This window comes from Periophthalmus magnuspinnatus, chromosome 12 (assembly GCF_009829125.3).
Source record: "Periophthalmus magnuspinnatus isolate fPerMag1 chromosome 12, fPerMag1.2.pri, whole genome shotgun sequence".
Taxonomy (NCBI): domain Eukaryota; kingdom Metazoa; phylum Chordata; class Actinopteri; order Gobiiformes; family Gobiidae; genus Periophthalmus; species Periophthalmus magnuspinnatus.
Window position 1 is genome coordinate 8,813,908 of NC_047137.1, and position 110,053 is coordinate 8,923,960.

Here is a 110,053-nt window from a genome sequence, read left to right on the forward strand (position 1 = left end):
ACAGCAATCAAACAAATAATATAGCGCATCTCCAAGTTTTCAAAGACATGTGCAATCGGGGTTAGTTTTCAAAAAACAAATGTAGTGCAACAGGATGCTTATTTTAATATCTGTGTGCATTGCCTATGTTTTATTTGGTTAGTGTTGTAAATGTATTGTAGTTTATAAAGTTGATTAATGTTACTGCAATCAATACTCAAATCAAACATTTTTGTTCAACAAGCATAAATGTGAGCCATTTGGCCACTTTGTGTTGATCCATTCCAAATTCAATAAAATTCGGTAAAACACAACACTTATTTTCAGTAAGCAACATTAAATAAAATACTCTGGGTTGTTGTAAGTTCACCAATTACTGAGCAGATTTAGTAGAACTCGCAACTGTACCTTGGGAGATTTTGCCTTTCAATGATATATTTACAAAGCAAATCCCTTATATTTATTAAAAACATACATATACATTGAGGACTCATTCTTTTTGTACAAATATAGTACAAGGAACTTTAGTACAAAATCTGTGTTTTGGCCAAATATGGCCACATCAAACAATATATTTAAATGTGAACATGTTACTAAACTATATTAAACCCTGTTCAAATATATTTGATTATTATATTTTCCATTTTTATTTCTATTTCTATCAGTGTGTTAGCTAGTTAATGCTACTTTCTCAATGTTACTGATGCCAAGTAGAAGTAGTAAATACTGAAAGTAGCCTTATAGCTAACGTTGTTATTTATACTAATAATCATCGCAAATGCTTTTTAAAAAGACAATTTTGCTTTACCATGCTGCAGTTGAATGTGAAGGCTGGTGGCGTTCAAGTGCTGCTGAACTTGAAGGCTGATGAAGTTTAAGTTCTGTGGGAACAAAAACAAAGTTGCGTGAGGCTGCGGTGGTGCTAGTTTAGCTGCTATTAGCCGTTAGCTTAGTCTGCGGAGAACGAGTGCGTGGCTTCTCTCTCAAGGACAAGAGCGAAATGGCGGACAATTCGAATGTTGTCCATAACAACAACATTATGTTGTTTTTATTTGAATGTTGTGTAGCCATTGGCAACCATGGAATGGGTGGTAAGATGTGCGTGTTACCTGTTGATGCTTTCATGGGAAGAGCCATAGACAATCTTTCCAAATCCAATGAGCTAGACCAGTATGGGCCAAAAACCTCTCTACTGTCCAAATCTTAGTTTTTGCTGCAGTCAGCAGTTAAAAGTATTGGAATTATCATAAACACATAATGGCTCCATCAGTGTGTATGCACATACACCACTACATTCTATAATCTTACTGTCTAAACAACCAACCCAAAAAGTAAGATTTTATTCACTTTATATACTGCTGTTTTTAAAACATATTTCACTCGCTAATAGTGAACCTGGTTGGAGACTAAAAAGCTAAAAAAAACTCTTGCTTAATGTACTTTCATTAAATCAGTTCTGTTGATATCTTGATAATTGAATTTGCACACAAAGGGACTGCACACGCCAGATTTGGGCAACCAATTTTGAAAATTTTGCATAGTGCCAGCTGCTTTAAAAGTACTATACATGGGTTTCAGAATGTTTGCATGTAATTTTTATTTTTTTAATCAAATACAATTCAATTTCACCTTTTAAAATCGGAAATTATAAAAATGTGTCAAAGCAATTTGATTAAAAAGTCATTAATGAGACTTTTTACTGTAGTTAGTTTTTTCTTCCGAGTTGGTTCTTGCCAGGAGCTGGGGGTTAAAAACCCAGCTGTGTCTCAATTCGCCAAATGCACCCTTCAAGGGTCCTTACGAAGTACTCTTCAAAAGTGTAGTTTCAAGGTTCCGGTCGAGAGTCTGCCCTCCTCAGTGTAGGCGCCATCTTGCTGAAGTGGGACAGGCCCACACCACGGACCGCACTTCCACCGCTGTCTTTGAGCGTACGATATGTACATTACATACGTTGTTTTTAATGATTTATTATTTAATAGAAGAAAAGTCAAGATGTCGATGTGTTTTTTTAGATTGAATATCAATAGGCAAATATAACGTTCGAGGTGTTTTTTTTACTCAATTGTAGCTACTTCATAACTTAAACAAAATATACCTTGTGAAAACGTAATAACAGAGACAGAGGTAACAATATCATTTCTACATTCATAGTCTATAAACCAGAGACACTGATTAGTTGTACATATAGTGGGATATTGCAGTTTAATGGTTCGGTATTTTGGCCAGTGGCTACACCACTTTAATAACAGTAGAGGGCGCTGTTTCCCTTCTATGCCGTGCCAGTTCTTTTCATCTGATTATTATAAGGTATTTTCTAGCAGTGCAGCGCTACATCAAACTAGTGTCTTGATTTACTAACACGAAAGTAAATGACACGTGCCCACGAGGGGCGCAGACGTATGGAATGTACCGGAACTCATGAAGATTTTGTGCACGTCTCAGGACTCTGTTCTGTCCTTTCCTCAGAGTCCGTTGCTTCATTGTTCACATTACCTGTGTGGATCATTAAACTCTTCTGACTTTATGTTTCAGTCTCTTGGTCTTTGACGCTTACAGTAGAAACGAACATTCTTACATTATTCTTATTGCAGTAATATTTTTTAATGATAATAATGTCTTCTTATTGTCTAGCAATAACTGCACATTCCTTTATTCCATGTAACTCCTTTTTAATCATCACACACACTGTACAGATCTTTATTCAGATTTAACAGTTTCATGTTGCTCTGTTGTAGATGACATAAACCAGTACGAACATTTGAACGTGTATTGCGCAACGGACTCCATTTTCTTCTCTTTTTTGCGTAGGCGCGGTGCATGACGGGATATAGAAGTGCGTGAAGTGTGCACGGATGCAGGCTTCGGATACGTCCGATCTCCATGGAAACAGTGCAAAGGGAAGGGCAGGTTTGTCGGCCGCATTCAGTAGGGTGGGTTGAAATGGGACAGCCCTTGTCGCGCCGGAAATTACGTCACTGCCCTTCGAACCGCCCTTCCAATGGTGATTCTAAGGCCAGGTGGGCGAATTGGGACACAGCCACTATGTCTCTGGGAACTGGGAACGCCTTGGGATCCCACCGGAGGAGCTGGAGGACGTGTCCGGGGTGTGGGAAGTCTGGGAGTCCCTGCTTAGACTGCTGCCCCCGCGACCCGGCTCCGGATAAGTGGAAGAAAATGGATGGATGGAAACAAAATGTATAAAAGTGGAAAATAAATAATCTTTATAAAGTTAAATCCTCACCATTAAACATTTATCATCTAACTGTTCATAGTACTGTGAATAGGGGTGTGAACTATCCAGTCAGAGCTCTCCTTCAGGAGCAGACTTTGGATAAACTCAAGGTTTGAGGAATTAAATCTGCTCTGGACCAGGTTAGGTTCACAGACTGAGTTACCATGGTGACTGACTCAAGGTTTAGGTGAACTCTTTCTGTGAAACTGAAAACTCTGAGTAGATCCTTTTTCATGGTTATTGAATAATGTCTATATATATATAAAAGACAGTAATGCAGAGTATATAAACAATAGTTTTATTTAAATCCAAACAGGAACAAAAAATGATAGATTCATTTGGGGGAAATCTTTATAAATCTCATAAATCTCGTCTCATAAGTGCTTCACACATCCTATAACTGTGTTAATAATCCATTCCTGAACTTAATTGAATATAGCACCAGGGACAGGTACGCCAAAATGAAAAACATAATTGGGAACGGTAGGTAAGGAGCAATACTTTGAGATATTCCATATAGCTGACTACTTTAACTCTCTAATCTGGTGTATGGGAATTTCAATTGTGTTTTACTTTTTGTAAACACAATTACTTTAAAACCTTGGCCAGAGATAGAATATGTTCTCTCAAAACTGGTAAAGCAAACTGATTCAAAGAGATCGACTTACTTGGGAATCCTTGCTGGAAGAATAAGCTAACTGCACAAATTCATGAGTGTAAAGACTAAACCAGATTAAAAAAAAAAAAAATCATACATTTTTAAGTAAAGGTTTTCTTAAATAACAGCACCCACAGGGCAGCTCTGTTTTAAATCAATTCAGTGAAAAGAATACATAAATTGACATACATTTTTCCAGCTATAGAGAATCCCATGTGTCAGTGAGGAGTTGTTTTGTCTTGTTTTCTACTGGTCTCTTAAGTTTCCTCTCCGTCTCTCAAAACTCAGAGGTGAATGTTGCCAAAAAGTTACTACATACAGTCATTGTTAATACAAAATCACGCTGAGGGGTTCCCAAATTCTTCGTCAGCGCTCTTCTCATCTTCTGATTTTGGTGCTAAACTTGGTATTGCTGTTTTTTGCTTTGCCAGTGTACTGTAGATGCTCATTGCCTATAACAAAAAATAAAATAGCTAGATATAGATCTTGTTTTAACAGTGTATGTCATTAAAAATATACCTGTGTGACCATTCCACTAATGTCCCCAGTGTTTGTGGGTAGAAGGATGGTGTTGCTCTCTTTGGCCAGATTTGAAAAAGCCAACACGTACTGCTCGGCCACACTGAGAGATGCAGCAGCGTTTCCGTTCTGTAAAAATAAATAAATAAATAAATAAATAAAACATTTAAAAAGGTTGTTAATCCTTGGTGCAAAATGCCACAGGAAAATTGGTATACAAAACTGATTATAAAAGATATAAAAACCTACATGAACACATGAATAAAGGTATTGAAAGTTGAAAACATGTTACTGCTTACCTGTTCAGTCAAAGCATCTGAAAGCAAACGGATGGCCTTTGCTTTTGCCTCAGCTTTGGCCAGAACTGCCTGAGCCTCACCTGGACAAAACAGTAAATCGTTTTTTTTTTCTGTTTATTTTTACTTTTGTCTTATTAAAACAAATTTTAAAAAAGGCTCTAAATGTAAAATATATACAGAATTTTTATTATTGACATTTACCACAAAAAAAACAAAAAAGAAAATCACAAGAAATCTGAAATCTTTTACTGACAGAAGATTGGCTGTAAACCTCTCATTTATAAAGACCCGAGCTAATCTTTGACACTTTGAATGACTTAATAAAATAATAATGCACTTGATTTATATAGCACTTTTTTGGACACTCAAATACGCTTTACAGCAAATTATTACATTATCATCATTCACTTCACACTAATCTGCTATTGTAAACCACTACCAACATCAACATCCAAGTACTAACCAGGTCCACCCTTGCTTAGCTGCCAAGATCTGATGAGAGCAGATATTTACAAGCAGGTTTACCTTAATCTGGATCTTGATTAATTGCACAATCCTATTAATTGTATATACACATGACTATGGAAAGCCCTCCATTGTACATACCAGCAGCTTTATTAATCTGCTCAGCCTTTTCACCCTCTGAAGCCAGGATCTGAGCTTGTTTACGGCCCTCAGCTACGTTAATGGCCGCTTCCCTGGTTCCTTCAGACTCCAGCACTGTGGCCCTTTTTTTACGCTCTGCTTCTACCTATGACCAATAAGAATGCAAATAAATAATGATGCCATAAAAATAGGTCTGTCACGATAACACATTTTTAAATGTGATATATTGCTGAAATAGAAATAATAAACAATTATAAATTGATTGCCCCCCTCAAAACATAAATATGAGAATGTAACAATAGAAGACTATAACAATTACCAAAAATGTCCCGCTAGTATGTATATGCTTATCCTCAAAAATGATTGTTCAATCTGTCATTCATTAAGTTAAGTCAATATAATAATTATCGTGACAGGCCCACATAAAACTATAACGTCATAATTTTTTACCTGCATTTGCATAGACTCTTTGACGCGAGGTGGAACATGGATGTCTTTAATTTCATATCGAAGGCAGCGGATTCCCCACTCGTCCGATGCTTGGTTGATTGAGTGGACAATGTTTGAATTTAGTGACTCTCTTTCCTAAGACAAAAACACAATTAATGTAATGTGATATATTTTGTTAAAATTTCTGTCGATCTACTCATATTTTTTCTGATCAATTAACCCTAACACTGTATGAAAAGGGCTTGCATACACATCACATCAAAATTGGGACTTATAATTAAACATGAACTACACCAGGACAAAACCAGGACTATAACAGGACTAAGTCCATCATGAATAAACCTCGATCAAACCTGGACTAAACAAGTATGTGTGAATGCACCCTAAATTACATAACAAACATTTATTTAAAAACATATTTTCTTGGTTATAATATTTAAACATAACTTCTCCTTGCCAAGCTTTCTGTTTTCAGGTTTTCTTGCCATGTTATTACTGTGCAATTAAGCAACCTGAATTCTTGTTGTAATGTTATGTTATGTTTCATTTTTGTAACATTGTATTTTTTTTAAGATTTCTGTTGGATCTTTGTAGAGTACTGTAACATAAACATGAAATGACTATAATCTAGAATGTGAGTTTTAAAAAATATGTTTTTAAGTTTAACATAAAGAAGTAGACCAATTACCCTGAAAACTTTATCCAATGTTAGTTTGCCCAGCTCTGAACGCATGGTGGTTTGTGCCAGCTGAGTGACAGCATACTCCGGATCTTCAACTCCATAACTGGCCTAAAAGAAAGGCACAAAATTTAATGAAACCAGTTAAATACATTATAATGGCATTCATTGATTTTTTTAATTATAATTTTTTTTTTTTTTGAGAAAATTACCTTACCTTAAATGGATCTAGAATCCTTAAATAGAGCACTCCGTCAATTTGAAGTGTTACATTATCTTTGAGAAAAAAAAGAGAAAATAAATTAATTACAATTTGCAGCATGATTTTGGAAAAAAAAAATCTAATTGTGATTTTTCTGAAAAGTATTGCGATTAGATTTCGCAAATATGTTTCAAAAATAGGGTTCTGATCAGAGTGCACAATAGCTACTTCCAGGAGCATTGGGTTAACATTTGAGAGGAGACTAAAATATTAACTGATAAACTGATACAAGATTCCCATGGATTTCATAGCATGTTTGTAAAGGTATAGTAAGTCTTTCTATAAAAATGCAGGATATTTTGTTCTTTGTAGATGATTTCCTATCATCTAAATAATTGAAGCTTTTGCAATTTGATAATTGTGGCAACTCAAACTGCAATACTTATTTGACTGTGATTTATTGTACAGCCCTAAAACTAAGTACAAAAAGAAAAAACAACAACATGCAACTCACCTAGAGATACTGCAGACTGTTCTGGGACATCAATTACAATTTCCTTCAGACTTTGCACATAGCGAATCCGGTCAAGAACAGGTATAAGAAAGTTCAAACCCTGCAGTATCAAACATAGAACTAAGTATTTTTAATTATGTAATATATGTCTGAATGTCATCAGTGTAATGATAGCATTACCGGCTCTAGGATGCGGTGGAAGCGACCCATCCTCTCCACGACCCAGGCCTCCTGTTGGGGTACAAACAGGACCACGGTGTTCATGGGTAAACTGGATGCCCATCTCTGCTGAGCTGGAGTAACCCACAGCTTGGGTACTGTCCGCTGGCTTTGCTGAAGACAGTCATATAGTAAGTTATAGCATGTTTATTGTCAAAATTGTATATACATAAGAGTGTGAAACAAGTGACATTAAAAGGTCCTATGTGACACAAAATTAACTCTATTGACATTTAAGCCATGTTAGAATGCTGTTCCATCCTTAAAAAAATCCTGGAGTTGTGTTTTGGTTCATTCAAACATGTTTGAGTAATTCTTTATTATTTGTATGTCTACATCTCCAAAGCTACAAATGCTCTGTTACACCTTGTGATGTCAATTTAATAGCTACCTTTTTACTTTTAGTTAAGTAGAGATCCAAATCCAAATGATTATAATGAAGGTGTATACAGTGGAACATTTCTGTATTACCAGATGACATCACAAAGTGGAACCCAGTGTTTTCCGTTTGTGTGTTAAACATGTGTGAATGAAACAAAATACAACTCCAGGTATGTTTTTGAAAAAGAAGAAAAACAACATTATAAGAACATCAGAAAATAGCGCAATATGGGGCCTTTATTATATATCATCATTTGCTCTTTCAACCAGATCAGAATTTGTTTTTAAAATTGATAGTGGTCCAAAAGTTCAAAGCAATGAATCAATAAAGTTTAAAATTAAGCAATTTAATGCATTTTAAAACTAAATGTTTTTTGGAATGATGTAATTATAAGAAAAATCTGGAAGCCCTTTACGAATCATGGCTATATATAAAAAATGCATTTGGACCTTAATGTGTTGTAAAGATAATAAGATAATATTCGAAAGATTTTAACATTTTAAAACTTGAAAGCTGAGCAGTCGCTTAACATAAAATAGGCTAATAATAGAATATAGAATAATACAGAATAATAACTACGATTAAACACAAATCATACAAGATAATTGCAATTAGGAGGCACTGAAGTCTGATGCAAGCTCATGACATGAGCCCTCAGATCACTGACTGTATTTACCTTTAACAGCAATCCACCGCTCCGACAAATCGTCCGCAACATCCTCCAAAGAGCAGGGCCCGGTGTGTCTGCTTTATTATGTATAAAACACAGTGCAGTGATATTTAGCTATAATCAGCGGCTACTCGCTTGTGGACATGACCCTTCTGATCAGGAAGTAGCTTACATCAGTGGTGCAACACCTAAAAGTCCGACAATGAAGAAGGCAGTGTCTGTAGTTCCGCGCGTAATATGTTATTAAACATTTTAAAATCATTATCATGCCATAAGTGTATTTGTCGAATTAAATCAGATACTTTTAGTTAAAGGGTATTTAAGATTGACTGAATTAAGTGCACGTCAATTTACCAAAGACGGCGTGTGCATAATAATGCATCCCATGTAGTTAAGATTTCCATGTAGTAAATATGTGTGTCCACTAGGTGGTAGTATTGTTTTCATGTGGGACTTTTAAGTAAGTTGAGTTAAGAAGTATTACAAGTTGAATATTTAATTTAAAGCATTCTAGCATTACAATTGTAACATACTTTTTGTGTTTCAACCCATTGTCACTTTGTTTGTTTGTGTTTTGTCAAATGTTTGAGTGGGGTTGATCTTTTCCCTGCCTGGGGACCACAGATCTAAATATGCCCAAGGCTAACTCTTGTACAATGTATCAAATGACAAGATGTTTATGTTCCAATTGCACATGGTCCCTTTTTAAATAAATAATAACCAAAGGCCTAATAATTACAACCTGGGACGTCACTAGACCTACAGCTAAAACAGATCACAAGACACTCTTATTACACCAAACATGTGCTTTATACATGCTACTGTTCATTTGTGTACATGCCCATTTTTACAGTTTATTTGTATACTATAATTCGAATTGGTGTTTTTTAGTGTTTGTATTGCCATAAGAAATATCTAAAAAGGTAAATTCACAAATGTTGAGCCTGATCAATGCTATTGCTTATTAGACCCCAGAATTGTGTTATATTACAATTAAAATCTCTTTTTATCAATGTTAATTTGACTTGTTCAACATCGGTGTTAAAAATGATGGGCCTATAGAATGTCATGTTGTCCTCTGAAACCAAGGGAGGGAAGTAGATCTAACTAATTACAAATACTCACTCATGTTACTGTAATGTACTTTAGTACATTTTCTGTGTAATTGCACTTTTTGAGTAGATTTTTAAACCTTTACTTGTAAGGTACTTGCATTGAGAATTTTTCTAAACTGTAATTATACTTGAGGACCACCCATAGACTGCCTATGACACCACCAGATGTAAACAATTCTAGGTCTAATCCAGGGGTGTCAAACACATTTTCACCAGGGGCCACATTAGCAAAATAGCTGCCTTCAAAGGGCCAGATGTAAAATAAATCTAACTACTTTTCTAACTTGTTAATTAACTGTTTCTGTATTTATTACTTGTTCAAGTTACAAATATTGCATATGCATTAGCGTAGATTTAAAAATGTGGCTGTATAACTGCATATCTCCTGATAAAATTACATTTTACGACCATCATACCTTTTAGTTTACCCTATCGAGGGCCACATGAAATGATGTGGAGGGCCACATTTGGCCCCCGGGCCTTGAGTTTGACATATGTGGTCTAATCTAAGGCTAACCCAAGCCGAAGTAGTAGTCCCAAAAGTAGGATAAAATTAACAAACCCACAAACTGAAGAGCTTTCCAAGCATCACCTGAAGGTATTTGCACGTACCACATTTTGAAAAAACACTGACATAGATTTTACATACTGTCCAAGTCCTCTACTACTCTTACTGGTCAGAGCTCAAAGAAAAAAGGAACTGCTGTTTAAAACAACTCTTATTTTTTTACACTTTTTGATTGATTAAGTTTGATAATTGAGTTCACTTCTAGCCATGTAACTGCACTTTTACTTGAGTAGAAATATCCAGTTCTCTATCCACCACTGTATGAAACAAGGCAAAAAGTAGTGCCAAAATCAGACTACAGTGGAGCAGACTGAAGAGCTGTCTGCTCCACCTGTTTCTTTCGCCAACCCTACTCTGTCCCTGATTGGTTCAAATCTTCACAACAACCCCGCCTCTTTTGTTGGTTCTGCGCTGTGATTGGCTGTTCGGGACGTCAGTAGCAGGTGCTCTGGCTCGCCCCGCCCTTCTGCTCTCCTCCGTTGGTCGATGCGTGCCCTCAGGTTGTTCGTCCACTTCAGTCCTAGATAATCCCGAGTCGAGATGAGAGTTTTGAACATGGCGTGGCCGTGGAGAGGGGCAGCTCCTGCTCTCTGCTTTCATCCAGCATCGCACGTTTACTTTTGAGGATCGATCTGCAACGTTTTAGTGTTTTAAATGAACTTTTCCTGGATTCGATGATGTTCCAAGGAAATCCCTGAGCGCCACAGAAACTACTTGACAGTCGCAGAAAGTGCTTTGCCATGTCGCTGCTGTGTGTAAGAGGTAAATTTAGACTTTTTATAATTGTACTAGCTATAAACTATAAAATTCACAACTGTAAAGTACCTAAACGTTGGCAAAAATTCAAATAATTTGCCTAGATTTGCTTAAAGTGTCTAATTTACCAATCTAACAACACTTCTTTAATAATGTAAGTAATTATTTAGTCTGTTTACTCCTGCTTGGTGGTTTCTGGTCATACTCCCAGATTGTTATAATGTCCAATAGGCAAATTCATAAACATTGAACCTGATCATTTCTATCAGTGACTAGACCCTAAAACTGAATATATCACAACAAAAATCTACATTTGAACTATATTAATTTTAGCTGTCCTCCATATGTATTAAATATTATTGGCCTATAATAGAATGTTGTGATGTTGTCAATCTGAAATCCATCCATGACATTGTCTGGTCAGAGAATTAGTCTACTCCAGGCTTTATGTTTTGCATCAATAAACTCACAAATCTTGTAATGTTCATTGTCAAGTAGACCTGATATGAAATTCTAAAATTATTATAATAATAGGTTAATAGATTGACAAGCGTTCATTTGGCTAGTGAACCGAAATAGTGGTCACATAATAAAGATAGACCAGTTAGCCGATTATATTGAGCCGATATTTGCACTTTTGGTGTATTGGCTATTGGCCTTTTATCTCCAGCAAAGGCCGATATTTTGTTTTGGCTGACCTGCTTCCTAAATGATATGTACTGCTCTCTATCAGCTTTGTGGTAAAAAAAAGGGTTGTGGGCGAGTTTGTTGTAAATTATAATTGCATAAATTATGGAAAATAATCAAAATCAGCCCAACATATCGGCCAAAATATATGAGCAGAGCTTTTTAGCCATCACTTTCTCTGGATTCTAAACAATTGGCATTGGCCATGAAAAAAAATATATATATATATCTGTTGCTCTCAAATAATTAACCTATAACCTTTTTCTATTTAATATGTGCAGGTAAATGTTGTGGAAGTTTCAAAATGTGTGGAAGCAGGGAATTTTTTTATTTGTCTGTCAAGGGTATCAAAACAAAACCAAACATACCTTGCTGTAATGCTGTTAGCAGATGAAAGACACAGAATAGGAATATACTTTGTGTCCCAATGTTGTATATCCTTGAATATATTTATCTGACAGCACCATATTTATCTAAATGTCAAATACTGCAGTTAGCCTAGTTATAGTTCATTATAGAATGCAATAACATATCCATCTAGAAAACCTTGTTGTACCTGTAGTTTCAATCTCTACAAACATGTTCTGAAATGTATGGGATTCTGTTATTAGTGTATCAGTTCAGTCTTTTCAGAAATGTAAAGCTCCTGGAGGTGTTTACACTCATGAACAAAATTCCACTTTTTAAAACATAAATTACAAATCTAATCTCAATTGCAATAACAGATTTTTTTCTCATAAAGCCCAATATAACTGCTGTCTGGAATAATGAAATAGGCTACTACAACAGCCCAGTGTTGTCAGACAGCTCCTCTGAATTATAGTTATATGGTTTACTGTGTAGTTTTGAGATAGAGGCTAAGACACTGTAAAACTGTCTGTTGTAATTCTTAATTTGTGGCATTAAATAATGGTGAAGTGATGCCACACACAAAACACTATTACTTAAAGAAGTTGTCATTTGTTATAGTTATAAATTAATCTTGTCATAAAATATTCAGTAACAGCACATTACATATCTGCCTTAAGCTTACTTTTGCAATGGAAGTGGAAACCATAAAAATCTTCCTAGCTATAGATACAGATATTGCACAAATGAATTGTAATTATGCCATGTCATACTACCTTCAGTTTATCAGCCTGTTTCCTTGTGAGTGTTCTTGTCCCTACCGAGCTCCCGGATACAGTAAAAACAAAATTTCAACAAAGGTTTCATCAGGCAAGTGCATTGTGTAACTAGTGTTTCATATTATCTGTTGCAAATCAAACAATGAGTAAGATGGCAAATTCCAAGATCAGCCATAAGAAATTTTGTGGAGCTGCCGTATTAATTGCTATATATTCATAATTTCCATTTAATGTTTGCAATTAGCAAATTGTAAAGGCTGAAATAAAAGTAGCATAATTTCAGCTGTAATCAACAAAATATTTCATTAAGTCAGTAAAAGCATGTAGCTGGAACAGAGTTCAAACTCTTTTGGTTTAAATGACATTGTTTAAGTCTGTATTGTTTATATTAATGAAATCAATACTGAGCCTTTTTAAGTTAGGTTTTAATAAGACTAAATAAAATTAAATTGGAACTCGTGATTGATTAATACGTGGAATATAATCATTCAAATTTTTTTCCCCCACATTGCCCAGCCCTAATGTGGTTTTATTATACACTATTGGGTGGGTTTAAAATCTGCGTTATGACACGAGTCGTCATTATAAAGGTACACTTTGTAACTTCTCTGGTCGAGTATCTGCTATCTCTACACGGAGACGTTTTTCCAATAATGTTTCACTGCATGGCATTAAACTTAAATTAATCTGTCTGCATGAAAACAAGGAGCCACCAGGCCAAATTACTTTAGTGGAGAGGTGACACTTTGCGCATTTTTTCATATATATATTTTTTTCTCAATCAAATCACCTGTAATGAAATAAATGTAAAATGGATACGCACCATACAGTCAAACCAATTACATCTCTTTGCAGACAAGCTGGTCGAACTGCCCACTAAGGATGGGACGATAAACAATAATATCGTTTATCAGGATAAAAAGGGTGGACAGTAACCGTTTGTGGTGCTTTTTATATAATTGTAAAAATCATAAACAAAGATAATCGCCATTGTGCCACCAGAATGTGCAGAAAAAAACTACTTCTCCCTCTCTAGATCACTGTTTTTTTTACCTATAACAAAGTACAATACTTTAACAGCTGTTTAAATATGGCACCTATTCAAAATATTAAAATTGTAATTATTCATATCCAGAATATTTCTAAACTGTCAGTAACAATAATTATTGTGATTTAATCGTTAATCGCAGTTATACTGGCCATGATAATGGTGACACCAAATTTCAGTATCCACCCAAGCGTACTTCCCACCAGAAAAGTGTGCGTTTGCTAAAAAATAATGTATTAAAATTTTTTATTTTTATTGAATAAAATGTTTTGCTTTTTCCACCATGGAACCATTCACCTTTTGAAGCTTTGACATTTCCATGACCATGACAGCCACACTTTTTACTATGCTAACACGGACTTCCTGGTTGGAATGACATCAGCCGCAGTAACATAATACCTAACAGGAAGGCCCCCTCTCATCTAAAAAAGCTGTTTTATTCCACACAAAAAACAGCTTAATCCATTCTGACGTAAAACGAGCGTGTCCAAAGCCAGCTGTAAAGGTTACAAAGAGGTGAGCAGGCTTGATACCATGTCCTTCACAAAGTGCAGCCTGATGTTTTATGTAGTGTAAATAAAAAGAAGAAGAAGAAAAAATTAGTAGAAATGTATTGAATTTCAAATATTATTCTTAATAAATTGATACATTGACTGATTTAGATGCACTTAATTATCAGATATTTCTAGCTAGTGTACATTGAAACCAGACTGAAATATTGTAAAATTTAGGTCATATAGATCGGCATCATATCAAAATATCAGTTGTTTTGATATAGTCCAGATAATCAGGATTTGTGTTATTCTGAATTTATTTTAAAGATACATTAGGTGACTTTTCTGATGGGGGATTCGACACCTGCTTGCCTCCATGATGGAAATGTTATCACTTTGCTTATAATGGTCGACACTGTGGCGTTAATTGTATCCATCTTGCATTCATTCAATTGCAAGAGTCTTTGTTGTTGAAATACATTCATTCTTACTTTAAGTGGGGTCGCCTATTCACAGATGTAACCTATAACTGGCCTGGTGGTGCCACCTGCTTGTCTCTGTGGATATAAGTTCAGTGCCATACTTTGGAACATTCCAGGCAAAGCTATGACGACATGCAGGTGGCGGACCCTCCACCAGAAAATTTCCGTAGCGCACCTTTCATTAGTTACCCATCTAGATAGACCACGCACATATTGATCTGCATTGTGACCCCAGAAGGCTGCCTGTCATTGGGCCTTCGATAAGAGCAGGGGCTGGGGGCTGGAGGACCTACCCGGGACAGTCATTAGCTGATGTTGTGAGTCATTCCCCATTGGTGTGGCTTGACACTGTTGCTTATTTATTGCCGGGGGAGATGTCAGATCACCATGGCAATGTTTTTACACAAGTGGTTCCCCGCACAAGTGGCTCGTGGGTAAGGGGCTGAGTGAGTGAGTATCCTGTAGCGCATCAGCCCAGGGTTGAGTGGACCACATGGGCTTGCCACTGGTCTGGAGTCGTGGACAAATGATGCACAGTGAGATTAATGATTTATTTTATTAGCACTGTTCAGACGTGTTGTTGGCAGACTTGTTTAATTCAAAGACAAATCGGTGCTAGTGTAAATTTTGTTGACTAATATATTTTGTCGTAGCTTTTATTTGGATTCATTGTATGGATATTTTCACTGACTATTAAAAACAAAGACTTCTTTTCAATCAATATACAAATTTGGCAGCCCAGGAACAAGGTGTCCTTGTCCCTTTTCCAGACTGGTTGACTACATTAGGGAACAGGTATTGGCTCTCAACCTGATGCAGACAGAATCAGAGCCAATACCTGATGACAAAACATTTTCATCAAGACGTTCCTGGAGCCAGATCACAATTTTATCACAATTTATGTACACTAAAAATAAATACATTTGTTTGGTTCTGAAGATTCCCACTTCACTGTGATTGGTTAAATCTATCTGTCATTCACTCAGAGCCTTCTCTTTTAACCAACTGGAGAACTGGGTGGAAAAAAAGTGTTTCTTTAGGTTTAACGAAAATAAATGCTATTATCTGTGTCTGCTCTGACTTCAGTTGATGGGCTTTTGAGTAGTTAAAACCAAAAAGTTTTGATATCAGAACTAGAATGTTTAATTGGTGCATTTCTAGACTAAATGTACTGTGTTGTCAACAAAATGTGAGAGACCTTGACATTTGTTATTTATTTAATAAACAAACTTTGGAACATATTTTCAGCAGGCTGGTACCTAAATTGCAGTAAATAGTTTTAGTATAGTAGTAAGTATATGAGCGACTGCCTTCTTCTGAAAACATGTTACTTTGACAACTTGTCCAGTCCAAAGTGAGCGGTCACATACCACAGGTTTTAATGGCAAGTGCTTGTGGACAATGCTAATCACTGTGGTAGCAAGTACGGACCACAATTTGTTTTACATTAGTTCAGGTTCCTCTTGATGACTTTCTGTATATTGACTGTGAATTGTTTCTTCATGCATTTATGTAATATTTTAACCATACTCTTGATGTTTTAAATTACATGACCATCCATTTTACTGCTTATCAGGACCATAGTATAGGGCAGCAGTCTAGCAGAGGTGGTCAGACTTCCTTTTCCCTGTACTTCTTCCTGTTCTTCCTGAGTGGCAATTTTTGTGGAAATAAGGAAACCTGCAATCTTGGGTGGATTGATTGTTTAGGCAGATGACAATAAGTCTAGGTTGTTGCTGGTTGCAAAAAGGAGGGCAAAAATATTCTTAAAAGTGGAACATCTGATTTTTACTGTCTAACAACAACTAGCCCCTTAACAACGCACCAGCATTACTTCCTAGTTAGTTAGTGTTGTCATGATACTAACATTTCAAACTCAATTTCAATACTAAGGAATACACTCGATCCTCAATAACAATTCCTATACCACAATGATAATAAAAAAACTAACTTTATTTAGACAATAGAATGGGTTTTTCAACATTAAATAATAGTACTTTCTTTTATATTACCATGTGGTGTTATATGTATGTAATCCAGTCATCCAAGTATGTTCCATAGTGGTCCATGAGCATATACTAGTCTATGTGTCTTATACTTGTTCTGATACAGCTCAAGATCATTCTAAATCTATTAAGAAAAAGTTCACTTCTGTCCTGTGAGTGTGACTTCTTTTTAGTATTGATACTTGCCCAAATTAGTATCTAGTTTCTATACTAGGTTGATTTTTCAATACTCTTGACAACCATATTTCCTGGTTCACAGCCGATAAGGGGTCCATTTTTACAATATACACTACCTGGCCAAAAAAACAAAGTTGCTACCTGGATTTAACTAAGCAAATAGGTTGGGGTGAGGTCAGCTGACACCTGAATATACTGAATGACCAGGTTATTCCATCAATGGATGTTTTCTTCCCTGATGGCACGGGCATATTCCAAGATGACAATGCCAGGATTCATCGGGCTCAGATTGTGAAAGAGTGTTTCAGGGAGCATGAGGCATCATTTTCACACATGGATTGTCCACCACAGAGCCCAGACCTTAACCCCATTGAGAATCTTTTGCATCATCAATGCAAGATTGCTGAAGAATTAATGCAACACTGGATAGAAATAAATCTTGTGACATTGCAGAAGCTTATTGAAACAATGCCACAGTGAATGTATGGGGCAATCAAAGCTAAAGGCGGTCCAACGAAATATTAGAGTGTGTGACCTTTTTTTTTTTTTTTGGTGGCGACTTTTTTTTTTTTGGGCAGGCAGCATATCTGTACTGGGACGAAACAAATTTTGGTTTAATACATGAAAAAATTGACTTGGATCAACAACTGTGTGCCTACTACTCCAGAAAAAAATAACCCACACATATAAAGCTGTGTTCATATTTTGCAGAGGTTGTGGAGCTGTGGACTGAGTTGTGGAATTATGGGAGAAAGAGGCAGGGAGAGCGCTTAGAGATTGAGGCAGTAATCCTCCTGCCATCTGTTGCTCCATCTCTCTCTCTCTCTCTCTTTTTTCTCTGTCTGTCTGTATCTATCTCTATCTATCTCTTTCTTTCTCTCTGTATCTCTATGACTCTCTTTATGTCTGTCTGTATCTCTCTCTCTGTCGCTGTCTACACAGAATGCATCCAAAATTACAAAGCAGTATTGCAACAAGTACTTCCTGGTTCTCAGTTTTCTGTTCCACTCATGGAATAAAAAATGGGTGGGAAAATTTGTAGTTTTGGATTTGGAATATAGTGTTTTTGTAGTAGGATTAATTGTTTATTGGACTAATATTTCTGAATGCAAGTTCAATCTAAGTCTGTAACAGAGAGATTACAAAGCGTAACATTCTTCCTAATTGATCCTGATAACCATAGACTGTATATATAAATGGACATAGCTAACCCGCTAGCCGACACATTCCAAATAGGAAGTGAGCATGGGCACAAAGTGATTCCTTCGAGCTGTGGTAGCAATTGACTTCTATTGAAAAACACTTTTGCTGTAACTGCTGCTGTCAGGTTTGTCATTCTGACCTTAAAATATTCAATTTAACTCGCTCTACATGATCCTGGGGTTTTTATTGCACTATTTTGTCCCTAAATTAAGATATGAACATTAATAACAGACCAATCCAGTGCCTGTTTTCCCCAAGGTCACACCCACAAGTATTAGCTACAGGTTGATTGGCAGCGTTGTTGCTAGGCGCCCGTCCACTGCTTAACCAGCGGTGTGGGTGGGAGAGGGCGTGCACCTTCAACAACCGCTCTTTCTTTCCTCATTCTTTGGTTTCGCGGCTGGATTTCCAATTATGGTCCCTGGTTGCAGATTAGTTAGGTTTAGTATTTATCTTATGAATTTTAAACTGTAGAATCTCATCATAAATTTAAATTATTCTTAAAATTTATCACAAAAGATTCAACCTTTCCACCATAGTCAAAATGAGTTACATTGGATAAAAAAGTAAAATTATATTAAAACATTTCTCCTGTCTTAATAAAGTGTTACTCACTCTTTGATATAATCACTGTTTTAGGTTTAGTATGCCCCAGTCCAGCCACTACTAAACAGTAAGACAAATAGCCTCTTAACCCATGTTGGACCAGAACACACAGAGATAAGCATCAGTTTCCACTTAAATGTCCCTGTGGTTTATTGTGGTCTGCTGTGAGCACCAGAGCCCTAAATAACATCATGTCAATTGGAACACAAGCCACCGTGCCTGTGCATTTGTCCCGCTGACGAACATCCAGCCTGGGTAAACACGGCCAGTGGAAAGTGATTTTCTCAGATACACTTGCTCCAGCTCTCGGTCATTTCTACTTGAGCCTGTTCATTTGTCATCCACTGGACACAGAGAACAGGAATTAGTTTAATATTTAACTATTAGGCTCATCAAAAGTAGGGCTACAAGATTAATCACAATCGAATCACAGTCGCAATTAAAATGGACGCAAGTAGCAAATCACAAAGGCTGCAGTTTTTGAAGTACCATCATTTTTCCCATAAACAACAAAATAACCTATGCTATATGCCTACCCTGTAGTTTCGATCTGTACAAACATGTTCTGAAATGTGTGTTTTGTACTCGTTTGTCAGTTTATATTACTTTTGTCTTTTGTCACTTCTTCTGGACACGTTTAAAATCCGAATTTTGAATTGATCCTATTATTAAAACATAAAACACTGCATTGCTTGTCAGAAAAATCACAATTGGACATCTTTCCCAAATCGTTCAGCCCTAGTCAAAAGTATCAAAAATCACTAGTTGATGCAAAAACTAGTATCTGAACTAGACTGATACCAAACAAACCACATAAACACAACAAAATTTGATCTTTCTAAAATTATGTTTATCAAAACTAGTATAACGCTAAATTTAGTCTTAGAAAAAGAGCGTTTTTAAAAATGATCTTGTGGTATAAAAAAATGTATTGTGTATTAAACCTATTCCTAGTATTGAAATTGAGTTTGAAGTTTTTGTATCGTGACAACACTATTATTTTTCTATGTCACTTTTGCTCCATACCACTGAATGCATGGCCCACAGATGTTCCTTAGCAGTGTTGACTACTACTTATTGCCATCATGTTACTACTTGCAGTGGTTCTCAAAGTGGGTAGTGGGTACCGATGGGTGATGTCATTTGGTTCCACTTCCTCCATTTATTGACTATGGTCCAATATTGAAAAGTTTGCTGATTTTTGGCTCTGATCATTTCTAAGCCGCTACAGTCTCTGGTGGCCCATGTGTCATGTAGTTTGTCGTCATTGCATTAGATTTAACTCTCACATTGGAGATCAATTCAGTTCTATTTTATTTATATAGCACACTAAAAAACAACTTCAGCTCACCCAAGTGCTTCACACAAGTAAAAAAAAAAATAATTATACAGATAACATGATACAGAGGATGCCAGGTAGAAAAGTTGGGTTTTCAGTCTAGTCTTAAACTGTGTTAAAGACTGCGAGGACCTGACGGGCAGAGGAACCTTTTAAAAAACAATTTGTCAGTGAAGTATTTCTAGGGCTGTACATACGATTAAATTTCAAGTAGGGCTGTAGTAGTAACCATACAAGGAGATTTTTTTTGACTTGGGGTCTGTAATTTTATTTTGCGTGTGGTTAAATCAGCTAATGTCATTATCAATATTGATCATAGAATATTAATCAGTCACTTACACCCGTATCTACAAGTTATGAATAATACAGTAGTCTGTCTATATTGGCATATTATTTTAGGTATAGTAAAAGAAATATTCAATCCTGTCAACTGGGCAAAAAGTTGTAGGAGTGAAGACATTTCGCTATTCATTCTTGTACGGTGAAAAAGACACTGGAAATTTGTGATGTGTGGTCTGTGGTGCCTCCTGATCCCTGGGACCCATCTGCCAGGCCTTGGAGCTTTAGTAGGTTATGTGTCAACACTGGCAATGCAATCACAATTAATCCCCTCTAAAGCACCGCACAATCCCATAACCATCATTGTATGGAGGCATCCCAGAGCTGATGACCACCGCCATGCTAAAAATAAACTTGTCCCGCAAAGCTTTTCAACAGTGAAGATTTGTGAATGAATAACTGAAAGATTTCTTTGCCATTTTTTTATAATTTAATAATAATTTAAAATGCCAGCACTTGCAAATATCATTAAACTGAGCGAATTACAGCACGGTACATATTTTTACTGCCTTAAAACTTTAATGCATTTCAAGTATTCTAATTATTCACCATGATGAGTTTATAAGTGTGTTCACAATTTTCAGTGTCAAAAATTTTGTTTTGGCATCACAGTAATTGTTTTGTAACCGTAGCTGCAGGAATCGTCCCAACTACTCCTAACACATTTTGCCAGAAGATGGATGAAAAATAGATTGGCAGACTATTTTGTTTTCCTGGGTGCTTTTGTCCATTATGTCCTAAGTGTTATTTGTCATCATGTTTTAAATAATTAAGCCTCAATAACATTTACCTGTCCATTTTGACCGCTCAGCCCAGTAGTCTATCTGTGTTGGATAAGAAAATGTTTAAACTGTGTTGGATAACAAATTGTTTTACCTTTTTTCTTTTATGTTGCAGTGAAAAAGGCCAAGCTCCAAGGTTCACCCGGTGAGTATTACTATAATTTATTTTTACATGTTTTTATAGCTCACATTAATACCTATCACATAATGGTTTGGGCATCGATCAGCACCACATGTTGCTTAGTTCTACTCACACTGACATTTCGAATAAAAACAAACAAAACAGAAGCACTGTGCCATGTACAAACCAAAGCTGGTACCCGATGCTGGATATAGGCCTATCACGATAACACATTTTGACGTTTGGACGTGCGACATGTTGCTGAAGTAAATATAGGCGATAAATGATGATGTTGAAGCTAAACCATAAAGCAGAATTATCCACAAAAGTATTCTTAATGAACAATACTGCAAAAAAACACAAATAAATAACAGAATACAACACTTACTTAGTTAGTTTATATCTACTGTATATGAGTCATAAAAGTTTATAATTCAACAGTCTACAGTACAAATCTCATCATAGTGCAAACAAATAACCAAAATTTTCCCACTACTGCAAGGAAAATGTACCCACGTTCAATATTGACCCTCAAAAAGAATTGTTCCATCTCTCATCTATTAAAACGATAAGTCGATATAGTAATTACTGTGACAGGCCTAGCTGGATTGGATATGTGTGTCCTAGTACTTCCACAAAGGTGAGTGATGTATAGAGCTACTTCCTCTTAAAGGCATGTATGTTATCAGCTGTTTGCTCTGTCAGTTCATGGAAAATACAATGGCTGAAGTGCATCTGCAAATCCACCATTATGACTTGGACTTTGCTTCCATCATTAGCCTATAGGAATTGTTGTAAGGTACATACCTAAGCCATCCAAGTTCCTCCTGGTAAAGTTCAGTATTATTTAGATTCCTCTATCATCTGGTTTCATAGAAGAAGACTGAAAATGTACATCTCCAGATTCTCCACAGATCTGACCTGTAACTTTGCCTGGTGACATCACCTGATTGTCTCTATTGAGATCGATAAGGATAATGCCATAGTGTGGAAGATCTTCATAGAGACAAGCAGCATACTCTCCTTCTTAAAGCTTACAGCATCTCTAATGCACCTTAAGTACTAACTGGTTGAATTTGAATGATTTATTATATTTGGGAATGCTTACTTATTTTTACTTACTTTTTTATGAGATTTTTTTTTCTTAATGACTTCTTTTAAATCTTCTTCTGCTTCCTGTATGTTAGCGCTTTGTGTCTTCACAGTCATCTTCTAGACTTAAGCTACAGGTTAAAATTGCGTTGTTAACTCGGATAAATCAAAGCCCATGATTTGTCACAATGCTTTCCTTCTACAATACAAAGGCAGTATGGCAACCATTTTTTACATGTACGCTCTACTGAGTAAGAGTGGCTGTCTTCACTTCTGTAGTGTTTAGTTTGTCAATACACAAGGAAAAATCTACTGTAAATCGTTAGTATTGTAAGTAGTTCGCACTCAACTGCTCATCTTGCAAGTCACTGGATGTTACAGTATTACATAACCGCATGTCCTTCGCGGTCTGGCCTTGCTCAGGTGAGCTCAGATCGCTGGCTGCTAAGTCCATATCCCCTCACTTGTCGCCTGACTAAATCCTCACCGTGTTGAGACTCTCACCCACTCTCCTAAGCCGGGTGACATGACGTTTACGGCTACAAGCAACTTGACTTTGGATGCCACACTAAACTGTCCTGTCCACTATCAACCTCAAGATGTGTAGCAGATTCCAAAATCATTCCAAAATTCCATCATATGACCTAATTAAAGCCAAAAATACATTGGAATAAAATATTATTTTTATTGCACAAAAATTAAATACGTGCACTGTTGCTGTGAGTGTGCGTGCCTCTCCACAGATCTGACTCTTAACTTGGCCTGGTGGGTGGCTTGTTGAAATCTTGGGAGCACATACAATTCTTGGTGGCAGGCATGCCACTTGCATCAGGTAGAAATTTAAACCCAAACTTCGGAACATTCTCCATAGATAAGTTGTATGTATTTTTTGTAATGACAAGCCCTGTCACAGCAAGGGTGCCGGTTTTTAGTGCTATAAAAAAAATTATAATAATAATAAATTGAATGCCTTTTATTTCAGTCTACTTTTTGGTTGAAATGTGGCAATGGCCACGTAAGGCAGCACTCCCTTAAATTTAGACATTTTTGACCAGAAAGCTGCAAAATTACCTAGTTTGCACAAGGAATCACTAGGAACAAGAGATATTGCTAAGACACCATATATACAGTTTAGTAGCAAAAAAGTGTACTTAGTGTTTAGATCCACTTTAATGACCATTCTCAAAATTCATTTTTTTTCAAACACTATTGTTTCTTACTAACCAAAAATTTCTGTACTTCCTGAATCACATGCAAAATATGCCATTTCCTCTTATTCCCAAACGTTCTTTGAGCTGCCACTATGCAAAGCGTTCCTATGCCGTGCCAATGGTTTTATTGTATTTAATAGTGTTGTGCCTGCCTGCCTCTGTGGCCGCACACTATGACACCTGTCCCAGAGCAAACATCAGGGATAATGTGGTTAAGCCTGTCTCTTTAGGACATAATGTAAACACAGGACTCTCTCTCTCTGCTTCAAGGCGAGCCAGGATTGAGGGGCAAGTCACAGGCCAGGTGCTGTTTCAGATTTAGGTTAAGTGCCTTTACGGTTATAATAAACTCGACTATAGCTGCCTATTTGTCATGTGTAGTATTTTGTAGCATGCTAGCTTAGATAATTTGGGTTCTCTCCAGTTCATGTCAAATAGGGCTGTGCGATCAGTAACCCTTTTTTACTGAAGCCTCATTTAACAGTTTCACATTGTCAATGTCTCATTAGCTTGGATCATTTGAATTGAGAGGTCTGCAGCCAGAGCTGTGTAGAGTAGTCAAAAATTGTACTCAAGTAAGAGTAACGTTACATCAAAATGCTATTACTCAAGTAGAAGTAATGGTCAAAGAAATTACCCAAGTAAGAGAAAAAAAGTATAAGGAAAAGTACTACTTAAGTAACAGTAACTTAAATAGTAACTGTCTGGACATAACCTAATTCATTCATAATTTGAAGTCAGTGTAACTGGAAGGACAAAATATAAACCGTGTGTAGTCTTACAGTGGGAAGAGTAACCAAAATATTTACTTAAGTAAGAGTACTGTTCATTAAAAAATATTACTCGAGTAGGAATAAAGGTATGCACCTAGAAGTACCAGAAAAGTACAATTTAAAAAAAAAAAAAAAAAAAAGTTACTCAAGTAAATGTAACTGAGTACTAGCTCCCTCCGTCAATCCTCTGCCAGTAAAAGCATGTGGTTTGGAGCAGCGTTAAGACTTTCGAAGACATAATATTAACTTTGAAAGCTATATTTATCTGTTTCAAGAAAAAAATGTGTCTACCCCATACAACAACAAAGTGATAAAAAACGTATTTATTATTTTGCCATATCACTAAAATGTATGTAATTCCTGACGTCATATGGTGTTGACTATACCAAATGTTCCTGGTCAATTTCTACAGATTCAATGGCTTTATTATAGGATGACGTTAATGTTGGTTATAGTTACGTTTATTTGGAATTTGTGGTGCAGCTCTAATTGATTTTTTGCAATCTATTTTCTGTTGGCTTTCAACAGTGATCCGTCATCTGAAGAAGCTAGAACGTTGACAAAAGGCTGGTCTGTGATGTTTGCATTTACAGTGACCACACCCCAGCTTAATATTGTAGGTCACGCTGTGCTAGCCTTAAGTCATGCTGTTTAAGGACAGATACGGCCCGCATCATGTGATCAAGTGCGGGATAGTGTCCAGCTGCTACAGTTCAGAGAATTCCACAGGAAACTGGTTCAAGATAAGGTTTATGGACTTAAACTCTGCTCTATCACAATTTGTTACTCCCAAGATGTTCAAGTCAAATTTTCCTACATTTGGTGCACTATAAGTAGGTGGATTCTCAGCATGTCTTCCAAGGAAATTGTATAAAAATATTCCCGAAGTAGCTGAGTTTCTTGTAGCATGCAACATTGATGGAATCGTAAATGTCAACCTTTTCGCGTGACTGCGTTTTCTTGCTAATTTATTGAAAAAGTCTAAAACTATCAATAATAGATGAAGATATTTGTTGGGGTGAGTTGATTCTAGCAGGTACTTTGAGTACTAGGTACCGGTCCATGCTTAGTTGATCTAATTATCTTTGTGAGAAGAATCATTGTTATTTCATGATAATTGACATCATAACCAAACCACAGTGTCATTTGGATTTGTCTTTCATTCCTGTAATATGTTACCATTGCTCAAGTATGTAATAATCTTTATAAAATAATGCTTAGATTAACTGAATGTGACAAAAACAGTCTTTACATTTACATTTAGGTTTCCTTCTTTTGGACTATCGACTGAAATCAAATGACTTAATTTTGCTTCTAAATAATCAGTGCCTATTATTATTATTATTATTATTATTATTATTATTATTATTATTATTATTATTATTATATGATTGACTATGAATAATAAATAATCAAAGTAACAAGTAACCAAGTAGTGTTGATATCTCTACTCAATACAGTTATATTGCACTGTACAGTTCACATCTGTCATTGAAATGTGTACATTTTATTCTCAACAATAAAACACTTCGTAATTGTTGTATTGTCATCATCTAAACTAAACAAAGGCTTGATACTCTCTTGACAATACAATGTGATATGGTCTGATACTAGTTTGACCATTGATCGCGTTCTTTCAGTGCTGATACTTCCATCAGTGGCTCTACTGGTCTCCAGAATCATTATTGACATTTCATTTGCTATATTATTACACCTGTTCTGACCCATAGATCATGTATTTGAATCATGTGCCGCCTTTTCCTTGCAAACTGTATTGAACATAATGCCATCAGCCACAGCCGACACTAAGTGGCTGTTAACTAATCCATACTGCTCCTGTCTATTCATGGGCAGTACAGAGGCCCTAACATGGTGCAAGGCAGAGATCTAATTAAGGCATGACTTGTGCATCCCCTGGGCTGCTTTGCAATGACCCTGCTTTTTGTTGACGCTAACTCTTGAGACGCTAATTAGCTCTGTGCCCCGTCACTTATTGCACTTATTAGAGGCTGCTGGTGTTCCTCAAGGTTCTTTGATAGGGCCGTTTTTTTTGGTTTTTGGTTTTTTTTAGGGACTAATTGGATTTCCGATATTGTTTACAGTGCACAATCCACCCGTGTCAACTGCCAACTGTGTGCTTGTAAAAAGAGTGTTGTGTTTACTTATCTGCACGCTGTGGAGTGTAAATGTTTTAATATCTTGCCATGGTAACCTGGGAAATCTTTGTTTAGTGCGGTCATGTGACTGTCCAAAAAGGGCAGCTGATGTCCTGTCTTTGTTTCCCATACACTGAAACCAGTGACCAGTGTGTGGTCCTTGAACCTTTGACCTTGTATTGATTTCAGTCTTTTTTGTTTTCATCATTCTATTTAGCAACACTGGTTCTAATATTTCTTACATAGACATAATATATTTTCAATGTGTTTTTTGTAGTACTTCACCTAATTCCACTTGGCTATGTTTACATGCACATCGAAAATCTGATCATTATCTGATTTCTGGAGTTATCAGATAATTTGGATGTTAACAATCATCTGATATGCAATTGTCTATACTAAAATGAGCATCAAACTAAATACTCATTTGAAGTATCAATGCTAAAAAAGTCACATTCACAGGAAAAAAAACCTCCCCTAGTATCACTAGTGAGTAAACAGATTTCGTTCTGATTTTGACTGGTTTTGACCAGGAAAATTATGCGACAAAGGGCAAGCTAATCTGGAAAAGACAAAACTGAAAGAGAAAATGATTGAAAGAGTTATTTTAAAATTCATTGTACTGCGTCTTCCAAGCACAATACATACTCTAATATTTATTGATTAACTGACATGGGTCTTTTGTGCATGTAAACACACACCAACAATGAAATCTAGAATAATCAGATAACCCAATAATTTGTTATCTGATTTTTACTGGCCATTTAAATATACCCAGTGTATAGAAATGATCTCAAGTACTACTTTTTTATTGCGAAACAACACTTTGTCACAACATACAGGAAAGGATGAACACTAGAGTCATTGTGTCTTTCCCTACAAAGATTGCCATCGCATTGATTATGTTTTCAGTTTCTCGTGTTGAAATAAACAGTTCTCTTTCTTTTGTCTATGTGGTCTAAAATGTAGGTCAGACAGTCACATACACAAACTGAAGTACTCTGTGTATACACAAACTATACACACAACTTTAATAATCCAGGCCACTTCTTTCTCCCATGAATAGGGGAGAAAGAAGTGGCCTGGCTCTTTATGAATAGGTAACAGTTCTTTAACACACACTGATAACTATCAACTCAAAAGACAGCTCATGGTAAAACACAGGGCTGCAAAATTAATCGCAATTGAATTGAAATCGGAATTTGAATGGACACAATTGGAAAATTGTAAAGGCTGCAATGCAAGTAACATAAAGCGGTGGTTGTGTGGCCTTTTCTTGCCCCCTCCCCACACTGCCAGCTGTTGGGGACCACAGGTGTCAAAGCACTAAATGGATTGTACAGGAGAAAGAAATGACTAATTAGAACAACAATTAAACGTGACAGCTATAGAGGCTTTGTGCATTGACTTGACACTAATCAATGCTGACATCAATGCAAGTCAATATAAATGCATCAGATGACATTAGTTGTACAATGCAAAAAAAGTATAAAGGGTTTCTCCCTTGTAAATGTACAGCTATTTTGAGTGGAAGGTATGTTATGCAATAATTTAAATTTAAGAATTAAGGATGGGTAATATATTGCTTCCAGTATTGGTATCAGCTGATTTTGATACAAATCAATAAATATCAGTATTGTCCAATAACGTTATTTGTTATAAAGATTTATTAATTTATTTATTGCACTACCCCATTCAAAGTGTGTCCATTTGTCATTCTCATTCTTCTTTAAGTGCCAAATATTGGTATCTGCAAATATCAGTTATCAGTTGCAGCAGCAGGAAAGAAATATAGAAATTAAATATTGGTATTGGCTCAAAAATAAATAAATAAATAATAATAATAATAATAATAATAATAATAATAATACATATCGTCAAATCCCTTTTAAGACTATTGTTAGAAAATTGCTTTCCCTAAACCCTGTTGCATATTATTCTCCAAAAGATGCAACTTTTTGTTCTGAAATTTCTACAGAATCCAACTAAGCCTGTCACGACTTTTAGACAATAGCAATGAAAACTGTACTTTTGTAAAAAGTGAGTCAGCATATGAACTGAGTCACAATTCCCATACGGAAATTGTTCAACCTTCTACAGCCCACATGTTCACCTACTACAAAGACAATAATAAAGACAATACACGTTTTCCCACCACTGCAAATCAAAGTTGAATAGAAAATCTGAGCCTCGAAAATGCAAATACATTTGTAATTTTTTAATGATACATGGGTTGTCATCTTTCTGATTCAAATTGATACCAGTACAGATTATTTGTTTTACACAAATACATCCAGAAGCTTGGGAATTATAGTAATTAATTAGTAATTCTAGAGATTTCTGCTATATCGGGCTGATATTTGGACTTTTTAGCATATTGACTATCGGCCTTAAATCTCCAACATATGCCACTATTTAGTTTTTATCAAACTGCTGCCTAAAAATACACACAAAGCTTTATTTTTAACACTTTAATGTTAAGTTATAACTGTACAAAACACGATTACACAGCTCTCTTATAGCTTTGTGGTTAAAAGGTTGTGGGTGAATTTGTTGTAAATTTTAACTTCATAATTTGGCATAAATCTGCCCTACACAGCCCAAAAATATCAGTAGATCTTATTGGCCATTGGTTGCTGTGGTTTGGTATTGGCATTGCCCATGAAAATATCCATATCGGATATATGATCTTTAAGTATTACTATGCAACAGCCCTGCAAAAAAAACAAAACACCAAACACTATGTGCAGCAGTGAATTGTCTTTTCATGCATAAATTAATTGGTTCAGTACATTCTTCTGCATAAACATCAATAGCCATTGTGTTCAATTCAGTTAAATTCATTATTTAATTCATTATTTATAAACCACATTTAAAATACAATTTAAGCTGTCTAAAGAGGTTCACACAAAAGTCAACAAAAGAGATATACAGAAAATATGACACATAAACAATAAAAAAAAAAACGATATCCTGTCTAGCTAGAATTAAATGCCAGGGAGAAGAGGTGGGTTCTATAGATGCATCACTAAAGCATGCGACTGTTGACAAAAAAACAAAACAAAAAATGAATGCACAGTTCTTTTCCTAAAAAGAACTAAAATTGATTTCAATCTTAACTTCATGAACTTAACAGAATCAGTGCCAGAATTAAGGATAAACATAGTCCAATTTGTTCCTCCAAATTCTGAACTCTGCTCTAAACCACATGCTTTTTCTGTGTATACCTGTTTAATAATGCCTATGCTGATCAATGGCAATTTCTAATGGTTGTATCTTGATTTGATTGAAATTAGATCAGTTGAACACTGTGCACAGGACTGTAGGACTGTATTTCACAAAAAATCTACCTTTCACATTTAAATACCCAAAAATACAAAATCTGAAGGTTACACTCATCCACTCACTAACTTCTCTTTTCTGCTGTTCTCCCATATAAATATCTCGACATAAACATCATTGGTAGAGCAGTCAGATCCACTGACCCACAGTTAGAGTTGCAATTCCAGCTCCCACAGATGAATGAGTTGAGTGGTTCCTTCATTATAAAGCGCTTTGAGTGCCTTGAATGTGGAAAAGCGCCATTTACCATTACCATAAATAAAATGACGAATTGACTAATACACCATGGACTGATTAATGTACGAAATGACTAAAGGCCTCTACAGTACTGGTACTAAATTCTAGACTGCAGATGCTATGTTACCATCCTACTTTCCAAGAAGAACTGCCATATTCATTATACACCTTTGAACTTTCATTGAAGTCCTGTAAAATAAAGATTCTTCTGACAGGATGAGACACGACGGCGACCTTTTCTGCTGTAGTGACCTGTCAAAAGTGAGCCAGACTCATTACATCACTGACCAGCGGCGATTTGGCTTTGAAGAAAATTTCCACCGGGGACAGATGAGGACTTGTAGGATTGTGTACATTTATCTGTAGCTTTGGTTTGGCTCACACTAGGGGATTAACAGGCTCCGTTTACCGGCTTGGCTTGGTCGGTCTTGGCTTGTGGAGGGGGAGGGCGGCTAAGCTCTTTTCACTTTCACTAGTCACTGCTGATGTGAAAGAGCAAGTTGTATTTATTTAAGTGCATATGGCATAAACATTGTTAACATCATTATATTTAAGTTTGTTTTTTTTTTTTTAATGTTTCCTAGTTTGTTTTTTTATTATTATTTTTGGTAAAGTTTATAATTTTACTTCCCGCTTGGACACAGGCAGCAGATATGTCACCTTTATGATGCTAAATAAATGTTAAAACTTATGAGTGAATTGAAAACTCCATCCAAAACGCAGAGACAGTGTACATGACATGGGTATTTTGTTTTAAAACTCACTGCTACTTCCTATAGTTTGGTATATTTTTTGTTAGCCTTTTTCTCCAAAAACTGCCACTTAACTGATGTCAACTTATGAGAAATATTTACCACAGGCACTATCCCACCAAACCAAGTAATAAATAGAAAAACATAAAGAAAACTGTCATATGCCCTTTAGCGAATTGAAATGTTGCATAGACTTTTCTAATGGTTTCTTTCTCTGTTTGTGTTTTTCAGATAAGTTCAACACCTATGTGACGCTCAAGGTGCAAAATGTCAAAAGCACAACCATCACGGTGCGGGGGGACCAGCCCTGTTGGGAACAGGATTTTATGTTGTGAGTACACTTATGTTAACACAAAATCATGCTTCATTACTATAAACTGAAATAAGAAATATCAATATTGATTTTCCAAAAAGTAAAAATGCATAACTTTAGTTAATACACTGTAATTAAAATACAGTCATCAAACCGTGGGTGTATGGAGAATGTATTGCTTTTATAACTTTTTTAAAAACAGAATGTATGTATAACTAGAATTCTCACAATAATATTTTTTATACTATGGAGTTCAATAGGCTATGTCACTTTTCTTGAGGAGGTCCAACACCTGCTTGTCTCCATGGAGATGTAATTTTTTTTACCTAGAATGTTCCAAAGTTATCAATCTTGCTTTTATTTAATTACACATGGTTTTATAGCTGAAACAATTCATAGGTTTCAAAATCTTATAGCTTTTAAATGGTGAAAAATCCTCACAATATCCTTCAAATATGGAAGGAATTGTTTGTCTGAAACCCATGAATGTCTTGAAAAAATGCATTCTTAGTGTCTGCTGGCTGAGATGAAACTTGTCACCTCCTTGACTCCATGAGACACAGAAGTTTAATGTCATATTAATGAATTTTGAGACCAAAGCAATTACATCTCCGTAGAGACAAGAAGGTGACGCTTTCCACTAGAAAAGTGTTGCACTGCACCTTTAATTTAATTCAATACAGCTATTTCTATCACTGATTTTCATAATCAGTCCATTTTTCTGTATTAATTGCTTCATCTGAATATTATAATAGAAGGCTTTATGTCCTTGCCTAAACAATTCCAGATACGTATTGATGCAGTATTTTATGAATTTTCCTATTCTGTATAATTTTAATATACTTTTTTAATAGTTACATCCAAAAGCGTGTGCAAGTGTGCTTGCAGCTTTTTTTTTTTTTTTTTTTTTGCACCAGTTCACCTTTTGAGAACTACCCCTTTGAATATTTAAACTGTATTTTTGATTTGTAAATGTGCTGTCCAGCTGTGGTTCAGCCCCAAACCATAATCCATTGTTTTAATTTCCTCGTTTCACTTTCCTAGTGAAAGGTAGCCATGGCAACGGGAGAGCCCTCCTGTTGTTGAACGCGTGTCATTGTTTGTCTTTTGTGAACTCTGGTTGCTACACTGTTTGTTTTTCCGCACATCCATCATTCAACTGTCCATTAATGATGAGTCCACAATGTCTATTCACTATCATTCATCAGCATTTCCAGCTACTGGCCCACACCACCTGTTAGTGAAAAGGCTGCCCAACTGTACACAAGGAATTCTGACTCTACTTTACTACTTTATATTGTAATGATCTGATATTTTGTGTTTAGTTTAGAGTCGACACCTTTTGTTGTTGTTGTAACTGTTTATGTGTTGTTGTTAATTTAACTGCTTTTGTATGTGACACTTGGTTGCTATGCCGACACGTTGATGTAAAGTCTTGGAGGCTCTACTGAGTTGAGACTGCTGTTGTTTTCTCTTGTTTTGGCATTGGTTATGACCTACAGTAGCCCTTGTGTTCACAAAATAAATATCTGGCATGTTTCCTTACACTGGAACAATACAGTATGCTCTTCAAGTTATGTGCATAAAAAAACAAAAAAACAAAAATTAGTATCACTCATAATTAATTTAGCTTATTTGAGCAACATACCAAACACAGGCAGGGTGAGTGAAGTGTCTCAACAACACTACATTGAATTGCACAACAACAGCAGCAACATCATTCACCCACTAACTCAAAGGTTTGGTCCCAGCTCCAATGACAAAGCCACTGCCACCCTATGGACTATTTGGGGTAGATAAATTATTATAAATTAAAGTATGGCAGTATGGCAACTGGACTCCCTTCTCCTGCCTGCACTTATCTTTCTTATCTTTCCTCTCATCCTTCTTTTGTTAGCACCAGTCGTGGTCGGCACAGACAAGAACTTGTAAATGTGCTCGTCAAGCAGCTTAAAAGATGTATACATTTAATGCCATACTGCAAAAAGAGTTGCCAAAGAGCAACCCAATGGCGTTTTCTAACATTTTCTGATCCTCATAACAAATTTTGTTTATTTATTAACACTCTCTTATGCATACAATTTTGAGAGCTTTTATGCTTGCACCTGGACCCCCCCCCCCTCCTCCTTGTGTCAATTAGCTATGCTCTTTGATTATCTTTCCTCTCATCCTCCTTTTGTTAGTGCCAGTCGTGGTCGGCACAGACGAGAACATGCAAATGCGCTTGTCAGGCAGCTCAATATGCCATTTCAATGCTATCGTCCCACTGTTTTTAAGCTTTCTGAATACCACGATGAATGACTAAACAGGGGGGAGTGAGCGATGATGGCTTATTTGCTTATTATTACAGATTTCTGGTCTATTCAAACATGAAAGTGCATGTGACAGGTTTCCATGTTATTTTGATTGTTACATACTTTGGTGGCATAGTACGTGTGGTAAATATTTATCACACTTTTACATCAGTCAAGTGGTAGTTTGTGGAAAAAAGTTGATGGAGGAAGTGTTGCGTTCTAAAACAGAATACCTCTACCTATGAAAATTCTCAAATCTCAAATCCCGGAACAATTTTCAGACCGATTAAACACTGATGGAACAAAATGAAGGTGTTGCCTTTTATTTTTATTAGTCTAATCATAACTAGTGTGCAATTTAGACAAGTTGTGGCCCTTGTTTCCATTACGGTTGCTAGGTAACAGTTATGGAATTATCTGGTGCTCTGGTCTAACGAGGAAGTAAAACTATAAACTATATATTTCTTTAATAACTAGACTAAACAAAGCAAGTTTTTTGTCAAATCTAAAATATGTCATGTGTTGTTAACTATATCTTAGTGAAATTAGTAGTCTAACTTGTCATATGCACTTTAAATGCCCTATCTGAAATTGTGTGTTTTATTATTCTGGTAACAGTGCATGTCATTGCTGATTTACCTTATTGTCTATTGACATTTCCACACAGTTTATCAGAAAGAGTCGTTGTATCAAATCTTTTGACATTTCATGGCCCTTGACTATGTGCTTTGCTCCTGTGTACAGTGAGATCAACCGCTTGGACCTGGGACTCATTGTGGAAGTATGGAACAAAGGCTTAATCTGGGACACCATGGTGGGCACTGCCTGGATTCCCCTCAAGAGTGTTCGGCAATCAGAGGAGGTGGGATCATGAACATACTCAATCAATAGTTTATGTAAAACTTGATTCCTTTTTATTTATGGTATTAACTAGGGATGGGGGGGGATACTGACAAAAAATTATTATTATTATTATTTTATCCTGTTATTTAGACGATATTATTACAAATGCGCTAAAATGTGCATGCAAATGTGTTGAAATTCAAGTATTGCCTTCAGTCAGCTCTTTTTATAGCATTTTAATAGATTTTAATTAAAGAGAATAAACATAGATTTTAATTAGAGAGGATAAATGCAATATTCTATTTTTGCTTATCTTCAGAATAACATTTTTCAATATATTTCCCGTCTTTACTATTAACATTACTTACCTGTGGTTGAAATAAAAAAGTGTCCTGTCCAGGCATCAAGTCAACCAAACAGAATTAAAGTCTTGAATATGTTTATAGTATTGTGTTTTTTTTAAATATAAATTTACACAATAATTGCAAGACTTACCATTTGATTTATTTAAACTAATTTATTTAACTAAATAAATCCTCTTCTTGACTTTTTGAAGGAGGGTTCAGGAGACTGGATTTACATGGACTCAGAGGTTCTCATGAAGGCAGATGAAATTTATGGAACTAAGAACCCAACGCCCCATAGAGTTCTTTTAGATACACGCTTTGAGCTGCCTTTTGGTAAGTAACCAATCATTCACTGTCAGTGTTTGCTTTTCTCCTCTTGGTTATGTTAATAATTAATTATAAAACAAAGTAACCAATAACAACCCCTTAATTTTAAATCATTACATATGGCAATTTGTCATATCCTATAGCAAATGTGTGCATCACTGATATTAGTAAGGTAAATAGTTGCCTTCCACTCTAATGCATATATTTTTTCTATATACATAAACTCCTTATACAATTTAAGTTCAAAATTACATTCCAAATGGACTCAAAACCTTTCTCTGTGTTGCCGATATGTAGCAGATATACATCCTCTAATGCACTTTTTTAGTTTTTACTGTGTGGGAGTTGCTCTGTAATTAACTTAAGGACCTTAAATATGATTATGAGCGAATATAGACCTTACCTAATACAGTTAAGAGGCATTGGGGATGTTTTTAAATGTATACAGCTGTACCTTTACTAAGTTCTGGGAAAACAGGTTTTTGTGTCATAGGAAAGAAAAATCATTAGTCAAGTGGAGCCCATAGAATAGTCTACCTTACTATTTTTGGCCAAAAGGGAAAGACATTTGCTGTTTTTGTAGTGAAGTATAATTTTTTCAAGAAATCCACAATTTAAAATAACGTACTTTGTCACAAACAGTAAGGGAAGTTTTATGGTTTGTACACCATAGATAAAATGTTTAGCCATTTTTTTTAAAACATAATAATTCACCAATCATTTTTAGAATTAGATTTTTGTAATGTCCACTTTAGATTTTAGTTTAACTTCTGACTACAATGTAAAACAAATATGGTTATAGTTTGCTAGACATCTTGTGTGTCTTTCTTGGTTTCTTGTGTGTCTTTCTTGGTTATTTTGTTGTAGATTTGATTGTAGTTTTAGCTGATTGTCATTCCATGGTGTTCTATGTGAAATAAAGATGGGACAAGATCTTGTGAAACTAAACTGCCACAAGATAGTCACAGATGAGGAAAATGTCCCTGTGAGATTTATCTTTTAATGTGTTTAATTTCAAATTTTACAAAAAAGGGTTAGGTACCGTGTGATATACTTCCTGGAGAAGCTGTATTTACAAAACACAATGCTATAATGAAAGTATTAAATAAGAATAAAAAGAAAATGTTAGTCGAAAAGAGTGAACTGGTTTGGACTCGTCATGTGGGAATTGTGTCTCATCCCACCCCTATTGTTAAAGCTTTGTTGATGGTCTGCACTGTCCATTGGTACAATATAAAAAAAAACAAAAAACTATTCCACTAATACTACCCAAATTACTAACAAGACTTAAAGCCATAACATTTATCATTTTCAATAATAAAAAAAAAATCTCCTCACACCTCTTTATAACTTTAGTGCAATCTAAAGAGATCAAAGTGAGCATTGCATGTGTGTCCTGTGTATGTGAGGGCCTGGCCTTTCATGGTACCAGGAGGTCCCCCTATCCACATGGTCTTTGCCACCAGAGCTCTTCATTAAAGCCATGGGGTGGTTGGTCTTTGAAGAACACCCTTTTGTCCACTCTATCCACCCTTTAATACACATCTGTGGCAAAGGCCTGGACTGGAGACAGCACCTGACCTCATACAACGGTAATTTAATGTTAAGTAGTAGGTGCTGGAAAAGGGAAAACATGTTGGGGAAATTGCCTTTTAGGTGCTTATTTTAAGGGTATAATAATGATCTCTAAGATTGAATCCATGAAGTACTGTCACCATCTTTGGATATAAGATTATGTACAAACAATATGGATCACATTCACTGACATCACTCCCATAGTTTAAAATGGAGCTCGAGGACAGGTCAGAATTATATGGTGGATATTGCTGTTTAACTGTCAAAAAGGCTCATTTGGTGATCTTTTTTTTGGTTAATATCTCTAAAATTACTGGACTTATCAACAAAAAATGGTGGATCTCTATAGAGTTATATAGGCCCCTTGTCCTCCTTCTGAAATTACAACATCGTCAAACTCTAGAACATGAAGGCACCCTATTAAAAAAGAAAATCCACAATCCGGTGTGCTAGATAGCAGATTGTAATGTCTAAAATATACATTTCACATAGTTTTATTAATGTTTACTTTTCTGTGATAGATATTCCAGATGATGAGGCTCAATACTGGACAGGAAAGCTTGAACAGATCAATACAATGACTATTCATGATGAGGTAAAGTATATTTATGACCAAAAGGTTTATGGCAAAATGTTGTCACAAATAAAACAACAATTTATTATCTTATTTTACAGTACCCTCTTCAGGATGATCGGCACTCCCTCCCTTTTGCTGCATCTCAGTGTTGTGAGTTTGACTGTAATAATAACATATGCCTGTAGATGGAGCCATTTTCCTATCTATGGGTTTTGGATCTTTAAGGTTTCCTTTCTTTTTGAATAAGGCTGCACAGTCCATCAGAGATTGAAAACATAATATACTGGCTTTTTAAAATGTTACTGTAAGTTCTGTGTAATAGTTTCAGCTCTGATATTATCTGATTGGCTCATTTTAAATTATATATTTTTTTAACAACACATCCAACACAGTAACATTAATTTTGTACTTTTCACTTTTATTATCTGCACTTCCACCAGGCAACTATTTCGGATGGACTGACCCACTCAGTATGTAAAAATATGACACCACATGAATTCAAATTTGTCCCTGGTCAATCCTTCAGCATGTCCTATTCCCTATTTTTCCAAAACTTCTTGCATTTTTCCCCTGATGTTTTTTTTTTTTTAAGTGCTTCCCTTGTCTTTAACCTTACATCCAATTCATAAAAGGCTGTTTTGAATACCAAATCATGAAGTGCATGTGAAAGTGTTCATGCCTACTAGTACTAATTTAAGAGAAAGCGCTTAGCTTTGGTATAAACCATTTTTGTTATTTGATATAAAAAAGACATTTACTATTTTAAAGTTGACATGCTGTTCTAACAAACATTAACATGTTTTTACTTGCCCAAAATGATCTTAATTAGAACTATGATGTACAATTTTATGTCCATTGCTTTGACGATATAAACATTTAGACTCAAGGGTTGTCTAAAGATGCATGGGCCCAAAGCATGGCTTCTTGAGTTTAACATTTGTTTGTTAAACTTTGTTAAGGTAATTTGCTGTGTCTTAATTGTTTACTTAGGTTTAAAAAAGCATCTGCATATCTCATACCAATAATATATCTTACAAATAACTATCCACATGTTGCTTTCTTTTAGCTTTGGATGACCACGACAGTGCAGTAGATGACCGTGACAGTGACTACCGCAGTGAGACCAGTAACAGCCTGCCGCCTCGTTACCACACGACCGCTCAGCCCAACTCCTCCATGCACCAGTATCCCATGGGGTTGCGCCCTCCGCATCACCATGACTCCTGCACCGACTCCATTCACAGCTTTGAGTTGGACTACAGGGAACACAGAGGAAGCAGGTACACAAAATCTATAACAGGTTATAAAGAACTTTTAATTTATGTATGTCACATTTGTTCATAAATGATCTCAAATATAACATAACTGGCATTATTGACAGTAAATATGTGACCAAATGCTTACTGTTTAGTAATTACATTTTACAGACATTTCTTTTATTTTATTATATTACTATCTTTGCATGATTCTTGCATTGCTATGCCATTACATACTTTGCATTCTGTTTGACTTAACTTTTTCTTTGCTTTTTCTTTATTTGTGCTTTTTTCCATTCCTATATTTTCCTTGCTCTCTTCCATGTCCTACACTATCACATGTCATATTAGTCCAATGAATCACAAAGGAAGAGTTAGAATTATACCTGTCGACTCTGGCATGGGTTTCGAAGAATGGGAAAACAAATACAAGAGACAAGGAAAGCCACAGCTCAGTGACTTCATTGACGACGAGGAAGACAGTGTCATCCTGCGAATGGGTGGTCCATACTCAGTGCCTTCACACAAGTCAATCCATCAAAGTACTCAACGAAATCACCAAGCCATCTACCCCGAAGGTTATGACACTATTGATCGACGAACAAGGAAAAAGATTAGAGATCCAGGAGGGTTTTCTCATACAGAGAGGGACAAATTCAAAGACGGACTATTTTCACCTAACCCTACATTGGCTCGAGAGAGGAGGGGCGAGCAGTTCATGCAGCAGTTAGCAGAAATGCATGAAGAGGAGGAACGTTTGTCAACTTCCCTCACACCCTATAGTGAGGGACTGCTTTACAAGACAAGGATGTGGGCTAAAAATAACCTAGATAATACCTTAGAGAATTATGTAACATACAAAAGACAAGAAGATGCTAGGAGAAGGGCACAGTTTGAGTTTGATTCGGAAAACCACGTTGATCTCAACCTAGATTCAGATGAAGATGTGGAATATTTTGATGACATATACACAGAGAACATGAGACAATACAATGATAGATATTCTTATGACATTGTTTTAGATAATTCTCAAGGTTTTCGAGAAAGGAAATGCAGAAAGTCTAAGCTTGGTGAGTGGGCTCCTGAAGCAATGCTATCTCCAGTGGAGGAACCTCTTGAAGAATTTGTAGACCCCATGGATGAACTTCAGTGTCTTGTTGAAACAGTTTCTGAATACCTTGCCGAAAAGGAGGAAGAAATTAGCCGCTATGGGTCACTTCCTAAATCCAACAAATCTAGGTTGTCGTCTTTGGGAAGCTACCGGACCGATTCATTCTGTGATGATGCTCATAATTCAAAAGAACCCAGAAGAGATGCAAGTTATCAACATTCCGAGCAAGGCATATCAGGAGTCAAAAATGCAGTTAGTTCTTTATTTAGTTCACTCACTGACAAAGTTGGTGGCAACAAGCAACCAGCAACATCACCACAAACGGCACAGTCTCAAGCAGCAGATTCGCAAACTTCAGGGCTTACAAAACTGTTCTCTTTCATTCCGAAATCTAAGAACACAGCTCCGGTAGCAGTAGTATCCCCAGTAGACTCAGAAAAAAATTTTGCTTACTTGTCTCTTCATCCACACGATGTAAAATTACAAGGGTATAGTCACAACCCAACATCACCTCTAAGGACAAGTGTCAATCAGCCATCACTTGAGCCTTCATCAAAACCTCAAAATGTACCAGGAAATTCAGTCTTGGGTAAATTGAATCCATTAAAGTTATTTTCAACTGATAATTCACAGCCTTCAGAAAGTAAACCACCAACAGAACAGGCATTTCAAAGAGATCTAAACAATATGTATCGAGAAGAACAACTGACACACATTGATGGCACAAATATGAAAAATATCTCTACCAACAAATATTTTGTGTCAGATGAAAATGTATGTGGAAAACAAAATCAGACTAGCTGCAAACTAAATGTGCCAGTTGAGTCAGTAAAATCAACAAAATCAACACAAGAAAAAACAGGTTTATTCAGTTCCTTCCCAAAATCATTAAGTTCTCTGATATCACCATCAGCTCCTCTACCACCGCAGGGACCACCACCAGTTGCGGTCTATCCAGTTCATGATTCCATGCAAAATCCTGCTCCACAACAAGATTCCTCATTAGGTAGTAAACTAAAATTGCCTTTCCTTTCCTCTGAAAATGTCTCAACTCAACAACCACCTAAAGCAGAGGGAGGGATTCTGTCGGGTTTTCTAAAGTTTGCCTCCAATGAAGATGTTAGTGCCACTAAAAATGTGCAAAAGCCCATGCAATCACTTCAAGGCTCTTCTCATGGCCATTTGAGTCAGGGTTCTGCACCACAGCAAAGCACTGAAAAAGGTTGGTTATCCGGGTTGTTCAACCCTGCTCCTGATTCCCTACATGCAAACCCAAATGTGCAAAGTAGACTGCCAGATCAGAACAGACTGCCACCAGGCTCCCATTTGCACCAGTCACATCCTAACTTAATGACTGTACCACCTCACAGTCAACAGAAATCAAATCAGCCAGAATCCCAAGGCTTTTTGACCGGTCTTCTAAAAGGTAGCTCAAATGACAATAAACAAAGTGCAGCTTGCAATCAGCCTAGCCAAGGGGGATTACTTTCTGGTCTGCTCAAATTTGGATCAACAGGCGATCTGTCCTATAGTTCACCTCATCAGCCTTCAGCAAGCAGTCACCAACCAGGAAGCAACCCTCAGCCACATCCACATCAAATACCTTTGCAACAAAATGTGAATGCTTCTCAAACAACAACTGGAGGCTTTCTTTCTGGACTATTCAAGATAAATTCAGCAGAAAATATACAGCAAAATGTGCGAACCACTGAAGGAGCAAATCAGGTTAACATCACTCCTGGCCCCTCACGGATTTCAGAGCCATCTCAGCCTCAAGGGTTCTTCTCCGGTTTTCTTAAACTTGCAGGTGCAGAAGGTGACTCAAGTAAACACATAGTTCAGGAAAAGTCCCCCGCTCATATTAATCAGCCTATTAACAGGCAGAATACAGTTAGTCCGAACCAAACCTCCTCTCTAAGTAACGTAACACCAAGGCCTCAATTTGGCCCACAAGAGATAAGTAAGCCAGGAATTAGCCGGCAGCAGACAGTTCCACCCCAACAAACACAATCCCAGCGAAGTGGTCCTTTTACAGGCCTTTTTAAGTTTGCTTCAGCAGACAGCATTGACACACAACGAAATCCACAAACTCATGACATTTCACAAAGTAAATCAAATTATGACCAAAGCCCGGCAATGGATATGAACAAATCATCAAAAGATCCGAGAGAAACCATTTTGCTGCAGCACAAAGGTGAAGGTAGTGGATTTCTGACTGGTCTTCTTAAAACATCATCAGAAAGAGAATGTCAGCCACAGTCTGAAATGTTCCACAAGTCAGAAGAAATCAAATATCATCAGACAACTAAACAAGAATCCACAAACCCATCAGGAGTGTTTTCTGGATTGTTTAGCAAGATCACAAAATCTGACAACACTGAGTCAACTTCCCAAATATCCACAGCCAACCAGAAAGACACACACCACAACATTCAAAGGAGCACAAAAGTTCAACCGAGCAATTCAACTTCCCATCAATTATACCAAGAAAGTAACATGGACAAGGACACTTCAAGACCTAGCCAAGGGTTTTTATCTGGACTTTTCCATAAAAAGCAAACTGAGGAAATTAGTAATCAAAGAAAAGCAGAAATATCAGGATCAGCCACAGAGCAAAGAACTCAAGCACAGGTTACCTCAAATTCTTCTGTTAGATTGAGAAATACTACCTCAGATGGCAGTGGAAATGCCAACCAGTCAGCAGCTTTTCCAGGTCCCCCACATCAGAGTAGACACGCTTTCATTAGAGTACCAGTGTCAATCGATGCAGAAAGTTTAGACCTTAGAACTTCAGCCACTTTTGCAAGGTCTCTTCAAAGTCAAGCAACCTATTCGTCAGTCAGCACAGGTAATTTGACCCAGTATTATCCTCAAACGATTCAACAAGGTCCTTCAATAGCCTATAGTACAGGTAATATTCAAAGCCTTCTGACAGAACTTGCAACTATCACTATGTGGCCACATAGCAACCTAAGCACACCATCAAGTTCTAGGGGTCACTTGTCACCATCCGTAGTAAGTCCATATGATGAATACCACTGGATAAATCAAAGTGCACTTTGGCAACAGCTCCAGAGAGAGGAAATGCATTCTCATTTAAACACTGGAAACCAACAGTGTGAACAGAGTTGGATGGGAACATCACCGCATAATTCTATGCGCTACAGTTCATCAGATCAACAAATTTACAACCCAATACAATGGCAAAACATATATTCTCAACCACACTTTGTAGAGAGTAACTTGAGCAACTGTAATGAAATGGATGCCTATCAAAAGAAAAGACTGTGGAACAGTTATCACGACTTTTCAAATATAGAATATGAAGAGTGTGCGCTAAATCTAACTAATAAGCAAAGCAATGCAACCTTTAGTAAATGTAATTATGGTAGCACCTATAGCCTCAATGGTGTATTGTATCATGAAGGTTACTATGAGGAGAATGCCCCGAGTTTATCCTATTCAGCTAACTGGCAACATGCAATGGATAATGCAGTCCCTGGCCCTCTTGGTATGAACCATGAAAGACACTTAAATAGGCAAGTCTATTCTGAACCGGATGACTCCGTGTATCTGGAAGACACTGAATGGTATCAGCAATGGCTTTCATTGTTGGAGCAAGGTATGTGGTGGCCAGCAGATGATGGTGACTGTGGCTACTTTGTGTACACAGACCATGAATACATTTATGCCTTACTTACAGATGCTGCAGGTGAAAATGTATATGTTTGTGGTCCTGAAGAAGAGATCTGGGGAGACCCAAATCAATTCAACCACCGGCCCAGGGCTTGGCTACACAATGAGATGGTGTTAGTCTGTGGCTTTAAAATCCCTCTTTTCAATGAGGATGAGCTTCTTTGGCTACCTGGTCAAGATCATAATGATGCTCAACTCGTAAATGCCCCCTTAGATTTATCTGCCGCATACCGAAAAGGAAATCAGATTATGAATTTAAATCTTGAACAATTTTCTGAAATGTTTGAAAATTCCTTTGCCTTTCAAGGACCTCAAAGTGTAGATATTTCATCTTACAGGTTAAACAAAGTAAGAATGGATCCGAGAGAGCCCAGTTACATGTATCAAGACCAAGATGTTATTGATCTTTCCTGTCATAATAGGGAACCACTTTGGAACAGCCAAGAAATTAAGTCATTTTTTGCTCAAAAGGTTGCTGTGTCTCTAAACTCCACACCATCTGCTATTTCCAGTCAACAGGCACTTTACAAATGTTATCAACCTAGCCAACGTCGTCGCTCCTCAACAGGAGTAACAGTTAAGCATGTGGATGAAATAACAGAGGAGGAATGGAGAAAGAGAGTTGCACCTGGAAAAGAACAGACACATCGGCAATCTCAACCATCACAACTGGAACTAAACAAAACAAGTTCATCCGCAAATGCAGAAAAAACAACACCAAACATTTTTTCAACAGGATTTCAAAGTCTCAAGTCAAAGATTATGAAAGATGACTCAAAACCTAGCATTACTCAAACAGATGTTCCTCAACCACAAATAATGAATCAGTCTAAACAAGGTAGAATTTTGCCTACTCCACCCACAACTCAAGTTAGCCAGTCCTCTACACCAAAACCACGCCTGGCACGTCAAACAACTATGGCTAATCAGGCTGCTCCACCAACTCTACCGCCTGTAGCTACAACTCTGCAATCAAAGGATCTAATAAATAAACCTGCAGCTTCCACGCAGCTTCAGAATGACAAAACACAAGAGAAACCACTAGAACAACCAACAGGATTCATGGGTTTTCTAAAAACAGCTGTAGGAATAGAGGAACCCAAGCCAGATTCACAAACACCTCTTAAAACAGGCATTAGTGCTGCTAGCACAGAAACTTCAACTACCAATAAAGAAGCTACTGGTGTTTCAAATCTTTTTGGATCCATTAGCAGCTTATTTAGTACTGAGCCCCCACCATCAGCACAAACTCAGATGAAACCTAGTGTTACTGAAGGGTCTCTTGCTGCATCATCTAGACCTAAAGGTATACAAAGACAACGGACAATGGATCAAAGTGGCGTAGCCCACACTCAACCTCCAAACAAAAGTGTATCACAAGTACTTCCTCCTACTTCCACTATTAGTAGCGTTCCAACACAGTCTCAAACCATGCCACAGATGAATCAGCAAAATAAAGACACTGCTCCTAAACAATCTGGAGGACTCTTTGGCATTTCTCTTGGTGAAATACTGTCAGGGCCAACAGCTGGTCAACCTCCACCCAGCCCAGAGGCGTCTACAACACGGACAGCTTCTCAAGAGGGCTCCATTGGGAAAAGTATATTGTCATTGTTTAGCGGACCTGACCCCCCCCAGGCTGAATCTAAAACTTCACTGAATCAACATTCACACCCGGGAGGACCTCCACAACCCCCTCAACAGGAGTCCCTTGGTAAAAGTTTGCTTTCTATGTTTGGTGCGCCATCTACACCTCAACCTCAACCTCCACCTCAACAACAACAGCAGCAGCAGAAGACTGTCCCTCCTAAAAACCCACCAAGTACAGGCTTCTTGTCAATGTTTGGTGGTCCCAGCACCCAACAGCAACAGCCTCAAGCTAATACTGGTTCTCTTCTAGGTGGAATTTTGTCTGGGTCATCCACTTCAGATGAAAGCCCAATGAAGTCATTGTTTTCTGTATTTAGTGATTCAACACCCCAGCAGCCACAAAAACCTTCACATCAACAACCAAAAATACCTCAACAGACACAAGCCAAGCCCCAAACACAAACTCAACAGACACAATCAAAGCCTCAACCACAACCACAGGAACAGACGGCTACTTCTGTGCTTGGAGGATTATTTGGTGGACTGGCTAGCTCAAATGAAAAAAAATCATTATTTTCAATGTTTAGTAGTCCTGATACTCCCCAAACCACTGCAGCTTCAGGGTATCCGCCAAATAATTCAACACAAGTTACATCCACTCCTGTCGTTATTACACAAGAGCCAGCTACATCACAACCACAAGATTCATCTTTACAACCACATGGTTCTGTGAATGAGGTTCCAGAAAAAGCACATGTCAACAAAGATAGTAACAAAGCTTTAGAGGTACAAAATATCCCATGTACAGCTGAAACCCACACAGTGACAAAAGATACAGATAACAAAATTGCCACTGAAGGGCCCCCTATGCAAACTGCATCAACTGGTCCTGTTGAATCAACTCAAAAGCCTCAGTCTACCACATCTAGCTTGCTCACTTTGATTACAGGACCGACAACCGATTCTAACACCAGTCAGTCCAGTCCTTTACCTACAGCAACTACAGCAAGATCTACCAGTGACACAACAGCAAAAACCTTGCCCTCTGCTCCAGGGTCTACTCCACAGCCTACTCCACAACTTGGTGGTTCCTTGTTTGGTAAAATGTTTGGAGGGCCAACACCCCAAACTGCAGCCCCTCAGTCAGGCTCGTTACTTGGTGGTTTATTTGGAGGACCTGCTGCCCAAACAGGAGGAACTCAGTCCAGTACTTCTGTACTTGGAGGTTTATTTGGTGGACCCACCACACAGACAGAGGGAACTCAGACTGCAGGGTCTATTTTAGGAGGCATCTTTGGAGGATCAGCTGCTCCGTCAAGTTCAGCACCTCAAAATACCAGCTCTATACTAGGAGGTTTATTTGGTGGGGCATCACCATCTCAAACAACAGCACCATCAGCCACATCTCTTCTGGGTGGTATTTTACCTGGATCCTCTGTGTCGAATGAAACATCTGGAAAAGGCATTCTTTCTGTGATTGGTGGAAATTCTTCAACTGCAGCACCAAGTGCATCAGTACCACCTGCAACACTATCTGCACAAGCACCACCTGTAGCACCACCTTCGACACCATCGGCATCAGCGCCACCAACACCCCATGACAGTAAAGTTAGTTCTACACCTGTGTCTGAAATGTCTTCTAAAGTTTTATCTGACATTCAAAGTTCAACTCAAACTGCTTTAGAATCCCTTTCAGTTCACAGCAAAGAACCAGCACTGACACAGGAACCTCAAGACATTTCTGATCATGGCATAACCCATACAAATACTACTAATTGCCCAGATGCTGATAAGGTTACCTCATCAGTAGATATTTTGTCAAAAGAGCCTGAAAACACAGAACACCTTACAACTTCAGAGGTTGTGTCTTCTGCTGAGAATAAAATGCTGCCCAAAGGTGAAGACAGTACAAAGACACCCACCACTGTTTTCCAAGAACAGCAGAAAACCGCTGAACCCGAGAAGTCTGTTCTGGACTCTTCAGCAGATAAAGTTGCAGGATTTGTGTCATCACTTTTTGGTGCACCATCTGCACCTAACAGTGGTCCTCAGCAACAGCAAACCAAAGCAGCCCCTAGTCAAACAGGATCTTCATTGTTAGGTGGCATTTTTGGAGGACCAGCAAACCAACCTTCTACTCCCCAGACAGGAGGGTCATTGCTAGGAGGTTTATTTGGCTCTGCCCCACAATCTAGTCCTCAGTCTAATGTCTCAAATCTCGGAGGATCTGTATTAGGTGGTATGTTTGGTGGGGGGTCGACAGCCAAGCCTGGAAGTACACCAGCCAGTGGATCAATACTTGGTGGAATGTTTGGAGGAACTGCATTAAATTCATCACCACAATCTGGGAGTTCTATCCTTGGAGGAATGTTTAGTGGTGTAACAGCCCAAACCTCTGGAACACAGCCCACAACATCTGTACTTGGAGGCATTGGTGGTTCCTTATTTGGTGGCACTGGGCAGCAAACTAAACCACCAGACAAAACAAATGCTAAAACCATGACAACACCCGAAACACTTGCTCAGATTAAACCTGAAGGTGTGCCATCAAAAGTAACCCAACCTGTTACAGAGACAGCCAAAAATAAAATGGACTCTGCAGTTCCAAATGATTCTCAAGTCCAGTCAGTCATTGAGTCAGCCAAAATAGCAGAAGTTGACTCCTCCGATGCCCCATCCACTTTGAAAACTCCTGAAGGTAATCTTACACACGAGACACATGGCTGTGAAACAGAAAAGCCTGCAGTCCATCAAGAAGATATACCCATTCCAAGTAATACTGACACTGAAAGTAAAGATTTACACAAACCCGTTAAACCAGAAGCACTACAAACTAAAGAGCAGAGTTCTGATAATACTGAGACAGCGCAAGCTAAGTCTCTGTTTGGTCTAATCACTGCACCGAGCGATGCTGGGAAATCGATTGGATCGTTATTTTCTCCAACAACAGTCCAGCCGCCAACTCAAACTGAACAAGGTGGTGGCTTCTTTTCTGGACTCAAGTCCCTTTCTGGAAGCATATTTCAAGAAGAAAAAAAGCAAGAACCCTCAAATGTTGCATTATTTGGTGCAAAAATAGGTTTCCCTTGGCAAACAGAACCCTCAAAGCCTCAAGTGAGCACAAGCGTAATAAAAACTGACCAGACAAAACACCCCGTAGAAAAGAATCTCACAGATGGTGGTCAAAAAACAGAGCCGGTAGGTTCATCAGATTGCATAGAAAAACCCAGCATTTGTATCTCCACTCCTGAAGTAGACCTTCCAGCTTCCCAATCCCCCAATGAAAAGGACAACCTTGTAGAACCATATCCCAATACAGGTCTTACTTCTGGAGCACAGCTGGACAACCGGTTCAAGAAGGATCTATTAAATACAAGGCTAGTAAAAGCTTAATAAATGGCAATCATTTTATCAATTTATAATGCATTAACCTTGTACTGATGAAACTCCCCTGTCCAGCTCTGCAATCCATTCTTAGATTTAGAATTACTAGCTTCAGATTCATGTTTGTGTGTTTTTGAGATTGTCCTGTGTGTAGTATCTTATGTTTAATCTCAAAATCCCTTGTAAATTTTGACATTTTGTTTGCACATGGGATTTTGAAGGAATTTTGAAGTTACTTAGTAGAGTTTTGTGTTGTCATGCATCCTTTTGTTTTCATAATCTGCATTTTGTCAAAGGTAATCTTTTGTCTAAAATATAGAAATTGTCAATATAGATTTTGTCTGAAGTGTATAGTTAGCAATGCATGGACACAGGCTGGTCAAGTAATACATTCTAACATTTATTTCCTTACCCTTTTTTCAATACTGTAGTCCAGTGGAAAGTAGTCGCTTTGGGTCATCTGGAAACTTGAGCCAGACCAGCTCCCAGCTTAGTGAGACTGGCCAAAGCACTGGAGGCTCTGAGCTAGAGGAGTCCTTCCACTCCTACCACAGCGTAGGCTTTCATCCCTCCACTAATGGTCAACATCGCTCCAACGGACATCTCTCTACCAGTGGACATTCTGTCATTAGTGAAAATGAACGGCAGTCCTCGACAGATGAAAAGCACACACTGACAAGTACCAATTCATCAGAGAGAGGCTCAACAAAGCTCTTGAGGTTGATATTTATTTGTCATTTATACATTCCATTTTTTTCCTTTGCAGTCAATTTATGGTTTCATCCTAGGTTCCAGGATGATGGTCCACCACTGCCTTTTTCCCCATCCAGACTTCGCTGGTTAAAGGCCATCAATAAAGTTAGAGTTCAAATTCGTGAGGTAAGAACGTCTATGCTATTTTGACACTCATGTGTTTTCAGAGTGGTAGAATTTTACCCCCTTAGTTTAAGAGTTCACATTATATATTTATTGCAGCAGTTTTATAATTTTATAACTTCGTTGGAAGTTATAATCCTGTGATTCCATCAAAGCAGTATGATAATCCCAGATGTTTGTTTTAACCAATGGTTAGGTTTATCTTAAAACTTAAGAATGGCTCTTTTCCATGCTCTCCTATCACTCGCAAGTTCCTCATTGATGCAGTTTTCCTTTCATTATTTATGTGTATACCAAATTTTATATATTTTGGATTTTATTTTTTTTATATTTTTTACTAGAAGAAGCACCTAACAAGTTGCTGTGTGCTCCAACAGTCACAGCGCTATAGTATCATTGTGCTATTATAAATTGTTAGATCAGAAGAAGAGAGAGAGAGAGGGGAGAAAGCGTGCAAGAGGGCAGGACAGAGGAGGGGCGAGCTCTTTAGTGAGAGTGAGCCACTTTGCAATCATGGTGTATTGCTGATAGAAAGTGCTATATGATTCAGTGTTTAAGGTTTGTGGGATTTACACGTAGCAGTGTTTAGTCTGCAATGTTGAAGTCTTGTTCTCCTTTTTGCTTTTTCATTAAGCTGCTTTTCATGTGGACGTTTTTAAAAATGCATAATTTGATGGTTCATTTTTGGTACTTATGAGGTAAGGATTTACAATTATAATGTTTATTTCACTGTATTGTATTGATTATCTTATCTAATTATTAACTGGATCAATGCAGTTCATCAAATTATCAAATCAAGATTGAAATTCTGTCTTTTCTAATCGTCAATGATTAGTGTCTTTTTAATTGTGAGGTCAATCTTCTGTCAGGGAACTTATTATCATGGAATTAATATTGATAGACAATTTTATTTCTTTTTAAGAAGACAGTTAAAGTGAAAGTTAAGTGGTAATAATAGTGATTGATTAATATGATGAAAAATTTTGATTAGTTTTTATTGTTATATCAACCATCCCTAACTAATATCAGGGCCACCACCAGGGTTCAGATATTATGTTAATGTTGGGGTAGAGATCTTGAGTGCAGCTGTTACAATGAGATGACCATAGTGGAGAAGTGGCATGTCTTGTAATTACTGAGTTCAGCAAGCCTTTTTCAAGAATACAATTACAGCGCTCCCTGCAGCTGCCTGTTGCCACTTAGGGACAGTTGCATGGTCTGTTGTTTTATGTATTTGTATTTAACAAAAACAAATGGTGCAAATGAATGTGCATTGTGTATATTACAACTGTTTAGGAGAAGAAGCTGAGCCAGTGGCTGATTGAGGATGTTTACTAAAGAACACCACAGTGGACAAGATGATTGCTACACCAAAGAGTCTGCTCCTCTATCCCCAAAAAGAAGAGAGCAAGGTAGAAACGTATCGCAAAATCCTAAAGTAGGAAAAACGCTGTGCAAAAAACTACAGAAATGCCTTCAAGAAGAACTTTCTCTTGGTGACCTATCATTACCGGCCACCCATGAACAGAAATCTGATTTTAACCAACGTGTAAACATAATCTCTGATTCTTTGGATGATAGTGGCGTCGGAGAGGATATCACAACTAACTCAAGTGAAACTATCAAAAACGAGGAAGATGGCCAAAGTTCAGCTAATATTGTTGAGCATATACTTAAAGAGCTTAAAGGTATCAATAAGATTCAGGAAGAAATTTCCGACCTGAGGGACTATCTGACATCTGTACGGGGCTCTGTCGATGAAGTCTCATGTTGCGTTGATGCTGTGCTTAGTGAAATCGGTGAGCTATACTGTGGAGCTTCGGCTGCAACACCGCATTCTAGTCCTGTTCTTCAAATACCAAGCCTTAGGCAAGGACAACTCGGCCGACAGAATGCGGTTACTTCTCTGCATTCGAGTCCACTTTTTGATCGCAAAAAGTGGGGAGAAGAACTCCGCCATCACCACATTCACTCACCGACACAATGGAACCTTGATGTTGTTCAATTGAACCAGCAAATGGGGAGTAAAAATATACACTTATTAAGACCATCAAAACTTAACCCCTGTTTTCCAGAATTTCAATATGGCCAAGATTGCCAAAGTGCCTCCTCTTTATCCACATACAATAGTTTGAATATTCCACAAATGTGCACCAAATATGATAGTTGGCATAGTGCTAGTGGTCAAGGACAGTGGATTGCGGAAGACCTGTGCTCTTACAACAGAGAAGAGTTGGAATTAGGTGTCTGGGACAGAGCTGCCATGGAGACACAAAGCAGTACTCCTGGTCAGTCTTCAAACACTAGCTCTGAACATTTATCTTTGCTGTTTGGACAACACTACAACTCGCCGTCAAGCTCCTCAAGTATGATGGACTGGGGACATCCCAGGGTTCAACAGGGCAAACAAAACCTAGAGTGCGACTGCGCTGCTAACTGTCCATATTCGCGTAGCTCAGGTTACCACACTGCAGAGGCCTGTCCACATGAAATGGGTAGTGGACCATCTAGAAGCATGAGCTGCTCCACAGTGCTTTTGACAGATTGTGAAGACGTTTATTTAGAGACACAATCCCACTGTGATGATTGTCCATCTTCTGGTGACACTCTTGATCTGGGGTCAGCGGACAGTTTAGATAGAGACTGGACTGATCCCAGCATGTCCAGGGATGATACTGGAGAGTCTTTTTCACAAACATCTTCAGAAATCCCTGTAGAAGGAGCTACAAAGTCTCCTGTTGGTTTTGATGTAGGAACTTTTACCAAGGCAGTTTTATCATTTCAGTCTGCTTTGAAGGGGGCTTTTAAGTTGGATGGATCAAGCTCAGATGTTGACAGACTTGGTTCTGCTTTGTCTGGTAATATACACTCTAATGAAGTAATAGAAAAAGAAGATAATGTTGATTTAAAAGAGGGAGGAGATAATCTGACAGATATTGACTCAAATTTTGAAACATCAAAGGATGAGAGTGAAACTTCAGCATACAAAAGCTGTACCTTGGAGACACAAGAAACCACATCTTTACAAGAATCCCAGACTGAAGGGTGCCAGTCATCCCGTGGTCTTACTGAATCAAATTATTTGCAGATTTCACAAGGTGATGATAAGTACAACAGCCCAACTGATGTAACAGAGTCCACAAATTATGTGACTCCAAATGTTGCTGATCAGACAGAAAGTCCAATGGTTCTAAGCCCACTGAGTTGTGAAGAAATTAGACTAAGTCCTATCAATGAAAACACCATTTTTGAGGAAACTGATTCTCCAAAGCCTACAGACCCCAGTCACAGAGAAAGAATCGCAAATTTCCAGAGAATACTGAGGGAGAAGAGGCTAACCCGGCACAGGCTGTCCAAGTCTGCCCACAGCTCCCAGGGATCTCAAGGATCCTATGGGTCTCAAGGATCGCAGGGATCACAATCACAAGATGAGTTTTTCATAGGTAAACATTGATATTATTATTACGTTTTATGGAAGGATAGTTTAGTATTTTTTTCAAGTACCCAACACGACTAGCAATACTCTACAATTTGGCACTTTTCAGTTGGGACCATACTTAAATAGAATTTATCTTACTTATCTCAAAATACTGACCTATCCTTTTTAATATATACTGGTTTTTGGGTTGTGTGTTCTCCGATAATGTTTTCAATCAAATTTGTATTGGTTATTTTCAGATATTTGGAGAGACGATTTTCAGGTTATTTATTTCTATTCCAGATTTGTATGTTGTTTTTCTTTATAACTTTGTTTATCACGTTGTAATTATTTTGTCTTTTTTTTTTTTTCTAACTTGTGTTTGCAAAGTTGGTTTATTCATTGAGGTCTATGAAGTGTGAAATACAACATTATCATTCATGTATGGTTATCATGACATTACATCAAAACCAAAGAGACTTTTCTAAAGGCATATATTGTGCACATCACTGCCATATATGTCTCTAGAACCTTTTGATTTTGCATGTGTTTTGATAGCAGAGGGGTAAAACTCTACCACTTAATGTTTTCTCTATTCATTTTGTTTACATTCATTTTGCCTCTTACTGAGAAATGATTGCATTTGTATTCATAGAGTCGTGAGGATGAACCTAACTCAAGGCAAGCATGGGTTAAGCCAGGGTAAGTCACATGAAATGCATAAACAACTGTTTCTCATTTTGAATATGATTTTGGTCTTATATTCTTCTATACATTTTTAATCATTAGTGGTGGATCTGGCCTCTATGGCATTGACAGCATGCCTGACCTACGCAAAAAGAAGCCAATCCCACTGGTCAGCGATGTGGTCAGTACTTTATTTTTTTTATTTACAAATGTAAATATGTCTGTTTTGTGTATTCTTGCACTAAATATATTCTGCATTTGATATACTGTACTGCGTATATAGTGAGTAAATACTGTTTTAATTGGTCAATGTGTAGTGTCATATAACCTTGTTGTAGATATGATGAATCTGGGAAAAGTACAGTTATTTCAAAAGACAAAAGTCAGACATCTAATTTGTCTCTCCCTCCTCTCTTAAACCTCAAACTATTCCCCACAACTCTTTTGAATGCATTCACTCTCGTTGGTCAGGCTATGGTAAGTTTTGTAAAAAATAAGTTCCCACTCCCTTGTAAATATTCATATACTTAAACTAACCCCCACTCCTACTAAGTAATTATTTGAATAGCATGCTAATTTATAAACTCAGAAAGTAGCATTTTAGAAACTTGGGATTCAGATTTGCATGTGCCCTTTTGGTTCTTGGTCCTTCTGTCATGGGTTCCCCCTTTTTAACCTGACCCACTGACAATAATAAAAGTGGGTTGCAGTAGTTACTAACAAGTTCACTGAAATTTATTTTAACACTGTTGATGTTGTATGAAAGCAGGTCACTCACTAATACCTCCTGGCTATTAACACAAATCTCTGCTTGGTTATGGGTTAAACCATTGAATTGAATATTTTTAAAGTTAATTTTACTGTTTCATCAATACAGTCCCTTGTCCAAGCCAGGAAGGCAGGGATTGCCTCTGCGATGGCTGCTCGGTCATCTATCAAGGATGAAGAACTTGTGAGTTAAAGCAGTGAAGTGGATTGACCTTTGCCTCAGTAAAAGCCACGTATTTGAATTATAATATTTTTTGCTTTTCTTGTATAGAAAAATAATGTGTACAAGAAGACTCTGCAAGCTCTTATTTACCCAATATCTTGTACAACTCCACACAACTTTGAAGTCTGGACGGCTACAACACCCACATATTGTTATGAATGTGAGGGGCTGCTGTGGGGTATAGCCCGCCAAGGCATGAGGTGCTCAGAGTGCGGGGTCAAGTGCCATGAGAAGTGCCAAGAATTGTTGAATGCTGACTGCCTGCAAAGTAAGTGTTTCTCCAAATCGTGCATGATGACAAGTTAAAAATTTAATACCTTGTGTCACTATTTTAGGGGCTGCTGAGAAGAGCTCAAAACATGGGGCTGAAGATAGGACTCAGAATATTATAATGGCCATGAAAGACAGAATGAAAATCAGAGAGAGGAACAAACCAGAAATTTTTGAACTGATACGTGAAGTGTTCGCCATTAGCAAAACTCTCCATGCCCAGCAAATGAAGACTATTAAACAAAGTGTACTAGATGGAACATCAAAGTGGTCTGCTAAAATCACAATTACTGGTGATTATAAACTCATTCCACATACACTATTAAGTAGGACAGATGATGGCAAATCCAATTCTTATTACACTTTATTTGATAAACCCTCTTGTTCATTCCTGTAGTTGTTTGCGCTCAAGGACTCCAAGCTAAGGATAAAACTGGATCCAGCGACCCCTATGTTACTGTGCAAGTTGGAAAAACCAAGAAGAGAACTAAGACCATTTACGGCAACCTCAATCCAGTATGGGAGGAGAATTTTCACTTGTAAGTTGCAATATTGTACTTTTGCTCTCAACACAAACATTACAGCTTTCTATTTATTTATATATTGTATTTTTTCTTATCTTAGTGAGTGCCACAATTCTTCAGACCGAATCAAAGTGCGAGTGTGGGACGAGGATGACGACATCAAGTCCAGAGTGAAGCAGCGCCTCAAAAGGGAATCTGATGACTTCCTTGGTCAGAGTATTATTGAAGTCCGCACACTGAGCGGAGAAATGGATGTGTGGTACAACCTCGGTCAGTAGTCTCTTGTTTTTTTGTTTTATATACTTCTGGTAATGCACTCCACTATAGTCTTATATTCAGTCTACAGCTCTGTTAATGTTTCTGTGGGTGCGCACACTCACATCAAATTAGGGACTACATCTGGATTAGTTCACATCAGCACTACAGTGGGCTCACATTAGCACCACATCAGTACAGGAGTGTGAACACGCCCTTAAAGGTGCTGCACCTTATTTTTACAGTCTTAAAAACGTGTGAAACAGAACTAGTATTTTAAATGGTTCATAGTGGTCCAGTGTTATTCCTCACTTATTTTATGCATATGAAAATCCTAATTATTCCCTGTGATGAGTTTTTACGCGCTTTTAACATCTTTTAGAGACGAGAGACAGTTTATTATGACAGAAAAGTTAGCATGTTAGCAGCGCACTTCGTGATTTTTGGACAACAAAACGTTATATAACTAGGTGCAGATAGAACATGGCAGTCTTATTTTTATGTCAAGAGCTGTTTATACATTATATTTGTACTGGGTACAGACTCTTTAAATATTTAATCCTCTGCACTACAGAAATTCTTTGTCCTTGTGCCCACTTTTTATAGTATTGTCCTTTCTGTTATTGTCTGAGTAAATTAATTGAGCCTCATTCCTCTTTTTTTTTCTTCACTCAATTCCTCATAATAATTTATGAGTAGCCATATTATTACGAGGGCCTGAAAAGTCCGCAGGAAAAAATACCTCGATCACATATTTGCTGATTCTAAGCCTGGTACAGGTGGTTATATATCAGAAAGGCCAACACTAGCATTAGAACCTGTTTAACTTACTGAAGCAGTCCCTAAATGGAAACCTCCTGCAATTTTATAAAAAACATGAGTAGAACAGCACACATTCTGAAACATTATCTCTGTGATGTCTAATCTAATAGACTAGTGTGTTTCTATCAAAGCACAAAGCATCTTGATTAAAGTGGTTATAATGACATCATCGTTGTAACAATAAATCTCTCAAAGTTATAAGGCACTGAATGTAAATGTGCCTATAAATCTGCTGTACCTGTTTAAAACCTGTGGGACATGAGGTGCTCTGTTTAATACTGTGCTTGTCACAGTAATAAAAATCTGCATGTGCTAAGATTCATTAGAAGAAACACTTATATCACTATGAATCACCTAGGGCATGTGCACCATCTTTTTAGTGCATTATCTTTTTGCTTTCTTGTATCTTGGTTCATTCTCCATGTTCGATGATCAAGTAGAAGCACTTTAGTAGGAAATCGACCTCTTAGGCGACATGTACAAATTACCACTAATGAGGGCTCTGTCAGGGCAAATAAGTAGGGGAGAGTTGCCAGGCAGCTCCATTCAAATGTATTGGGTGGTAAAGATGCACTTTAACACAGTCGCTACGTGCTCTCTCTCACCATCAGCTGGTGGAATTTGGCTCGTGTTAAAGTGCACTGCTATCACGCACTGTAAAAACACAGCCCTTACAATAGAACTGCCACAGTGATGTCTGTAATTAGTGCTATGTTGAACAGACCTACTTTTACTGGCCTCTCTTAGAGATATGAATCAGTGCATGTGGTGATAAGTTTTAAATTTTTAAATGGATTATTTCTGAGTGTAATGACATAATGAATTGGCTGAGTAGTTAGCACTTTTATAGCAAGAAGGGGTTAGACTCAGGCTACCCTGGACCTTTCTGTGCCTTGTCTGGGTTGGTTTCCTCATAGAAATATCAGGAGATGGACCCCCAAGTGCTGTACTGTAGTGCCCACAGCAATATTTACAGATGGGTCAAATGCAGGACAAATTTAACTGTAACGTGTAGGTTAACCTTCACAATGGTTACTGTATCCAGCTACTTTTTATTGTTACCCTTAAATATAATCTTTTACCTTAACATGAAATGGCTATGGTAATGTTTGTTGGATTACCAGTTCACAATTGTAAAAAAAACAACAACAAAAAAAAACATTTACTGCTCATTTGCTTCCAAATTTGTACAGGTTAACTTGTACATGAACAGCATTGTTGGCAGTCTATAAGTAACATTACAGTAAGTATTATTGTTTTTGTTTTTTCTTTACAGAGAAGAGAACCGACAAGTCAGCTGTATCAGGAGCCATCCGACTTCAAATTAATGTGGAAATTAAAGGAGAGGAGAAAGTAGCTGCATATCACATCCAGTACACCTGTTTGCATGAGGTACTGAAATCTACTCTACTATCTCAGTAGATTAAATTTAAGTAATACTGATATTGTTCTTCTCTTTTTCAACAGAATCTTTTTCACTATTCGACTGATGTGCTGGGCCAAGGGGTGGTGAGAATCCCAGAGACCCGTGGGGATGATTCCTGGAAAGTCTACTTTGATGATGTGGCTCAGGAAATAGTTGATGAATTTGCTATGCGTTATGGAATTGAGTCAATCTATCAGGCCATGACGTAAGTATTATACTGCATATTTTAGTGCTGCAAAAATATTCTCTCTTATCCACCAAAAGAACAAATATATGGTTCTTGTGCTGCAGTTTGGTTGCAGAACACATGCAGAGCAAGTTTAAGTTTTAGTATTGACTTATTTTGCTGTACACTTCTTGTTGCTGTAACAGATTACTTCTGTATTTTGCTAACTGTTTGTAGTTACTTATTTCTAGTTTAGAGTTTATAGGTGGTTTTCACTGCTTTCCCTGGGTAGAGTTTTGCTGTCACACCACTATTGTATTGTTATTGTTAGTGTGACTTTTTTCATGTATTTGAGCAGTTTGCCCCAGTACAGATATATACTGTTGTATAAGCAGCTCTTGAGGTCATATGTCAGCTGCATCTAATTGCATCTAATTCTAAAGCGCTTTATTGTCTGATAATCAGAAAGTGTGCACTAGCATGCCAGTTGTAGTTCTTTTTGCTGTGAAAATTGTGAAAAGCCTTTATAAATACATCATGGTAAATAATTAGTATGCTTTGAATGCATAAGGTAAGTATGGAATAACTTTGGACCACTGCAAACCATGTAAAATAAACTAGTTCTGTTTTTCATGTTTTTAGATAGTAAAATAAAATAGTGCCTTTAATATTTTGTGATTCGAATAGGTTACTCAAGACCAAACCATTAGCTCCAATTATATATTTAGACAAAATCACTGACTAGATCTTACCTCTTTCACTTCTGACTTAACAACAGTGCTAGAGACCGTTGTTGTTCTCCTATATGAAGCCGTCAGTATAAAGTCCCTGCCGATGGATTGGTCCCAGTGAAGTGTCATGCTCTCTACATATGCCTGTTAGCTCAGCCTATCGCTCACCCAAAGCACACTCCAATGGGCCATCCCTCAGCCTTAAACACACCCCATAACTCAGTGCTCGGTGAAATGACCTCACATCACGGAAATCATTATGACATAGGCCACCACTCACGTGCTCGCCCCCACTGTGGCACCAAGCTCCTACGTTACAAGGACTTCTCCTGGAGACAGTGAATTGGTTTTAGGCCCTATATTCTTTAATTATATTTGTTTATTTATGTTTGTTTATATACAGCTTTTAACCATATAAGAATGCCATATCCTCTAAGCAATATGGATTATTTGGCATTTCAGCTACCCGTACCTGGAGTAAGGAATTAAGAGCAGCATTATTTCACTAACTACACTCAGTAAAGTAGAAGTAAAAAGTATAAGTCCAACAAATAAAAAGTATAGAAAGTACTAGTCAAATAAGAGTAATTGTCAGAGTAACATTGATTTATAAGGTGAAGTTAATTTAACTGGAAGAACAACACTTTAAATAATGCACAAAATGTATTTTCAGACCATAGACAACACAAATGAAAAAGCACAGATGTTCAAATCATTTAATACTTTAAGCAAAGTTACTCAAGTAAATGTAACTGAATACTACCCACCTGTGTATATTAAATTCTACGGCAACTGATGTTATTTTCCGGACGCATACAATTTTGAAATAATACTTAAGATGGCTTAAACATTTTACAAAATTAGATTATTAAATTATAAATATTTACATGTTTAATTATTATATTTTTAGTAAGTGAAAATCTTTGTTTAACTGTGTTTCTTTTTGCAGCCATTTTGCCTGCCTCTCGTCTAAATACATGTGTCCTGGAGTCCCTGCTGTGATGAGCACTTTACTGGCTAACATCAATGCATTCTACGCCCACACCACTGCCTCCACCAATGTCTCTGCCTCCGACCGCTTCGCAGCCTCCAATTTTGGGGTTTGTACATTCCCACTAATGCAAACACATAATGATGGCTACTGCTGAATACAATGTGTTCTCAAATTGTATTTTGCTCAACCTACAGAAAGAACGTTTTGTAAAGCTCCTCGACCAGTTACACAACTCTCTGCGGATTGATCTCTCCACATATAGGGTAAGAAAAGCACTGAAATCTTAACAATACTACACTATGCATTAAGTTAATGTTTAGGCAATTATCAAGTCAATTTATAAATTCATACAAGAACATGATCTGAAGTAATTCAATTTTATTTAATGTGACACATGTTACAGTTATTAACTGGAAACTGTTTCTGTAAAAAAAAAAAGATATGATTTAATGTCGTTATTTGAAACTGAAACCTGGATAAAACTGTGAAAAATGATGATGATGATGATTATTATTATTATTGAATCAGTGTTGCTTCTTTGTGTCTTGCCTTAAAAATTTGTCATATATTTTATTGTAGAATCACTTCCCTGCCAGTAGTAAAGACCGCCTACAGGATCTGAAATCTACTGTAGATCTTTTAACTAGCATCACTTTCTTTAGAATGAAGGTAAGCAGTGTGCTTATTTAACAAAAACATAACTTTAACAAAGTTTGGAACCACTCATCTTTCTATATGTGACTGTGTAGGTACAAGAACTACAGTCTCCACCCAGAGCCAGCCAAGTAGTGAGGGATTGTGTCAAAGCCTGTCTAAATTCAACCTATGACTACATCTTCAATAACTGCCACGAGCTATACAACCGGCAGTACCAACCCATGGACTCTGTAAGTTATTAACTTTTTTGTATTTTGAAGGTGCACATCCAACGGAACAACCATTAATATCTTTGTTTGATGCAGAACAAAGAGGAAATACCTTTAGAAGAGCAGGGTCCAAGCATCAAGAATCTAGACTTTTGGCCCAAGCTGATAATGCTGATTGTTTCCATCATTGAAGAGGACAGAAACTCGTATACACCTGTGCTAAACCAGTGAGTAGCAATCTGCACATTAAAGGTCCTATATTACACAAAATTGACTTCTGTGAGCTTTTATCCATGTTATAATGTTGTTACCTAATCAAAAACATGGTCAACATGGAGTTGTGTTTTGTTTCATTCACACAACCCTTTATTATCAGTCTGTCTACGTTTTTTTTCAATGCTCAAAATGCTCTGTTCCACCTTGTGATGTCATGAAGCAGTAGTTTTCAAGTTGAAAGTTTTTATCTTTTTAGTAGATATGGGCAATTCCAGGGCTGATTATCCAAATGATTGCAACTCTATACACCTTCACTACAAAAACACAGCAGAGCACTTCCTGTATTAACACATGACATCATAAGATGGAACAGGGTGTTTTCTGTTTGAGAGGATGTTTTTGATGCGGAAACAACATTATAACATAGATCATAATATGGACCCTTTAAAATAGAGCATTGCATTTATTTGTTTAGTTTTGTTTTTTAAAACTATGTATAACTGCTTCATAACTTTGTGACAGGTTTCCACAAGAGCTGAACGTAGGGAAAGTGTCTGCTGAAGTTATGTGGACGCTGTTTGCTCAGGACATGATGTACGCGATGGAAGGTAAGTATTTGCTATTTAATTACAATAATGCTATGGTTAACCTCACATTGCCAAAAGACAAATACATTTTACATTTGGAAAAGATAATGGCTGTAGCTGAATTATAGATTGTAGCTAATCAATGTAGGTAATTTATTCTCTGTAGTTTCAATATACAATGAAGAAATTAATTTGCTCTACAAAAACAAAACCTGTGGCCAATCTGCATTTAGCACGCAAACCCTGCTTATTTAAGATGAGCTTTTCACCTTGTGATGTCTTGTGGTAATATATGAAGTGCTTCACTGTGTTTTTAAACTCCATACACCTTCACTAGAATCATTGGGAATTTCTAATCTCTACTGAGCAAAATGTGAAAGGTAGTTGACATCACAAGATTGAACAGAGCATTTTGAGCTTTGGAGATGTAGACAGACTACTAACTCAGACTACTAGCTCACAAGAGTCAATTTTGCAATTTTATAGGACCTTTGATAACAAAAATTACTTGGGAATCAAATCTGACAATTGTTGTCATAAACAATCATTATGACTACCTTTTAAAATAAAACTGAAAAAATGTCTTTGAAAAAACTACACACAGTATGAAAATGGATTTTGGGCACAGTTTAAAAATGGATTTTGGGAAGAGTTTATTCAGCTGCAGAGAGCGAATGAAAACGTGAAATAACTCTAGTGCAGAGTTTGAAAGCTGCTTATGTCTCCCTTGGGTCCCTCTCCACTCTACTGTACTGCTCTCGTCCCAAGCTCTTATTCAGGCCTTGTCCTCGAGATGATCCTGTCACAGACTCTATCACTATGGAAAACCATCACTGGATGAAATATAGCAATGGTCACCTATTCCACCTCCTCCATTTCAATTTATTAATAAAGAGCTTGAGGCATCAGAAATAAGTTAAGAATTTAAGGACAGAAAATTGTTCAAAGGTGTTGTACCTTATTTTTATTAAAACATGAAAGACAAAACTAGTTCATTTTAAGCAGTTGCTGGGGTCCAAAATTTTTCCTCACTTACCTTATGGATTTGGAGCATCCTAATTATTCAACGCCATGTGTTTTTAAGTTCTTTTTCCCACTTTCAGAGGCCAGAGTGGAATTTGCTCTTACTGTAATGCTAACAACAACTAGCATGCTAAACGTGCACTTCCTAATTCTCTGCCAATACTCTCTGCCTTTATAAGGCTTGTAGATGCAGACAGCACACAGCTGGCTTATTTTGAGTCTTATACAATACCTGTGTACTGAGGAAAGATTACATGGATACAATACAAGGAAAAATTGTCTACAGGCCCTTTAATTAGAAATTTGATTCATGGGTTTTATGTGCATTATGCACATTTATGTTAAAAGTAGCATAAGTAACATTGAGTTGTTACTGAGTTATTTATTTCTTCAGAACATGAGAAGCATCGCCTATGTAAAAGCACAGACTACATGAACCTTCACTTCAAAGTCAAGTGGCTCTACAATGAATACGTGAAAGAACTGAGCAACTTTAAAGACGTGATACCAGACTACCCATCGTGAGTAATTTCAATCAGACACATGTGTCCTTCTTAAACTTCAGATGCACTCATAACGTTTTACTTATCTACTTCATTGCAGCTGGTTTGTCCAGTTTGTGCTTCAATGGCTGGACGAGAATGAGGATGTGTCTTTGGAGTTCATGCACGGAGCCCTGGAAAGAGACAAGAAAGATGGAGTAAGAGAATTCTCTTCTGTGATGTTACAAAATAACATAGATCAGCTGGGTTAGTAGTAGTTCAATTTGTCACTGAAGGTGTGAGATTGGGATTGGTGATGATCAGAGAAATGAAATGGTCACATTCATATAGCACTTTTTAGGGCTGAATTATTAGGATTATGTTCAAAAGTTCACATTTTAAACAGAATTATTGACAGAAAGAACCGACAAACAATACAATACAAGAATCACATTTCAGAACATGTTTATACAGAGATCTAAACTACAGGATTAGCAGTTTTTATGCAGAATATGACAGTAAATTTTGTTGTTTGCAGAGGAAATTATAGTACTTTTGCAGCCTTGAAAATTGCATAATGCGTCCATTCAAATTGCGATTTCAGTTTAATTGCAATTAATCTTGCTGCTCTAGCACTTTTCTACCTCCAGTGGACATTTAAAGCACTTAAAGCAGACCTACTATGCAAAATGGACTTTTTAGAGCCATGTTATAGTTGTTTCCCCTCACCATTCACATTCATGAAGTTGCATTTGGAGTGATTTGTGCATATTTGAACAATCGTTGCTGATCAACTCCCACACTACGATTTTCTAGCATGGAAGTCAGCAGATTTGTTTCTTTTATTAAGTCGTTTTAGATGAATATTGCAATTTAAAATGTGTAAATTATAACATAATGAATCGGAGGTGTCACAGATTATAACACAAGCACAATATGCCTTTAACATCAAGGAACTACTCACCCATTCATACATACATTTATACACCACGGTACACAGACACTGGAAGCAGGCAGGTTAAGCGTCTTGCCCAAGGACACAACAACAGTACGCACCTGTTGTTGGGAACTAGGATTGAACCATTAATTTCTAGGCCAGTAGATCTGACCACACTATCCACTTCACTAATGCTGCCATCCCCCTTTAAGGCTGAGGGATGGCTAGCTTTCAGATCGGGATATGAAAAACAAACAATTGAGCCACTACTGTATCCAAAATAGAGCCAAAAAAGTAGATGGCACCTATTTAAGTTTCTGAAACATCATCTTTGTTTAGTTCCAGCAGACCTCGGAGCATGCCCTGTTCTCCTGCTCTGTGGTGGACATATTCACACAGCTCAACCAGAGCTTTGAGATCATCAAGAAACTGGAGTGTCCCGACCCCAAAGTCATGGCACAGTACAGCAGACGATTTTCAAAGGTAAATTTACTAGTTATACATGTTTACCTTGAGTTGTTCAATTTATATAAATCTATAACATGTCTATAACTGTTTTAATTCTTTGCAGACTATTTCCAAAGTCCTGCTGCAGTACAGTGCCATTCTGACCAAAAGTTTCCCTTCTTATATTGACAAAGAGAAGATTGTAAGTGTTGTTTCTATATACATTTTTTTAAAGGTGCACTATGTAACTTTTCGGGTGGGTGTGGCTGCCACCTGCTTGTCTTCATGGAGATGTTACTTCTTTACCTGGAATGTTTCAGAGTATGACATTTAACGTAACTATCTTGCTTGTATCCAATTGCAGATGTTATGTGTGTTTATATCCATGCGAATAGATAAGATTAATGCCACACTGTGGACCATTCTAGGCAAAGCAATAACCACTCCCCCAGTAAAGTTACATAGTGCATTTTAAAGTAAAAGATGACAAATGTTTTTTTTGTGTTGTTTTTTTTTTCTTTCAGCCTTGTGTCCTGATGAATAACGTTCAGCAGTTAAGAATTCAACTAGAGAAAATGTTTGAATCAATGGGTGCGAAACAGGTAAAAACAAGAATACACTCAAAAATGTTCTTGCCATTTTGATGATTGCTAACTTTTGACTTGCCAGTTTGTTTGTTGATTATTGAGTATGATAAACTGATTACCAAATTATATATTTATATTGTTATGTATTGCTCTCTCTACATTTTTCACCTACAACTAATCGCTCACCAATACTGATTGCGGAGTTTAAACTAGAAAAAAAATCTTGTTCTGTTCTTGTGTGTGTGTCAGCTTGCGACACAGGAGGCGATGGTATGTACAGTATTGGATGTATCCCACCTAAATGTGTTACATAACGGGTTTGACTTTGAAAAGGCTTATAGTGACAGCCTTGTATTATGGATAGGAAGTGTGCCCTATCGGCTCATTGCCTTATTAGTGTGCTGCAAAACTCCACCCTTAGATCAATACTCTTTAGAGATTAGACTTTAATAGATTTGTAAATGGCGAGAAATCACATCTATTACCTGAATAGAACCTAGAATATTCAGATAACCCAATAATTAGACCTGATTTTGGTGTGTGTTTACTAGTGTTATCACGATACTAAAATTTTGATACTGATTACGACCACTACAATGAAGACAAAACATGCCCCTTTTTAGTAATAGAATGCAATTTTCATATTCAAAATAATAGTATTTTAGCATGAGGTCTTATATTTACTTTGATAAAGTCCAGAATCATACTAAAATTTTTCAGGAAAGCTCAAATTTTGTCCTGTTATTGTAGAGTAGCAGTTGTATTTGGAAGACAAAGTACACCTCAAGCAGAAACACTTTTAACCTTTAATTTTCTCTTATATTTCTGTCTTTTTTACTAAATGTACTTTGTCAAAACCTCTGTGAACATCAGACAGAAAGCAGGTCATGTTACTTTTATTTTGTTGTCATTTCAATAATCTGATAACTCCAGAAATCAGATAATGATCAAATTTCTGGTGGGCTTGTAAACCATTTAGCCTCCCCGTTTGTTGTGTTTTAGATGTTTAGGATAGCCTTTTAGAACAGTTACTAATTACATATTAATTACAATACTATGCTATTATTTTTACATTATTATTTAAGCAAGATGATTTGGTTGTGGGGGAGCAAGATGAGGCAGAGGAGGAAGAGGAGGTAGGTATTGGAAAAAAAAAAAGAAATCTGTGTAAATATTTAAAGTAGTAGTATTTGAAAAAAAATATATACCGGTATATGATTTGTTTTGTGGGAGGGACAACGACTTATGACAGAGGAGAAGGAAGAAAGTACAAAGCCACTGGTATGTTATGAGTGTAGAAGTGGTATTATTAAACTACAACTGCACAGTATATACTATTCAAATTATGTTGTTGCTGCACCAGTAAAATTATTGTAATTTGGAAACTTTGGGAATATTGTGCAGTTTTAGATAATTAGATCTCCTAGTATATCATTTGATCTAGACTAGTAGGTGGACTTGGTAGGTGAAATAGGTTGAAATGTCGTTCTACTAAAACCAACCTTTGACACATTATTACAGTATGGGTTTGGCACTTTGCAAATAATTTCATTTGTAAAGAATAGGCCCTGCTGAAATATACATTTTTAATATTTCATCCATCACTGTGCTCTTATCAGGGTGCTTAGCAAAAGTCTGATTATGCCACATCTCTTAAGCCATAAGAATGATGACATGCTTTTTCCCTGAGCTGACCTTTGTGGTGATTGTTCAGTTTTGTATAAAATCCACTTTCCAAACATTAATCCTTTGTGAACCTTTTACTTTGACAACAGCAAGTCACTGTTATTATTTCTTTCTTTTCTAGCGCAACTGTAAAACCTTAAATCTGCAGGCAAGTTATTTGAATATGCGTGTGTGCTTTATGACAACACTGCATATTTTCTATTTACATTGAGAAATATGAGTATTCTGTTGTACTTAAGTGCACTGTAGCAACCTATCCTTTTATTTCATAGTCTGATGAAAGCGAAGAGGAGGTCAATGAGGAAGTTAAACTAGAGGTTGAGGTTTGTTGAGCACATGCAGTATAGAAGTTTTCCCTTTTCTCTCCTTAAATGAACCCAAATTGTGACTTATATTTTGTGGTTGGACCTATGCCTACACCTAATTCCATTCCTATAAAAAATCCAGTTTTATTTTTTTATACTTTACATTTTTAATAATTCCTATTTTCTTTCTTTTAAAAAAGTCGGATGAAGAAAAGGTGGGTACTCAATTTATGGTATAGCTTGTGTATTTAAAAAAAAAAAAACTTTAGTAATATCAGATTTTCAATATAATTATTTGCGCTTTTTTTTCTTTTTAACCTCTAATTTCAAAGACTGATGACACAGTGAAAAAGGTATGTTACTAAACCAATGCTTCCATTGTAGTTCAGTAAAGACCCAGTATGTAACTTATCGTCAAAAAATAGACAAAAATAAAAAGTTGTTTTTCATTATGGATGCATTTATTGCACTGAAAAACATGCATCCTAATGAGCAGGTTTGTGTCTTTGCAAAGCTGACTCTTATTTGGCCTGGAGGAGGGCCTTATTCTGCTTGTTTCCATGGAAATGTTGTTCTTTTGGCTGTAATATTCTTTAGTATGGCATAAAACATATCCATCTCCATCAAGAAGGTTCTGAAGTATGGTTTTAACTTTCTATTTCTATGGAATCATCCAACTGACTTTCCACCCCCAGAAAGTTACATACTATCACTTTAACTATTATTTATTTATTTATTTATTTATTTTTGCTTATGTTTAACAAAGATTGTTACACTTTTTTGTCCAACCAGATTGAGATAGTCTTTCAGGACAAAAAGGTGAGTGTAGGTGGAGCCTTATATTTATTTATGATAGTGCTTGTGCTTGCCCAAAGCCATTCCCTGGAACAGTCTAGTGGTTTCAACCCCCCCTCCTCATCAGTGCCTCTGTTCCATCCTTAGGCCATAAAGTGCTATTATTGACCTAATGATCCATCCTTTGGTTTCATCCATAACCCCAAAACTCCGCCAGAAGAACTTATTGAGATTCAACTGTGTACCTTTGCTATATTAGAGGAATTCATCTCCAGCTTGCCTTGATAGTCACCCGTCTTTGCCTTTGAGCTGACTTGAATATGTTATCTGCTTTTTGTAATTCTGGAAAACATACATATATTTTGCTTTTCTTGTCTTTTATCGATGTCTTTTTTTAACAGTTTATCAAGTGTTGAGAAAAAAAAGTTAAAGGCGGTGTACCTGATTTTTAGTATCTTTAAAAACATAAAAAAATGAACTAATGTTTGTAAGTGCTTTCCACAACCAGAGTGGAATTTTAATAGAAATAGTATTTTATGAAATTTAAGAACACACATAACCCTACCACAACACCTTACCTTAACAAAGATACCACAGAATCATAATTTGGGTAAACATAGTATTGATAAGTATTGATAACAAGAAATAAATATCCAGGCCTAGTTCCTTGGCTGGGCTTCCGCAGGTTCCAAACTAGTAATGTCTTATTCTAATTGTCCTGTAAAATGACCTCCTTGTGTGCCCTTTGTGTCTCCTCAGATGGACAGTGAGGCCAGTGACCTCCTGAATGATCTCCAGGTGAAGCTCAACAACGTCCTGGATGAGCTCAGTAGCACCTTTGGAAACAGGTAATCTACTCAGAAGTATGACTCATAAAAAAAACAATAATGGTATTGTCTTGTTTGCAGAGGACCGTATCTGATCCAAATAACTGGTGTGATTGATAATGCAGTTAAATTAGTATTAAAGAGGGTTGTTTGTTCAGTTTCCAGAGCCAAATCCGGGACTGTATGCGTCAAATGGCCTCTCTGCTGTATCAGATCAAAGGACCACTCAATGACAACACCAAGAACCTGGTGGAGGCCGATTCAGACAACATGCTCAGACCTCTTATGGACTTCCTGGATGGAAAGTGAGTACAGTTTGTATATTTCTCCATGTCTGGGTGAGTTAGCTCCAGCTGTTCCAGTCTCTTAACTTGGCAGAGGCCAGACTGACATGTGTAGCTTTCAAGGCAAGGCAAGGCAAGGCAAGTTTATTTGTATAGCACAATTCGTACACAAGGTTATTCAAAGTGCTTTACAGAATAAGAAAGACATTAAAATCACACAAATCAAAACATAATTAATCACAAATAATCATCATAAAATTAACATTAAAAGAGAAGAGTGCAGAATAAAAACCTTTCAGTCATATGCACAGCTGAAGAGAACCGTTTTGAGCCTGGATTTAAACATTGTCAAAGTAGAGGCCTGTCTCACATCTTCAGGAAGACTGTTCCAAGTTTTAGCTGCATAAAACTTAAACGCTGATTCCGCATGTTTAGTCCTGACTCTGGGCACCAGCAGGAGGCCTGTCTCTGAAGTCCTCAGAGTGTGAGATGGTTCATATGGCACTAACATGTTGGAGATGTACTTTGGACTTTGGATGTACCTTTGGCCATGGATAGACTTATACACAAGCAGAGCTGCTTTAAAGTATGTTCTTTGAGCTACAGGAAGCCAGTGCAGAGACATGAGCACAGGACTCATGTGTTTATACTTCCTGGTTCTAGTCAGGACCCGAGCAGCAGCGTTCTGGATGTACTGCAGCTGTGTTAAGGCTCGTTTGGAGAGGCCAGTGAGCAGGCCGTTACAGTAGTCTAACCTACTGGAGACAAATGCATGGATAAGTCTCTCTAAGTCTGGCTTTGACAGTATACCTTTGATTTTTGCAATGTTTTTTAGGTGGTAAAAAGCTGCAGATGTGATGTGGCTGTTAAAGTTCAAGTCTGAGTCCATTGTTACCCCTAGATTTTTAGCCTGATTTGAAGGTTTTAGAGAGAGAGACTGGAGGTGACTGCTGACACTTTCTCTATGTTTCTGTGGGCCAAAGATGATGACTTCAGTCTTGTCTGAGTGTAGCAGAAGAAAGTTGTTTTGCATCCACACACTGATGTGTTGGATGCAGTGGCAGAGTGAATCCACTGGTCCATAGTCACCTGCTGCTAGTGAGATATAGATCTGAGTGTTATCTGCATAGTTGTGGTAAGACACATTATTGCTGCGTATTAACTGGCCTAACAGCAGCATGTAGAGATTGAACAGCAGGGGTCCCAGGATTGAACCCTGGGGCACCCCACAGGTCAGGGACATTTTATCTGATATACATTTTCCAATTTCAACAAAGTACTCCCTGTTTTCTAAATATGACTTGAACCAGTTTAGTGCCGTACCAGAGATAACTTCTTGCTGATTGGGCCAAATGTCACAATAGCAGTAGTCTAGAAATCAAACTTAACTCCATTTGAGAGAAAATAACAGATATTTTTCCAGAGTATGGCTAGTTTTGTTTCTCCTTTGGCTTCAATCCAATCAGCTCTGTGACTGGTCATCCAGTTATCAAGCCCGACACAGTGCTTGCCCCGTCGCCATTGAATGATAGGTCAAATGCAGAAATACTTTTCCTTAGCATTCCCAAGGTATTTTGTTGTCATTCTAAACTTGTGTCCATGTGTTGTGCAGGCTCACTCTGTTTGCCACTGTGTGTGAGAAGACAGTGTTGAAGCGCGTGTTGAAGGAGCTGTGGAGAATAGTGATGACGTGCCTGGAGAAGACTATCGTCCTGCCTCAGGGAAACGACACATTTGTAAGTTCTTTAAGAGGGATTTGTCTTATAGACATGTGCAGGTGCAGCATAAAACCTAAAATTAACTTAATGTATTTTTTTTTATCCCCCAAGGGAGCACAGATCCTCTCTGCTGCCAAAGAACTGGGCCAGCTCTCCAAACTCAAGGTAAGGTCTTATTCTGAACAAGGCATTATTGCACAAATAATATGTGTTTTGTCCTCTCTGATGGCCTGTGTTTGTGCTGTAGGATCACATGGCCGGAGAGGCTAAAAGCTTGTCTCCGCGGCAGTGTGCTGTCATGGACGTGGCATTGGACACTATCAAGGTCAGTCAGAGTGAGCTGTTGCCTTCAGAGGCCTTATTGCTTTCGAGGATAGGTTAATAGGTTCTTTCAGGCTTTCAGTTTATTTTTTACCTCTTACAAATACATCTTCAGTTAAGCTGACTTTTTGTTTCATGGCAGTTTTCAGGGTTGGTGTCAATTGCATTCAGGACAATAACAGACACATAATAAAACATTCACACTTCCTCGCAGAATGTCACATAAATACATTGGTAAAAATCTGTTAAAATTCCAAAAACAAGAAATTGTGTTCAGCATCTATTTTTGCGATAAATTTTGTATTATTTGTATCATAACAAAATCAAGATAGAAAAAAAAGTTAAATTAAATTAAAGAAACCCCAATCTCGAGCTCATGGTGTCATGGTGTTCTGCATTTATATGGACTCAAAATATCTCTTGTGTTCTTCAGTAAACTTCAGGCTGGCAAGGAGTTTATTTATGTTTTAAGCTGTTTGTGCATTACGATTCAGTATTTTGATATTTTAAGACTTCATACTTACATATTTGGGTTGGAAATCCACACTTCCAATATCTATGAATCCCCTGTGCATTCAGCCACAAAAATATAGATATTGATATAGATATTATTACCTTAAATTTCTGACTATAAGCCGCTACTTTTTTTCCACGCTTCGAACCCTGCGGCCTATACAGCAGTGCGGCTTATTTATGGAATTTTACTGGATAACGGCCCCTGGGGGGCGCTCTCTAGCTGTAAACGTAAAAGTGAGACAGACGTGGGGAAAGATTCTGCTCTGAAGAATTCACTAGTTTTGATTTTGAACGATCATTTTGCGCATCACGAAATGGATATGATGCAGTTTTTAAGATAAAGAAGGAAATAGAGCAGGGGTCGGCAACCTGTAACACGCAAAGAGCCATTTGGACCCACTTTCCACGTAAAATAAAACACTGGGAGCCGCAAATACTTTTTGACATCTAAAATGAAGATAACACTGTATAATAACAATAATGTAACGGAATAATGTAGGTTTTATTTTCACGGACAAGCCTTCTACACGTGGCAGATAAATATGGCAAAAATAACTTAAGTGCATAAAAAAATACAACTCACCAAACCGCTGCATCAGTGTGAGCTCTGCACTGACTATGTGATTATGTCTACTCTGCTCCGCAGTTTCTTTCTAAAAAAACCCAAAACTCTAAAGGCGTATCGTTTAATCCCAGGTGCTTATTCTCCATGTGCTAAAGCAGTTGTGAAGGTTTCATTGCCTCATTTGCTTTTCCCGCATATTACGCAGAGCGGACTGTGCGTGAGAGTCACCTGTAGCGACAAACCCAGATTTTAAGTAGGCATTGTCTGTTAAATTTATCTTTCTTTTTCTTGGAGATCGTAGTCTCCTCTTCTGGCTCCTCAGTTGTCCTTTTCCCCTTTGTTAAAAGCTCTCTAAAGACTTTTGTTTTGGCTCATTTTCACTCGCCTGTGGCTCTACTTTTGGGCGTCGTGTCTGATGTGTTATACGTGATACGTCATCGCGGAGACAAGAGCAGATAATAAACTTGCTACTACATCAAATAAATTTCTGTGGCGATTTCCAGCAGGATTTTCATGATAAATCTACGGACGAGCTTATTAGTGTGTAATTAGGGATGGGCGAAAGTTGTTCCTGACCCCTGTGCGCACAGCGTCTGAAAACCAGGGCTCTTTACGCAGGACTGTGAGCTGTGTATGTGTCAGTTCCCAAGCCACGCAGAGCCGCAGTATAAGGCTGAAAGAGGCGCATGCAGCTCCGGAGCCGCGGGTTGCCGACCCCTGAAATAGAGCCACTGCACGTAAGCTCGGCATCAATGAATTCAACTTGGTCAATGTAAAAAGACAAAAGTTTTCAGACGAAATAAAAGCAGATTTTCCGTGTTGGTGCAGCTTTATTTTTTAAACCTGTGTGTTCATCCCGTGTTGATGTCGTGTTGGTGCCAATTTTCAGGCACAGTTTTTAAAAAAGCGTGTCGGTGTACCGTCTTTCTGTGTAAATATCTCATGTTACAATATGAAAACCTGCGGCTTATATTCAGGTGCGGCTTATATATGGACAAAATTGATTTTCTTTTCAAATTTAGCTGGTGCGACTTATATTGAGGTGCGCTCTGTAGTCCGAAATTTACGGTACTTAAAATTCTCAATGTTTTCAGTTGTATAACATCTGTCATCTCATTATGTTTTGGGGTTAGCACTATATTACTGTCTATTGCCTGTATTCCTTACTTTCACTATTTATTCGTCAGCAATACTTCCATGCCGGAGGGAATGGGCTGAAGAAGGCTTTCCTGGAGAAGAGTCCTGAGCTGTCCTCACTGCGCCACGCCCTGTCACTGTACACTCAGACTACAGACACTCTCATCAAGACCTTTGTGACCAGCCAGCACGCACAAGGTAGACCTCTAACTGTACTGTTACGGTGTGGGATTCTACAGATGAATTGTAAAGTAAATAAATACATGAAATTACAGATGACAATTTGAAATTTTTACAGATATAAATATAGGGACAATTATTACCAAAATATCAAATATGAAAAACAAAACAAAAAAATCATGTTCTTGATACAGTTGTTTTGCAGGGGAATTTTGATATAGTATTTACAATTTCAAGTAAATATTGTGAAAATGTTATAATAATAATGGCTTACACTTGTAATGCGCTTTTTCAAAGCCTCTCAAAGCGCTACACTATAGTCATTATTCATTCATTTCCACACTTGGTGATGGTAAGCTACTACTGTAGCCACAGCTGCCCTGGGGCAGACTGACAGACGCTATAGGAGATATTAGTGTTTTATCCTGAGTAAATCAGGCTTGGAGTCTCTATGTCAGAGTGTGACTAAATGTATTTTGTGAGTTAAGTTATAATTTACATTGTAAGTCTATGTATGGAATTTGACATAAACACTACAGAGAAAAGAAACATAATATACATAAAGTACATAATAATAGTTACAATGTTTTGTGTTTTTGTTACAAAGTTTTAACAATTTATAAATCCCACCCCATTACTTCCACCAGAAAATATACACGTGATGTTTCCTGCTGTTTATCAGCATTAAAAGACTGAACAATAACAATAAAAGACAGTAATTATACACAATAATATCAGTACTACTCTCATATTTCATTCTTGTAACTTTTGAAAAATTGCATTTTATACTTACTTTTTTATTACGTTAGGTTTATAGAAAGTTTTGTTTCTTCACCTATGTTGTTTGATTGTCTCATTTGAACATTTGAGGAAATGCTAAATCTTGTCCTACTTATCAGTTTTAAAGTCATGCTGGCCTCTTAACAGAAGCCCTCCCTCTCGGTCAATAAACATTTTTTTGTGTATTATTTGGTAAAAGGTTATTGCGTTGTACAATTTGCATGTCTCGACATGTGATTAACATGCTTTTATCCCCTGTGCTGCGTGGTGCCAGTGCACAATGGAAAGGGCATGAGGTTTACTCCTAATGAAAAAATCCAGCCCAGCAGGGGTAGGTCACAACAGACTCATCTACAGCATGTTCTGTCTGTGTTTGTGTGCATGGACCGGACAAGCCCAAGTGAAACTCAACCCCATCTGTCCCATTATGAACAAGCATGATGAAACTAGGGCTGAAAGAGTTATGAAGAATCAAATTGCAAATTTAAAATAGCGACTCAAATTGCAATACATATTATACATTTTCAGGACTGATCTATAATCTTTGGCTGCTCAGGGTTTTAGCTTCCTCCTACATGCACCATGTTGAGCACTTTTTGTTTTATATTGTTAATCATTATGGCAACGGTCCCAATTTTACGTCATTCTGAAACTCATAGGTGTTGCACAACTTATTATCTGCAGAGATTAAATTGCCATTAAAAAAGGCAATTATTCAAATTTTTATTTAGATTTAATTATGATCTTTCAGCCCTAGTTAAAGTGCTCACATTTGTTTAACCCTTATTGTGCCAATCCAATCTTGACTTTGAAATTTTGTATGCTAGGCTCAGGAGTAGACAAACCCATTGGTGAAGTATCTGTTCAGATAGAGCTCTATACTCATCCAAAGAGCGGGGAGCGCAAAGTCACCGCAAAAGGTTAGATTTTGTTTTATTTACATTTGAAAACTAAAAAGACTCAGCAGGCTCACTAGACTAACTGCTGTTTATGTTCCACAGTGGTGGGGGCCAGTGATTTGAAGTGGCAGACGTCCGGTATGTTCCGCCCATTCGTGGAAATCACCATGATTGGACCCCACCTCAGTGATAAGAAGCGCAAATTTCAGACGAAGTCCAAGAACAACAGCTGGTCTCCCAAATTTAATGAGACTTTCCACTTGTAAGTATAAGAGAATTCATCAGGTTAACACTATGCAGTCTGCTTAAAGGGCTCATGTTACACTATTTTTAATCTGTTACTATAATATTAATTCCTCATCTAAAACATACAGTTGTGTTTTGTTTCATTCACACATGTTTAACACACAAACCCTGCATATTTAGGCTGTGTTCTTCTCTCAGACAGAAAGCCTTCTCTTTCACCTTGTGATGTCATGTAGTAATACAGAAAGTGCTCCACTGTGTTTTTAAATTTCATACTCCTTCACTAGAATCATTTGGATGATTTCAGCCCTGGAATTGCCAATCTGTACTGAACTGAAGTTAAAAGGTAGCTGTTAACTTGAAAACTACAGCTACATGACATCACAAGGTGGAGCAAAGCATTTTGAGCTTTGGAAAAGTAGACAGACCAATAATAAAGGGTTGGTCAAACACATGTGAATGAAACTAAACACAACTCTGGGTATAATTTTGAAAAGGTAAAAACATTTTATTTTATTTTTTTAGACCTTTACAAACATGTTCTGAAATTCATGGGATTCTTGTATTAGACCAGATTTGAGTCTGGTCTCAAATGTTAGTGCTCCTGGAGTTGTTTACAATGTGGATATATATTACATATAGAATCACAAGTGCAGTACTTGTGAAAAAATGCTATACTTGTAATAAAATTGTTATACTCTTTTTTCTAAAATCTTCTACCTTGTTCTACTTGTTCTTCTTTTCCAGCATTCTAGGCAACCAGGATGGCTTTGAATGCTACGAGGTGCAGGTGTGCGTTAAAGACTACTGTTTCGGCCGTGCTGACCGTGTGGTGGGGCTGGCCGTGCTTCAGCTCAGGGACATTATGGAAAAGGGGAACTGTGCGTGCTGGTTGCCACTGGGCCAGAGAATACACATGGATGACACTGGTCTAACTGCCATGAGAATCCTCTCCCAGCGCTCCAACGACGACGTGGCTAAGGAGTTTGTACGGCTCAAGTCTGAAACACGGTCAGCAGAGGAGGGCAGATGAGGAAAATGAGATGTTTAAATAAGAAGGCCATGTTATTAAATCCTTATGTGTCTTAGCTGCTGTTTGCCAAGTATACCGTTACACTGTCTATTACTCTATCTCACACTGGGTATAAGCTAGGGCTGAAAAAGCATAAATGCCATATTCATTATTGATATACTTCAATATACTTTTTGAGACAAAAGAAAAATAAAATGTATTAAATTTACTAATCAAACGTTGTCAAAAAGTAAAGTAATTTTTTTTTTTTTATTTAAAAAAATTTACATTTCTGTCAAGTAGAATGGGATATTAGCAATTAGCGTATCCATGGTTGTCAGAATGATGAAAAATTACCACCGTTGCCATACCAAAGGTCATAGCAAAAGTTCTTAAAATTTTTCCTATAACATGAAGTGTATACTCAAAAACATTGCCACAGTTCAGCCCTAGTACAAACCACCAAGCTACTATGGGTGCGTTCACACTTATCCTGATTTGGTGCTGGTTTAAGACCTGTTTAGTCCTGAAGTTGTTCTTGTTTGGTCCTGCTCTAGTGCTGATTTAGTCCTGCTCTAGTCCAGGTTTAGTTCTGGATTAACTCTAGATTTACCCCTAATGTTTATACGATGTGTGAAGTGTGAACGCACTTTATAATGGCATACCTTTTTTTTTCATACGGTATTACCAGTAGAGGGCACCAGTCAGTCCCCTTACTTTCCAGCGTTGTCTTGCAATAACCTCCTCAGCATGTGTTTGATGCCTTACACTTAAACTGTGAACATTTTAAAATGCGCTCTACCCACTCTCCGCTCCACTGTTATAATATATGTGAATGTGACAATATGTGGTTGTCATGATGTCAGTTTCCCTGTCCTCCCGTGCTCTCTCCCCCTCCCCTACCTGTGTGTCTGGAGCTGGGTGGAGTGCCTGACTCCTCCCGTGCACACCTGGGGTGCATCAGCCTAATCACCACCACCTGCTGCTGAGTACAAGAAGGCTTGGCAGTCTACACTCGGTGCCAGACCGTCCGCGTGTAAAACGTGAATGTTTCTTGCTAAGCTTTGTTATATGGTACTTTCCGGCAAATGCTCATTTGGATTTATGCACCCTCCAGATTCCTGCCTCTACTCGCCCAGCTCCTGCCGCCACGTTCCAGTCCCGGTATCGCTTCCAGCTCGTCTTGTCTCCTGCTCGTCTCGTCTCCTGCTCGTCTCGTCTCCTGCTCGTCTCGTCTCCTGCTCGTCTCGTCTCCTGTCCGGTCCTGGTCTCTGGTTTGTCACCCGCTCCCCGCTCTGGTCTTCGTCTGATCCGCCTGCCCTGGTACCGCACCTGCTTCTATCCCCGTCCTGGTCCTGTCCTGCCCGCCTCTACCTGCACCGCACCCGCCTGACCCGTCTCCCGCTCCCCGGTTCCTGTACCTGCTCTTGTGACCTGTTTAAAGACTGCATTTTCACCGCTGTAAATAAACACTGTTAAAACTGCTCTGGTCTGCATCCTTTGGTCCTATCCGCACCGTTACGACAGAACGGTCTGGCCACTATGGACCAAGCAGGCTCAGATCCGGACCAGACGCGCCGCCTCACGCACTCTCACCCCGAGGCGGTGCTGGGTCAGCATGAACAATCCATTCGGACTCTATTGGAGCTAAATCAGACATTGTCCCAGCAGGTGGCACAGCTTAACCACCAGGTGGCCGCGCTCCTCGTCACCCCGCCTGCTGCAGCCGGAGCGCCGCCACGCCTCCCGGAGCCGAGAGGCACGGATCCGGAGCCGTATGCTGGACAACCTCACCTCTGTCGCGGATTCCTGTTCCAGTGCGAGTTCATGTTCCAGCAATGCCCTTCTCGTTTCAGCTCGGGGGCCACCAAGATCCGATATATATGTGGATTACTCCGGGGCAGAGCTCTCCAGTGGGCAGAGGCGCGCCTAATGAAGACGTCTGTGGATAGCCTGGATTTTAATGAATTTGTGTCCACGTTTAAGCTGGTGTTTGACCACCCGCACTACCAGGACAATGCTGCCTCCCGGTTATTGACTCTCAGCCAGGGCTCCAGGACGGTAGCGGATTATTCCATTGAATTCTGGACACATGCGGCGGAGCTGGACTGGACGGACAGCGCGCTGCGGGCTGTGTTTGTGCGGGGCCTGAACGAGACTTTGAAAGATGAATTGGTTTCCCGGGACGAACCCCCCGACCTGCGGACCCTCATCTCCCTCACTCACCGTATAGACAACCGCCTACGGGCTCGTCGCCGAGAGAGACGCCGGTCACCGGTCCCGCCGGAGCCACGCGCTGCCCCGCCCCCGCCGGATGAGCCCATGCAACTCGACAGGACCCTTGTGTCGGCCGAGGAGCGTCAACGGAGGCGTCGTCTGGCCGGGGCTTGCCTCTACTGCGGTGAGCGCGGACATTATGTGGTCACTTGCCCAGTTCGGCCAAAAGGGGGGGGCCCACCAGTAGCACTGGGAGTACTGGTGGGCGAGCAACACATCCTGGACTCTTCTAATAGACTGCGGCTCAGCGCCACCCTGTGCGTTCGCACAGAGACCTTATGCGTTTCCGCCCTTATCGACTCCGGGGCTGAGAGGGACTTTATTGATGCCCAAGTCGCGGAGCAGCTCGGGGTCTACCTGGAGCCCCTCGAACGCCCCTTAAATGCCCAGGGGCTCAATGGACGTTTTCTGGGACACATCACTCACATCACAGAACCTGTCACCGTGATTCTGTCCGGCAACCACCAAGAGAACCGTCAGTTTCATGTCCTGTCCTCCTCCGCTTCTCCTCTGGTCCTTGGTTACCCCTGGCTACGCGCCCACAACCCTGTTTTCGATTGGGCCAGGGGCGGAGTTTCGGGCTGGAGTCCCGATTGCCACGCCAAGTGCCTTCGGTCCGCCCTCCCTCCGGCCGGGAGGTCCGTTCCTGTCGCTGATCCGTCCCCAGACACCCCCAACCTGTCCTCGGTGCCTGCTGAATATCACGACCTGGGGGAGGTTTTTAGCAAGAGCAAGGCCCTCTCTTTACCGCCCCACCGTCCATATGACTGCGCCATTGACCTCCTGCCGGGTGCCCCACTACCATCTAGCAGGCTATATAACCTGTCTAAACCTGAACGCGAGTCAATGGAGGACTATATCCGTGGGTCCCTGGCTGCCGGAATCATCCGCCCGTCCACTTCACCCGTGGGAGCGGGGTTCTTCTTTGTGGCTAAGAAGGACAAATCCCTGCGGCCTTGCATTGATTACCGGGGTCTGAACAATATAACTGTAAAGAATAAATACCCGCTTCCCTTACTGGACTCGGCATTTACGCCCCTCCACGGTGCGACCATCTTCTCAAAGTTGGATTTGCGGAATGCGTACCACCTGGTGCGCATCAGGGAGGGAGACGAATGGAAGACGGCCTTCAAGACACCCCTGGGACATTTCGAATACTTGGTTATGCCCTTCGGTCTCACCAACGCCCCTGCCGTATTCCAAGCCCTCATCAACGATGTGCTCCGTGATTTCCTTAACCGATTCGTCTTTGTTTACTTGGATGACATCTTGATTTTCTCGCGGTCCCCCCAGGAGCATCATCAGCACGTTCGCCAGGTTCTCCAGCGCCTCCTCGAGAATAAACTGTTCGTGAAAGCTGAGAAATGCGAGTTTCACGCAGAGGAGGTCAGCTTTTTGGGCTTCATTGTGGGGCGGGGCCAAGTAAGAGCTGACCCTGAAAAGATCCAGGCTGTCACTGAGTGGCCCGTTCCTACCAGCCGGAGACAGCTCCAGAGATTTATCGGCTTTGCCAATTTTTATAGACGTTTCATCCGGGATTTTAGTAGGGTTATCTCGCCCTTAACTAAACTCACCTCTCCTGCTTTGCCGTTTGCCTGGTCTCCTGAGGCGCAGACAGCCTTCGAGAAGCTTAAGAGACTATTTACCTCCGCTCCCATCCTGCACCAGCCCGACCCTTCACGGCAATTCATCGTGGAGGTCGACGCCTCCGACTCGGGAGTGGGGGCCGTGCTTTCGCAGAGGTTCGACCCCCACAACCGCCTCTGTCCCTGCGCCTTCTTTTCCCGGCGATTGTCCTCGGCCGAGGTCAATTATGACGTGGGGGATCGGGAGCTCCTTGCCGTAAAGCTGGCCTTGGAGGAGTGGCGCCACTGGCTCGAAGGGGCGGAGCAACCATTCATCGTCTGGACCGACCATAAAAACTTGGAGTACATCCAGTCCGCCAGGCGCCTCAATCCCCGTCAAGCTCGTTGGTCCCTCTTCTTCAGCCGCTTCAACTTTCTCCTCACCTACCGCCCCGGATCTCGGAACGTCAAACCCGATGCCCTCTCCCGCCAGTTCGCCCTGGAGGATAGCCCGGTCACCGCAGAAACAATTATTCCCTCCTCGTGTGTGGTGGCCGCGGTCCATTGGGATATCGAGGACACCGTCCGAGAGGCCCAGACCAACGACCCCGACCCAGGTAACGGCCCTCCAGGTAAACTGTTTGTTCCCGATTCTGTCCGGTCTCAGGTGCTCCAGTGGGTCCATGCCTCCCGTTTCGCCTGCCATCCTGGTGCCGGTCGCTCTCTCTCCCTCCTCAGGAGACGCTTCTGGTGGCCCACGATGGACACAGACACCCGGGCTTATGTCGCCGCCTGCCAGGTATGTGCTCGGGCCAAGGCCTCCCACTCACCCCCTTCTGGTCTCTTGCATCCTCTCCCAGTTCCTCGTCGCCCTTGGTCCCACATCGCCTTGGACTTCGTGACGGGCCTTCCCCCTTCCCAGGGGAACACGGTGGTTCTCACCATTGTGGACCGCTTCTCCAAGGCCGCCCATTTCGTTGCCCTGCCTAAGCTCCCCACAGCCAAAGAAACTGCCGACCAGCTGACCAGTCATGTCTTCCGACTCCACGGCATCCCGGTGGACATCGTGTCCGACAGAGGGACCCAATTCACCTCTCAGGTATGGCGGTCTTTCTGCGACGGTTTGGGGGCCACGGTTAGCCTCACGTCCGGGTTCCATCCACAATCTAATGGGCAGACGGAGCGGGCCAACCAAGACCTGGAGTCGGCCCTACGGTGCACAGCCTCCGCCAACCCCGCGACCTGGAGTACTCACCTGCCCTGGATAGAGTATGCTCACAACTCCCTCGTGAGTTCCGCCACTGGTATGTCCCCCTTCGAGGCATCGCTGGGATATCAACCCCCTCTCTTTCCCACGGAGGAGAGGGACCTCGCCGTCCCGTCTGTTCAGCGCCATCTCCAGCGCTGTCGCCGGATCTGGAAGAAGGCCAGGGCGGCCCTTCTTCGGGCTGGAGCGCGCACTAAGGCGACGGCCGATCGCCACCGTGTCCCGGCGCCCGTATACCAACCTGGCCAGATGGTTTGGCTCTCCGCCAAGACGGTCCCGCTGAAGACGGACTCCCGTAAGCTGTCCCCCCGATTCCTGGGACCGTTTAAGATCATGAGGATCATAAATCCATCGGCGGTGCGCCTCCAGTTACCCCCGTCTCTCCGGATTCATCCGACCTTTCACGTCTCCCAGGTTAAACCAGTCCGGACCAGCGACCTGTGCCCTCCGGCCGATCCCCCACCGCCCGCCCGAGTCATTGACGGCCACCCGGCGTTCACCGTCCGCCGCCTGATTGACGTTCGTCGCCGTGGTAGGGGCCTCCAGTACCTCGTCGATTGGGAGGGTTACGGTCCGGAGGAGCGATCCTGGGTGCCCAGGGCACGCATTCTGGACCCCGACATGGTGAGAGACTTCCACCGCGCTCATCCTGACAAGCCTGGGGGTCCACCAGGAGGTGGACCTTAGGGGGGGGGTACTGTCATGATGTCAGTTTCCCTGTCCTCCCGTGCTCTCTCCCCCTCCCCTACCTGTGTGTCTGGAGCTGGGTGGAGTGCCTGACTCCTCCCGTGCACACCTGGGGTGCATCAGCCTAATCACCACCACCTGCTGCTGAGTACAAGAAGGCTTGGCAGTCTACACTCGGTGCCAGACCGTCCGCGTGTAAAACGTGAATGTTTCTTGCTAAGCTTTGTTATATGGTACTTTCCGGCAAATGCTCATTTGGATTTATGCACCCTCCAGATTCCTGCCTCTACTCGCCCAGCTCCTGCCGCCACGTTCCAGTCCCGGTATCGCTTCCAGCTCGTCTTGTCTCCTGCTCGTCTCGTCTCCTGCTCGTCTCGTCTCCTGCTCGTCTCGTCTCCTGCTCGTCTCGTCTCCTGTCCGGTCCTGGTCTCTGGTTTGTCACCCGCTCCCCGCTCTGGTCTTCGTCTGATCCGCCTGCCCTGGTACCGCACCTGCTTCTATCCCCGTCCTGGTCCTGTCCTGCCCGCCTCTACCTGCACCGCACCCGCCTGACCCGTCTCCCGCTCCCCGGTTCCTGTACCTGCTCTTGTGACCTGTTTAAAGACTGCATTTTCACCGCTGTAAATAAACACTGTTAAAACTGCTCTGGTCTGCATCCTTTGGTCCTATCCGCACCGTTACGACAGTGGTTCACCTTAATATTACGACTGAACAACTGGTAGCTAGAATTCAGGCCTTGAATTTTCACTAAATGTGTGTCAAGAAAAGAAAGGTACTTATGAATTTATCAGTTGTGCCTTGCAGTTTTTTTGACCAACGTAGTGAATTATTGTTGCCGTCTTCCCCGAGAAACTGGAGGTATCAATATTGTATTATTAATATATACTACCTTTATGTAAGAGAAGAGGGTCATAATCACGGTTATTTTATTTCTTTTTTAGACAAACTGTATTTATTTGTGCTGCAAATGCCATATTTTAAATGTTTATTGTCTAAATGTGTTTGCACAGTGGTTTAAAGAAACATATTGAATTGTAATATTAAAAATGTGTGTTGGGTTTGAAAAAGTGTGACACTGTAATGGTAAAGTTATTACTAATTAACAATCACTTGATCAGAAAGCCTAAATGTAATTAATATCTTATAGTTTACGCTACTTAAAGGGCCTATATTGCACAATTTTTTATCAATGTTATAATGTTCTTTCCTCATCAAAAACATACCCGGAGTTGTGTTTTGTTTTATTCACACATGTTTAACATACTAATTCTACATATTTAGAGTTCTTCTCAAACAGAAAACACTCTGTTCCACCCTGTGATGTCATGTGCCCCACTGTGTTTTTAAACTCCATACACTTTCACTAGAATCATTTGGAATTGCCCATCTCTACTGAACTGAAGGTAAAAGTAAAACTTGAAAACTACTGCTTCATGACATCACAAGGTGGAACAGAGCATTTTGAGCATTGGCGATGTAGAGAGACTACGGTAATAATAATGGGTTACTCAAATATGTGAATGAAACAAAACACATCTCCAGGTATGTTTTTGAAGACGTAACAGCATTATAACATGGCTTAATGCTCACAAGTTTGATTAATATAGGACTTTTAAGTTTAACACGATTTCTGAGTGGCCTTAATTTGTTGTAAAAGACTTCTTGCGGATTAGCCAATTTGTTTCCCACCATTTTTGTTAGTTTTTTTTTCCACCAAATGTAATTATTTTATATCTTTGTTAGTCTGTTCACATATTCCTAGAGTTTCCTACATTGCCTCCTCACTTCTAAGGAGGAGGATGCGAATCGTGCCAGTTAAAACACCATGATATTGATTTTGTTGTAAATGTTCACATCATATCTTTGTTACAATAAGGGTGTATTTTGTTCCTCTTCCTTGTGCCAACAGTGTCCACGTTTTTATTTGTCAGATTTAACCCTTTGTTGACCCTTGCACAGACACATTCCACTGCACTTCAGTCTTTTTTCTGTATTATATCTGTGGTGTATTTTTTCTTTTGTTTTTTTGCAATTCAGATGTGTCACTATTTAAAATGTTGTCATGGTGTAATCATTGTAATTACTGAATTTTGTATAAAGTCTTGGTAAAGTATCAACAATTTGTACCTTTATTATTATTATTATTATTATTATTAGTAGTAGTAGTAGTAGTAGTGGTAGTAGTTGTAGTACTAGTAGCAGTAGCAGTAGTAGCAGTTGGTAGTGGTAGTAGTAGTAGCAGTAGTAGCAGTAGAAGTGTTAGTAGTAGTAGCAGCAGTAGTAGCAGTAATAGTAGTAGTAGTATTAGCAGCAGTAGCAGTAGTAGCCGCAGTAGTAGTAGTAATAGTAGTAGTAGCAGTAGCAGCAGTAGTAGCAGTAGTAGTAGCAGCAGTACGTGTCCAAACTCTTGTTGAGTAGCGCCTCCCCGTGGTGAGTATTGAGAACGCACTTAGCATTAATTACACTGTGAATGCTATGCTACTGCTAGGCTAGTTTGTGGTTTTGGTATAAATCTTTTTTTTTTTTTTTTTTAGACTTTCCAACGTGATGGTGGACCCAATTTATACTTAGACATAGTTCAGTTGGATTTGTTATTTTTTTTCTCAATGACTATGATCGGTGTAAGTATTATATAGTATTTTATCTCTTGTTTAGCAAACGTTATCCATTCGTTTGATAGATAACGTGGACGTGATAGTTGACTTCAGAGATGTAAGTTTTTATGTCACATTTATCACTATTGAAGTACTAAACTGAAGAACTATGCTTTTATTTTAGTCTTGCTTTTGTTTTTGAGGTTGTAAATATGCAAAAAGTAGGCAAATTCAACTCCAAATGTCCCTTGTATTTTTTATAATCCAGTTTTTTACATGATTTTACTAAAAAAACTAAACTAAACAGGATAAGAGCAATATACAATTTGCATCCTGTTTTTAGATGCAGCTGTTTTATTATTTTGTGAACTGCAGCGTTATCATTTACAACACTGAAAAAGTACCTCAGTACTTAAAGGCACAGTATGTAACTTTATGGAGGTGGCATGTAAACTGCATGATTCCATGAAAATAGAAAGGCAAGGCAAGTTTTTAGTGTATTTCTATAGCACAATTCGTACACAAAGTCATTCAAAGTGTATTACAGATTAAGAAAGACATTAAAATCACAATACAACAAATCAAAACATAAATAATCACAAATAATCATCATAAAATTGACATTAAAGGAGAAAAGTGCAGAATAAAAACCTTACTTAAAGAGCAGAAAGTTAAAATCATACTGAGGAAGATTCTTCATTGAGATAGAATTATACCATACTATCTAACATTGTAGTCAATGGAGCAAATAAAAGTCAGGTTTGTGGAGATGCAAGCCCGCTCATAGGAAGCATTTGCAATACACACACACCCAAAAATGTTTAGTGCATTTTTTGGCTATTGAAGTAGCAATTTGATTCAGGTAATACTTGTCTCTGTACTTTTATGAACAGTACTTTGACCTCTACAGCAAATATTGTAACTTTGAAAATAAAATCCTATTAAACAGTTCAGCTGACTGTGTGTTATGTACTTTTTCCAGACCTGCACCCTGATTGGCTGGGCCCACTCACCTGCACTGTTGTCATTATGCCCCCCTTCCCTGCTCCTGGGCCGCACCTCGCTCTCCAGGCAGGTCCAAAGTTCATCTCCACACATTATTTGCTCAGCTTCGGTCTGTTCGTCCTCTGGGGGATCCCAAACAGTGCATGAACCTGTTAGCTTGAGGTAGGCTCTACTTTCAGCACAATAAGACTATAACTATAGAGGGCTTCCGTATTTGAAAAAAACCCAAAACGTATTTAGCATGGTTTTATGGTGCCTCTAGACTACTTGAATTTGAGAGTTTAGGCCTGGATTTAACCAACGACACATGAGCAACTAACTACTGGATTGTCACATTTTTGGATTTTTTATTTTTTTTTTCATGATTGTGGTATGCTGAATTTTGCATATTTGCTTATAGGTATGTTTCATTTTTACATTTTATCATTAATATAATTCAAAGTTTGGTCTAATGTGCGAGAATAACAAAGCTATATTAATTGATAATTGTCGACCTACATCATTTTTTATTGGTTAATCTACAAAGATTACACTGAAATTGGTAAAACATGAGACATAGTAGTTCCATATTTAACTACAGTCACAGAGTTTTATGGCACAAAAGGTTCAAGGGAGTGGCCCAACAGAGCAGTATAGATAACATCGCAACTAATAATCTAAAATTAAAACTTATCTTCAGTTTAATCAATAATACAAAAGAGCAAAACTGACTTTACCTTTTGTTTGCGACAATACACTTTTTTCAATATTACAGAGCATCTACACAAGTAATGATATGTGTAGTAAAATTTGGTGATGATTATATTTCTATAACATTAGTAAGATATATATATATTATACTATGTATTTGTAAGTTAAAGAGTTTTACCTGTCTAGTTTGATTTTGTCTTTCTGCTGTATTAATGTAACTAACCAATGCATTTCCGGTATTTCAGCTCTAACTGATAATAGCAAATGTAATAGGCTTGGATATATAACACATAGAAAGTGAAAGAGTTGTTTGGTTTTGAAAATAAAAATACATTTGATTTGTTCTAGCAGATTTATAAATGTATACATTTTGTAATTGTGAAAATGACATTTATGCTGTTTTTGGTGGTTCCCTAAATGAAGTAATTTAGACTTAGTAACTAGTTAATTAGCTAACTTCGGACCCTAACTTGTTAATTAAATAGTTACTAAGCCTACAACATTCTTAATAAATAAAAAGTCTTTGTTCATGCTTTATTAAGGTGAATTAGTTATTATAAAATGTTATAATGAATTCAGATATATGATCCATTCTCAGAATAATAGACCTGTGAAGTGATTGTCTCACGTGTGAGCATTTTTATGTTTTATCTGTTTATCTTGATTCACTGTTGCTCTGCTCTTTGTGCTGCTGCCTCTTGACCAGGCTATAAATAAGAATTGGTTCTAACTTACCTGGATAAGTAAAGGTTAAATAAATACATGTGTATAGACAGGATGTAATTCATGCATTAACTCAATTTCACACGACAAATTTGATCTAGTAATCATGAATAAAATATGTATTATGTTAAAGAAACTTTATGTAGCCTGTGCCCTTAATGTTTTGTTTCTTTGTTTGCTCAGAACCTCTATAATTCTACCCTATTGGGTGGAGAGATGCTGAGGTTAGGGCTTACAGGCTGAATGTATAAACAATATTAGTTTGTGTGAGACTTGTGTGAAATTCAAGCCCATCCACTGAACTAACTTATAATTACATTTTTATTCTCAGGTCTGAAACATGGACTATAAATAAAAATGGGGGCCCTGGTGTCATTCTTTGGTCGTTTGTTTGGGACAGAAAAAAAGAAAGGTAAGACAGTTCACATACTTTTCTCCACAGACCCATTGTGTTGAAAACTCATTGCTTTGTTCAACTTTCAGAGGAGGAGCGATTTCTGCGTGCTAATGACAGAGCTTTTAACTTGACTTTTAATTATGCTGTAAGTAGTGAGGCCGCTCTTGTTAAATATTGTCTCCATAAAAATACTGTATGTTTTGAATGCTTATCTCTGTTTAGGACAACTCCATCAAGACCTCCAAGTACAACATCTTGACGTTCCTACCTCTAAACCTGTTTGAACAGCTACAGAGGCTCGCCAATGTCTACTTCTGCTTCCTCTTTGTCCTGCAGGTAACACCTTTTGTGCTAAATTAGGGCCAAATTGTTTCAAAAACCAAAACTGAAAAATAAAAAGCACTATGTTACTTTTCTGATGGGATGGCCACTTGCCTGTCTCTGTGGAGATGGAGTGTTGCTGGAATGGTCCACTGTTGTGGAAAAATTACAGTTCTATATGAAAAGTAATCCATTTGCAAAGCTCGGTGAGTTTTGAAATACAGAAAAAAAGGTTTATTGTTTGTTACAACAGATACAGAGAGGACAGGGCCCAGGCCTGCCCTGGCCACAGACTGGTAGCCTCTCGGCCTCTTCCCCAGTCTCCTCTCAGTCTAAGTCCAAGTCTCAACAACCCAACCAACCCTGAGCATCTGAGCTCTATTTTATACCAGAATGACAATGCTACATACATTTCAAAGCAGAGTGACCTTTGTTTCACATACATATGATAATGAACTTTTACACTTAGACAGGTAGAGCAACAGCAAGTTTTCTGTGGGATGAAGACAGAGCCTTCACACATGTTAATGTCTGGTCTGGGTCTGGCAGACAGACACAGATCAAATGCATTTAAAGACACAACATGAATATACTTAAATTTCCTCCACACCACCATCGGGTATTAAACGTATCTCTCTTGTATTTATTCAGTTACAACAGTTTTAGCTAATAAATACCTTAAAAACCGTTGTGTGAGTGAGATCTCTCCACAGATCTGACCTGTAACTTGGCATCACATGCTTGTTTTCACAGAGGTAATAACTTAATACGTTTATTTATCATTCCAGGCAAAGCATTAACATTAACCTGGTAAAGCCTGATTGATATTATGGTGCTAATGAGGTTAGGTCTGTGATACCAATCTGGAATGGCTCTGTTTTATTTTGTTCAGGAAGGGGAGGGACCCGCAGTGGAGTTTTAGACAATCACAGCAGCCAAATGACATGCTAAAATAAAATGTTGACTTAGCTGAACTGAGACAGAGCAATGAATCATGGTCTGTTTAGTTGTCTGTGCTTTATCACCATCTTGTTGCAAAACAATGCATTTTATTAATCCTGTTATTATGATCTCCTCTCCTCAGCTAATCCCACAAGTGTCCTCTCTGTCCTGGTTCACCACTGCAGTGCCTCTGACCCTGGTGCTGGGTATAACTGCCGTCAAAGATGCTGCTGATGACATTGTGAGTGGATCTTTCTCATTAACATTATCCATAGCCAAAGCAAAGTATAGTAAATTAAACTAAATAGCATCTGTATTCTTTACTCTAGAACAGACACAAGAATGACAAGCAAGTGAATAACCGTGAAGTGGACGTGCTCTTGGATGGAGAGTGAGTACTTTTCCATTTCTAGAATTTTTTTTTCTTCAATTTACTACTTATTAATTGTAATGTGCGATTCTAATTTTATTTTTTACTGTACAATAGAGACATTATGAGGCTAGCACAGTAATTAGGGACGTTATGTGCCATATGAACCATCTCACACTCTGAAGACTTCAGGGACTGGCCTCCTGCCGGTGTCCAGAATCAGGACTAAACATGGGGAACAAGCATTTCAGTTGTATGCAGCTAAAACCTGGAAAGGTCTTCCTGAAGATGTGAGACAGGCCTCTACTTTGACAACTTAAATCCAGGCTCAAAACAGTTCTGTTTAGCTGTGCATATAATATAGAGATTTGACATTAACATTACAAGTCACAAAATTTGTGTGAACAATATCAAATAGTAAGCTTGAATTTCTAAAATGTATTATCTACATAAGTTTTTAAAAAGTATGGAACTACATAGACCATGATTCTTTGGTTCAGTTTAGTGCTGACAATGCAAAGCAATTACTGTTGTCAAAAACATTTAAGTCCTAATCTATTAAAAGATGACGCTGCAACTAACAGTTATTTTAATAGTCAGGGAATAGTCTTTCGATTAATCAACTAGTCAATCGATTATATATTGTATATGATATTGTACATTGCCTTTTTTTATTAACTTTTCCAGATACAATATAGATTATATCGATTATGGTCATCATAATAGAACTATGATTATTTCAATTTCTTAGTTTTTATTTCTAAGTAGTTGTTGTCCTAGTTATATACGACGGAGTATAAGGGTCACTTAAATAAAAAAAAATATGCGGGCGCTATGAGAATAAAGTCGTATCATTTCGACATTAAAGTCATAATATTACGAGAAAAAAGTCGTAATATTACGAGAAAAAAGTCATAATATTACGAGAATAAAGTCGTATTTTTATGAGAATATGGGCTGCTGTGTGTGAATGTGTGACCAGTGCGTTATGAAGAATTTGGAGCATTTTGTTCAGATATAGCAATTTCTTCCAAATCTGTCTGGTTCCTCTGACTAAACAAACTCAAATGCTTCCAGTGTCCCTTCAAAGTACTTATACCAATGATAGTGTGGTGATGGTGGGCTAAAAGACACAGTATTTCATCGTGCATAAACCCTAGTTAAAAGTTTATCTGAACAAAATGCTCCAAATTCTCCATAACGCATAACGCATTGGTCACTCCATTCCCTATCGTATAAATAACTTTATCTATTTCACATCCTGAGCCACTTATTGTGCTCTTGTCTATGTGTTGTTTGTTATATGGAAATGCGGCTTAATAATTATAGCTCTAGATGGTTAAAATTTCATAAAAATAGGAAATGTATCATTATAATTGTATTACTTAAACAGATCTAACAACTGACTTTTTCTGCCAGTGTGAAAAAGGAAAAGTGGAAAAATGTGAAAGTTGGTGACATCATTAGACTGGAGAATAATGAGTTTGTAACAGTAAGTACACACTATAAGAATGGCCCTCTATAGTGATACTGCTTGTACTTTCATGTATGCAGATAAAGTTTCTTATCTAATCACATCATCACTTACCCTTATCTCCTCCTTATGGTCTATTTCTAGGCTGATCTTTTGCTGTTGTCGAGCAGTGAACCTCTCAACCTGGTCTACGTGGAGACAGCTGAACTAGATGGGTATGTGCACAGGATCTGGCAACAAGAATAATGGACGTTTATTGTAACTTTGTGTTGTATTTTTGGGACTTACTCCATACAATGTTTTAACATATAATTCATGATTTGAACCGTTATAATCTAATGATGGATAACCCTGTTTCCATAGAGTTGCCACTTCCTGACAATGAACATGTTGCAATTTCTTCCTTTTTTAGCGACAACACATAGCACTATCTCATTAAAATTGCAGCTGGTTGAAGCTACCAAGGTTATAAGCCTGAATCTACGGCTAAAACTGTGATAGAATGTCTGCAAGGGAGGTTGAGTTAGGAAGCTAGCACTAGCAGTGACCAGCAGTTAGTGAGATATACACACTGGTATGTTATGATAGCTTACTACTGCATTATTTACATAGTTGATACAATTTGCGATTCAATACACTTTTGAAAGGTTATAATCAAAAGCAAATAGAAACATAGCAAACAAAAAATCAGCTGTGAAGCTTCTGGTTGGAGTACTTAGATTATGTTATACTAACATTTTTGTCTCTTTTAGGTTAAGGTATTTGTGCTATAAGTTTATTTTTGTGTTTTTTCAATTACATTTTATTAAAACATGTATAACAGTGTAAATTTATGTTTGTAAAAACACCAATATTAATAGCTCAATTATTTCAGTAATTGCATCACAATGGTTTCGGAAAATACAGACAGACCAGCAAATTCAGTCAAACAGTCAACAGCGGCCTTGATCACATGTACACCAAAATCTAATTATAATCTGATTTCTGAACATTTATTATTTATCTATTTACATTTATTAAATCAGATGGCCCATGATCAGAAAGAAATAAGATGATTCAGATCTTACAACTCCAAAAATCTGATATTAATAAGATTGTGAGCATGGTACCGCAGCATTTTCACTGTACATTTATTTTAGTAAAGTTGTAGTCTATAAGATGACTAGTTTTCTTGTCACTTCCCCTCCCTCTTTCAGTGAAACTAATCTGAAGGTGAGGCAGGCCCTGACAGTAACAGGAGAACTGGGAGACAACTTCGAAGCCCTGACTGCCTTCAATGGTATAACATAACCATAGAGCTGACTTTGTTTATGAAGTATTTGGACAGTTTATACTTTGTGGTTCTCTGATTCTCTGTTCTGCAGGAGAAGTTAGATGTGAACCACCTAACAACCGCCTGGATAAGTTCAAAGGGACCCTGACCTTCAATGGACAGTCCTATGCTCTGGACAATGACAAGGTGCTGCTGCGAGGCTGCACCATCAGGAATACTGAGTGGTGCTATGGCCTGGTCATCTTTGGAGGTAAATGTGGTATGAATGACATTTATCATAGTAGCGTTTATTCTAAAAAACACATCATACATAGTATTGACTTGTTTTGTAGATACACGACCAGTCAGAAGTTTGGACACGCCTACTTATTCAATTTTTTTTTCTTTATGTTTACTACTTTCTACATTTTATATACATAGGGAAAACATCAAATATATGAAGCAAGATATATGAGATTATTTAGCAAAGAAAAAAAACATTAAATGAAATAAATGTTCAAAAGTATATTTTAGATTCAAATCCTTAAAGAAGTCACCCTTTGCATTGTTGACGGCGCTGCAAACTTGTGACCTTCTCAGTCTCCTGACCTTGATTTTCACTTCACAGCTGTGCCATGTTAGGATCAAGAAATGCCAAAAGATCAAACCAGGGTAAAAAAATATAAAATGTTTGAGTTATTTTGAGTTTATTTTTGGTTTACTACATTCCATATGTGTTAATTCATACTAGTGATGTCATCAGTGAGAATCTACAATGTAAATAATCATGAAACTAATGAAGAAACATAAATGAAAAAATGTGTCTAAACTTTTGACTGGTAGTGTAGTATTGACTTCTTTTTGTTGTTTACATAAAGATAGGTAGGTAGACAGGTACACTTTATTGTCCATGCAATTGACTCATCCTTTATTATTGCTGGGGAAACTTTTCAGGAGCAGTGGGTGCTAGTCTTTGTCAGGAGAAACATGCAAATGACACACAGAAAGGCCCAAGCGGCTCAGAAGTTAAACCTGGAAAGTTGACAGTTCAATTTCAGTTTTGAGTAGTGCATTCTGCTCTGTTCTTGAGCAAGTGGTGTGTGATTGTTGGTTGAAGAGGTCAGCACATATTGGTAGCATCCCTTCTATCAATCTACTCCAAAGGCAGCTGCGCTAAATTTGACTGGTTAATTCATTGTTAATATTATTTCTGTTATTCTGGTATGTTCTTTCTTTAAATTCATTATTCCTGAATGTTCTTGCTTATTTCTTTTGTAATCTCCACAGGTGCTGACACAAAGCTGATGCAAAACAGCGGAAAGTCAATATTCAAAAGGACCAGTATTGACCATCTCATGAATGTCCTGGTGCTCTGTGTGAGTTTGAGGAGACTTCTTAGATTTTTGTATTAATATTGATCAATCTTGCTTCATATGAAAACCCAAAAATATGTAACTGTTAATAATAAGACAAGACTTTTTAAATAAACTTCTAGAGTCATTTAATACACACAAAATAATCAAGTTCATTGTGCCAAAATCTTAACACCAGGCCAATAATTATAGTCCTGGCCAAGGATGGTAGGATTGTACAATTCCTTTTAGTTTAGCAATAAAAGCCTCCAATACATCAGTTATCTATATTAAGAATGCATCAGTATTCCTCACACCATCATATGTTGTAAAAACATATTGCCAGAAATTAGTACTAACTAAGGATACTGTAGCATTTTTGTGTAACGAAACATGCAAAATTTCTTCTGGTTATTTATTTTCTGAAAACAAGGGCTACTGTTGGCCATAACCCACGCTAAGTTAAGAGCAAAACAACAGCAGTCTGAACGCACTAGAACCAGTCTCCAAAAACAGACCAGTAACATTCACATCGACTTGTCGGTATAGCAACCAAGCCTCACACACAAAAGCAATTATATCAACAACAACGCATAAACAGTTACAAGAACAACAAAAGATGTCAACTCTGAACTAAACACAAAATATCAGATCGTTACAATATTATGCGTTCATTTCTCCGGTTTCTCTATGCTTTTCCTCAGATCTTTGGTTTCCTGGCGTCTATGTGCACAGTCATGGCCATTGGAAATGCCATCTGGGAGGCCAGGGAGGGCTCCAGCTTCTTGGTCTTTCTCCCATATGAACCAGGAGCCACGGCCCAGCTCTCCTCGTTCCTCTCCTTCTGGAGCTATGTCATCGTACTCAACACTGTGGTCCCTATTTCTCTATATGTCAGGTACTGTATAACGGCTTATTCAAGGGACTCGTTAAACCAGTACCACCAAGTAATACCTCCAATATTATGGAAACCATAATACTGGAGGTATTGCTTGTGCCATCACAACTTGGTACTAGTGCCATCACAACCTGGATTAAATGAGGACTAAACAAGAACAAATAAGGTCTAAAACAGGACTAAAGCAGGCATAAGTAGCAATAAATAGCAAGTAGTAATATATAGGTGAGACACTGCAGATGAAAGATGAAACAAACTTTAAATTAGATTATTAGATTTAAAACTTGTTATAGTTTTACTTACAAAAAAATATAGATATTGTTGAAAATAATATATAGAAATATAGATTTTGTTAGTTAACATTTTCATTAAAAAGACAATTTATGTGTAAAAATAATTTGCCAAAATTGTATGTATTTAGGACACAAGAATCTGAAAAAATAGTAGAATCAGGTATAGATTTCTTGGTTCATTTTGCTGATGTAGTAAATACAAAACTGTTTACAAAGGGGATTTTTGATTGCTTATTTGAGTAAACTAGAAAAAAGTAGTTTTGAATATATGCAGAAGTCTATCAATTTAACCCATCTTAATCCTAATTTTTTGTTGGTTTTACGATATCCTTAACCCACCACTTTGTTGTCAGTGTGGAGATCATCCGTCTGGGGAATAGCTTCTTCATCGACTGGGACCGCAAGATGTACTACCCCAAGAGTGACACGCCTGCCCAGGCCCGCACCACCACCCTCAATGAGGAGCTGGGCCAGATCAAGTACATCTTCAGTGACAAGACAGGGACACTCACACAGAACATCATGACCTTCAACAAGTGCTCCATCAATGGCAGGAATTATGGTAATGTAACCCTCTTCATTCATTCAGACAGATAATGAATGAGTGCTGTAAAAACACTTTCCTGTGGTTCATTAGTCCTTCAGGAAAATCACATAAACAAACACAGCGATAATTTGAGCATGTCGATGATTAGCAAAAAAACTGTCAGTTACCTCATTTACAATTATAAAAAATATATTCCCTGTTTCTTTGTTAAAAATGGTTTAGGAATACATATTAATTGCTTATTTGCATTAAACAACATATAAAGTACATCATTCATAGTAATCTCACTCAATCTCAAGTATTATTCAGTGCTTTATAAATTGTAACTAATAGTTATCACTAATTAGCATACTAATTACTATCTAGTTAGCAATGCGGTCCCTAAACTAAAGTGTTGCCAAATACATATTTACTAAGTATGTAAAGCATGTTAAAATACAAGATAGGTATAGGTTTTATAATCTGTCAGACCTATCAGTTTGAAGGCTGCATGTTCTTCTTCTTCTTCTTCTTCTTCTTCTTCTTCTTCTTCTTCTTCTTCTTCTTCTTATTATTATTATTATTATTATTATTATTATTATTATTATTGTCTTTCTACCATGTTGTAATGTTGTTTTCTCATAAAAAAAAAAACATGTCTGAAGAGGTTTTGAGGTTATCCATGTATGTTTGAGTATTTTAGTGATCTTATGGTAAGCTGTAAGATTTTGTCCAATGCTCAACCCACAAGCCTATGTCATCCATGCTCCCACAGTTCTTCATAAATATACAAAAACATGATACAAAACTGTATACAACTTGACAAATTTGATGTGATGTGCCGTAGTTTCATTCATGGTACGCAAGGTGATAGTGTGTGTTGTTATAGCGATCTGAAGGGGAAGTGACTTAATGCTGGGAGCAAAAGGAGAGTCAAAAACGGAAGTGAAACTTATTAAACATGTTAATATGTTGTTTTTGACAAATATATCCTTTTCTGTGTTAGCAGTTAATACTCCATAGAAGTAAAATGCCCTCTCTTTAACAATGTGGTCTCTAAACTAAAATGTTGCCAAATACCGGTATATATTTACTAACTGTTATTTCTTTTCTTTCTGCAGGGGAACTGTTTGACTTCTCTGGACAAAGGGTTGAAATCACAGATGTAATATAAGTGCATTTTCAAATATAAAATTTATATTTATCTATTCATTCATGCTAACATTGCACTGTGACTGCCTCTTGTAGAAATCAGAGAGAGTGGACTTCTCATGGAACAAGCTGGCTGATCCAAAGTTTGTGTTCCATGACCACAGCCTGGTGGAGACAGTGAGGGGAGGGAGTCCTGAGGCACAGGAATTCTTCAGACTGCTGGCTCTGTGTCACACTGTCATGCCTGAGGAGAAAAACCCAGGTCAGTACTGGATCAACAAAGTCTTTATTGGTACAAAACCAGTAACTAAATACATAAATACATAAATGAAAATAAATAAATAGGACTCACGACTAAACAAGCACTAAGTCATATAAATAAGACATATATTTGTTGGATTGGTCTGTTTGAATAAATATTGCATCATAGTTGTATTTTAACTGCTTAATAATAATAATTAATAATATTAATAGAGAGAGGGAGAGAGAGAAATTGCTAAATAATGACTAAACTAAAGCCAAACCATCAAGAAAGCAGAAAAACTCATCATTGAGTATATTTACATGGCCAGTAAAATCAGATCACTAGAATAATGAGATACACTACCAGTCAAATGTTTGGACACACGTTTTCAACATAAAGAAGAAAACATTGAATGAGAGGGTGTGTCTAAACATTTATCTGGCAGTGTAAAACTTTAATAATAATAATAATAATAATAATAATAATAATAATAATAATAATAACAAACTCATGTTTTTACATGTACAAAAGAAATCTGATCATCTGCTAATCAATGTATTTTGATAGTAACTGTTGTATTTGAAGGACAACATAAGAATTATGTAAAATAACTCTTTCAATCTTTAACATTTTCTCTTTCATTGTTGTCTTTGCCATGTTACCTTGCCCCTTTTTTGCTAAATGTGTTTGAACAGGACTTAACAGTCGGATTACACACATCAGATCAGAACATTTTATGTGACATTTCTGTAATCTGATAACTCCAGAAATCACATAATGATCCATTTTTGTGTGCATGTAAAAATAGCCAGTCTGAACAAGCCTTAAGCCACTTATCCAGGCTCAACACCTATACCTTGAAAATCAACTCACTATTCACTTCCTTTTGTAATATTATCACCTGTTTCGCTTATATTTTCAGGGGATCTTTACTATCAAGCCCAGTCACCAGATGAGGGTGCTCTTGTGACAGCAGCCAGAAACTTTGGCTTTGTGTTCCTGTCCCGTACTCCAGAGACCATCACTGTGGTGGAGATGGGACAACACATCACATATGAGCTAATCGCTGTTCTGGACTTCAACAATGTCCGAAAGAGGATGTCTGTTGTAGGTGGGTGAAATAGCATTGTCTCATTACTGATATAATGATTATTTAACAGAGGTGCTCAGTTACATTTAGTTGAGTAACTGGAAAAATAAAAGTGTGCTTCTTGTAGTTTTCAGACACCATACTTTTACACCTACTTGAGTAATATATTTGATAGTGTAACAGTACTCTTACCTGAGTAAAAGTTTTGGTTCTTCTTCCCACAGTGAGTAAGTTGAACATTCATGTTTTTGTGGTCTTGTGAAAATACTTGAATTATTTAATGTTTTGTACCAAATACTTTTTTACTCTTACTTGAGTAAATTCCCAAAAAACTTGTTTACCCTTTCTTATGCAATATCCTGGACCACTAGTGGTTTTACTTGAGTATTATTATTTTCACGTAACTGTACTCTTACTTTACAGTTTTTGACTACTCTACCTACCATTTTGCCATTTTGTTTTTATAAATTGTGTCTTTTTATTCTTATGTTCTATTTTTAGTGCGTAATCCAGAGGGCAAGACATGTCTGTATTGTAAAGGAGCTGACACTATCATCTATGAAAGACTGCATCCATCTTGTAAAAAACTGATGGAGGTCACAACTCAGCATCTTAATGTGAGAAAACAGGAGAATTAGATGCTAAAATGTGTATGTTGTGGTTATATAATCTGCTATTCCATAACATGGCAGGAGTATGCTGGAGATGGGCTGAGGACACTGGTTCTGGCCTATAAGGAGTTGGATAAAGAATACCTGGAGGACTGGAGAGGCAGACACCATGAGGCCAGTATAGCTATGGACGGGAGAGAGGAGATGTTGGACCAACTGTACGAAGAGATTGAGAAAGACCTCATGGTCAGTACATCACAACATTTTTTGTTATATTTGTAATTTGTGTACAGGAAGTTATCTTGCCTAGCTTTTCAACAACAAAGATCTCGCATAGTCATCCAATTGGTTTTAATTTGCCATATCATTTCTCATTATAATTCTGTTCAAGGGGAGGGAGTACATTCCATAACAGAGGAGCTTGGTAGCTGAAAGCTCCCCTTCCTACTGTGCTTTTAGACACTCTAGAAACCTCCAGTAGTCCAGAATTTTGAGAGCAGAGTGCTCTGTTTGGATGATAGGGTACTATAGCATTTTGCAGATACAAGGGGCCCTCACTATGCTGACAATTAAGTTTATAAATATAATGTATTTCTGTTTGTAGTTATTAGGAGCATCAGCAGTGGAGGACAAACTCCAGGATGGTGTTCCTCAGACCATTGAGCAGCTGGCTAAGGCTGACATAAAAATCTGGGTGCTGACTGGAGATAAACAGGGTAAGGTTACAAATCTTCAAGATATTATCTTTACAATATAGTGTTTAGGCTTTGATTTGTCTTAGGTAATGGCTTAGTCCAATAATATGGGCACTTCTTTTACAATACAGTTACTTTCACCAGTGTAAATGAAACTTAAATTTATCTAATTTATTTCATTTTTACAGAGACGGCAGAGAACATTGGCTATTCCTGTAACATGCTGAGGGAGGAGATGAAAGATATATTTATTGTGGCTGGTAACACAACAGAGGAAGTAAGACAAGAGCTAGAGTAAGTTTTATTCTATACATTTGAAACATCATTACTAATAAATGGAATAAAAGATGCTGATATTTTTGTATTGAAGGACCGCGAGGAGGAAAATGTGCCCTGATGCTCCAGACAAGCCTGTGCTGAATAAGAGTCGTGCTGGACTCCTCTGGCTGCAGACCACACAGAACGTTCCCGATGACAAAGTGGACGGAGAGTATGGCCTCATCATAAATGGTCATAGTTTGGTAATAATTTACTTATTATTGCTACTACATTCATTTTTATTGTTATAGTTGCTGTGCTACACTGCAAAAATAGTCTAGCCATGTTAAAATTACTTGAATTAAGAATTTGACAAGTACAATGATCTACCAATGGAATAAGATGTTTTGTACTTAAGAAAAAAAAAAAGTCTTTGCAGTTTGAATTAAGACAAAATAAACCTACTCCATTGGTAAATAATGTTACTCAAGTCAAATCTTCTCAAATCAAGTACAATGTCCTTAATTTAAATAACTGTAACCAAAGAAAAATTCAATTCTGTCACCTGGACAAAAGGTTTTAGAGTGAAGACCAAGTCATTTCTTCAGTTTTGGTCAGCTGAAGTGAGGCTGTTTGTTGGCTAGGACTATTGAACTACCGGTACACTAAATATAATTCAATAGACCCAGCTAACTAACAAAAATAGTAAACAAATAGGTGTGTTACTTTCAGTGTAGTTAGCTTCTCTCTTCAGATAGATATAAGGCAGTATCCACCACCAGAACTGAAGGAGCGGCCTGAATGAGCAGGAAAATGTCTTCACTCTAAAACTTTGTGTCCAGTTGACAGAATTCAGTTTTTCCTTAAATATGGATCATACCTGGGTAACTGAGGGATTACACAGATAGATATTATATTATATTATAGATATTTTTTTGCATTGTATACAAATAGTAAGTATAAGATCTTAATATTGCAGATGTATACACAATTAGATGAATGTTTAGATTCAAATATGGCTCTTGGGACAAAACATCTTAACTGTAATTGTTTTTTTCCATCTGTCTGTGTCCCAGGCCTATGCTCTGGAGAAGGACCTTCGACTGGAGTTGTTGCGCACAGCCTGCATGTGCCAAACTGTAATCTGCTGTAGGGTCACCCCGCTGCAGAAGGCTCAGGTGGTCCAACTGATCAAGAAGTACAAGCAAGCGGTCACCCTGGCTATTGGGGATGGGGCCAATGATGTCAGCATGATCAAGGGTGCGTGCATGGTATTACAACATGGGCTGAAGGGGTTAAAGAAAGAAGTGACTGGTAACTTGTCAGAAGTTGTTTAAGAAAAGTGGTCAGAATGAATTTATCTTTTACAACAGTAGGGGCCCAAACAAATATGGAAAATATGACTCAGGTACAGTTCACACTTAGTGTAGTTCAATAGGCCTAGCTAAAAAACAGAAACTGTAAACAAATATGTGTGTTAGTTTCAGTGTAGTTTGTGCCTTCTTTCAGACAGATATAAGGCCATGTCCACCAGAACTGATCTAATCAGGACTAAAGTCGCTTGTATGTACAGCAAAGCGTCTTCACTCTAAAACTTCTGTCCAGTTGACAGGATTGAGTTTTTTTGTTTTGCTATGGATCAAAGCTGGACGAGTGAGGGATTATTCAGTCGTTAAAAAATATATCTAATATTAAAAGTTTGAAAGCTTGCTCTTGGCTAATCAGCTATGTGATAACTTAACACTACAAGACCTATCATTGTACTTCAAATCTGTTTCTGAAACTTGATAAACCACTAACATTTAATCACATTTTATATATATACATTTTTTGAAAAGGAAAAATTAATGGCACATTTTTCTTCACATCCTTCACTGAAAGATTTTTTTTTTTCAATCAAGAATTTGTATTTACACCTTATGTTTAGCATTGATTTGTGCCTGAATAATCATCAATAAATTATCATGATTATTCTTTTTTTTGGGGCTTTTACAGAGACTAGCAAAATGTCAGAATTAACATTTTTCTAATCTTCGCACTGTAGAAATCATAATGTTAACAATGAAATGCCTATTTTATAAGCTGTATATAACCAAACTTTACATGCTTTAGATCATTAACCCTTGTAATGTAATACCTATTTATTTTATAACAAGTAGCGAACCATATTGATTAGAGTGTGTTCTCTGTCCTCAGCTGCTCATATCGGTGTAGGGATCAGCGGACAGGAGGGCATGCAGGCTGTGCTTTCCAGTGACTTCTCCTTTGCACAATTTCGGTACCTGCAGCGCCTCCTACTGGTCCATGGTCGCTGGTCTTATCTGCGCATGTGCAAATTTCTACAATATTTCTTCTACAAGAACTTCACCTTCACTTTTGTACATTTCTGGTACGCCTTCTTCTGCGGCTTCTCTGCACAGGTAAGACACGTTCAATATACCGGTAGCTTCATTAGTAAACTCAAAGCCAGTTGAATTTATTGTGAAGTAATTAAAGGAATAGTTACTCTTACTGTTTTAAAAAGGTACTAGAATCACAACAGAACCTGGGCTGCAAGTGCCTCAACCTGCAGATAAAATTTTTTCTCATTCTCAATATATGGACAGGCTGCCTCATGTGAACACTCAGAGCCTCCAGAATTCACTCACTGAGCTGCAGAGGCTACACTAGCACTGATTAATAATTGGCTGCAGTTGCTGGGGTTTAGGTAGTGATGATTCGAAAGAGTCCTTTTAGGTTCAAACCAACTGGATTTCAGCATTGAACCAGGCAACCTAAATGATACTCATGTGAGGCTCATTCTGCTGTCTGATTGGTAAATCATTTTGAGATTAATCAAGAATAAAATGGCTTTACATTTGTCAAGCCATTTACAATTGTACATGTTATATAAAAACAGTATAACATGTCTACCTCTTACCTGGGGACAGAGGTGGGTCATGTTTATGAAATTTGAAATAGGAATTCTATATACTCTCCCCTTTAATCATGCATGACAACATAATGTGAACCAGCTTTACAATACAGAAAATGGAAATGTGAATAGTTTTGTATTTCAGACAGTGTATGACGAGTGGTTCATCACTTTGTACAACTTGGTGTACACAGCCCTCCCTGTACTCGGCTTGAGCCTGTTTGACCAAGTGCGTATAATACAAAACATATTCCAAAGAAAATTTTGCCTACCTACCATAATACTTTGTTTCCTTGTCATGCAGGATGTGAATGACCGTTGGAGCTTCCAGTACCCTCAGCTGTACGTCCCAGGACAACTCAACTTCTACTTCAGTAAAAAGATCTTCGTGCGCTGCATGATGCACAGTTGGTACAGCTCCCTCGTCCTCTTCTTCGTCCCCTGGGCGGCCATGGTGGACACGGTTCGTGATGACGGCAAAGACATCGCAGATTATCAGTCCTTCGCTCTTTTGGCCCAAACATGTCTTCTGATGGTGGTCAATTTCCAGGTACCACAAAAAATGGAAATTTTTTGAAAATGTACATCTATTTTTTGAAAATGTACATCTATTTACCAGTACCACTTGTATTTAGTTACAGAATACTCAATACCTGCGATAACATGTAATTTGTAACATATTCACCTTACACGGTCCAATCCGCAATCAATTCAATTTTGAATACTAAGTCACTAATCGTACCTAATTTTTATTGTCCTAAAAATGTGAAAAACAGAACTAGTTTGCAGTGGTCCAAAGTTATCCGCCACCTACCTTATGCATTCTAAGTATCCTCATTATTCACTGCATTCTGAGTATCCTCATTATTCACTGCAGTTAATTTATAAGCTCTTTTCACAACTCTCAGAGACCAGAGGGGAGTTTTGCCAGTAAACCTAACAAAGCTAGCATGCTTCCTGATCATTGTACAATAAAACAAATGAAACAAATTACATTATTTAGCACCATCATCATCTCATGTATGTAAAGAAAAATCACACATATACACACCACAAGAGCACTGGATTCTGGATTGTCTCACTAACACCATGCAGTTTGAAGCCTAACTTGCAGAATCAAGTACTGCTATGTATTCTTTTGATTTTAAGAAAATAATTGTGTATTCTGAGTACCACCAGAGTAAGAGTTTCTGTGAATAGCTAACTACACTGAAATACATATGAATACATGTATCTGAATACATATTTTAGGTACATGTACTCAGTTTGTGATGCATGTGTTCTTTACAGCTTTGCCTGGATACTCACTACTGGACGGCAGTGAACCAGTTCTTTCTTTGGGGCAGTCTGGCAGCTTATTTTGCAATTAGCTTCACCATGTACAGCAATGGAATGTTCCTCATTTTTACTTCTGCTTTCCCTTTTATAGGTAAGTTAGTCTAAGAGATTTTTATTATTCTCAAATTATTACTTAAAGCAGACCTATTATTAATCAACTTTTTAGAGCTTTTAACCATGTTAGTTGTTTCCCCTTCTCCTTTACCCTCTCAAAGTTGTATTTGGAGTGATTCATGCATGTTTGAGCAATCTTGAATCTCTCAATTACAAGACACCATATTGCTAATCAGTCCCCATTTTCACCACCACTGGCATAAGCCCACTGATCGGTACTTACTTCATCCTTCAATTTTATTTTCATAATCGATGATATGCATAGGATTCGGCAGCGTCGCTACTCGCTAGTGTGATCTGTACCTATCCATTGGAGATGCCAACAAGACCACGGTTCAGTGTTTTGATGATGTTTATGCCGTCAACAACTCCCCTTTCACTGCAGTTTCTTAAAGTCAGCGCACTTGTTTCTTTTATTAAGTCGTTACATGGATATTGCGATTTAAAATGTCCAAATTCTAACATAATGATCCACGGTGTCATAGATTAATGTAAATGATGTATTCAAATCTTAAATGTAATTATCTTAACAGTGTTTTAGTAAAATTATTAGTCTAACCTTTCATAGGCACTTTAATCTTTATGCCTCTTGTGTATCTAAATAACTTGACCGCACTTAAACATGTAAGTTTTCTGATGAAGGATACATTACCTGATTGCTTCCATAGCTGGTTAAGTGGGGCAGGATCTCACCTCATCAGCAAAAATGATTAATAGTAACCTGAGAAATCATAGTTTTTGGGAAAAGTTCAGGTAGTATCACTACAGCACAGTGCTAAAAATAAGTTACTATTACAATAAATGTATTGTTGTATGGTCTTGTTTTTTTAGGCACAGCAAGAAACTCCCTGAACCAGCCAAATGTGTGGTTGACCATCCTGCTGACTATTCTGCTGTGCATCCTGCCTGTGGTGGCTGTACGCTTCATTTTTAAACAGCTCTGGCCAACTATCAATGATAAGGTGAGAGAATCAAAACTGAGTATTCTGTTTTCATGCACATATTATCTGGTAACTAACTTATTTGCCACAAATTCAGATACTAAGAACAACTAAAGATACTTCTTAAGATGCATCAAACCAACTTTTAGTTCTGCAGAGATGGGTAGAGTAGCCAAAAATTATACTCAAGTAAGAGTAACATTCCTTCAAAATAACATTACACAAGTAGAAGTATAAAGTAGTAGTCCAAGAAATTACTCAAGTAAAAGTAACAAAGCATTTGGGAAAAGTACTACTCAAATAAAAGTAATTTAAAGAGTAACTGTTATGTTGTAACATCTGATTTATAATCTATAAGTTAATGTAACTGTACATTAAATAATGCAAAATCTGCTTTTTTGAAAGCAGATTTTGACTTACAGTGAGTAACCAAAACGTTCCCTCAAGTAAGAGTAAAAGATATTAGAGTAGAGACAAGAACATAAAACCCAGCTGATCCAAATGTGATGTAACATGTTAAAGTAAAGCCCTAGCTTCCACAGGCTGATTTTGAAAAAGCAATAAATGCATTTGTAATGTCATGTCTGAATTATTCTAATTCTTTGTTTGTGGGACTGGACCAGCGCTCCCTGATTACAGAATGTTCAGAACGCTTTGCTGACAAAAACTAAGAGATGAGAGCACATCACACCTATGCTGTGCAACCTGCACTGGCTCCCTATTTCATATTGGGTGCAATTCAAAATGTTATTGATTGTGTTTAAATGTGTACACTCTATGGGTCCTCTTTGTTTAAGGGAGCCTTATACTGCACCCAGAGCCCTGAGGTCAGCTGACCAGCTGCTGCTGGCTGTGTCTAAAGTCAGGCTCAAGACCAGAGGTGATAGAGCCTTTTCTATGGCAGCCTCCCTCTGCCTGTCTGATCCTCTCAGTCTTTAATGCAGTTTAAAACTAGACTGAAAATCCACCTCTTCTCCCTGGCATTTAATACTTGCTAGACAGGATATCTTGATGTTTTATTTTTTGTTGCTTATTTAGTGTATTATCTGTATTTTTTATTTTTGTTGACTTTTTGTGTGAAGCACTGGGCAGCTTAAGTTGTTTTAAATGTGCTATATAAATAAAAAAATGTATTGAATATCCTTTATCCTTCAAGTACAGAAGTACAGAAAAGCTTTGTACAACGAAGGTTATGGATGTTATTATGGTTCTATGAGTAAATAAAAATCTAGTCAGTTATAGTAACATAAGTACTTGTAATCAGTTACTTTCAACCCCTGTAGTTTTATAAATTCATTCATAAGTGTTGAGTATATAAGTATGTTTCTCAATTCTGTAGGTGAGGCATAAGGTTAGAAAAGAAGCTCTGCCTGCCCCCGTCCCTCGCCGCCCTCCTCCTCGGCGAATCAGCACACGGCGTTCAGGATATGCCTTCTCCCACAGCCAGGGCTACGGAGACCTGGTCACATCCAAATGGGTGCTTCTCAAACGGAAGAGCAGACCACCGCTTTTCACCAAAAACACCGACTCTCCTCTGGCCCAGAACCAACCTCAGTTTTACCGCACCATCACCGAGGAGAACGAAGAGGCGCAGAGTCCGTAGGCTATAAGGACTACAAACATGGCCAACTGGCATTTAGAGTGTTTTACATGAAAGTGCTGTTATGAGAGAGCACAGGGCAAATGTCTGTTTTTAAAGAAAATGACTGAGATTAGCCTTAAATGAGATTAGAAACTCCAAACTGCAAAGTCTTATTAGATTTGTATTATGTACAATATGTGAGATGTTGTTTGCTTTTTTTTAGTTGTTTTAATACACATAGTATAGAATCATCAATAATTATGGAGATGTCAGTTTCATGTGTTTTTAATATTGGTTGTGTTTACATTAAATATAAAATAAATATTGATAAATTGTCTTGTCAACATTTTGTATGTCACCAGGGGGCAGTGTTGTACTGTAGTTTGAGCCATTGGAAAATCAACACTTTAGTAGAGATTAGGCCTCTAGGGCTTTAGCTGTCGATTAATCGCTCTATAGTCAACTAATCATTTCATTTTGATTATTAGGATAAGACAACAGCAGGAAGGAGAAGTTAATGAGTGACTGAGCTCAAGATTTTGTATATATTGGTATTTATATGTAAAAAGGCATCTTAAACTCATGATTCACAAGTTTAATCTGCCTTTATATTATATAAATATGTTGTTTTCTAGTACTTTTCTCTGCATAAATAGTTGTTTTTACATGAACTCTCATCCAAGTGTAGTTATGTGAGGGCAGTTTGGGTCAGATACACAGTCCCATTTTAGTCGACTAATTGATCAACAAGACATGTCTTTACTTGACCAACAGTTTCTTCAGTCCACTACAGCTCTATTACAGATATTATTATATAGTTATGTATAATTGTAAACTTTGCAAATATGACATGGATTTTCTCCATCTTTTATTACCATGCTTTGTGAAATACTGCTTTTAAGTGCTAAAAAAAAGGGTATTATGCAGATTAATTCAGAAGTTACAAAATTAAAACAAAACAAAATATAAATAAACCTAAAATTATTATATAATAGTCACAGAATGTCCCAATAGACAAAAATATCTGTTTTTTTTCTAAATAATTCATATAAAGCCCTCTTTTTGGTCCTGCTCCTTGGTGTGTGTTTAATTATGGATGAGTTCATGTGTACATTCTGTTCTTCTTTCCACTTCACTGACACGATCTTTCACCACAGTTCTACCTATACTGTACATGTATGTAGCAACTCAGAAGTGAAGATAATTTGACATACTTTTCAAATAGTTTTTGTTGTAGAACCAGTAGTGAATGACAGTTGAGAAGTGCACTTCATAAAAAAATTGTGAGGGATTATGAAAAATGCAGTTTAGCATCTAACCACATGTGTAGTGCAGTATTCCAGAGAGTTTACAATCTAGTAATATACTGTACTTTACTATCTTCTATTATAAACACATTTTTATACTTATACTATATATTTTGCTTTGTGAGTATTAAGTATTAGTATTAAGTAACTGCAGTGCTTTTATTTGAGTACCATGAACACAGCAAAACTTACTAGTCTGAGAAAGCCATCAATTAATAAGAGCTGCACCACAGTGACTATATTTACATGTATGCCAAAATCTGATCATTATCTCATTTCTGGAGTAATTAGATTACTGAAACATCACGCACACACTGGATGTGGTCACACGCACACTCAAAATCGTATCACCACAATATCAGAGTTTTGGAGTTATAAGATGAAATGCAAAAAACAATGTTATCTGATTTCTTTTAGATCATGGTCCCTCTGGTTACTAAATCAGAGTTAGCAGTTTACATTTTATTTATGTGTCCAGAAATCCGATTGTAATCTGGTATTGATGTGCATGTAAACAAGGCCAGGTGCATCTGATGTGAGTAATTTGATTTATTTCTGATTGTTCCTCTGCATGTTTTACAAAGAAAATTATGGACATGGGGAAAAACAATTGAAAGATTTATGAAGAGTTATGTTGGTCTTCCAAATACAACAGTTACTTACAACTTGGGTTATCTGATTATTCTAGTTACCTGATTTTTTTTATTGGCCATGTGAATGCACCTAGTGACATTAAGTACATGTTTGAATTGAGAATGCCAATAACGCTTGGATATGTTTTAGGAATCAGTTACTAAAATATCGTAAATCCTATAGTGTCCTTAAATGTGTTACTTTTTTCAGTTGTATCTCAGCCTTCTGCTCCCCGCCTCTCCTCCCTGTGTCAGCATGTTTGTCGGTCTCCACTGAAGGTCAGCCATGATCCACAGAACGTTGAGTGACCTTTGGCGTGACATAAAAATAGTTCAAGACATCCACAAGTATGTCCAACACGCAGTCTATATTTCACAATAATTTAAATTTGATGGAACAGCAGTAAGGACAGTCTGGTCTAGTAATCTTACATTTGTTTGTTTTTCATTTATATATTTTGTTCTAACTTTTCTGGTGAGGGGTTCACCACTTGCTTGTCTCCATGGAGATGTTATTACGTTGTCTGTAATGTTCTAGAGTATTGCATTAAACTAATCTATATTGCATTACTCCATTACAGATTGTTTTATTGCTCAAAAGTACCTTTACAAACACTTTATAAGCATTTTTACTGTGAGTCTGCTTGCCTCTCCGCAGATCTGACCTGTGACTTGGCCTGGTGGTGTCACTTCCTTGTCCCCAGTGGAACATTCTAGGCAAAGTGGTAACAACTCCATGGACACAAACAGGTGATGGACCAGAAAAGTTACATATACCATCTTTAAAGTAGTGACCAAAGACCAAATGTCTCACACCAAATTGCCACTTTTAATATTTTAAGGCCTTGTTTATTTCAACGATGAGAATAAAAAACACTCTTTGCAATGTCATTTTCAACATTAAATTGTAGTACTTTTATATCACCATATGGCCGTACAATCCCTCAGTCGACCATGTAATACTAATAATATATAATTATATAGATTAGTATCTGATTTTCAATGCTTTTGACAACCCTATTTCAAACACATGCAATTATTCCTGATGCCATAAATAAACTGGACATTCAATTTAATTCACCGAACATAACAACAACAAATAGGGTAAAATAATAAAATGAAATCGGCCATAACGACACACCCATAATCTTTTTAAGCTAAAGTTCAAGTGACAGAGTGGCATTGGCTTGGAGTGGTTAGTGTCTGTAAGAAGAGACTGAGGAGCGGACTAGAGAAGAATTTCACACATGACAGTCCAGTATGCTGACTACAGAAGCTACTCTGCTACTGAGATCACACCAGGAAGTATATAGAGATATCAGAGCTAGCATCCACACATATGATTGATAAGTCATGTCATGCCTGCATTTGAAGACATGTTAAGTAGAATAATAGGTCATTTTAACATGCTAAGGGCAGATATTACAGTGGTGAAACTTGATACTTAATCTACTAGTGCTGTTAGTATTACTTCCATTACATTTACTACAGCCTACTACTACTCTACTACAAGCCTACAACTGCAAAGTCTATCAGTAGCCCTATCTCTGCTACTTCTACATTACTGCCCTTTATAAATTATTCTCCTTAAAGGGCCTATCTTATGCTAAATTGACTCTTGTGAGGTTTAAGCAATGTTATAATGCTGGTACCACATCAAAAACATACTTGGAGTTGTGTTTTGTCTCATTCACACGTTTGAGTAATTCTTCATAATCTACAAAGCTCAAAATGCTCCGTTCCACCAGGTGATGTCATTCTGTAGCACTTTTTAAGTTAACAGCTGCCCTTTTACCTTTTGTTCAGTAGAGATTGACAATTGCTTAAATTATCCAAATGATTCTAGTGAAGGTGTATGGAGTTTAAAGACACAGTGGAGAACTTCCTATATTGCTCCATGACATCACAAGGTAGAGTGTTTTCAGAGAGAAGAGCTGGGCTATTCAGAATACACCTTGGCTATATACATTTTTATATCAATAAAATCAAGTGGCGCCTGTGTTCATTCAGCCTAAGTCTTCAGCTCATATGAGGATTAACCACGTTGGCGGTCACTGCACTGTGTAATAGATAGGGGGCAGTACAAAGAGGGAAAGTGTTGTCAGCTGAGCCCAGTCTAAATAAAGGATTTCTCTGTAACCTTCAAGCGTGTGCTCCTGTGCCAGCTGCCCCATTAGCTAAATGAACAAAAGCGAAAACGCGACCTATGATCCACGTTAACAGACTCTCACTTTCTACAGTTATCTTTTTTATTTTTGGACATTAGCTCAAAGCAAACAGGCAGAAGTCCCTTGAACTTGTGTTTGAAATAGGAGATAAAAAAGTGCATGCAGTCAGCGTCCTCTTGACCCTAAAGAAGTGGGTCAGTTTAACCCCAGGTACAGGTATTTTCCTTTCAGCAAATGTTATATATTGAAGGAGGAACTGGTTAGTGCAAATTGAGAAGTCTTCCAAATGTAGAACCAAGTACTATCATGTTTCAAAGACGTACATACGCTAACAGAGTACACACAATTACTGTACACTCCACTACAGCAATTTACCAATCACAGAAAATGCTATAAAAAGGTGTACTATGTAACTTTCCTGGTGAGGGGTCCCATCAAATTTTGGGCCCTGAGTAAAAATGATCTTGCGGGGCCGACACTACATATTGCATACTGTGGAAAATTCAAGGCAAAGTGAAACATCTCCATGGACACAAGCAGGTGATGGACCAAAAATGTTACATATTGTATCTTTAAAGCGGTGTCCAAGAATTAAATGTGTTGCAAAATAGGACTGCACAATATATCACCAAAATATCGATATTGTAATATTGGCTGATGCAA

The 110,053-nt window shown here is 38.0% G+C and overlaps 3 protein-coding genes across 6 annotated transcripts; 2 read left to right on the forward strand and 1 right to left on the reverse strand.

The window, feature by feature from the left end:
• Positions 1–3,494: 3,494 nt before the first annotated feature.
• stoml2 (stomatin (EPB72)-like 2) lies at positions 3,495–8,607 on the reverse strand. 2 transcript variants are annotated; one of them, XM_033975966.2, is made up of 10 exons: positions 8,416–8,607; positions 7,319–7,471; positions 7,139–7,238; positions 6,640–6,698; positions 6,432–6,533; positions 5,744–5,878; positions 5,294–5,438; positions 4,688–4,767; positions 4,389–4,517; positions 3,495–4,321 (listed from the first exon to the last, which is right to left on the reverse strand). In XM_033975966.2, exons 1-10 carry the CDS (start codon positions 8,455–8,457, stop codon positions 4,208–4,210), a joined length of 1,059 nt encoding a protein of 352 aa, XP_033831857.1. In that variant the 5' UTR covers positions 8,458–8,607; the 3' UTR covers positions 3,495–4,207. The 2 variants fall into 2 exon arrangements, with proteins under 2 accessions (XP_033831857.1, XP_055081653.1); XM_055225678.1 differs by having other exon boundaries at positions 4,093–4,321; positions 6,432–6,528; positions 6,635–6,698; positions 8,416–8,521.
• A 2,011-nt stretch (positions 8,608–10,618) lies between these two features.
• Positions 10,619–76,545, forward strand: LOC117379278 (protein unc-13 homolog B-like). 2 transcript variants are annotated; one of them, XM_055225671.1, is made up of 40 exons: positions 10,625–10,854; positions 21,254–21,283; positions 31,054–31,153; positions 34,174–34,291; positions 34,829–34,952; positions 37,043–37,116; positions 37,197–37,248; positions 38,165–38,378; positions 48,567–48,854; positions 48,924–49,014; positions 53,085–53,131; positions 53,219–53,297; positions 53,994–54,068; positions 54,156–54,375; positions 54,443–54,670; positions 54,775–54,916; positions 55,002–55,171; positions 57,255–57,370; positions 57,446–57,609; positions 59,251–59,401; positions 59,490–59,558; positions 59,875–59,964; positions 60,045–60,182; positions 60,258–60,388; positions 60,900–60,985; positions 62,382–62,508; positions 62,591–62,687; positions 63,746–63,889; positions 63,978–64,055; positions 64,378–64,455; positions 67,986–68,074; positions 68,212–68,358; positions 69,950–70,073; positions 70,167–70,220; positions 70,303–70,380; positions 72,645–72,792; positions 73,829–73,885; positions 74,382–74,474; positions 74,556–74,715; positions 75,447–76,545. In XM_055225671.1, the coding sequence occupies exons 1-40, from the start codon at positions 10,833–10,835 to the stop codon at positions 75,730–75,732; spliced, it is 4,779 nt and encodes a 1,592-aa protein (XP_055081646.1). In that variant the 5' UTR covers positions 10,625–10,832; the 3' UTR covers positions 75,733–76,545. The 2 variants fall into 2 exon arrangements, with proteins under 2 accessions (XP_033831856.1, XP_055081646.1); XM_033975965.2 differs by lacking the exon at positions 73,829–73,885 and having other exon boundaries at positions 10,619–10,854.
• Positions 76,546–85,214: 8,669 nt separating this feature from the next.
• On the forward strand, positions 85,215–105,614 carry atp8b5b (ATPase phospholipid transporting 8B5b). 2 transcript variants are annotated; one of them, XM_055225673.1, is made up of 28 exons: positions 85,215–85,268; positions 86,851–86,931; positions 87,003–87,061; positions 87,139–87,252; positions 88,322–88,420; positions 88,509–88,570; positions 89,969–90,041; positions 90,168–90,238; positions 91,220–91,302; positions 91,388–91,546; positions 92,563–92,651; positions 93,332–93,525; positions 94,172–94,380; positions 95,466–95,509; positions 95,593–95,758; positions 96,663–96,851; positions 97,332–97,447; positions 97,523–97,687; positions 98,046–98,157; positions 98,325–98,430; positions 98,507–98,657; positions 99,471–99,654; positions 100,591–100,814; positions 101,454–101,537; positions 101,613–101,858; positions 102,599–102,737; positions 103,592–103,722; positions 105,041–105,499. In XM_055225673.1, the coding sequence occupies exons 2-28, from the start codon at positions 86,877–86,879 to the stop codon at positions 105,302–105,304; spliced, it is 3,588 nt and encodes a 1,195-aa protein (XP_055081648.1). In that variant the 5' UTR covers positions 85,215–85,268; positions 86,851–86,876; the 3' UTR covers positions 105,305–105,499. The 2 variants fall into 2 exon arrangements, with proteins under 2 accessions (XP_055081648.1, XP_033832109.1); XM_033976218.2 differs by having other exon boundaries at positions 85,245–85,506; positions 105,041–105,614.
• The last annotated feature ends 4,439 nt before the right edge of the window (positions 105,615–110,053 follow it).

Bases quoted from the DNA above. Each gene is read 5' to 3' on its own strand.
- stoml2 (XM_033975966.2), bottom strand. From the start codon at position 8,457: ATGTTGCGGACGATTTGTCGGAGCGGTGGATTGCTGTTAAAG. The intron at 6,699-7,138 runs GTGAGTTGCATG...TTTTTCTCAAAG, and splicing joins ACAGTCTGCAGTATCTCTAG to ATAATGTAACACTTCAAATT. The intron at 4,322-4,388 runs GTATATTTTTAA...TTTTTGTTATAG, and splicing joins TTAGTGGAATGGTCACACAG to GCAATGAGCATCTACAGTAC.
- LOC117379278 (XM_055225671.1), top strand. From the start codon at position 10,833: ATGTCGCTGCTGTGTGTAAGAG. The intron at 63,890-63,977 runs GTAAATTTACTA...AATTCTTTGCAG, and splicing joins ACAGCAGACGATTTTCAAAG to ACTATTTCCAAAGTCCTGCT. The intron at 68,359-69,949 runs GTGAGTACAGTT...TGTGTTGTGCAG, and splicing joins ATGGACTTCCTGGATGGAAA to GCTCACTCTGTTTGCCACTG.
- atp8b5b (XM_055225673.1), top strand. From the start codon at position 86,877: ATGGGGGCCCTGGTGTCATTCTTTGGTCGTTTGTTTGGGACAGAAAAA. The intron at 97,448-97,522 runs GTGAGAAAACAG...ATAACATGGCAG, and splicing joins TCACAACTCAGCATCTTAAT to GAGTATGCTGGAGATGGGCT. The intron at 100,815-101,453 runs GTAAGACACGTT...TTTGTATTTCAG, and splicing joins TCTGCGGCTTCTCTGCACAG to ACAGTGTATGACGAGTGGTT.